Source organism: Phascolarctos cinereus, unplaced genomic scaffold, assembly GCF_003287225.1.
Source record: "Phascolarctos cinereus isolate Bilbo 61053 unplaced genomic scaffold, phaCin_HiC Scaffold_5;HRSCAF=322, whole genome shotgun sequence".
NCBI classification, from domain to species: domain Eukaryota; kingdom Metazoa; phylum Chordata; class Mammalia; order Diprotodontia; family Phascolarctidae; genus Phascolarctos; species Phascolarctos cinereus.
In genome coordinates this window covers 216,357,410-216,501,588 of record NW_027555958.1, presented here as the reverse complement: position 1 = coordinate 216,501,588, position 144,179 = coordinate 216,357,410, and the positions used below count along the sequence as shown (strand labels likewise).

General features: G+C 38.2%; 1 protein-coding gene across 3 annotated transcripts; it reads right to left on the bottom strand.

The window, feature by feature from the left end:
* Positions 1-43,884: 43,884 nt before the first annotated feature.
* Positions 43,885-124,313, bottom strand: GCLC (glutamate-cysteine ligase catalytic subunit). Of its 3 annotated transcripts, XM_020993856.1 has the most exons (16): positions 123,708-124,312; positions 82,547-82,659; positions 81,114-81,296; positions 75,071-75,184; positions 70,690-70,748; positions 70,366-70,499; positions 59,991-60,065; positions 59,297-59,413; positions 57,115-57,253; positions 54,041-54,153; positions 52,982-53,074; positions 52,170-52,274; positions 49,422-49,503; positions 49,220-49,323; positions 49,006-49,126; positions 43,885-45,707 (listed from the first exon to the last, which is right to left on the bottom strand). In XM_020993856.1, exons 1-16 carry the CDS (start codon positions 123,855-123,857, stop codon positions 45,496-45,498), a joined length of 1,914 nt encoding a protein of 637 aa, XP_020849515.1. In that variant the 5' UTR covers positions 123,858-124,312; the 3' UTR covers positions 43,885-45,495. The 3 variants fall into 3 exon arrangements, with proteins under 3 accessions (XP_020849515.1, XP_020849516.1, XP_020849517.1); XM_020993857.2 differs by lacking the exon at positions 75,071-75,184 and having other exon boundaries at positions 123,708-124,313; XM_020993858.2 differs by lacking the exon at positions 49,006-49,126 and having other exon boundaries at positions 45,557-45,707; positions 49,182-49,323; positions 123,708-124,313.
* Between the last annotated feature and the right edge of the window lie 19,866 nt (positions 124,314-144,179).

The following is a 144,179-nucleotide window of genomic DNA, read 5'->3' as shown; positions in this document are numbered from 1 at the left end:
GTTTGGAGCTAGAGGGGATCGTGGAGGCAATGGAGTCTCACTCCCTCATTTTTTTTTTCAGATGAGGAAGTCTCCCATCTCCTTTTCTGGATCCTTTCATTCTCCTGCCCCACCCTATCCCTTCAAAATGTGGGACTTCATTGAGATTCTTTCTCCTCATTTCTCCCATTCCTCAGCCACAGTCCAAGAGTTCTTGTGTTCAGGCTAAATCCCCATTCTCATGGATTCAACTTTTACCTTTTAGTGAGTCATTCCCCAGTCAGTATTATCAACTCTAATTCTCTCTGTCTCTTTTGCGTGATATTTCCAGCTAGACATTTCCACTTTGATATACTGCAAATCACCTCAAGCTCAACATTTCTAAAATGGAACTCATCATTCCCCACTCCCTTCATCTCCCCCTTCTCCTACAAAAGCCCCTTTTCCACTCTGACTTCTCTATTTCTATGAGGTACCACTATCCTAAGGGCAACTAGGTGATGCAGTGGATAAAGTGTCAGGACTGGGGTCAGGAAGACTCATCTGCTTGAGTTCAGATCTGGCCTCAGACACTTACCAGTTGTGTGACTCTGGGCAAGTCACTTAACCTCTGTTTGCCTCTGTTTCCTCATCTGTAAAATGAGCTGGAGAAGAAAATGGCAAACGCTCCAGTATCTTTGCTGAGAAGACCCCAAATGGGGTCATGAAGAGTTGGACATGACTGAAAATGACCGAACAACAACAAAATCACTATTCTCCTGGTCATCCAGGATCCAAACCCTGGAATCATGTTGAACTGCTTGCCTTTCACAGAAAATCACTCATCTAATTGTGATGATGATTCTAATTAATTCTAATCCTTTTAAAAAAAATTTCTTTCAGATTCACAACGTTGTTTATATACTCATTGTTGATACTTTAGGTCAGAAGCAGTGCCTGGTCAATATATGTAATCTGCATGTATTTCTATCTGTAGTGGGCAGTGATTCTAGAGACAGGGAAGGGATCTGATCAGGGGGCAGGCAGTTTACCTGAGTTTGTGCCTGACCTTGAACTGGAAGGGTCCTTCAGGAGTAGGAAAGCAATGAGCTGGGATCACATAAGCAACAAGATAGAGTTCTCTGATTCCCAAACCTCTCCAAAACAGAAATTATATGCCAAAGATAAAGCAACTTCAGCTGAGTTCATGGCTTAAAGGCATCCAGAATCCAAAAGGAGGTTAAACCCTCCCACCCCCCAAAAAAATCCTAAGAAGCTCCTTGGCTCTGAGCTCATTCAGCACCCCTCCCCCATCTCCACACTCCTGGCAGCTCCAGGCTGCCAGTTTGCCTGGACCATGGCAGCCACCCAGCAACGCTGCAGCCCTTTAAGAGCAAAAAGCCTACTGAAGGTCCCATCCCTATAGTACCAGCCTGCAGAGTTTTGAACTGCTGGTGCTGGGACAGAAACACCAATAGAGCTGGTTCGAGGGTGAACAACCCGTAGCACTAGTTCAGCAAAGTTCTGAACTACTGGTGCAGGGCCATGCTTCCCTACCCCTGAAGGACCCATTTGGTTCATGCCAAATATCCTAGGCTGGAGAAGACTCCTACATTTGACTTGGAAAAGCTAGTGGAGGTAGGCAGAGCTTCATCTTAGCTGATTCCTGGGGAATGAATAAAGAACAGAGGGATGGGGATAAGATACTGTATGTTGGGGTGGGAAAGAGAGGAGAGCCTATGCAGCACCCCATTAAGTCTGAGGGAAAGAGCACAGGCCAGTTCTGACCACACAAAATCACTTGGGGCAAAGACCCATTTGTCCAGTTTGTCTAGACTCAGAGACTTTGAGATCCAACCACCAACAGAAGAGATAAAGTCAGAAAGTGAATAAAGGAAAATCAGAAAAGAACACAAAAGAATGAAATCACCAAAGATCACAGGAAGAAGAAAACTCAAAGACCTTAAATATAAATAATAGATAAATCAACACAATAGAAGGAAATATAGTCTCTTGATCTAGTAAATTAGATCAGACATCTATGAATAAATACTACAAAACAAGGGGAAATGATTCAACACTTGCTGAGAGGACCCTGTGGAATGTAAGGAGAAAATGGAGCCACAATACTCTGTTCTTGAGTGACTCAAAAGAGAGAATAATGAGAGCAGAATTGATGGCCTGTACAGCAAAAATAATGGGCAGAATGGGAAAGCAATGAGCTACCAATTCTGAGATTCTGTTCATTAGAAACCATAGTAGCTTCTCTACTTGTGAGCTCCCTCTGAAGGAGATCTGTGGGTCCATGCTAGAGGCTTTGATTTGAGCCAAATCTTGACTAAAGGTACAGAATATGCGTTATTCTCTAGCACTTGTCCAAAAATCTTACTCCAATGCTTCCTTGTGATATGGCGGTGACCTTGGCAAATTCATGAAGGCTCCACCAGAAGTATGAAATGTTAAGTTTGGGCCCACAAATAAACTACTATATGAAAACCAGTCTGGCAAGAACCTCTCTTCCATATGGGTTGATTGTCACCAGGACTGGGCAGACTTCTGCAAGATTTAGGGAAGCAACAGGAAACTGTACTCACTTCAGCCCTCATCTTCTTATATTCTTGAATGACTCTGCACTTGTGTCCTGCTTATTGTTCATTCTTTGTTTTCAAACAGGATAAATGACATCATGATGGTTAACTTATGAGAGAGTACCCCATGTGTGCAGAGGAGGATTTTTTCTTGTTATTTTATTTGCTATGCTATGTAATTAAATATCTTTTGTTTTGAATGAAGGTACCCTTTGGATGGATGGCAAAAATGAATACATTAGTGGGTTCTCATGAACTATGATTTTGAACAGGTGTTGACTTACAAAATGCCTTGAATCTGGAGTAGCTTTCTGGGGGTCCATCTGTGAGGAATGCCATAGATGCTATATATGTATATGTATCTGTGTATATGTAAGTATATACTTTAGCCATATATGATCTCTGCTTTACGTAGCCAGATACATCTATTTATCTCTATCTCTATAGCTTTATAGATAAGATGTCTCTATAAAGCTATAGAAATAGGTAGGTAGATGGATAGATTAGACAGATAGATAGTGTGTATATTTGTATTTGTCCAGACCTATGTCCTTCGGTGTAAGAAATTGTTAGTGAGAAATTCCTTCTATCATTACAGATTGGCAAATGTTGTGCAATTTATGGTCTTAGAGAGTTGCCTGGGGCATTGAAAGATTAAATGACTTGTTCAGGGTCATGGAATCATAAAATCAGTTCTTTTGCTTCCTGTACCCCTGAGAAAGCACGATCTTAGTAAGGGAGCACCTTTTCATAAGGCCATCTTGGCATTTCCCATGATTCCATTTCAGCAACTGTGGTAGGCAGGGAAGTTGCTTTCTTGACCTTGTGACTCTAATATATCTTCAGGAGGTTTAGATGAAACTTTGACACCGAATAGCTCTGGGCAGACTTTTTTTAAATGGATCTCCTGTTTTGTAGAACCACCTTAGGAGAAAAATTCTGCAGTGAATCAACATCATGATGCTGTATTAGCCTGTGTATACTTTGGACCTCATATGAGACAACATCCTTTATATTGCCCAATTATGGTGGTAGGAACCCATTATGGCCTAGCTCAATCATTAATGTCGAAGTCCAATTCTTGTAATAAAAATTGTTATTGTTCAGTTATTTTTCAGTCATGTCCAATTCTTCATGATCCCGTTTGGAGTTTTCTTGGCAAAGATACTGGAGTGGTTTGCCATTTCCTTCTCTAGTTCATTTTACAAATGAGGAAACTGAAGTGGGTAGAGTTAAGAGACTTGCCAGGGGTCACACAGCTAGTGTATGTCTGAGGTCCGATTTAAACTCATGAAGACGAGTTTTTCTCACTCCAGACTTAGCTTTCTATCCACTGTGTCACCTAGCTGCCTGTCATAAAAATAAATAGTTAATAAAAACAGCCACATACAGAATATATCCCCCTTTTTCTGTCTTTTAAGTCCTGTAGTAAGTCCATATGGACATGCTTAATGCAAGATGTATACTTTGCAAAGAGATTTCATGCAATAAGAACAGAAAGGAGTTGATTAACCATGGTTACAATATACTATTTCAGTGCCTTTTTAAAAAAACATTGTATTTAGGGTAGTGAAAACTTGCTAGCCCCTGATCAGAGCCACTGCTAAGATCCTTGAAGAAGATAGTACTCAATACCCAGAGAAGGCAGAAACAGGACTCCAAAGAATACAAATCAGGACCACACAAGGTCCTGACATCCCCTCTTGAAGTGCACAGTATAAAGTCCTAATTAAGGAAGTCAAGCTGAAAGAATGAGTAAACAAAAAAGACTCCCACAATAGAGACTTACCCTGGGGCCAAGGATGCCCAAGACACAGGCCCAGGAGAAAAAAAAAATGACTCCAAAATATCTATAAGCAAAGCCTTGATGAAACACATGGCTTTGACACAAGATTAACTAGAATTCCTGGAAGAAATGAAGTGTGTGTGTGTGTGTGTGTGTGTGGTTTTAAGAGTTAAAAGAATGAATGAAACTAGACAAAAAAGCACTGGACAAAAGAATTAGAAAGGAAATGAGAGATTTAGCGAAACCTTTGGAAAGATATGTAATAATTTTGCATAAGAAGCACAAACCCTCGCCAAAATAATGGATTTTTTTTTTTAGGCAATTGGGGTTAAGTGACTTGCCTAGGGTCACACAGCTAGTTAAGTGTCAAGTGTTTGGTCTGAGGCTGGATTTGAACTCAGGTCCTCCTGACTTCAGGGCCGGTGCTCTATCCACTACGCCACCTAGCTGCCCCCAAATAATGGATTTTTTGAAGATTAAAATGGACCATACAAAGGCTGATTCCACGAAACAATAAGAAAAAATAAAACAGACAAAAGACTCATATTTAAAAAAAACGATCCAGGAAACAAATTATGAAGAAATAATTTAAGAATCATTAGAAAACCATGACCAAAATAAAAGAGCTGGATTTCATATTTCAAGAAATTGTGAAAGAAAACTTTTCAAATCTCTTAGAATTAAAGGGAAAGATGAAATTAAAAAGAATCCATCAGTTATCTCCTGAAAGAAACCCCCAGATGAAAGGTTCCCAAGAATGTCATGGCCAAAGAGCTTTCAGGTCAAAGAAAAAAAAAATGCTGCAAGCCACCAGGAAAAAAAAAAAGTTCAAGACTTAAAGAGTCACAGTCAGGATCACACAAGATTTAGAATCCACCACTATTAGCAGAAAACTTGGAGTGCAATATTCCAAAAAGCAAAAGATAAAGGCTTACAACCAAGAGTAACTTACCTAGCAAAACTGAGTATGATCCTACAGGGAGAAAAAAAAAGTATCTTTTATAAAATAAAGATCTTCCAAGCATTTCTGATGAAAAGAACAGAGATGAATAGAAACTTTGAAATACAAGCACAGATATCAAGAAAAACAGAAAGGACTATAAAAAGATGAAGTTTTTACATTCTAATAGGAGAGATGATTCCAAGTGTCCAAATCTAAAGAGGTACTAGAGGGGGCTAAATGAGACCAAGTCTGGGAGTGATTTTGTTACATTTTAATGATCTTAAAAGAAGAAAAGGAAAAAGAGGGGGAAAAGAATAAGCTGGAAAAGAAAAAGGAAGGAAAAACAGGGCAACATCTCACATAATCAGAGTACAGAAGTAGAATACTAAGCAAACCAGGAGAAATAGATGGGGAGCTAGCTGGAACCAACTGGAGAGTTTGGTGTAGAAATAAACTCAACAGGGAAGTAGGACAGAACAGGGAGAGGAGGAGACAAGAGAGAGGGTTGGTTTAAGGAGGAATTAGTCATAAACAAAGCAAGTTTTTGCCTCTGAGTAAAAAGGAGTTAAAAACCTGTGAAGGAAAGAGAAGAGAGTCAGGAGCAGAAGCATATTGCATTATCCCTAGAGCATTGATTCAAAGTACACTGCTTCTTTTTCATCACTTTCTTCTATTTTTGTAAAGAGGGGCAGGGATCAAAAAGAGGAAAAAGGATGAGAAAATAGGATAAAGGGGAATGCACATTTAATAATTATAACCATGAATGTGAAGAAATCCTATCAAAACAAGAAGCCATTCCTCGATGTTCATAGTTCCTGTGCTGAAAGCTTCACACTAGGATTACAGTGCCACAAATTTAGAGTTAAAAGGGACCTCTGAGGCCATTTAGGCTATAAAATAGAAGAAGAGAGCAGAATGCATTAGGAAGCAGAATCCAACAATATGCTGTTTACAAGAATTACATTTGAAACATAAAGACACAGAGTTAAAATAAAAGAATGGAGCAAAATCTATTATGGTTCAGTAAAAATGACAGAGATAGCAATCATGATTTCAGGTAAAACAACAGCAAAAATAGACAAGAATAAAAGGGGTTAAATATGCAAACTACAATGTTGAAAGGTATCAGAGATAAAGAATTAATATCAATACTTAACATATATGCATTAAATGCCATAGCATAGGAAAACTTAAAAGAAAATCTAAACAAATTGCAAAGAGAAAAAGACAGTAGGACTGTAACAGGGGACCTCAATGTACACACTTCAGAACTAGAAAAATATAATTTTAAAAATGAAAAAGAAGTTAAGACCCAGAATACAATTTAAGAAAAGGTAGATATGACATATGTCTGGTGAGAATTTCATGGTAATAGAAAGAAGCTTACAAGTGTCTCAGTTCTACACAGCTTCTTTACAAAAACTGACCATATATCAGGGCATAAAAACATCAGAAACAAATATGGAAAAGCAGAAATAATGAAAACAGTCATTATAGGTCCCAACACAATAACATTTATTCATACAGTCATTGAAGTTGACTAAACAACTTAAGCCTAAAGTATTGGAGTTAAAGAACAAATCACAGACACAATAGATAATTTCATTAAAGATAATGACAACAATGAGTCAACATACAAAATATTTGGAATATAGCCAAGGAAGTCCTTAACAGAAAATGTATATCTCTAAACACGTTTATCAAAAAAAAATGAAATGTGTATCAGTGAACTGAGCACGTAACTTAAAAAACTATAACCTAACAAATTTTTAAAAACCTAATTAAATAACAAAATAGAAATTCTGAAACCAAAAGAAGAGATTAATGAAATTCAAAGAAAAAAACAACATTGTATTAATAAATAAAGTAGGGGTTCATTTTTGAAGACAAAAATAGAATAAGCTATTAGTTAATTTGACTTATAAAAAGAAAGATGAAAACCAAATTAAGAGCATCAAAAATGAAACAGAATTCATGATAAATGAAGAAGTAAAGGAAGTCATTAAAAACTTTTTTGGAAACTATATGCCAGTAAAACCAACAATTTAAATAAAATAGATCAGTATAAATATAAGATGCCCAGATTAACTGAAGAAGAAATAGAAAATTTAAATAACTCAGTCTCAGAAAAAGAAATTGAATAAGTCACAAGTGAACTTCCAAAAAAAAATTCTCAGGACCAGATGGACTTAGACATTATTTTGATCAAATATTCAAAGAACAATTAATTCCAATGTTGCACAAACTATTTGCAAAAGTAGTGAAAGAAAGGATCCTACCAAGTTTCCTTTATGATGCAAATATGGTCTTAATACCAAAGCCAGAAAAAATTGAGACAGAGAAAAAAAAAAAGACCAGGGTGGGGAACCTGTGGCCTTGAGGCCACATATGGCCTTCTGGGCCTTTTGACTGAGTCCAAGTTTTATAGAACAAATCCTCTTATTAAGGGAATTTGTTCTGTGAAGTTTGGATTCAGTCAAAGGGCCACACTTGAGGACCCAGAGGGTCATGTGGCCTTAAGGCCACAGGTTCCACACCCCTGCAATAGAACAATATCCCTAATGAACATTGACACAAAAATTTCAAATAAAACATTATCAAAGAGGTTTCAGTGACATATTAAAAATGATTACGTACTATGACCAGGTTGGAATTATACCAGGAATTCAGGGTATAAGTTGCACGATTATATCAATAGACACTGAAAAGGCTTTTGACAAAATGTAGCACTCATTTCTATTAAAAACACAAGAAAACATAGGACTAATTGGACCTTTACTTAATTTAGTAAGTATATCTATCTAAAACCTAGGCCCAGTAAAATACACAATGTAGATAAATTAGAGACCTTTCCAGTAAGATTAGGGTTAAAACAAAAATATTCTGTGTCACCACTATTAGTTAAAATAGTGTTACAAATGTTAGCTATAGCAAAAAAAGACACGAAAGCACACTTCTAAGTTCAATTTTTATTATTAACATTTTATCCATCACTTTCTTAAATCTAGACAATCTACAAAACAGTAAATCAAGCCCTGATTTGTAACATTTGTCAGTTTCTGAGATGTAAATGGCCACACTAAAAATCTCTTGAGCTAGTTTGAATTCGTTCAGCAAAGGAAGGCAAAAGGAAGAGAGTATTTATATAGCACCTGTTATGTGCTAGGCACCACCACGCTCCCAGTTACCCAGTCTTATCAGTTCTACTCCCTGTTTCTCAAATCAGGTTTCCTTTTTTATTTCTATTGCCACCATTCTATTTTAGGTCTCCATCACCTCTTACCTCCTATCTGGTCTCCTTGCTCCTAACTTTTCCCTACTCCATCCCATTCTTTGTACCACTACCAAAGTCATCTTCCAATTGCACGATCTTGCCATGTTATTCCCCTGCTCAAAAATCTTCTGTGGCTCACAACTTCCTACCAAGTAAAATAAACATTCTTTATTCTTGTAATTAAAGCTCTCTATGGTCTGGTTCCAATCTATCTTTCCAGACATATTTCATGATCACCCATTGCATGTTCTGTATGCCAGCCAAACTATACTAATCATTTCCCCCTGATCTCATTCTGAAATCTCTTTCCTGTATGCATTTGCCCATCATACCACATGCCTGGATTAGACTCTCTGTTCCTCCATTTCTGTTTCTTAAAACCTTCTTTAAGGAGAAGATACCTCCTCCATAATAACTTCTCTCCTATTGTCAGCTAGAAGTTATCCTTTGCTTTCTGAATCTCTGAAACAACTCTGTTTGACCTTTCTTATAAATATTTCTGCATATTCTTTCTACTATTGTGTAAACTCATTTAGGATTTATATCTCTTTTATCTTTGTATTACTCATGGCTAACCAAGTGTCTTATACCTAGCACAGAGTTTAATAAGTGTCTGCCCAACTGAATTAAATTGATATAATAGGAAGAATTCCAAGGGGGCTTTTTCTTATAACTCAGGGTACTTCTGGACTACTTTCATTTGGAGTGTACTCAGGGAATGCAAACTAATTTTAAAATTAGCTGAAGCAAAAAGTAATTACAAAAGAAAATCTGTTGCAAATGAAATCATATAACATATTCTAGGAACAAGTTAAAATTTTTAAAAATTATATGTATCATTGAAAGATGCCACTGAATGCCAATCAATGATTTAATTAATGTTTAATACCTATTGTGTACCAGATATTGTTCTAGGCACTGTGGATAAAAAGGCAAAAATCAAAGTTCAAGACCTCAAGGAGCTTAAGTTATTGTTGTTGTTCAGTCATTTCAGTCATGTCTGACTCTTTGTGACCTCTTTTGGAGTTTTCTTGGCAAAGATACTGGAGTGGTTTGCCATTTCCTTCTCCAGCTCATTTTATAGATGAGGAAACCGAGGCAGAGTGGTGACTTACCCAGGGTCACACAGCTAGTTAAGTGTCTGAGGCTGTATTTGAACTTAGCTCTTCCTGACCCCAGGCCTGGAGCACTATTCACTGTGCCACCTAGGTGCCTTAAGGAGCTTATATACATGTAAGGCTCTGTGTTAGTGAGGGATCTTTCTATATAGGCTGCAGGGGCACCAGAGAGCTGTGTCAAAAAATAAACAATCAGCAAATAGGTTTTAAGCATATGAGAGTCATTGTACTAAGGCATTATGAGGGAATCAAGGGAGTATAAGACATGATTCCTAATTTCAAGGAACTTGTGGTCTAGTGTGTGTGTGTGTGTGTGTGTGTGTGTGTGAACAAGGTACAATTAGGATAGTTATAATAGACATAAGACTTTAAATAAAAGCAATAAAGAAAATTATACAAGAGATGCCGTGTAAGCTAGTCCATGATAATTGTTGGATGAGTGATGTCGCTAATGAATGGGTAGAGTTCAAGTGATAGAAAAGTCACAATGGACAGGAATAGGTCAGGAAGGGAGGGTTCCGTGGAGGAGAAAGTGAAAGTCAAGCTGAGCCTTGAAGAATGGGTAGGTTTTTGATAGACAAGAGAGGAAAAGGGTGGGCATTCTAATAGAAGAAGAAGACACAAGGCATGTTGAAATATGGCCAGAGGAACCTCTATAATCCACATTCTTTCATCTGACCATAGAAAGGGTCCCATGGAATAAGGCCTAATGGGCAAGTGCTCTTTTCTTTCTTCCTTCTTTTTTTTCTTCCTCCCTCCCTCCCTTCCTTCCTTCCTTCCTTCCTTCCTTCCTTCCTTCCTTCCTTTCTTTCTTTCTTTCTTTCTTTCTTTCTTTCTTTCTTTCTTTCTTTCTTTCTTTCTTTCTTTCTTTCTTTCTTTCTTATTTTTTTGCCTCCCACCCTTTTTCTGTAGTGGCAAAGAACTGGAAGCAAAAGGGGCGTCTATCAATTGGGGGAATAGCTGAACAAATTATGAAATAATTCCCTTGTTTCTATGGAAAAGACAGATCAAGTTAGCAGGCAGAGTTGGCAACAGCCACATGAATGGCCTTGTGCAGTTTTAGCTCGTGTGGAATAATACTAAGAGAAAGGCACGGTGAAAGCCATCTTTGATGCAGTCAGATTTCAGATGGGTGCAATCCACACAAGACAAAGGAGTCATTGTAGGGTAGGAACAAGATGATTTCTGATGTTGCCATGCTGTTCTATTAGTCCTGAATCTGGGAGGAGATGGCTCAGGAATAAACTGTTTCTCAGGATCAGAGGATGGAATGCTTTGGATTATGGATAAGGCTATAGAAAGGGGGTGGGAGAGAGAGAAAAGGGAAATGATGAAATTTGAGAATGAGAGGAAAAAGCACATCACATTTCTATGACACAAAGTTTTTTAAATCACTTTCTTACAGCAATTCCATGGTGTAGATAGTGCAAGTGCTTTTATTCCCATTTTACAGGCCAAGAAATTAAGTCCAGGGAAGTAAAGGGACTTGACCAGAATCACACCTGTTGTAAGTTTCAGACCCAAGAGTCAATCCCAGGTTTCCTGATGTCAAGTGTAAAGTCCTTTCTGTTATTCCACAATCTCTCTAGAATTCAAAAAAGTGCTAGACAGGCAGCAACAATGTCAGTAGGCTAAACATTTGGCAAAATGATGCTTTTCCCTTTTTGAGAAAGAACAGTCAGTTTTCCCAGGCCTCACAAGTCACTTATCTCTAATGATGGCTCTGCTGGCTCCTCTTCCATTAGAACTCTCTAATATATCAGAGTGTAGCATTTGCTTCAGAGCACTATAAATATTTGAGATGATAAACCAGATATATACGCTATGTATTCTAATCACAGTTGGTCCCTGGCATAGTTATGAAATGGAAGGTATTTGTCTTTGAGGTCTTTCCTTTCTTTTTTTTTTCCATTTTGTATTTTTTTATTCTAAATTTAACAAACACCAAAAGAGAGAACATTTTCATAGCTAAAGTAGAACAGAAAAATGTGAAAACGTGAATCTTTCTTGTATGATAAATGATAAATTCAACTTGTTACTTTCAAAGCTGTCCTGTTTGTCTGTGCTTCCTTCAATTATCTTCTGTGTATTTAAAACATACTTTGATGACTCTCTTTTCTTTCTTTTCTTTGGCAAGTCTATTGCTAGGTCCCCTCTCCCTGCCTCTGAAAAATTCCAACTCCTAAGTAAGAAAAAAATATATAATTTTTGTAATAAATAAATATAGTCAAGCAAAATAAATCCGTACATTTGCATGTCTAATTCTGCATCTTAAGCTCATCATCTATCTCTCTGTCAGGAAGTAGGTAGCATGCTTCCTCATCAGTCTGGTGTCGTGGTTAGTCATTTTGATGATCAATCAGAGTTTTTAAGTCTTTCACTTAACCTCTCTCAGCCTCAGTTTCCTCATCTGTTAAATGAAGTCTTTAGAGTTAACTTCTAGGGATCCTTTCAGTTCTAAATCTATGATACGGTGAATGTAAAGCAAATGTAAATGTGAATGTAAAACAAAACTGAATACTGTTTAATTATGATGAGCAAGCTTGGCCTGGGAGAAAACTTGAGAAATATTCTTTCCAAACAAATAATGAATTTAAAATAAAATACTAGCAAGGAGATTACAGCCATATATCACAAAAATCATACACTATGACCAAAAAGATAATGAAACTGTAATCAAACCCAGATAATGAAAACTATCCCTCTTGATGGCAGAGAGGTGGGGAATTTAGTACGTAATGTTGTATATGTGGACAATCAATCAATCAATGAATGCTGCTGTATGCCAGGCACTGTGCTAGGTGATGGAGATATAAATAGAAAGAATGAAATAATCTGTACTCTGAAGGAGTTTAGTATTTTGACTACTTTTTACTTAATTAATCATATTTTATTTAATTGCTTTTCTTCACCACAAGGGAAGACTCAGTTTGGAGTGGAGGGAGGAAAGCGCAATGAGTGCATGGGACCTGGAACTAGGCAGATGGGAACCCAGGATGGGTAGAGTTGGGACCCTTTTCTCTCTGAAGAACCCCATCAGAAAGGGAAAATGCATTACAGAAACAAAGAGGTTTTTAAAAAGCTTCATGTGCACTATCTCCATATCCATTATCCATCCTCTGTAACATTTCACGGGGCACAGTGTGGCCCAGAGGTGCCATAGAAATGCTGCACTTAATGTCAGTGGTAGAGAACCAATAACATGAATATTTAATAATAATACTAATTATCAGGAGCCTTTTTGAGCCAAAAAAGTGAAGAGGGGAAGTCTTGAAAAGCCTTTGTCTGGTAGGGCCCCCATCAGGCCTCTTGAGCCATTTTTTGTCCCCTTTCAACCTGGCCCAACTGTCGAGTAATATTTCTGGTGTACTAGAAAAAAATGAGGTGAATGATATATCCAGGTTGAAATAATGCCAATTCTGGTTACTCCATCAAAACAGAAACATCATACATCTTAATAATAGTACTAAAACAGGTCTGTTTCTGACCCCCAAAGCTTTCTGTTTTCAAAAATGGTCTGGTTTTAGTGTAACTTCTATTTTGAAAAAATAATATCTTCCCCTCAATTCAGTAATTTGGAACTAAAAATTCACAAGCTGAGCACTCTATTGATTTTATTCTGTATATAGCCTGTTTGTACGTAATTATTTGCATGTTATCTCCCCCATTCAACTGTGAGTTCCTTGAGAGCAGAAACTGTCCTTTGACTTTCTTTATATCCCCTATGCTGGCACATCGTAGATGCTTAATAAATGTTTATTGACTGACTCCAAAACATTAAGCACACATTATGAACAACAGACATTTACTGGGTCCTGAATGTGTAGGGAGGTGCTATCCCAAGCATAGGGTGTACAAAAATAGGTAATACAGTCTTTGCCCCAATGAACTTACAATCTAGTTGGGTGGATACTGTGTGGATGAAAGAACAATAATAATTCAAGATATGCTGAGGACCAAATAACTCATAAAAGAGAACTCAGTGCTGGGGACAATATACAGTTTAAATAAGACACAATCTCTTCTCTCATGGAGACTATAGCAAAGCAGATGTCTAACCCATAAAGACAGATAGCAGTTATACACAATATTAGCAAGTGCATTAGAAAGGTGCAGGACAAAGTATAACCTGAGAGATCTGAGATGAATAGGGATTTAACAAGTAGGGAAAGAGAGGGATTCTAGGCATAGAAATAAGCATAACTTCTAGGTCTGTATCCCAAAGAGATCATAAAAATGGGAAAAGGACCCACATGTACAGAAATATTTATAGCAGCTCTTTCTTTGGTGGCAAAAAATTGGAAATTGAGGGGATGCCCATCAACTGGGGAATGGCTGAACAAGTTGTGGTATATGAATGTAATGGAATACTATTGTGCTATAAGAAATGATGAACAGGCTGACTTCAGAAAAACCTGGAAAGACTTATATGTTCTGATGCTGAGTGAAGTGAGCAGAACAAAGAGGACTTTGTACATAATAACAGCCACGTTGTGTGATGACTAATATTGATAAATTTAACCCTTCTTAGCAATGCAAGGATCTAAGATATCTCCAAAAGTCTTATGATGGAAAATGCTATGCAGATCAAAGCATATTATTTGCTCTTTTTTCTTCTTCTGCTTTGTTTTGTTTCCTCTTTCTTACGGTTCCTTCTATTGGTTCTAATTCTTCCATACAACATGACTAATGTGAAAATATGTTTAATAGGAATGTATATGTATAGCCTATATCAGATTGTGCATCGTCTTGGGGAGGGAGGAGGGAGTGAAAAATTTTAAACTTAAAAGCGTATGGAAATGATTGTTGAAAATTTTTAAAAAATTAATAAGAAAGGAGATAAACATAGAAAGTAGATGGATGTCAACACATCAGTGGTATACCCAGCTTACACACTATGCATACTTAGAGATACAAGCAAAGGTCCAAATTCAAGAAGGAGGCAGAATGGTATACTGGATAGAGTGCTGGGCTTAGAGCTAGGAGGACATGGGTTCAAATCTTGCCTTTGATCTCCCACTAGATGTAACCTTGAACAAGTTATTTAATCTGTAGAAAACCAGAGGAATGAATTAGATAGCTTTTTAGGTCCCATCCAGTTCTAAATCTGTGATCCTATGAAAGCACAGGGTACCACCAGAGGACATAATGTAATTTAGTAGAACTGGATCAAAGAGTATGTGGAAAGGAAGAGCATGAGATAAAGTTGATAAATGTAAGCTACTTAATGACAGGGACTGCTTCATTTTTTTTTTAATCCTCACCATCCTCCACAGTGTCTGGCACAGGAGAAGTGCTAAGTAAAAGCTTATTGAGGGATGGATAAATTGATTGATTGATAAGGCTGGAATGGTATAGAGATTTGTCTTTTACTAGGTGGACCACTGAAACATAGAAGAATAACATGATTAGGTCTGTGCTTGAGGAAGATGAGGATGAATTGGAGAAGGGAGAGATCGAAGATGAGAAGACTTAGGCTACTGCAGCTGTTCAGGAGAGTGGTCATGAAGGTCTGCATGAGAATGGTGGCAGTGAGAATAAAGTGGGGTGGATTTGAGAGGCGTCAGAGGCAATAGAATTGACAGATACTAGTAATTGATTGTATATGAGAGGTAATAAAAAATGAAAAGTCTAAACCAAGGTTTTGAATATGAGATACTGGTTGGATGGTAGTCCCAGTGACAGAGAAGCACTTCGAGAGCAAACATATTGAGTTGGTCATACTGTGGTTTTGAAGTAGATAATAAATCATATCTATATAAAACTTTAAGTCTTACAAAGTGCTTTACATATACTATTCCATTTGAGCTTCATGGTATTCCTTTCAGGCAGGCGCCATTATTATTATTCTCGTTTTGTAGATGAGGAGACTGAGGCTGAGACAGATATCGAAAGCAGGTTGCTAAGACAGGTCTTCCTGACTTCAAGTCCAATGCTCTATCCACTACACCATGCTACATTGTCTCTGATAATCCACATAAAGTTATGCCAGAGATATACTTTACTATACTGTAGGCAGTTAGAGGTGAGATTCTAAAACTCAGAGGAGATCAGGGCTGGAAATACATACTTGGAAGCCATCAGTGTAGAAGCAGTAGTTGAAACCATGAGAAAAAATGAGGTTGCCAAGGGAGAGAATAAGGAGAGAGGAGAAGTTAGTATTGGGGAATACTTATTTTAAGGATTCCAGAAGAGAATGATGAACCAATGTAGGAAATGAGAAAAGGAGCAGTTAAAGAGGCAGCATGGACCTGGTTAGGAGGATCTGTGTTCAAATCCTTCCTTAGACATTAGCTGTGTGATGCTAGGCAAATCCCTTGACCTTTCTGTGCCTCAGTTTCCTCCTCTGTAAAAATGAGGGGAATTGGACTTGATGGACTCTTAAGTCCCATCCCCTGTCACGTTCCCCTCCAGCTCTTAATCTGTGATCCTATGAAGACAAGGGACAAGAGTATATTTATAGTTAGAAGGGAATGTTCATCAGTGCCAACTGCTGTGGAGAGATCAAGGAGAATAAGGACTGACAAAAAGACACTTGGATTTGGTGGTTCTGAGGTCACTGGTGACCTCTGAGACAGCAATGTCAGTAGAGTGCTTGGGACAGAAGCCAGATGGCAAGGCCCTGGGAAGAGAGTGGGTGGTGAGGAAGTAGAGGCCTCAGCTGGAGATAACTTTCTCTGGAATGTTAGCAGTGAAGGACAAGGGATGGGATGTTAGCCAAAGGGGGTTGAAAGGTTAAGGATTTTTGAGTATGTTTGCAAGCAGATGGGAAGGAGCCAGTAGAGATGTAGAGAGAGCAGATGCATGACACAGAGATCTGAACAATAGAACAAGAGCTGGGAGGATTTGAGAGAAGATTGGATAAAAGGGGCAGGGACACGCATTGGCCTTAGGAGAGGAAAGAGGAGAGACTGCAGAGGATCTCTGAAAAAATGGACCCTGGAGGATGAAATAAAGAGGGTCTAAGGACAGAATGTTGAATAGCCTCAACCTAGTGAAATCTGAATGTTGCAAGACTTCAAAGGAAGAGGCCGTTGGGCTTGGTGTGAATCAGAGAGGTTTCTCAGAGGAGGGTGTTTTTGAGCTGAATCTCGGAAAGATATATCAAGCAAGGGAGTAGGGACAGGGTTCGAATAGGGAATGAATGAGCTTGGCGTGTTTGGTAGACAATAAGTAGGCTGGTTTTTTGCTTGTGTGTTTGTTTTGGATTGGAGGTTTTATATACAGAAATAATAATAATTAAATCATTTGCATAGCACTTTAAGGTTTGCAAAGCATTTTACAAATATTATTTAATCTGGGAGGTAGGTTTATTATTATCCTCATTTTATAGGTAACGAAACTGAAGCAAACAGAGATTAAACGACTTGCCTAGTGTCATACAGCTAATAGGTGTTTAGAGCTGGATTTAAACTCAGGTCTTCTCCATTCCAGATTTAGTGCTCTATCTACTTTACCATCTGGCTGCCTCTAGGTAGAAATAGTTTAATGGAAGGCTGGAGAAGTAAGTGGGAGCCAAATGTTCTAGATGACAATGTAAGGAATTTGAACTTTGTTCTGTAGGTAACAGGCAGACACTGAAGGTTTTGAACAGGGGCTAATGTACCTAAAGAGATTTCTTAACTTCATGCACTCTGAGTTCTGATGTTATCATTCTACTGAAACTTCTCTCTCCAAAGTAATCAGTAATCTCTTTATTGCCAAATCTAATGGCCTTTTCTCATCCTTCTTGACCTATCTTCAGTCTTTGACAACATTCATCTTGATAACTCTCTTCTATTTTCTCTCCTCCTACCTGATCATCAGTTCCTAATCTCTTTTACTGGGTCTTTATCCAGGTCACACCTAACTAACCATGAGAGTCCCCAAAGGCTTTGTCCTGGGACTTCTTTTCTCCCATTGTACTATTTTGCTTGGTAATCTCACCAGCTACCATAATTTCAATTATATTTATGCAAATGCTTCTCTCCTGACCTCTATTCTCACATTTCCAGTCACTTAGTAGACGTCCCAAACTGAAATCCCATAAAAATCTTAAACTCAATGTTTCCAAAATGGAACTCCTTGTCTTCCCTTGAAACCTTCCCTTCTTCCTAATTTCCCTATTATTGTTGAGGGCATCACATCCTCCCAGTCACACAGGTTTCTTCCATCTTAAGTTTCATCCTTAACTCCTTACTTCTTTCAATTCCCAGCTAAAATCCCTCTTCTACACGAAGATTTTCCCATGACTCCTTAACCTTAGTACTTTCCTTCTAGGATTATCTCTGTATGTATCTTGTTTGTATATAGCTGTTTCTATGTTGAAGACAACATAATGAGAAAGACCTCATTAGACTGATCTCCTTTGGGGGAAGGGGGGACAAATGTTTTTTGCCTTTTTTTTTTTTTGTATTTCCAGTGCTTAGCACTTAATAAAATGCTTGTTGACTTGGTTTGATAGGAATACACTGGTAGCAGTGTGTAGGATAGACCAAAGCAGGGGGATAATGGAGGAGAACAAATATAGGTACCTTGTAAACTCTCTAGTCCAATTCTCTCATTTTACAGATAAGGAACTGAGTCTTGAGATGTTAAGTGACTTGCTCAAGGTCACACAGGCAATTGGTGATGGACATGGAAGGTCCTCTGTCTCCCATGTTAGCCTATTGTAATAACCCTATTAAAAGCAATCCATATTCAAGGGTATGCTGGTAAATGTTTAACAACCAACTCTCTGGAAAAAATTTAACCATGTCCTACTTTTAAGTTTAATCCGCATTGTTAACATTTTCTCCATCACTTTCTTAAGTCTAGACAACCAACAAAACAACAAACTAAGCCCTAATTTGTCACATTTGCTGATTTTTTGAGATGTAAATGCTCATACTGAAAAATTAACAGTCAGCTCCCCTGAGCCAGTAAGAGCTGTCTCCAACCTACCCCCAATATCATTGTTATCACAGTATTTTTACCATGAGCTCAAGAGGGAGTTTAAAGTGGATGATTTGTCCCTAGGATTTGTCTCCTTATATTCAGTAACAATGGACGACGGCCAGTTCAAGAGAACAGCTCTGACTAGACTGCAGGGGTGGGGGACCTGTGGCTTTGAGGCCACATGTGGTCTTCTAGGTCCTCAAGTGAATCAGTCAAAGGACCACACTTGAGGACCTAGAAGGCCGCGTGTGGCCTCGAGGCTTCAGGTCCCCCACTCCTGGGCTAGAGTATAGGCAATTAACTACATGGATTTGAGGTATACCCAGAGGCCTCTTACCCTTTGAAAATTATACCCCTCTACCCGCCCCCCCCCAAGAAATTCTGTCCCTTAAGGATTCAGCTTTTTAGTGTAGAGTTGCCCTCCTCTGGTCTCTATCTAGAGAGCTCAGGTTTTCATTTACCCCTCTCCAACTGTTGTGATCTTATGTTTCCTTTCTGTCAATTGTCCTCAGACTTTGGATTTCATATATTACTTTTCTGGGACAACTTCCACTCTAGTTAGCTTCAGCCTCCTAGAATCCTTCCCTTCACACCCCCACACCAGTGAATTATGGAATTTTTGCTGAGCAAACAGCTACTCTTCTGTCAAACTCTGAGTTCTTTAAAATTGATTTTAAAAAAAAGATAATATCTCCTTGTTCCTCTGCCTATCATAGTTTTTATGATGTTTTTAGATTATACTGGAAGGAGCTGTTTAGATTTAGTCTCTAGGGCTAATTTGGCATGTGCTGTCTGTGGTATAGTAGAAAGAACAATAGCTTTGGGGTTAGGGAACCAGCTACCATTGTATTCCTAACAAGCCTTTCTTAAATACCTACTGTGTGCTAGGCACTAAGCTAAATGTTGGGGATACAGAAATTGCAAAACCAAAATAAAACAAAATGAAACCTGTTTCTGTATCTCAATGAGCTCACAGTCTAATGGGGAAGATAACAGAGAAATGACCACAAAGATATATACAGAGATAATCCCAGAAAGAAGCCGCATTGACATTAACAAATTGGCTCAGTGACTAGAGGCAAATCATTGCATCCCTTTGGGCCTAGACTTCCTCATCAGTAATCAATTAACAAGCATGTATTAAGTGTCTACTATATGCCAGACACTATGCTATCTATGAAGGATAAAGATAAACAAATACGAAAACAGTCACTGCCTTCAACGAATTCATAAACTATGTACATAAATACATGCGAGACACATACCATGTAGAAGGAAGGTAATTATAGAGAAGATTCATGTGGCTGGGTAGGTGGACCAGAAAGGCCTCCTACCAAAGAGAGTGTTTGAGATGTCTTGAACTAAGACCAGTATTTCAGAAGGCAGAGAAGGCATTCCAGGTATGAGGGACAGGCGGTACAAAGGAACAGAGATGGGAGGTGGATCATAGTATGCAAGGAACAGAAAGTAGACTGGTATCCCTGTATTATAGATTGTAATTTGGAGAGAGGCAAAGTCTAAAGGTAGGAAGGGACCAGGTTAAAAGGCTTTAAAAGCTAAGCAGAAATTTACATATAATCCAAGAGGTAATAGAGAGTCCCTGACTATTATCGAGTAAATATACTACAAAGGGAAAATCATCAAAATAGTCTGGTAGTGAATAAGAAATGGGGTGGTTGTGCAATGGGATAAATAGGTATATAGTATGTAGAAGAAATGACTATAGTAATATAGTGTTTGATAAACTCAAAAATACCAGCAACTGGGGCAAAAACTCATTATTTGACAAAAATTGCTAGGAAAACTGGAAAGCAATCTGGCAGAAACTATGCATAGATCAATATCTTACACTATTTACCAAGATAAGCTTAAAATGGGTATATGATTTAGATATAAAGAGTGATATTGCAAGCAAATTGAGAGAACACAGAAAAAAATTGCCCATCAGATCTATGAATAAAGGAAGAGTTTATGACCAAACGAGATAGGAGGCTCTTGGGAAGTAAATGAATAATTTTGATTATATTAAATTTAAAAGGTTTTGTACAAATAAAACCAATACAGTCAAAGTTAAAAGGAGAGCAGGAAACTCAGTGGAAATTTTACAGCAAGTTTCTCTCATGAAGATCTAATTTCTCAAATATATATGGAACTGAGCCAAATCTATAAAAATAAGGGCAATTCTCCAATTGATAAATGGTAAAAGGATATGAATAGGAAGTTTTCAGAAGAAGAAATCAAAGCTACCCATAATCACATGAAAAAATTGTTTAACTCACTAAGTAATTGGAGAAATACCAATTAAAATAACTCAGAAGTACTATCTCACACCCATTCGATTGGCTAACATGACAGAAAAGGAAAATGACAAATGCTGACAGGGATGTGAAAATAGGTGCACTAATGCACTGTTGGTAGAGCTATGAATTGGTCCAGCCATTCTGGAGAACAATTTAGAACTATGCCCAAAGGGCTATAAAACTATGTGCACCCTTTGATCCAGAAATACCAGTCCAAGAGATCAAAGAAGAAAAGAAAAGAATCCATAGGTACAAAAATATTTATAGCATCTCCTTTTGTAGTGGCAAAGAATTGGGAACTGAGAGGATGCCCATCAATTGAGGAATGGCTGAACAAATTGTGGCATGTGTTTGTGATGGAATAGGTGGTGGAGTGGATAGAGCACCAGCCCTGGAGTCAGGAGGACCTGACTTCAAATCTGGCCTCAGACACTTAACACTTACTAGTTGTGTGACCTTGGGCAAGTCACTTAACCCCATTGCCTAGCCAAAAAAAAAAAAAAGAATAGAATAGAAATGATGAAGGGGATAGTTTCAGAAAAACCTGGGAAGACTTGAACTGATGCAAGGTGAAGTGAGTAAAAATGGGAGAACATTGTCCAAGTAATAGCAATATTGTAATAATGATCAACTGTGAAATACTTAGCTACTGTAATCAATACAATGATTGTACAATCAATAACCAGTACAATCAATACAACAATTCCAATGGATTCATGATGAAAAATGCTATCCACTTTCAGAGAGGGAGAGAAATAACTGATGTACACTGAGTGCAGATTGAAGGATATTTTTTCCTTACCTTTATATATTTATTTATTTTATTTAGCTCATTTATTTGTCTGTTCATTTTGCAACATGGCAGATGTGGAAATATGTTTTGCATGACTTCATTGTATAATGGGTATAATTTTTCTTGCCCTCTCAATGGGTAAGGGAAGGGTGAGAATTTGGAATTGGAAATAAACATTAAGAATTTTTAAAAACTAGATCTGAGAATCATCTGCATAGAGATGATCATTGACCCCATGGAAGCTGAAGAGATCATCAAATGAGATGGTATAGAGATAAAAGAGAAGAGGGCCAAAGACAACTACTTCGGGGATACCAACAATGAAAGGACATGACTGGAATAAAGAACCAGCAAAGGAGACTGAGAAGTGGTCAGATAATAGGAGGAGAACCAGGAGAACACAATGCCATGAAAACCTAGAAAGGAGAAAGTTTCCTAGAGAAGATGAAGAACAGCATCAAAGGCTGAATATTGATCAAGAAGGATGAGGATTGAGAAAAGGTCATTGGATTTGGCAATTAAGAGATCACTGGTAACTTTGGAGAGAGTAGTTTTAATTGAATGTTGAATTCAGATCAAAGAGAGTAGGGAGTAGGGGCATGTTTATGGGCAACAGGGAGGCAGCCATTCGATAGAGAGACATTTGACCCTCATGATAACCCTGGTAGACAGCTGTGGCTAATATTATCCTTATTTTATAAAGGAGGAATCTGTGGTTCAGAGAGATTAAGTGGTTTTCCCTGGGGTCACACAGGTCTGAGGTAGAATTTGAAATCAAGTCTTCCTGACTCCAAATCCATTGCTCTATTCACTACTCCAGCACGCCTTTTCTGAAATTATTAATGGTGATGATGATGATGATGATAGCTATCATTTATTATGTAAATTTTACCAACATCTCATTTTATCCTCACAACAACCCTGGGAGGTAAAAACTTTTATTATCTCCATTTTACAAATGAGGAAACTGAGGCAGGTGGGAGTTAATTGACTTGCCTGAGGTCACACAGTAGTGTCTAGGGAGAGATTTAAACTGAGGTCTTCCTGACTCCAAGTCTGGTGTTTTACCCACTGCACGCCTAGCTGTTGGATCTGAAATACTTGCTGGAGAAGGAGTTACAATTTCATATATTGCTTAGAAGGAAAAAAAAATAACCAGAACTTACAGCTGGAGGGCACTTCAGGATCATCAAATTCATCCTTCCATTTAACAGAAGAGGAAATTCAGCCTGAGTTTAAGTCGAGAGAGTTTTGATGACTTGCCCAAAGTCACCCAGATGGCAAAAACAGACTTCAAGCCCAAGTATTCTGGTTCAAAACTAGGACTAGGCTCTCTCTTCACTATCCCATGATGCCAACATACTTTATTTCCTGGTTAACCCTTGGGTTGTTTGTTGATCTCATTATTTATGTTCAATTTAGTCTCCTTGTACTTTTTTTTTTATTGAGGCAGTTAAGATGAAGTGACTTGCCTAGGGTCACACAGCTAGTTAGTGTCTGAGGTTGGATTTGAATTCAGGTCTACTTGACTCTAAGGCTGGTGCTCTATCCACTGCTCTACCCAGCTGCCCGTTTTCCTTGTGCTTTCTAAAAGGATGGGGTGGCATGATGCCCTTTGTTTCTAAGAAGCATGTATACAAGTGGGCTGCTAGGTGGCACAGTGGATAGAGTGCCCTGCATGGAGTCAGAACTTGTCTTACTGAGCTCAAATCCAGCCTCACATACTCACTAGCTGTGTGACCCTGGGCAAGTCACTTAACCCTGTTTACCTCATCTATATAATGAGCTGGAGAGGGCAATGGCAAACCACATGACTAAAACAACTGAACAAAATGTGCATATAGCTCTACTGAATAATAGAGGAAGAAAACGGGATAGATACTTTGCTTTCATATGAAACATGCTGATAGAAAAACATCTGTGCAGAGGGCTAGCATCTTTTTTGTGAATATATTCAGGTGCTAATGCTAACCAATGGAAAACAAGAAGGCAGTTCCATTATTTGTAAATGACTTGGTGATCCTTTCTCTCTGTAAGCTCTGATCAAGAAGCTATTCCCAAGATCTCTTACATCCAGAGAATTTTCCCCTTTTGTATTTTATCTAACTCTGAAACTGATGCAAAAGTCTTCCCTTGAGAAGTTGGGGCTCCCTCACCCCATGCCAGTGATCTTATACTGCCACCTTACGGAAGCTTTGGGAATTGTAAATAAAGTGTGGGGCTGTCGTTTCTTCAACTGGGAAGTGGAAAAGTTTCAAGATAAAAAAAAAGCTCTCTTTTAGAACAGCAATTATCAAGATCTCTTTTACACTCTTAAAAATTATTGAAGATCTCCACCAAGAGCTTTTGTTTATGTGGATTATAGCTATTGATATTTACTGTATTAGAAATTAAAACAGATTAAATTTTAAAATATTAATTCATTTATAATACTAATCATATATTAACATAAATAAAAAATTTTATGAAAAATGACTGTTTTCCAAAACAAAAAAAAATTAGTGAGAAGGGTGATAGTGGATTTCTTTTCTTTTAAAATTTTTCTTTTTGTTTTCCATTCCAAATTTTCTCCCTCCATTTGCCCATTGAGAAAACAAGAAGAAGGCATTAAAAAAATATTTTTATAAATCTTTTTAATGTCTGGCTTAATAAAATAATAATAATAGCTAACATTTAGATAGTAGATCAGGGTTTGCAAAGCACTGTACATATATTGTCTCATTTTATCCTAATAGAAGAGAGCTAGATTCTCATATTGGTTTCTGCATTCATTCTGTTGTGATAAGTTATTTTGGTTGGCATGTGTGAAGAAAATCTGTCCTCATATAGTTAGGTAGAGAATCCTGTGGATCCCCTGAAGTGGTTTTAATCCCTCAGGAGTCCTTGGACCACACTTTGAGAACAGCTGCTCCAGAGGGTCTTTCAAGACAATATCTCTTTATCAAACTGAAAAAAGTATAATAAATACAATTAATCTTCACTTTGGTAACAATTCTGTCCCAAAAGGTCAGTCAAGGCTTAGTTACTTGGAATTTTGAACATTTCCTTCCATAGAAACAATGTTATATAAATGCTGAATAATTTACAAGAATAGCTCACAGAAACTATGTAACACATGATGTATCTGAAATAGTACCCAAAGTAATCCTGAAACATGATACTCCTTAGAGTCCTTGATCTTTGAACCTCAGCCCCCTTTTTTCCCTCCGCCATCTTAATGCCTAAGCACCACCCTCCTTGTCCTGACACTAAGGGATGAGGTAAATGGGCACAGGTTGGGTAAAGCTTTCTGGGCCAGTTAGCTCACATGGAGAAGGTACCTTCAGAAGAAACAAGATATGGCTTTTGATGACTTAAGAAAGAAGAGAGGAGGCCCTGAGAAAAAGGTCTGTCACCAGGATTGACTGAATCTAATAATGGAAGAGATAATGGGTGGAGAAAAGAACCATGATTTCTTTGACAAGAGAGTTTGTGCAAAGGCTGGGAATTTCCCACTGTCAACCTAGACTATGAGAATTAGATTGTTTCTGCATAGATCTGGTCAGGTTGCTTTTCTACTCACAATCTTGTAATGGCTTTCTCTTACCTACCAAGCAAAGTTAAAATTCCTTAGTTTATCATGCAAGGCTCTCCTAAGTTTGGCATCGTTATATTTTTTCAGCTGCTGTTTTCCTCCTCAACTACTACTCTTCTCCTCCATAGATGCTATGGACTACTTGGAGAGCCCTATAAATGTTCCATATTTTTTTTTTTGCTTCTGCCATTGTTCATGCTGTTCCCCAAGCCTAGCTTCCCGTAGCTTTCTGTCACTGAATTCCTGAAATGCTTAAATTAATCTGAGATCCCATGAATGTGGGTATTCCCTTCTACAATGTAGAACTTAACTCTCCATGCTTCCCCATCTTGGGTGACTCTTGTCAAAGGTCTCCCCTAAGTTTGCAACAAGGTGTCCAGACAACATGTTGGAAACTTCCTCAAATTCTCTTCATATTCCAAGGATAGCAGTGGATTATACAGATTTTTTTCATTCATTGTCCTTCACTCCTAATACGTGGCCAGCCCTGTCTTTTTTTCAATCATATAGTTCTTTGAAAATATTTTTAAGCAGCTTTTTTTCTTAGATTAGTTCACTGTAAATTTCCATGTTTTGCTTTGTATTTAAAATTTTTGTAAATACTTATCTACTTTGTTACTTATTTTGTTGGCAAATAATTAGGCAAAATTATTTCTAATAACTTCTTTTATTTCCTCTTCAAATATTGTGAATTCTCCTTTTTTTTAATTTTTGAGCAATTTGGTTTTCCTCCTTTAAAAAGCCGAATTAGCTAATGGTTTATCTTTTTTATTAGTTTTAAAAAATCAATTCCTAGTTTCATTTATCAATTAAATGTGTTTCCAACATTATCTTTTTTAATTTACAAAATTTCTATTTTTGTCTTTAGTAGGAGGTTTTAAATTTTGTGGCTTTTCTAGTTTTTTTTAATTATTAGTTACATCTACCTATTCTTTCTCTGTTTTTGTGGATTAAAATGTTTAAAAGATATAAATTTCTCCCTAATAACTACTTTGACTGTATCCCAAAAGTTTTGGTATAGTGTCTCGCCGTTGTCATTTTCTTTGATAAAACTATTTGTAACCCGACTCTGAACTACTCTCCCAATTTGGCACTCACATTTGTGGCTTTGGGCCCCAGAGAGTAGATGCTACCCTCAGGTCCTAGGGATAATCTGATGGGACTTCTATTATTATAACTCATGAACCCCACATGTGTGCTTCCAATTTATAGTAATCAAGAAGACACAATTAGCTCTTAGCAAAAAGCATTTGCTAAGATAGCAGCTAGGTAGCATGGGCAGTGAGGTGGTACAGTGGATAGAGTACTGGGCCTAGAGTCAGGAAGACTTGAGTCCAAATATGACCTCAGACACTAATTGACTGTGTGAAAAGTGTGAGCCTGGGCAAGTCACTCAACTCTGTTTGCCTCAGTTTTCTTATCTGTAAAATGAGCTGGGAGAAGGGAGTGGCAAATCACTCCAATATCTTTGCCAAGAAAACCCCAAGTGAGGTCACATAAATCAGACATAACTGAAAATGACTGAACAATGAACAAAAACAATTACAAGTAAAGACGTGGAAAAAAAAAGTCTAAACTCATTGCTAGCAAAATAGTAGTAATAATAATGATAGTTAGAATTTATATAGTACCTTAAGGTTTACAAAACATTTTCCATATATTATTTTATTTCCTAAGGACTAAAAATCACAGATCTTACTACCCAAAAAAGAGATAACTTGTGAACATCAAATACTACTGAACCATATCTTTATTTTCTCATCTACATAAAGTCTATATGAGAATAATCTATATACACACAATGAAGACATCATTGATGAAGGATTAGAAAGTTAAACTTTCTTGAGTAATATTACACAGTTATTGAAACGTCTAAAAGAAGGGGGTTGGGACTTGATCTCTAAGGTCACTTCCAGCTCAATATGTATGAGCTATAACTACAGGAAAGGAATATTGATTGGGGGATGATGTCAGGGGTTTTTAGATGTAGAGAAAGAGAAGAGTGAGTTCATGGCAAATGGACTCTTTTTTTTTTTCCAGTAAAGCATAAGGTAACATCCTGAGCTGAGACAAAGGAGAGAGAGGGTGATGTGGGAGTCTTGAAAAGAGTGTGATGGAGGGGCAGCTATGTGGTACAGTGGATAGAGCTCTGGCTTCAGAGTCAGGAGGACCAGAGTTCAGATCCAGACACTTGACACTTACTAGCTGTGTGACCCTGGGTAAGTCACTTAACCCCAATTGCCTCAGGAAAAACAAAAGAAAGAAAAGAAAAGTGTGTAATGGATAAACAAATTGAATGGAGTAAAAAAGATTGCCTTGTTAGGGATAAGGACCCATTTTGAGATTAGATAACCTTAATTTGTAGTAGACCCATTCAACTTGTTTGTATTATTTCCTCCATTTCTGATTGGTGGTATGTAAGAGTGGAGACAGTTCAGGGTTGGATTTGGCAAGGCATGGGCAGGAGATTCAAGAATAGAAAGGAGTAGAGAGTTAAACTGGTTAACTAAAAAGTTGGAAAGAGAGGAGAGCAATGTTAGAGCAGGAATGAATGCTTGAGAGAGTACTTAGGGACAGAGGGAGGAAGAAGAATAGGCTTATGAGGAATAAGACATAGGGAAAGATGGAATACATGAATGATAGAAAGTCATGGTCCAATAAAGGAATTTTGGAGTTTTTAATCATCAAAGCAGAACACTTGTGGGTGGTTAATAGATCAAGAGTCTGACCATCCCTAGATGTAACTAAAGTGGAATGAAGGAGTAGCCCTTGGAAATTGAGAAGATTGAGGTATTTTGGAGGTTAGATGGGGAATTCCTCTTCTCTACTCAAAAATAACTTTTTAAAGCTCTTTCAATTAACCATCACCTTTAAAAGGGTGTCTTAAAAGTGTTAATACTTAATCTAAGAAACGGTTCTCTTCAAATTAGAGAACTGCAAAGCTTATCAAACTCTGGGGTCATTCAGACCAGCCAAGCCAGGTGCTGTCTAGCTGGAAATTACAGTGACACGACCCAGGTTCTCTCTTATTTAAAGCCAGACTCACAGGGATTCCCCAGCTGCAGAGCTCCTTCCGCTTTTCTTACTCAGGCCAGAGGTGGCAGCAGAGAGCAACAATCTTAGGAAAAAGCTTCACTTTTCTCAGTGGTACTGAATGTCAATAACCATCACTGAAAAACTCTTTGCCAATGAAATTCTCTCTCTCTCTCTCTCTCTCGCCCCCCCGGAATTATTAAATTCTAAACTTTCTTAGCTGATTGTTCTTAACTCTCACAGTACCAATGAATCAGCTTTCCACCCCTGACTCTGCCCCTTTCTGTGACTTCAACTCTTCCCAGGTTCCTCTTTATCTCTAGATGCTCTGTTCCACCATGGGAGCAGAGCTCAAATTTAAAAGGAAGGGAAAAGACCAAAAAAGATAAGGAAAAACAACAACAACAAAAAAGAATCTGACTACAGAAAGTTATTTGGTGACAGGCAAAAAATCAAGACACAAACTCAGAAGAGGAAAATAATATCAAAACACCTATGGGCAAAACCCCAAAGAAAAATGGGAAGTGGTCTCAAGCCCAGAAAGAACTCATGGAAGAGCTCAAAAAGGAACTTTAAAATTACATAAGAGAAATAGAAGAAAAATTGGGAAAAGAAATGGGAGTGATGCAAGAGAATTATGAAAAAAGTCAACAACTTGGACAAAGAAAACAACTGCTTAAAAAGTAGAACCGAACAAATGGAAAAGGAAGTACAAAAGGCAACTGAGGAAAATAACTCTTTAAAAGTTAGTATTGGGCAAGTGGAAGCTAATGATTCTGTAGGACATCAAGAATCAATCAAACAAATTCAAAAGAATGAAGAAAATAGAAGAAAATGTAAAATATCTCATAGGAAAAGCAACTGACCTGGAAAATAGATCCAGGAGAGACATCAGAATCATTGGACTACCTGAAAGCCATAATCAAAAGGAGGTCGTGGACACATCTTTCAAGAAATTATCAAGGAAAACTGTGCTGATGTCCTGGAACCAGAGGGCAAAAGAGACATTGAAAGAATCCACTGATCACTTCAGGAAAGAGATCCTAACATAAAAACTCCGAGTAACATTATAGCCAAATTTCAGAACTATCAGGTCAAGGAAAAATACTGCAAGTGGCCAGAAAGAAACAATTTAAATATTGGGGAGCCGCAATCAGAATTACACAGGACTTAGTAGCTGCAATATTAGAGGGTCAGAGGTCACTGATATTCCAGAAGGCAAAGGATCTAGGATTACACCTAAGAATCACCTAATCAGTGAAATTAAGCATAATACTTCAAGGGGAAAAATGGTCATTCAACGAAATAGAAGGATTTCAAGCTTTCATAAGTAGAAGACCAGAATTAAGCAAAAAATTTGATCTCCAATATCAAGACCCAAGAGAAGCATAAAAAGGTAATAAGGGAAAAGAAAGAATGAGAGATTCAATGGAAGTGAACTGTTTACATCCATACATGGGAAGATGATACTTGTAATTCTTAAAAATTATACCACCAATAGTAAAGCTAGAAAGAATACACATAGACAGCAGATACAAGTATAAGGTGAATTTGAGGGAATGACATAAAAAAATAACTAAGAGATGAGAAAGGGGAATACAATGAGTAAAGAAGGAAGAGAGAGGTAGAATGGGGTAAGTTATTTCACACAAAGAGGTGCAAAAAGCCTATTACAATGGAGGAAAAGATGGGAGGGGGGCAATGAGCATCGCTTGAACCTTACTCTCATCAGTATTGGCTCAAAGAGGGAATCATATACACAATCAGTGGAATATAGAAATCTCTCTTACCCAGCAGAAAAGTAGGAGAGGAGATTAAGTGAAAGGGGGAGGAGGGCAGCTAGGTGGCGCAGTGGATAGAGCACCAGCCCTGGATTCAGGAGGACCTGAGTTCAAATCCGGCCTCAGACACATAATAACACTTAATAGCTGTGTGACCCTGGGCAAGTCACTTAACCCTATTGCCTAGCCAAAAAAAAAAAAGTGAAAGGGGGAGGGACTGACAGAAGAGAGGGCAGATTGGGACTGGTAGTAGACAGAAGCAAAACACTGTTGAGGAGGGAGAGGGTAAAAAGGTTTGTCTTCTCTCTCAGAGGACAAACAGGAGGAAAAATAGGATGGAAGAAAATACACAGTTAGTAATCATAACTGTGAATGTGAGTGGGATGAACTCTCCTATAAAATGGAAGTGGATAGCAGAGTGGATCAAAAACCAGAATCCTACAATATGTTATTTGCAAGAAACACACTTGATACAGGGAGACACACACGGAGTAAAGGTAAGGAGCTGGAGCAGAATCTATTATGCTTCTGCTGAAGTTAAAAAAAAATAAAAAGCAGGGTTAACAATCCTGATCTCAGACAAAGCAAAAGCAAAAATAGACCTAATTAAAAGAGATAAGGAAGGAAACTATATCTTGCTAAAAGGTACCATAGACAGAAGTAATATCAATACTAAACATATATGCACCAAGTGACATAGCATCCAGATTCTTAAAGGAAAAGTTAAGTGAGTTATAGGAAAAAATAGATAGTAAAACTATACCAGTGGGGGAGCTCAACTGTCCCCTCTTAGAACTCAATAAATCCAACCAAAAAATATACAAGAAAGAAAATAAGGAGGTGAATAGAATATTAGAAGAGTTAGATATGACAGACCTTTGGAGAAAACTGAATGGGAACAGAAACGACTGTACCTTTTTTCTTGCAGCACATGGCACCTACACATGTATTAGAGCATAAAAACCTCAAAATCAAATGTAGAAAAGCAGAAGTATTAAATGTATTCTTTTTGGATCATAATGGAATAAAAATTACATTCAACAAAAGGCAGTAGAAATATAGATTAAAAATTAATTGGAAACTAAGTAACCTAATCCTAAAGAATAACTGGGTCAAAGAAAAAAATCACAGAAACAATTAATAATTTCATTAAAGAGAATGATAACAATAATACAACATCCCAAAATTTATGGGATGCAGTCAAAGCAATACCTAAGGAAAATTTTATTTCTCTAAATTCTTACATCAACAAAATAGACAAAGAGCAAATCAATGAATTGGGCATGCAGCTAAAAAAAAAACTAGAAAAAGAACAAATTAAAAATCCCAAATTGAGCACCAAATTGGAAATCCTGAAAATCAAAGATAAGATTAATAAAATTGACAGTAAAAAAATAAAAAAAACAACCACTGAGCTAATGAATAAAACTAGGAGCTGGTTTTATGGAAAAACAAATAAGACAGATAAGCCATTGGTTAATTTGATTTAAAAAAAAAAAAAGAAAGAAGGACACCAAATATCCAGTATCAAAAATGAAAAGGATGAAGGCACCACCAATGAAAAAAAATTAAAGTAATCATTAGGAAATATTTTACCCAATTATATGCCAATAAATCTGATGATCTGAGTGAAATTGATGAGTACTTACAAAAATACTAATTATGTCAATTAACAGATCAGGAAATAGAATGCCTAAATAACCCCATCTTAGAAAAAGAAATTGAACAAGTCATTAATGAACTCCCTAAGAAAAAACCCCAGGGCCAGATGGATTCACAAGTGAATTTTACCAAATGTAAAAAAAAAAAACAATTAATACCAATACTATATAAATTATTTGGAAAAATAGGCAAAGAAGGAGTCCTACCAAATCCTTTTAATGACACCAATATGGTGCTGATACCTAAATCGGGAAGGGCTAAAACAGAGAAAGAAAATTATAGACCAATTTCCCTAATGAGTGTCTATACAAAAATTTTTGAACAAAATACTAGCAAGGTGATTACAGCAATATATCACAAGGATTATCCACTAGGACCAGGTGGGATTTATACCAGGAATGCAGGGCTGGTTCAATACTAGGAAAACTATCAACATAATTGACCATATTAATAGCAATAACAACAGAAATCATATGATTATCTCAATAGATGCTGAAAAAGCTTTCGACAAAATACAACATACATTCCTATTAAGAACACTAGAGACCATAGGAATAAAGGGAGCGTTCTTTAAAATAAGCAGTATCTACCTAAAACCATTAGCAAGCATTATTTGTAATAAGATCAGGCATGAAGTAAAGATGCCCGTTATCACCGTTGTTATTCAGTGTAGTACTAGAAATGTTAGCTACAGCAATAAGAGAAGAAAAAGAAATTGAAAGAATTACAATAGGTAATGAGAAAACAAAATTATCAGTCTTTGCAGATGATGTGATGGTAGAGAATCCTAGAGAATCAACTAAAAACTACTGGAAATAATTAACAACTTTAGCAAAGTTGCAGAATAGAAGATAAATCCCCATAAATCATCAGCATTTCTTTATATGACCAACAAAGTCCAGCAGCAAGAGACAGAGAAATTCAATTTAAAATAACTGTGAACAATGTAAAATATTTGGGAGTCTACCTGCCAAGATAAACCCAGGAACCATGTGAACATAATTACAAAATACTTTTCACACAAATAAAGTCAGACCTAAACAATTGGAAAAATATCAATTATTCATGGGTAGGCCAAGCCAATATAATAAAAATGACAATTCTACCTAAGTTAATTTACTTATTCAGTGTAAAAAATTATATGATAGAGCTAGAAAAATAACAACAGACTTCATCTGGAAAAACAAAAAGTCAAGAATATAAAGGGAATTAATGAAAAAAAATACAAAGGAAGGTAGCCTAGCAATACCAGATCTCAAATTATATTATAAAAATCATCAAAACTATCTGATACTAGCTAAGAAATAGAGTGGTGGATCAGTGCAACAGATTAAGTATACGAGACACAGTAGTAAATGATGATTGTAACCTAGTGTTTGATAAATCCAAAGACCTCAGCCTTTCAGATAATAATTCACTGTTTGACAAAAACTGCTGGGAAAGCTGGAAAACAATAGGGCACAAATTGGGTACAGACCAACATCTCACACCATATACTAAGATAAGGTCAAATTTAGACATATGATTTAGACATAAAGGGTGACACCATAAACAAATTAGAAAAGCAAGGAATAGTCTACCTGTCAGATCTATGGAGAAGGGAAGAATTCAGGACCAAACAAGAGATAAGAGAGCATTACAAAGTGTAAAATAGATAATTTTGATTATATAAAATTAAAAAGCTCTTGCACGAAAAAAGCTCTTGCAACCAAGATTAGAAGGAAAGCAGAAAGCTGGGAAATAATTTTACAGTCAGGGTCTCTGGTAAAGGCCTCATTTCTCACATGAATAGAGAACTGAGTCAAATTTATAAGAATACAAGTCATTCCACAATTGGTAAATGGTCAAAGGATATGAAGAGGCAGTTTTCAGATGAAATCAAAGCTATCGATGGGCATATGAAGAAATGCTCTAAATCACTTTTGATTAGAGAAATGCAAATTTAAAACAACTCTGAGGTACCACCTCACACCTACCAGATTGGCTAATATGACAAAAAAATGAAAATGATAACTGTTGAAGAGCTTGTGGGAAAATTGGGACACTAATGCACTGTTGGTGGAGTTGTTAACTGATGCAACCATTCTGGAGAGCAATTTGGAACAATGCCCAAAGGGCAATCAAACTGATACCCTTTGATCCAGCAATACCACTCCTAGATTTGTATCCCAAAGGGATAATAAAAAAGTGAAAAGGACCTACATGTGCAAAAATATTTATAGTAGCCCTTTTGATGGTGGCAAATATTGGAAGTTGAAGGGATGCCCATTAGTTGGGGAATGGCTGAACAAGTTGTGGTATACGAATGTGATGGAATACTATTGTGCAATAAGAAATGATGAACAGGCAGATTTCAAAAAAGCCTGGAAAGACTTGCAAAGTGAAATGGGCAGAACGAGGAAAACATCACACACGGTATCAGCAATATTGTGTGGTGATCAGCTATGAATGACTCTGATCTTCTCAGCAATGAGTTATACAAGACTAGTCTAAAGGATTCATGAAAGAGAATGCCATCCACATCCAGATAAAGAACTGATGGATTCTGAATGTAGATTGAAGCAAATTTTTTTTTGCTTACTTTATTCTTTTTCATGGATTTTTTCCTTTTGATCCGTTTCTTCTTTCACAACTGTGACTAATATGGAAATATGTTTTATATGATAGCACATGTATAACTATAACAAACTGCCTACCATTTAGGAAGAAGGGAGGGGAATTTCCCCTCTCAAAATCTTGTAAATATAAATGTTAAAAATTGTCTTGACATGTAATTGGTGTAAAAAATAAAATAATATTAAAAAGAATTTAAAAAGGCAATGGGCCAGATTAGTTTCTAAAGGTTGGAAGAAAGTCAGCCAGTAGCCACAAGAGCCAAGTTGAGGAACGAACCATCTCTGAGTAGTGACATACTTTACTCAGAGCAGCAGTGAATCAACCTGGCCTCTGGGACAATGTGCCCTATGAGTGAGGAAGCTACTGATCTATTATGCCAAAATCGTAACTGGGCAGGAGATCGGGAAAGGGGAGAGGAAGGAAGGAAATACTTTATAGAAACCTCTTTCAGTTTTAGCCCACTCTCTTAGGGACTGAGCAGGTGTGCAGAGGAGAGAGTATACCCTGGTTTTGTTTTTTAGGGGAGAAAAGAGGAAGGATAGTTTTTGCAATTCTGTCCTTGCTATCATTCTCAGTAAATATTCCTTTGTTAAAACTAATTGATATTAATTGGTTAGACAATATTGTGGAAACGGTTACTGATTAATTGATATTTGGTCAATAATCAATGGTTAGATGAAGTTGGGGCAATATTAATCGTTGATAATATGGGGGGGGAAGAAAACACTAAATAGCATTTGTTAGCTATAGTGCTAGAAAAGACACCTCTAAACCTTTCACTGTTACTCTTAAAATTCTGAAGGATGCAATAGCTTTGATCTGGGGACCCAATTTGTTAGTCCAAGTATGGATTGAGGGAATGAATCCCTGAGTATATAAATTATGCATAGATTACTAAAGCTAGAAGGAACCTTAGCAATCCTAGGGATTTTCAACCTGGAGTCCATTCACTTGGATCTTTTAAAAAATTGATTAATTGCATTTCAATATAGTTTGTGCCCTCTGTTATATATTTTGTTTTATGCACTAAAAAGCATTTTTCTAAGGAGTCCATAGACTGCCAATGTGGTGCATGACAAAAAAAAAAAAGGTTAGGAACTCCTAATCTAGTCCAATGGACTCACTTTAGGTATATGACTACTCTTGGCTGGATTTCAATACATTTTATCTAAGACGTGGTAGTGGAAATCCTTTTGCATTGCCATTGTGGTAATTAGCAGGTGAAGCCAATCTTGCTGGTAATGAAAGTTTTTACTCTTTTGGCAAATTTCCTCCCACTGATCTGGACTTGTTTTGGGAACATAAACCATCAGCAAAACTCAAAATCTTTATTCATAGGGAGAAGTAAGAGGGAAGGAAGTTCCCTATGTTTTACCCAAAGGAAAGAAGGCCTATGGTCTCCATTTTCCCTATAGCTCTTTCCAGACAGTGTCTATCTTATACCACAGAATCACAGTTGTGCTACCACTTACTGAGGGTACTTCTGTGTCTGTGGTTGTGCCTTAAAGTTGACAGCACAGAAGACAATCACATTCTCTCATAGCTTTAGGCTTTGGCGGCAGCATAGGGACCACAGTTTTGACCCAGTGTGGCAGTCCCTCAGTTACATTTCTGCCGTATTTACAGAATACTTTCAAATGAAAGAAGTAGGGGTCATAGAGGATAGAATGCTGGGCCTGGAATCAAGAAAGACCTGAGTTCAAATCCTGTGTTCAAATCATACACTTACTGTGTCGCCTTGGACAAATTTAACTCCCCCTCAGCCTCAGTTTTCTCATCTATGAAATGAGAATAACAATAATACTAACTTGAAAGTTAGAAAGTCCCCAGAGAGCCTATTGTTAAACATTTACCAGCACACACCTGGACTGAGGTTTACACAGATATGAAACATACACTGGGTCAGATCTCTTGTTTTTATGATGCCACCAGAAGCCTGAAAGAATGAGATGTGAGAGGGCAAGGTTGCCTTCCATGGATCCAACTCTAAGGTACTACTATACACACAGAGATACACACAGCAACAATGATCACTTGGTGTGGGTTAAGCCAATCAATAAATAGCTTTGCTGACAAACAACTTTGAAAGACCTGAGAACTCTGATCAATATAATGACCAATCATTAATCCAGAATACCAGTGGGTGAAGCATGCTACCCACCACCTGACAGGTGGATGAAAGACATAGGGTACAGAATGAGATATAATTTTTGGACACAGCCAATGTGGGAATTTTTGCTTGAGTATGCCTTTTGGTTACAAGGATTCTGTTTTACTTTGAAGTACCACCTCATACCTATCAGATTAGCTAATATGACAGAAAAGAAAAACAACAAATGTTGGAGGGGATGTGGGAAAATTGGGATGCTAATTCACTATTGGGGAAGTTGTGAACTGATCCAACCATTCTGGGGAGCAATTTTAAACTATGCCCAAAGGACTATAAAACTGCATATCTTTTGGGGTATGTATCCCAAAGAGATTTTTTTTTAAAGAGGGAGGAAGGACCTTTTTATACAAAAATATTTATAACAGCTCTTTTTGTGGTGGCAAAGAATTGGAAACTGAGAGGATGCCCATCAACTGGGGAATGGCTGAACAAGTCCTGGTATATGATTGTAATGGAATATTACTGTGCTATAAGAAATGATGAGCAGGATGCTTTCAGAAAAACCTAAAAATGGAAACACTTACACAAACTGATGGAAAGTGAAGTGAACAGAACCAGGAGAACATTGTACACAGTAACAGCAGTATTGTACAATGATCAATTGTAAATGGCGTAGCTATTCTCAGCAACACGATGAGCCAAGACAATCTCAAAGGACTCATGGTGAAAAAATCTATCCACCTCCAGAAAAAGAACTGATGGAGTCTGAATGCAGATAAAAGCATACTATTTTTCACTTTTTTCTTCTTTTTTTGGTTTGTGTCTTCTTTCACAAAATCTAAGATAAATATGGAAATATTTTTTGTATGATTGCACATGTATAACCTATATCAGGGAGGGGAGAGGGGAACAAAGGAAAGAGAATTTGGAATTAAAAAAATTTTTAAATGAATGTTCAAAATTGTTTTTCTATGTATTTGGGAAGAGATAAAATATTATTTAAAAACCCAAGGATTTTGTGTTTCTTTTTTCAGTAAGGGAGGATGGGGAGGTGAAAGGAGTGAAAACTGGTTTTTGCTAATTGAAAAAATAATAAAAATTTAAAATACCTGTGCTATTATACTTCAATCCATCCTCCACACAGCCACCAAAGTAATCTTCCTAAAGTACAAGTCTGACCATATCATCCTTCTCAATCGACTCCTTTGGCTCCTTTGATATTTGATCCTTAAGATCAAATATAAATTCGTCTAGCATTTAAAGCTCTTCACAACCTGGTCCTTTCCCACTTTCCAGTTTTCTTATATGTTTATTCTTAGCCATATTGGCTCCTCAGTCCATCTTCTATCACCATATCCTTGCAAGGGTTGTCCCTCTGTCTGGAATTCTCTTTCTCATTACCTCAGCTTCTTAGAATTCCATGTTTCCTTCAAAACTAATCTCAGGCACCATCTTCTACATGCGGCCTTTCCTCATCTCCATAGCTGCTGGTGATACCCCCAAAACTACCTTGTATTCATGGACTATATATGTATTTTTCTATATAGGTACATGTTTTCTTCTCTATTAGAATGTAAAGTCAGTGCAGGCAAAAGTTATTTTTGTCTTTGTATTCCTGACACTACAGTGCCTGACACACAGTAGGTGCTTAATAAGCAATGGTTGATTAACTTACATTTTCCTTTCAGAACAGGAATACAAGGCAAGTGGGCTTCAAGATACAGCATTTCACTTTGCAGTTTGGCTAGATTGATTTTATATGAACATCACAGAATATTATGATTTTTAAGGCCCCTTTCCAGTTCTAGTCTATAAAAATAATACTATCAGAGCCATATGGGGAATATGTGCAACGGTTACAACACAGGCCACTAGGGGGAACTATTATCTAATACTCAAGACTGAGTATCTGAGAAAAAGTAATATTGGGCCATCATCCAGTCTTCTTGACTTTTTTGTCTTGCCTCTGGACTTCAAGAGTGAGGCTGACAACTTTGCTCAGCTCTGCCTCAGTTCAATTCAATTCAAGCACAAGTCAAGACACCACCTTTGCGATGTCATTGGTCCTCTCTGAGAACAAAGAAAGGACGAACAACAATATTGGGAAAACTCAGATTTTACTTTGAAAATTGTTAGGCTCTCCCTTTGGGCTTGAAATCAGGCAGCAAACTTCATAAGACAGTGTAGGTGTAGCTTTTTAAACTTTCATGTAACAAGGTTTAAAAAAAAATACAGCATTCTTAATACTATGATTTTTATTGCCTCACATTGCTTTCTGAACTAAGTAAAATGACTCTGCTTCCAGAAAGCAAATTAGGAAAAGATAAGTTCTAATAGTCACACTACAGAACACAGACTCAGGTTTACAACCCATAGGCTGGGCTTCAGATCATTTTTATAGCAGCATCTTCCTCTGAATCTCTACCGCAAAGGAACACTCATAGACATCTACTAGAAGCTTCCCTAGTCCTCATTTACTTTTCTTCTTCCTCTTTCCTTAAAAAACAAATAAGGAAACATTCATTGCACCAAAGAATGCTGGACAGTCCCTCTTCTCATATGTAAAACAATCTTCTAGGCCCTGAGGAATCTGGGAACATAATCCATCCTTTGGGGAATCTATGCCTCTTGTAAGAGGAAATGTAACAGAACATACCTGAAATGTGTTGTGAGTACACTTATCCATCAAATGAAAGGGAAGTCAAGGAGCCTCTGGAAAATTTTGCAGTTTGTTGTTGTTGGTTGTGTGTGTGTGTGTGTGTGTGTGTGTGTGTGTGTGTGTGTATTGGCCCATTTTTTGGCTTGTGCTTCATTTCCAATACTTAAGTTTCTCTAAGATTCACCTTTGCATCTTTCCAGAAGTATTTATAGCAAGTTTCAAATGTTTATCCAAATGAGTTACTTTTTCTGAGTCAATGAGGAAGTGAAAGCACCTATTTTGAATTCAATTATGTAGTGTTTTTCATAAGACACAAAATAATTTTGAATATTGGGTAAAGTTTTAGTTAATAAATAAAGGTATCAGAGGGAAAAGTGGCTGGTTGGCCTTTCTTAGCCTCTGAGACCCAGTTATCATCATCATCATCATCACTGACATTTTGATAGCATAAAAGGTTTTCCAAAGGCTTTGTATGCATTTCCTCATTTGATCCTCATAATGAAGTTTCATTTGTGTGGTTTTATCTTACATCCTGCTACTTTGCATTGGGTAGCTCCATGGTGCAGTTGATAGAATGCTGGTTTTTGAGTCAGGAAGACCTGAATTCAAATGGGGCCTCAGGTACTTTCCAGCTGTGTGACTCTGGGCAAGTCCCTTAACTTCTGTCTGCCTCAGTTTTCTTGACTGTAGGATGGGTATAATGAAGAATCTACTTTGTAAGGTTGTTGTGAGGATCAAATGAGATAATATTTATAAAGAGCTTTTTTTTTAAAGTGCTAAGCACTTAATAAATTGTTGTTTCCTTCCTTTCAATTAATTTTTAGTTAAATCTCTAGGGTTCCCTAAGTAGATCATCATAGCTGCAACAAAAGTAATAATTGTTTCCTTTTTTTGCCTATGCTTATTCCCTCAATTTCTTTTCCTTGTCTTATTGTATGGCAAGCATCTCTAGAATTATATCAAACAAACGGAGGTACCATGGTGTGGTCTACCGAGCCAGGAAGACTTAGGTTCAAGTCTTGCCTCTGACACATCCTGGCTGTGTGACCTTAGACAAGACACTTAATCTCGTAGTGCTCTAGCAACTCTCTACCATTATATAATGCAGAGAAGGTATTGACCTACATTGATAGAGGGAATTATCTTATGGGAGTTCTCTATAGCAACGAAATCATAGGTCTAGTCCCCATCAAATAGTAATGGTGATAGGCACCTAGGTGACCCAGTGGAAGACATGGATTAAAATCTGGCCTGAGCTCCTATCTGTGTGACCTTGGGCAAGTCACCCGAGCTCTGTATACTGCAGTTTCCTCAACTGTAAAAAGGGGATATTTAATAATAATACCTAACCTCCCAGGGTTGTTGTTGTGTGGAACAAAGGAGATACTATTTGTAACGCACTTTACACAGTGCCTGGAACACATTAGGTGTTGTTTAGAAATGGTTGTTGTTATAATAGACATTTTTACAACAAGGCTTTATTGGTTAATTCTGCTACCTGTTCACACAAAGAAACTAAGTCCTACCAGTGCTTCCTTCTCCTGCTGATTACTCTGATTCAATAAAATTTTGTCCCGTGAGTTCAACAGCCCAATACTATCCGAATAGCTGGTAGGTTCTTGTTTTTAGCCAATGAATGCATTTTTTTTGGTTTGTTTTTTGGCTAGGCAATGGTGTTAAGTGACTTGGCCAGGGTCACACAGTGTTATGTGTCTGAGGCCAGATTTGAACTCAGGTCCTCCTAAATCCAGGGCCGGTTTTGTATCCACTGCACCACCTAACTGCCCCAGAATGAATTCCATTTTGACGAAGCTGCAGGTGCCCAGGTTTCTCTAGAATTTACTTCCTTTATTTATTGGGGCCAGTTAAGTGGCACAGTGGATAGAGTGCTGCTCCAGGAATCAGGAAGACCCGAGTTCAAATCCGACCTCAGACATTTGCTAGCTGTGTGATCCTGGCCAAGTCACTTAACTCCTGCATGCCTCAGTTTCCCCATCTGTAAAATGGGGATAATAATGGTACCTACCTCCCAGGGTTCTTATATGGATAAAATGAGACAGTAATTGTAAGTGCTTAGCACAGGGCCTGGAACATAGTAAGTGCTATGTAAATGTTTATTATTATTATTAGTCCTCAACCCATATCTCTGGGATATTTTGCTCCACATATAAACAAATCATTATACAGGTTGTTGTGCACCTTCAGGCTATCTCTTAGAAGCAGCCTCTAGCCTTTCACCCCTTCTCTCTGTCTTTAGTCGTTTTTCAGTCTGTCTGACTCTGTGTGACCCCATTTGGGAATTTCTTGGCAAAGATACTAGAATGGTTTGCCATTTCCTTCTACAATTCACTCTGCAGATGAGGAAACTGAGGCAATCAGGGTTAAGAGACTTGCCCAGGGTCACACACCTATGAAGTGTCTGAGGTCAGATTTGAACTCAGGAAGATGAGTCTTCCTGACTCTAGGTCCAGCACTCTATTCGCTTCAGCACCAGATTCATAGAAGACTGAGAATTTTAGAGCTAGAAGGGTCATTATAAATCATCTAGTCCACCTTTGCACCCAAACCCATTTTACAGATGAGAAATATGAAGGCCAGAGGGGATGAAGTGACTTGCTCTAGGTCACACAGAGAGTTAGCAACAGAATTACAAATGAAACCCAGGGTCTAGGCCAGGTAGAATGGTTAGTACTAACTAACCTTTTAACCTAGACCTATTCTCTGTCCTATTGCCCTATACTGGCCTTTGGAGTACCTCCTCTCTGGAGGCCAACTAGCCCCAAATCCAGAGGTCTGAGCTGCAATAATACCCTCCTCATTGCAATGTTCTCCCTTCCAGACTCATTTTTCTCTCATAGTTCGATCCCATACTCCCTGGTGATCCTCCTATCAGATTTGTTTCTGTGCATCCTCATTCCCACATCACTGGTAGTGCAATGCCAGTGTAAACCTTTCCTCAGCCCTTCCCCCACTCCACTCATAACAATAAATCCTTAGCCCTTTTAGGTTTGCAAAGTTACAGATATCTCATTTGACTTTCACAACAACCCTGGGAGGTGCTATTGTTATCTCTATTTTGCAGATGAGGAAACTGAGGCAGACAGAGGTTAAGTGACTTGCCCAGGACCACACAGTAAATGTCTAAATCAATTTGAACTTGTCTTCCTGACTTCCTGGTCCAATGCTCTATCCAGTGCCCCACCTAGCTCCACTCCATCTCCTCCCCTCACTCTTGGATGGCTGAAGTATCTTGCATCTTTTGTTTTCTAGACCCTAGGTTTCACAACCATAGAACATTAATAATTCTTGGCACACAGTATGTAGTAACTGTCCACTCCTACTCCCCCTCCCCACGCAACAAAGGCAGGATCTGTCAGTTACCATAGTAGTATGTGGTGGAGAGGATGTAGGATGTGGTTAGCAACCATTCTAAAGTGACATGTTAAATAGTCCTTTATTCCCCTCTCTCCCAAATGGAAGAGACAGCCACATGCCCATCTGGCCAGAGGCACCAGCCATGCCAAAAAGGATGCACTAGAAATATATCTAACCTCTTTTGGGCCCTCACAGCTGCATGGTCATTTTAAAAATCATCCCTGGTTGACCTGGTTGACCATTACTCCCCTCATCTGCTGTGTGCCAAGCCTGTCCTCCCCCATCTCCCACACCACTTCCTCCCCTCTTGCGAAGAATAGACACCTTTGTCTTCTACTCAACTGAGAAAAACGGGTGAACCACTGTGGATTCCCTTTTCTGGTCGACACCACTCTTCCAAACCCCTTAGCATCATTGCTTAATATCCTTTGCTACAGTGGGTGTGTGTATGTGGGGGGAGAGGGGGAGAAGGGAGAGAATGAGGGTGATAATTGTCTGCAAACAGATTCTTTTGCAATGGAGATCACCAAGAAATAGGGCACTTAGCACAGTGCCTGGCACATAGTAATAATGATAGTTAGCATTTACATAGGGGAGGTAGGTGGAACAGTGGATAGAATACTGGCCTTGGAATCAGGAGACTCATCTTCCTGAGCTCAAATCTGGCCTCAGACACTTAATAGCTGTGTGATCCTGGGCAAGTCACTTAACCCTGTTTGCCCGAGTTCCCTCCTCTGTAAAATGAACAGAAGGATATGGCCAACTACTCCAGTATCTTTGCCAAGAAAACCTCAAATGGGGTCATGAAGAGTCAGACAGGAGTGAAACAAATGAATAATAAAACATTTACACAGCACTAAGTAACAAGCACTATGCTATGTGCTTAACAATATCTCATTTGATCCTCACAACTCAGGGAGGTAGGTGCTATTAATTACCCCATTTTACAGTTGAGGAAACTAAAGCAGATGGAGGATAAAGCGACTAGTAAGTGTCTGAGGCTGGATTTGAATTCAAGTCTTCCTGACTCCTAGCCCAGCACTCTACCTACTGTACCCCCTCCCCCCAGCTGCCCCTAGTAAGTACATAATAAATACTTGTTGACTGCCCATATATATGTTGTGAAAACCTACAGGCCTAGAATAACTTTCCGGTTCCATTTTTGTACATTTCACAGATTTCCATGTGAAACTTTATGCAACACTAAGTTTCCCAAATAATTCCCATTTTTGTAAAACATTTCATCTAAATTTTACTTTAACAAGTAGGTAAAATGGGAGTCCTTTTCTTACTGGTTTGGAAATAGCTTTTAAAGAGTTAGTGATTTCCTTTTTAAGCCCATGATCCACGAAATGTCCTAGAAGCCATTCAGAGTCTTACTTAAAGAGTCACACGACATTATGCAAATTCCATTTTTTATTTATTTTCTTGTACCACAAACTTATCTGTCATTTACAACCTGATTAGCACAAGCCAGTTGCAAAAGAAAATGAGAACTGTTAATTCTCTACATTACAAGCTATGGATAGAGCACAGATTCAAATATTTATATATAAACAGCTTTTACCAGGAGCAGCGTCACTATAATTCCTTTTAAAATTAGCTTTATGACTTAAATAGTTACGCTTGTATTAAGATTTGCATCATCTACAATACATTGTCATTTTTAGAAGCAATTATGAATTTTAACTATGTCTTTTTTTTAAATCCCCACAAACTAGTGACAACTAGCAATTATCTTAAATTTTCATTATTTACAATTGAACATGTAGGGTCCTGATTCACAAACTTAGTGCATTCCATGATTTCCTTTGAAGTTTCCTCTAGAAAGTAAGCAGTGCATAGTTATGTGTTTCCCCAGCTAAAATGTGGGGCAAATGGCTTTTAGAAGGCAAAGCTTTGTTTACATGCTTACTGGAAAATGGGGCTATTCAGAATTGGGGGAGGGAGGAAGAGACAAGAGTTCAAGGACTACAGTGACAAATGATGAATTCTGGGCCTTCAGTTGGACTGTATGCTTTATTTGATTGGCAAATCTATAGAAAGAAATAAGTGAAGGTGGGCACCCAGAGCAAAAAATCCAAGCCTTTTCAGGTGCAGAATTATTTGGCAGCCCCAACTTTAAATTCCAGTCCTTTTAATATTTGTTTATAGAAAACAGAAAAAGAAAAAAAAAGCTTGAGGATAATTTTTAAAGGAAGTTTTATTACCCAGAAAAAACTAAGTTGATACCCTTTTGTCTATGTAATTCCAATCTGTGAAGTCTTTAATGATTGGCTTTACGAATACCATTAGACCACAGCAGGATTTTATTTAGTCTCAAAACTCTGGGTCAAAGGTGACCACCTGCCTTCACTGTTTCCCTTTAAAAAGAAGCACAGTACATAAGGTGCTAGAAAGCAAAGATTACAAAGTAAAAACCTTTTGGAGTTATAAAAATGATTCAATGAGCTGATTCAAAATCAATCAAGAAGGGGAAGTCTGGACTTCGTTAAAGTGACATAAGGGAAATTTTAGTGAATCAGGGCCTAAGGATGAAATTTGTTTGCTTCTCTCTCTTTTTTTTTTTAGAACAAGGTAGATCCTTTAGAGCAACAATAAAATGTACAGTAAACATCTCAACCTCTGGAATGCACGTATAATGTATGGATACCAGTACATTACATTTACAAAACTGGTTTGGACAGCAGCTCCTCCCAGAGTAAGGATTTTTAAAAAAATGTACAAGCCAGTTCACAAAGACTTTAGATATAATGTTATTAAAATACACTGTTGATCATAAAAATATTTCACTATGTACACGTGTACTATATAAACTCTATATCCACCTGGGAAGTCTTTAAGTGAATTTCAGGCTCACTGGCCCATCTGAGGGCACAGTACCATTATTTTGGTCTTCACACCATGCCAATGGTCATGGTCCTGCAGCTAATTCTCAAATAACGTAACTCAGATGTTCTACTCTTTTTAGCTGGGGGTGGGGTGGGGTGGGGACAGGCAACAAAATACCTAACTAGAAGAGCCAGTTTTATTTCCACTGTATTTTGCTTTCTTATATCCTGAGCCAAGCAACTCGGGGCATTCACTTAATTCATTTGCAATCTTGTTACATTCCAAAAGAAGGCTGTAATTGATTTCATCAGTGATGACACTGTCTTGCTTGTAGTCAGGATGCTTTGCAACAAACTCCCTCATCCATCGAGCAGCTGTCATCAGTTCTCCTGGAAAAAAGATTAAAAATGAAGAACTACACAAAAAGGGGTCATTTAGATACAACTAGATCTAAGTGTCAACAGTTAACTTTAAAATAATGGGAGACACATATGAATTTGATGAAGACAAGCAGAGCCTGGAAGAAAAAATAACATATACAACAACTATAATAAGGCAAAGGAAAAGATTAAAAAGCAGCTAAATTTAAAATTAATCCTGGTCTAGAACACACATGGTGAAACACACATTTCAAGACTTCGGTTGTGGAATGTGATATATGCTGTCACACTTACTCTCCATGTAGATTGGCTTTGGTTAAATCTTTTCCTTTAAAATAAGGGAGAGGGACAGCTAGGTGATGCAGTGGACAGAGCTCTGGCCTTGGAATCAGGAGGACCCAAGTTCAAATGTGGCCTCACACACTTGACACTTACTAGCTGTGTGACCCTGGGCAAGTCACTTAACCCTAACTGCCTCACCAAAACAAAACAAATAAACAAGGGAGGAACAGGAAAAGTACCAGGATGTGTCGGATGATCTGGGTTCAAATCCTGCCTTTGCCATTTTACAACTTGTGGGATCTTGGGTAAATTCTTACTTAAACCTCCCCGGGCCTTAGTCTCCTCATATGTAAAATAAGCTAGATGGACTCCAAGGGCCCTTCTGGCTCTAAATGTATGACTCTGTTAAGTGGGAAAAAGGGACTTAGAGGATAAAATGTGTCACAAAAACAAAAAGTGTCAATAATGCCCCCCCCTTCTTTAATGGGAGTACTAAGGTTGGATGCCAACACCCACCCATCCATCCCTTTCTTTGCCGGAGGTGTCTCAGCCACCCACTCCACTCTAACCCTTGAACCCTTTATCCTCTTGGGAGACAAGCATCTTGGTAGGGGAGCCCTTGCTCCCCGAGATTCCTGAGGCCTTGCCGTCTCTCCTGCTATTTTCCCTGCAGAACTAATGCAAACTGGTATTTCCATCTGCCATGAACTAAACATGAACATAAAACTCCCGGTTAGAATGGGAGCTCCTTGAGGTGAAGGGCTATCTCAACCTCTAGCGCTCAGCATATAGTAAGGGCTCTAAAAACTTCTTTTCCTTTATGGTTGTCATGGGAAAAGCAGATCTCTGGGGAAATGAGAAAAGTTTCCTTCAAAAGAAAAATGGAAGGTATGCTTCTATGTGTGCTAGGATATTTCTCTTGAAGACACCCTTTGGTGTATACAGCTGTAAGGAAACGTCTTGGGTTTTTTCAAACGACTGATTTTTGACCTAGGGAAGTGGAGAACAAAAAGCATTGTAACCATGATGAAGCTAAGAGAAAGAGGACAGTTGGGGTAAGGATAGTTACACCTATTAATATTTACACTTTCCAGAGAGTTAGACCAAGTGGGTTGTTATAAGGATGGGGGGAGGGCTTGGGAAGTAGAAGGGACATTTGGCCCTAAAAGAGCATCTGAAACACAAGCAAATGTGCCAACAGTGATCAAGCTTCATGTACAATTTTAGTAATTACAGATAAGAGGAGCAGGCTGCTGTGCTCAGCCAGGATTTTTCCAGGTGAGGCTGAAAACTCAGCACAGTGGCATACTTTCACCTGGCTCTCATCATCATCCCTGCATGATGCTCCCTCATTATCAGGATAGTAGTAACAGAGTTCAAATCTAAGGGCCAAGGTGACAAAGGTGTAAGCTTAGATGAAGAATGCAGAATGAACTAAGCATCAGATGCACATTTAATAAGAGAATTTGGAGGCTAGGGGCTTGGGCTCATTCAGTGGGCAATCCAACTTGCCCATTTCAAAAAATTAGCTGTTTCAAAGGCTAATTCAGTGTAAAACACAACATCTTTTCCCTTTGGAAAAATCTATCAACAAGAATATAAGTGACAGTAACCTGAAAATTCAGATCACCTGGAATTCACACTTTTTAAAAAGTCCATTGGGGTTAAGTGACTTGCCCAGGGTCACACAGCTAGTAAATAAGTGCCAAGTGTTCGGTCTGAGGCCAAATTTGAACTCAGGTCCTCCTGACTTCAGGGCTGGTGCTCTATCTACTGCACCACCTAGCTGTCCCAAATTCACACTCATCTGACCCCATACCATATAATGTATCTAGTTCTTAATTCCTTGCTGGGGCGGGGGGGGGGCGCCAAAAGAAAACTGCCTGGAGCTGGGTCCTAGCATAGTCTGAAGCATCACTGGAATGCTAAGCCAGTTCTGGTGATGAGGGAGAATGCCTCAGGAAGAGAATTTCCCCCAAGTTCTGCCTAACAGAATATGACCCTAGCAGGATCAATCATGTCAGCACCCTCTACTCAATAAATTCCAATGGCTCCCCAATGTTTCTAGGAGAAAACAGAAAACCCTCTGTTTGGCATTCAAAGTCCTTCCTAACCTAGCCCCCTCTCCCACCTCGCCACTCCTCTCACACCTCACTCCCCAATATTTACTCTTTGATCTGGTGACACTGGCTTCCTGGGCCGACGGACAATCTCTTGACTCCAGGCATTCTCTCTGGCTGTCCCCATGCCTGGAATGCTCTCCCTCCTCTGCTCTCACTACTGACCTCCCTGGCTTCCTTTAAGTCCCAACTAAAATCCTACCTTCTCTGCAGGAAGCTTTCCCCAACCCCTCTTAATGTCAGTGCTTTTCCTCTATTAATTTTTCCTATTTATCCTGTATGTGGCTCACTTTCTATACATGTGTTTGTGCATGTTGTCTCCCCCATTAGACTGTAAGCTCCTTGAGGACAAGGGACTGTCTTTTGCCTTTTTTTTTTATTCCCAGTACTTAGCACAGTGCTAGGCACAAAGTAAGTGCTTAATAAACGTTCATTGATTGATGTAATCAGAAGGCAGGTCTGTAGCCAATTATTTTTAAACTTTGAGACCAAAGGAGAAGAGAAAAAACCCAAACTTTCTCCCCAAATAGAACCCAAATGTTTATTACATGACTTTCTATGACTTACCACATAACAATATGAAAAAATGTGTGGGAAAATTTGTAATTATATGTTCTAAAAGAGGAACATTTCTTATTTGGCTTGTTAATCAAAACCATATTTTTATTTACATGTTCACTGAACATTCACAGGGAAAAAAAATCAACTAAATTCACACAGTATATGTTGGGACTGGTACTGGTTATTTAATACTACATATTAATAATCTATTTAAAGATAAGAATGGGTCTGAGATTTCTAGGCAAGACTAATTTCATAAGATGAATAGTAGAAAAAAAACCCTGAACATTATTATCAAGTTTTTCTGCTGTATGACAGCTGAAAAAAAAAAACACCGTACATACCTGATGCTCTCTTCTTAATTAGCTTCAAGTAATTAAGTATGCTGCATCTTGTGTCTACATCTACTTCCATATTTTCCAGGTAAGAGTTTAGGATTGGTATCAATCCAGGAAAAACACCTTCCTATTAAAAAAAAAAAGTTCTCACGTGGTTTTTATTTTTCTTCTTGATAACTTACATCAACACAGAATTTGTGACCAGGTCAACCAACTCTACCTTCCCATTGATGATTGTATCTATGCTCATCAATGTGAATTCTTCAGTGTCTGTCTCAGTACCATTCTGGGCTGTACTACAACCATCTACCACAGCAGTGCCACCTAGGGAAAGGGATGGGGAGAGGAGAAAATTAAGTAACTCATCCTTAGTGTAAACTGGATATGAAAAAGTCTAAACTTACTGAAAAGAGGTTTTGAACCTTTGCAAATATCTTTCCTGAAATAAAACAGCCCATGTAAGACAGCATCTCGTTTCTGAGCCACTTTCATGTTTTCATCAACCTATAAGAAAAGGAAGAGTTTTTAAAATATCATCAAATTAGGCAAAGTCATTACTTCTTTGGTGCTGAGAGTTAAAGACTTCCTTAAGAAACATGTATTTGTACTGGAGGGGATGTGGAAAAGTACAGACACTAATGCACTACTGGTGGAGCTGTGAACTGGTCCAGCCATTCTGGAGAATAATTTGGAACTATACCCAAAGGGTTATAGAACTGTGCATACCCTTTGATCTAGCAATACCACTACTAGGTCTGTATCTAAAAGAGATTTAAAAAAAAAGGAAAAGGAAAAAGACCTATATGTACAAAGATATTTATAGCAGCTCTCTTTGTGGTGGCAAAGAACTGGAAATTGAGAGGATACCTACAAACTGGGGAATGACTGAACAAGTTGTGGTATATGACTGTGATGGAATACTATTGTGGTATAATAAATGACAAGCAGAATAATTTCAGAAAAAAACCTGACAAGACTTACATGAACTGATGCAAAGTAAAGTGGGCAGAACCAGGAGATCATTGTACCCGGTAAGAATAATACTTTTACAATGACTTAACTGTGAAAGGCTTAGATATTCTCACCAACATCAGGAGCTAAGATAATTCCAAGATACTCATGATGAAAAATGCTAGCCTCCAGAGAGGGAACTGAGTGCAAACTGAAATGTAAATTTTTTCACTTTATTTTCTTGCCTTTTTTTGGCAACGTGGTTAATATAGCAATGTTATGCATGATTTTACATGTATAATTGATATATCACTTGCCTTCTAAATGGGTTGGGGAAGGGCTGGAGGGAGGGAGAGAATTTGGAACTCAAAAAAATTTTTTAAAAGAATATTAAAAAATATATTAAAAAATGCTAAAAGTATGCAAAAAAAATTTTGCATTTACTATTGCTTTCTGGCTAATTCAACAGATGACACATATAGTTTTAGTGTCCAATATTCATTAGGTGATTTGCACACGCCTCTGTTACCACAGGTTCTTCTGAAAATAGGGTCAACACACCATAGCCCTCTGGAGATCCATGCTACAAAAACATATATTGTTAGGGTCCTTCAGTTATGGAAGCAATAATAAATCTTCTCAGACGAAGTTCAATACAAGGCTACCACCAGTTCACTGCCTCACGAGGTTGAGACAGAGCTGATAAATTATTTGTTCATCTGAGAAGGATGATGAATAAAGCTGGGAAAACATCAGACCTGCTGATTTCAAATGAAGGAAATTTTAACCTCAAAGTACTGAATGGGGGTGGGCCCAAGATATCAGGTGTAAAAGGAGACTCTGTCTCTGAAACCTAAAATCTTTTGAGTTTCCTAGAAGGGATTTGTCCAGAATCACACAGCCAGAATATGTCAGAGGAGGGATGTGAACCTAGGTTTTCCTGGATCACTCCCACCTCAATTATGCCTTGCCTCTGAATGGACAGATTCACAAAACATTAGGGCTGGTAGGTACTTTGGGATTATCTAGTTCAACCTTCTTATTTTTATAGGAAACTGAGGTATACAGAGATGAAGTGACCTGCCTGAGGTCACACAGTGAATCACAGAGGCAGAAAGGAAAAGCAGTTATTAAATGCCTACTACATGCTAAGTACTTTTACAATACTTTCTCATTTGAGGCTCACAACAACCTAGGTGCTAGAATTATTTTTAATTTTTCTCTTACAGTTGAGCAAACTGAGGCAAAGAGGGTTGAAGTGACTTGCCCAGGGTCACAGGGCCAATAAGTGTCTGAGTCTGGATTTGAACTCAGGTCTTCTTGACTCCAGACTCAGTACTCTATCTACCGAGCTACCAGCTGTCTCTAGGAATCATGCCTCCCACCCCTCACTGTTCTTTCTATTCACCACATGTGAATGCCTTCCACTTTTAAAGTTTTCTTCAAATTTGCCATCAGAGAAATTTTTAACTGTATCTAGTCCTCAATAAAGGGGTTCTGACCCTGAAAATGAGGTGTTATCTCTATAAAATGTTAATTTCCTTCAAGGGTCATTGTAGATACCAGAATTCAATTGAATATTTTGTGAAAATTGTCACATTTCCTATAGGTAAACACCTACTTCAGGGTTCCATCTACCTAGAGTTGGAGCAACATTAACTTGTGTTTATTCATGTGGTCTTATGTTTCTAAATATTTTTCATGTTTATTAAATATAAAATACTGAAAAATAAACTAACTCCCTAAATAAAATTCCTCTTAAAGAAAAATTCACAGGGTTAATACCCTTCTCTATATCCCTCATCTTCCCAACTAGGCTTTGAGGCCTAGTTAATATGAACAATCAGGTTTCCTAAATTTCAATGTTTTTATATTTTGTTAAAGAAATAGGAATAAAAGATGCTGCATAATAAAAAATATTTTTAAAAAGCAAATTGGACTTGTCTCATGTGACTCCATGACTTTCCAAAAAGTTAATGCAAAAAACCTACCAAAAACTTCTAGCTCAAAGCTCTTTCAATAATGAAGTGTCAGACCAGAAAATGCTGATGAGAAGGCTCTATTCAGGACAACGATGTATTTAGGAAGGGCTAACGCTTTCTTCCTAAGGAATTCTAACAAGGTCGCATACTCTATTTTGCAAACTGCTGAGTGCTGAAGAAGCCTCAGACTTGGGGGATGTAGGTTTATGATCAGCATATCAAGAAATTCACTCTTACCTTTGACAGAGGAATGAGAAAATCCAATGTGTATGAAAGGATTACTCTGGTTAGCAGGACTACAAACACCACATAGGCAGAGTTCTCAAAGTCTGTTAATTGAACCTAGACAACAAAATGTTCATAAGTTTTAAAGTCTTGACATAACTCCAAACACAAACATGTCCCCCCCTGCAAAAAAGCATACAGACAATAACCACTCTAAAATAATCATAACTCACACAATTCCACCTCATATTTGCATGGTGCTTTTAACTTTTTTGAAAGCACTTGAAGACATGTCATTTTATACTAAGATTAAGTAGGGTAGATTGTATTTTCCTCATATAAGAAACAAACAAAACAAAACAAAAACAACCTAACAACTGAGGCATTAAGAATAGCTGGCTAACCTACAGTCACACAGAGATAGTAGCAAGGTCAGGATGAATACTCAGGTCTGACCCCTAATTCGGTGTTCTAGCAAACCACTGTACTTTTGTGGCTGTGAGGCCTAGTTAATATTTACAATCCTGTTTCCTTGAAAAACCCCATATGGTTTGAAGACCGTCTAAAACAGTGTCTTGGAGCCCTTCTTAGAATAATGCCTTAAATGCAAATACAAAAACCACAGGATTACAAAGGAAATCAATTATACTGAAATACAGTTATAAACATTATTTTTTTAAAAAATCTTGGGTTAAGAACCCCTGATCTTTTAGATTCCAAAAATTATTTTGATCTTGCACTGAATTATTTAAGTCTTCAAAATTAACTACTGGACATTATTCAAGTGTTGAACTCCCACTGATATAACCTGGTAGCATTCTTACCTCCATGGGCCTGAATTCTACTCTCCATCCAATATCTGAATTTGGAGGAGGAGGCTTAAATCTCATGGTCTGCCAATTTGTAGACTGAATATTCTGTAAGAATCAACACATGACAAACAGAATATGCAACCAACAATTTATGAAGGAAACACAATTATTCATTTTGCTTGACAAGTACACTGAAATGACCTTTTAACCAGCTCTACTTTATCCAAACAGATCACTGACCAATTTTCTGCCTTGTCAGGCCAATGTGAAGGCAGCTAAACACTGAAAACAAGCAGATTTATAGATATATATAAGTATCTACACCTAGAAATATAAGAACTGGAAGGAACCATGTTACAAGTATCTCGTGTCAGGAATGTATCCTTGTCTTTTTTTCAAGGGTCACCTCACACAAAGTCTTTCCTGATGCTGTGAGTTATTACCGTCCTCATTTTCCTCAAATGATCATGTCTATGGCTACCTGTTGACACGCTGTACCCCCCCCCCCCCAGTAGAACATAAATTCCTTGAGGACAGAGACCGCTTTTCATTTTTGACTTTGTGTCTGTAGTGCCTGGCATACTTAGCAAGTGGCTAATATTTGTTGGATTAAGATGCACGGTGAAAACAGCTTAATACACAATATATCATATATATGTACATTTTTGTATACATACATCCACACACGTATATGTACGTTAATCAATCAGTACAGATTACAAAATCTGTACTGTTAGGCTATATTATATCCCTGAAATTATTGCCCTGTGGAATATCCGTTTGGATTAGTAAGGGTAAATCTGAATGACCTGGTTACTGGCTGAAGAACTGTGAGGACGATGGAAAATACCAGACCAGTGGTCATATGACCAATTCAGTAAATGTGGTGAGGTGTACCATAATCCCTTTATCAGAGTATTTCGGACTTTACATTCCTTAGTCTCTTACTATGCTGGTTAATGAATGACAAATACCTGTCCTCATTGCGGTGTAGATTGCTGTTCACAGCAAATCCATATAGAGAACATAAACCTGCACTAAGTAAACGTATTCAGAATGAAAAGGGGATACCTCAAAATGGTCAGATTCATTAGCATCATCTAGGTGTATCTTCTCTTCAAACAGAGTCAGCGGGTCTCGAATAAAGAGGTGGGCAATGTGCTGGGCCAGGAGATGGTCAATACCTACAGAAGAAGGACACAGGAAGCTCACTCCAAAGGTTGTTAAGACTTTGCTTGTTTCACTAGCCTAGGCAGAGAATGAGGAAACTCTACAAGTGTAGAGGAGAGTTCCTCTGATAGACAAAGTACACTAAAAGGACATCATCTTCTTTCTGGAAAGAGCTACTTTGTTCCATGTTTCTACTTTGTACTGGTTTTCCTTCTGATATCAGGGTTTGTTTTTTTTTTTCACTTCCCCTTTTCTTCTGAACTTAAACAAATGAAATGAACATTTCCACATACACTGCAGAAATGGAGATTACACACAAAACTGAATTTCTATAATGTACACAGCTTGCTTGTCTTTTTAGGTATACAGGACAAATTCAACATGTAATTTTCAAAGCTGTCCTGTACGTCTGTGAGTCCTTCTCTTCTTCCTCTCTTAAATGGGAGCCCTCTCCTTATTTTATCCCACAGCGTAGGGCTATGGGGAGAGAAACTTTACCTACCTTGTAACCAACATACATAAGCAAGCAGCAAGCAAAAGTATTTCCCACACAGACCATGGCCAAAAATACACGTCTGATTCTGCGTCTCTAAGTCCTGTATCTGTTTGAAGCTCGTGGTGTATAGTGTGAGATTTTCATCTGCATCTACTTTCTTCCGAAGTGCTTTCTAGTTTTCCGCAGTTTTAGTCAAAGAGCGAGTTCTTACCTCAGAAAAGCTGGGGTTCTTTGGGCTTATTAAACACAAGGCTAACTAGGTTTGTTTGCTTCTGTAATTCACCTAATCTGTTCTGCTGATAAACCTCTATTTTTTAACTACTACTTAATTATTATGTTGATGCTTACTGCTTTGTAACATAGTTTTGAGAACTAGTACTGCTAGCCCCTGCCTTCCCACTTTATTTCCCCTTTATTTTACTTGAGTTTCTTGAGCTTTTATTCCTCCAGATGAATTCTATTTTTTTCTTCTGGCTCTATAAAGTAATTCTTTGGTAATTTGATTTGTATGACCCTGAAAAAGTAAATTAATTTAGGTAGTGCTATCATTTTTATTTTATTGGTTCATCTTACCCAGGGGCAATTAACGTTTTTCCAATCATTTAGGTCTACTTCTGTCAGGAGTATTTTGTACTCTCATATTTGTATTCTTTGTACCCTTTTGTACAGTTAACATTCATATAATTTCCATGGATATCCTGGTAGGTTGACTCAAATATTTTATGCATTGTGTAGTTATTTTGAATAGACTTTTTCCCTCTTCCTGCTGAATTCTATAGGTAATATACAGAAATACTAACGGTTTATTTTATATCCTGCAACTCTGCTCATTATTGTTTCCAAATAATTTTTAATTGTTTCTCTAAGTAAACCATTATATTATCTGCAATAAATAATTTTATTTCTTCTCTACTTATGCTTATTTCCTCAATTTCTTTATCTTGTTTTATTGCCACAGCGAACATTTATAGCATTATATTGAATAATAATGATGATAATGGACATCTTTGATTTTGCCCTGATCCTACTGGAAAGGTCTCTAGTTTATCCTCATGACATACAATGCCAGCTCTTATTTTTAGAGAGATACTATTTACCATATTAAGGAAATGTATATTTACTTCTTTTTTTTAAGCTTCCATTTTTGGTTTGAAAAAGAAAATACGAGCTAGTATTTTTCTGCATGTATTGAAATAATCACGTGGGTTTTTTTCAATTCTTTTTATTAATATGGTCTATTATGTTTATACTTTTCTTATTCTAGACTAACCCTGAATTCCTGGTATAAATCTAACCGATTATTACGTGTGTAATCTTTTTGATATAATGCTACTCTTAATGTTACTTTATTTGAAGGTTGTGTTGATATTTGTAAGGGCTATTAGCTCACAGTTTTCTTTCTCTGTTTCAATTCTCCTTGGTTTAGGTATCAAGACCATATTTGTATTATAGAAGGAATTTTCTAAGTTCCTTTCTGTTCCTATTTTCGAAAAGTTTATGTAATATTGTAATTAATTGTTCTCTGAATGTCTGATAGAATTCACTTGGAAATTCACCTGTTCTGGTATTTTTTTCTTTGGAAGTTTATTTATAGCTTGTTCAGTTTTGTTTTCTGAGATTGGTTAAGTTTTCCATTTCCTGTTCTGTAAATCTGGGTATTTCTGACATGATGGCATACTTTTATCCACTCAGTCTGTGAGTACATCTGCCCTAGACCTGTATTCATACCTCTAAAGAATATAGGTTTTTAGGGAAATACAAGACAAGCACAGCTTTGAGAGTTACACGCTGAATTTATTATATGTGGGTTGTTTTTTTTAAAGCAAGCTGTACATGACAGAGTTTCATATGTGAACTTTTTTTTGCTCTAATTTCTATACGAAAACATTCTGTCTCTTGGGGGAATAAAAAGATTTTCAGAATATTCTTACTAAAAAAAATGAAAGGATTTCACAGATGCCCAGGATCTGAGACATATAGTCAAGTAACCTTTTAAGAGTTACCATATTCCCTGCAGTACGTGGATTTAAGACATCTCCAAAGGCCCCGTGATGGAAAATGCTGTCCACATACAAAGAAAGAACTATGGAGTTTGAATGCAGATCAAAGCATACGATTCACTATTCTTTTTCTTCTGTTGAGTTTTGTTTCCTCTTTCTGGTGGTTCCTCCTATTGGTTCTAATTCTTACGTACAATATCACTAATGTGAAAATGTTCGATAGGAATATATATGTATAGCCTTTATCAGATTGTGCGCCGTTTTGGGGAGGGTGGTGGGGAGGAAGGGGGAGAAAAATTTTAAACTCAAAAGCTTGTGGAAGTGATTGTTGATAAATCAAAATAAGTTAATTAATTTTAAAAAAAAGTTACCATAGACTTCGTACTTATAACAAAAAACAGTCAGCAAATACGGCAAAAATGAGTTTTGAAGAGCTAAAAATGGAGCATTAAATCTGAATACCAGGATCAGGTACTCACCTTCCTTTAATAGACGTTCATAGATTTCTTTATCTTTTGTCAAATCAATGTCATTGTATTTTTCACCACACTTAGAGAGATAACTGTCTATAGAATCATATCGAGATTTGCTAATCCTATAGCTGTTGTTCTTCAGAGGCTAAAACAGAATAGATTTTTTTTTAATAAATAATGCCATATAAATAAAATACTGTAACTGAAAAGGTAACACTAAAACTTAAGGGATAATAACAACATTGTTCAAAGAACAACTGTCAACAACCAAATTATTCTTTTTATTATATTCAAATCAGTGACAAAGGGCTTATGAAGGAAGATGCTATCTACTTCTCGAGAAAGAACTGATAAACAGAAGTTAGTATGACTTTACATTATATATCTATTTCTCTAATCTATTTCTCTAGTGTGAGGTGGGGAGGGAGGGAGGGAAGGAGAGTTTAGAGCTCAAAATATAACAAAAAAATTAAATTAAATTTTGAAAAAACTTAAGGGAAATGAAAAACTTATTGATGCTGAAAAACATTTGTGAGGGAAGTGATGAAATCTTCTAGAAATTTTAAAGAAAAAAATAATGGCACATAATTGCTTTATGGGATGTTCTGAGTACAGTTATTACAATAAGGTAACTTCCAAAGCCCCTTTTGTTTTTATGAAACAACAGGAAGGGAAAAAAATCTACTTTGGAGGCAAGGACAAACTTTGTTGGAAATCATAATTCAAAACAAAACAAGCCCACAAACACACATTTTGAACTTAGTTCCACTGGCACAAAGAATAACTCACTACTTGGTTTCATGGGTATTTAAACATATGATTTCACAGCTAATAAACATGCCATAAAGCTCACAATCTTATATATGTTAGTACTCAATAATAATAATGGTGAAGACATGTATAATCAATGTAATATTGCATGCCTTCTCAAGGGGTGGAGGAGGCACGGGAGGGTAGAAAAGAATTTAGAACTCAAAATTGAAAAAAAATTAATATTAAAAGTTTCTTTTTGTGGTGGCCAAGAATTGGAAATTGAGGGGATGCCTATCAGTTGGCGAACGGCTGAACAATTTGTGGTATGTAATGGAATACTACTGTGCTGTAAGAAATGATGAGCAGGCAGACTTCAGAAAAATGGAAAGACTTATATGAACTGATGCTGAGTGAAATGAGCAGAACCAGGAGAATGTTGTACACAATAACAGCCACTTTGTGCGATGACTAACACTGACAGACTTAGCCCTTCTCAGCAATGCAAGGATCTAAGACACCTCCAAAAATCTCAAGATGGAAATGCTGTCCACATCCAGAAAAAGAACTATGGAGTTTGAATGCAGATCAAAGCACAATTATTTGCCCTTTTTTTTTTCTTCTTTCTCGTGGTTTCTCCAATTGGTTCTAATTATTCTTTACAACATGACTAACGTGAAAATAGGTTTAATACGAATGTATTATGTAGAGCCTATATCAAATTGCATGCCATCTTGAGGTGGGGGAGGGGATGAATGGGGAGAAAATTTGGAACTTAAAATCATATGGAAGTGAATGCTGAAAACTAAAAATAAATAAAGTTTTGAAAAAAGAAACCAAAAAAAGTTTCTTTTAATGTAATTGTCTATATTTAACAAAATAAAAATGTATTTAAAAAATAATAATGGTGAAGACTTGGGAAGAAATTACATTTCTTTTAAAGCAAATAGCATCACACAAGAGCACTGATTGTGTATCATCATAAAACTATTTGGTTAAAAAAATGCCATAACCATTGACTTGTGGAATACAGAACATAAATACGTGTTAAAAATTTCTAAGCATCTTAAGTAGGTAGCTAAGACAAGTACAGGTTTTAGAAAGTCATCAAGATTAGAAAACCACCCCCCTCCCTTCTTTCCACCAGAACTTAATCAATTTGGGGTGACTTCTGGCTGTTGTCACTAAGGAAGGAAGCAAGCTCCAACTTTGGATGGTAGTGACAGTCCTGTATTCCCTTCCCATTAGGGCCAAATGCCAACCTTGAAATCAGAGAGCCCAAAGATGCACAGAAGGTTCTAACCCATAAAAAGACATGAAACTTGTCATTGGCTGCCCCAAGACAGAAAAAATTCAAACAAGTTTTGAATACTGTTTGAAACAACATCCCCATTTTACCTGCTTAATTTAAATAGGCTATTTAAAAAAGCATTCACACCTCCAATCCTCTCTCCTCCCGAGTTCTATCATCTACAGATGCAGATATCACTCCCCAGCGACAATCAATATCTGAAACATAGCCTCGGTAGAAAGGAGATGAAGCACTCAAAGCCATCTAAAAACAAACAAAAATTAGCTTTGGCAGATAATGTTTCAGAGCTTTTTCTTATGTACTAAAAAGCCTCATGCAATCTGCTTTTGTTGTCACAAGAATAAAAGCCAGGATTAGTGCTTATCAAATTTGAAACTGACTGACTTCTCAACTCCTCCTTTGTACCTCGCCCCTCTCCCCCCAAAATGTCCTGAAGTCCTTCAAATTGGTAAATTGGCATAGCTTATCATTTTGTTTTCATTCAAATGAACTCACTTTTCAGTAAAGGAAATATTTCTTATAATTGATGGAATGAAGTAAGCAAGATAACATCAGAATGGGATAAGTCAAAACTCAAAAACCAGGTGGTGGCATCACCAACAAAATGCTGTCTTGGTGTCACCAATCTATTTTAATTTCTCTTATCTATATAGCCCACTAACTCTAAACATAGATCTAATAGCAGCGCATAATTTATGCAAGTCCAGTTTTGACTGAGACCATAAGAGGAGAAAGAACACAGTGACAGTAGTTCTGTCCATGAAAAATCTATTCAGTACACTCAAAGAAATGCATTTCAGGAGAATCGTTTTCTACTTACTACAATTGGACAAATAGTAGCCAGCTGATCGTAGAGGTATCTGGCTTCAGATATACTACAAGCCTGGAATGTCACCTGTTAGAAAAGCAGAAAATTACTAACATCTTCAAACCCAAAATATCATAATGAAGAGGAGGGCCAAGATTGGTGTCATGTCATAGGGTACTAAGCAAAAATCATACAGACCAATTTGTATTTTAAAAGCTGACTCAGAAGACTGGACAGAAAACCAGATATGCCCATGTCCTAATCAACAACCTGGCATTTCACTTAAGCTGAACCAAGAGTCTGGAAAGTTTTCAGAAATACAATTAGATTGGGTTGCACAGGAAAATTCTTGTTTGCCAACATATTTACTCCAACCCCCTTTCCAGTTATTTGCAATGAAAAATTCTATTTGGCAAGGTGTTTGGTGATATTTAGAAGGCATAGGTTCTGTGAAATAAAAGGCAGTTAAATTTCATTTTTAAACACAACACACACACACACACACCCCTCTCTTGTTCTTCCCCCACCTCGGGCTCCCCCCACCCCCTAACTTAATGGAAATCATTGGCTGTTTGGCAGTAGACAATGCCAGATTAGTTCACTCAGTCAGAGTCAAACTGGTTATTTTGATTCATGTAGAGGGAATAGTTGATTCATTGAACTTGTTTTGTATCCTACTGGGATAGGCTAAAATCTATTCCATGACTACAAGGTCATAGCTTCAAGATTTGGAGGGTTGCATCCCCTTAATGAAAGGATTGAGGATGTAAGGATTTATTCTCCGTATCATTTAACACATGCCACAATCCACAAGGATTTCCCCCTATCACAAGGAGGAAAATTTGATCTCAATGCTATCACTGAGACTTGGTGGGATGAGACCTATCATTGGAATATGGCACTAAAAGAATGTACCCTATTTAAAAGGAACCAGATAAATCAAAGGTGGGGGAAGGCAGCACAAATTAGCATTGCATATTAAGTAGATAGAATCATGCAGAAACCAGAGGGAAAGCATGGTCTAAAAGACCAGGATGAAGATATGAGGCAGAAATCAAAGAGGAACTGTCATCAGAATATTTTGGTTCACCTGGACAAAAAAGAGAGAGAAAGATCTAGGAGAAGCTTGGGCTACAGATGGCAAGTGTGACACAGAATCATGGCATAGTAGTCACGGTGGACTTTAATAAGGCAGACATTTGCAGGTACACTTACTTCCAAATCAAAACAGCAAGTAACTTCTTCATTTACCTTAAGGAGAATACCATCCTTAAATAGGTAGGCAAACTAGAAAGGAACATTCTTTTCTAGATAAGATTCTTCTCAAAAGGGAGATTCTGTTAGTATGAAGGAAATAAAAGGAATCTTTGGAGGGAAATGACTATCTCAGAATTTGGCACCGAGATGGAAAAAAGAGCTGGGCATAGTCTGGCTCACACCCTAGATGGAAGAGGTGTGTGGGAGGAAGAAATTTTTATGAAGGGTTGCTATGAGGACTATATAAGCTCTGGACCAAGATTTTAGAGAAAAAGTCAGCCCATGAGAAATGGGAAAGTCAAGGATAAAATTCTGAGGACACAATGAAAAACAATTTTCATTAAGAGGAAAAGGAAGTGTTGTCTAAGGAGTCTGAGGCAGATGCACAGAATACTGCCCCACTTAGATTTTAAAAAGCCAAAAGAAGGAAGCAAAGCCCTTTAGTAAAAGAGAATGTGGTGAGGATAGCTTTATAAGAATGTCAAGAGTGTTAAAGTTCAGGACAGCCTGAAGCTGATTTAAGAAAAGCCAAGAACAACAAAAAGGACTGGTTTTCTTTTAAGGAAGAAAGTGATAGTGGGGAAAAGGAGAGAATCAAAGAAGAGACAGGACTGTTGTTTGAGGCAGATAACCAACTACAGAGAAGGCTGAGCTACCTCACCCTTATTTTGCTTGTTTTCTCTGTCAAGGAAAATGACCTTTGAATAGCAAGAAACAGAACAATAAAAGTTAATGAAGAGTTGACCCCCAAAAGGATGAGTTCAAGTCACCAGGTCCAGAAGAATTAAATTCCAGTGCACTAAAAGAACTGGCAGATTTTTATGCTGAGCCAACATTTGTTGTTTTTGAGAATGGAAGAGGTACATGACGTGAAGAATGGTGAAGGTCCTAATTGTTATTTTTTTTTAAAAGGGAAGAGAATGGAATGGTCTACAGCCAGGAAGCTTAACTGATTCCCAAGAAAATTCCAGAACTTACTAGTAAAGAAAGTGAGTATCTAGAAAAGAACATGGGGGACACAAAGGGTGCAGATCATGACCAAGAGCAAGTCAATGCCAATCTACCTTACTTCCTTTTTCTTTTTTTGGACAAGGTCACTACATAGGTAGATCTGGGAAAATACTGTAGATAGTTTCCTCAGATTATAGAAAAAGCTTCTGATAAAACCTCTACTCTTGTGAAAAAGATGGAGAGATGTAAATTAGATGACAGCGTAACTGGAGACAGGAGGGCTGGGGTGGGGGGTGTCTACTGGTTGAGTGGCTAGATTCCAAAGAGAAGTCATCAATGGTACAATGAGGTGTATCAGGGATCTGTTCTTGGTTCTGTGTGGCTTAACTTTTTATTGATAACTTTGATAGAGGCATAGATGACATGCTCATCAAATATGCATTTGACACAAAGCGAGGAGGGATCATTAACACAATGGAGAAGATGGGGTGCCAAAATTCAAAGATGATTGAAACACCAGATTCAAAAAGATCCTGGTAGGCTAGATTTATAGGCTAAATTAAGAGAAATATCAATAAGGATAAATAAAAGTTTTAAACTTGGGCTCTCAAAAAGTGAACGTCACAAGTACAAGAGGGAAGATAGCGCTTGTTGGGGTGGAGGATTGGGGGGAAAGGGGTGGTGTCTGAGGACCACAAACTCAATAGGAGTCAATAATGCAAAATGGCAGCCAAGAAAGGTAATGTAATCTTAGGCTCCATTGTGAGGCACAGGGTCCAAGGACAAAGACATTGCTGGTCTTGCTGTCCTCCATCTAAATCTGATGACATCAGCAATGTTGGAGACAACGTGGGACCACATTTTTAAAAAAGACAATAGTAAGTTAAAAGGCAACTGGCTAAAGGATTTAGGGACATTTACCCTGTATAAAAGAAGACTTAAGGTGGATGTGATGATTGTTATCTTCGAGAATTTAAAGTGCTATTACTCAGAAGAGGGAACATATTTGTTCCGATTGGCTCAGAGGGAAGAACTACGAACAATAGGATGAAGCTTCAAAGAAGTAAATTTGGGCTTCCCTGTTTGGGGGAAAAAACTTCCTAACACTGAGAGCTATCCAATAGTGGGATGGGGCTGTACCCAAGAGGTAGTGGGCTCCCCTTTACTAAAAGTCTTTAAGCAAAGGCTACACTCATCAGGTATCAGTCTTTGAGGTATGCGCTGAATGCCTCTGAGATTCCTTCCAACTTGATTCTCTGATTTTATTTCATTTGAGAACCATAATTATTCTTAGTTGGGAAAAAAAAGGGGGCATATACATGGACATAAATTTTAAGAAGATTTATGCATATACATATGTATGTATACATACACATGAAGGGAGAGAAGGAAAAGGGAAGTTAGGAACACAATTCCAAAGGTATACATGGGGGAAAAACCCTATTTTGTTGCTACAAACAACATCTCATCTACTACCATATCTCTTTATACCTGCTTTTTATATTTAAAATCAGAATTTAATCTTAACCCTCATGGCCATACTGATATGGGAAGGGGATTCAAAATATGATCTGATTTCTTTCTACTGCTTATAATTTGAAGTAGATTTTTAATATTTTAAAGATAGCTTCTTTTCAATACTAAGATTACTACAAGTTATACTTTAAAAGTATGATAACAAGTTGGTTGGTTTATTTGTAATGCCTAAGAGTAAACAAGCATAACTGATGATAAGAATCAAAGTGAATGGTTCACTCAAGTTTACTATTTTTAGTGGCAGCTGGGGTTGGCTTAGTTCAATTTAAAATTTTTTTTTAAAAAACTGCCCACACCAAGGTTGATGATGCTTGAAATTCTTTAATTTCTGTCTCAGACTTTAGGCTCTATCAGAAGATTAAAATGTAAATCCCCCTGGAATAGACTTCATACCAGGCTTTCCAAGCCATGTGCACCATAATTAAAATGGAATTTATTGGATCTATTTGTGAGAGTAGGTTTTAGGGACAAAATACAAGGTTACTGAATACTTGGGGGATAAGAACAAGGACAAATGAACGGTGGGAAAAGGGTATAAAAAAAGGAAGCCTGGGTACCAAATAGATATTTTCCTTAGTATACAATTATACCAAAGTCCAATCACAATGGCAGTCAGGATTCGGCATGAATTTCTGAATTCAGTGCAAAGGCCACACAATGTTCCACTTGGGTTAGTATGTCCTGATGTCTAATAGGGAAATAAAGATCTATTTTTGGGGGAGACTGAGATCACTGCCTCAGGGCAAAGAGAAGCTACAAGAAGAGGACAAGATTAAATATAAGATGTCATCAAGCTGGCCTCCCTAAGGTGCAGAAAAAGACCACTGACTATAAAATTTATGCTCCCGGTCCACTGTCTATAGGAAATCTGGATAACTGATTTTTCTTTCCTCTAAATGTGGTAAGTTTGTCTTGAGCCATCCATATCCAATATACCTTTTTTTTTTCTAAAAGAACTTATTTGCCGGAAATGTTAACTGAAGTGATAATGAATGTGTATTGTGTGACTTGTTCCAGAGTACTTTTCTGTGTTAACCAGCCTGAGCCTTAACTTGAACTAAATAAGCATCTCTATTCAAGAAACACAGCTAATAGAACCATGTGGGGGAGTGGATGTGGTGGAACAAGGAACAAGGGCTAGCAAGTCATCTTGCTCCCTGCATTCTTTTCTAACAGGAATGGTGACTGTTAATTTAAAATAATCAAAGAAAAAACAAGTCTTACTAATCTAATGACATCCTTCTTAAACTTTAAATATCAAGAATTATTTGGATTGTATTTTAATTAGATTGGATTGCTTAAAAACTTTGATTTATGAACTAAACTACTGCTCCTGAACTGGCTTTTACAGTGTTAAAATTTAGTCTATTCACCATTTACTTTACCTAAACAGTGATACACTCAATCCAGGCTTTAAATCTCTGCCCCCTAAGTATGTTTTATTCTTCAGCACCATCTAAATTTTATTGCTACTCTAGCTGTCCTTCTCATCACCCCAACACTGCCACCTCATCCCAGCACAAAATCATGCCAACAGTTGGTGTTAATTTTTTTAATGAGAGTAGTGACAGGAGAGGGAAAGAGAACACAGGTTCTTAGATAACAAGGTAGAACTCCTGACAATTTACCAAGGAATTTGGGCTGCAAGGAGGCTTAGATAATTATGATCTAACACCCTCCTCCCCCATCATTCCCCCCAGTTACATATACTGTCCCAAATTTCCCAAACCTTTATCTACTATCAGGATTGCACTAGACCTGGCAACTGTTGAGCCCTAACAGCGAATATGATGATGAGGGTGAAAATTACATGGTTACGCTTCTTTCCTAGTGATTAGCAAATATTAAGTCACTAATTCTCCTATTCCTGGTTACCAATACTATTTGTTGGCTTTTTTCATAAGATTTCACAAAGTACTACCTACTTTGCTCTTCTACCCATTTGTATACTTCTCTCATTTTCAGCATGACACCCAGTTAAACTAGTTACATTTAACTCTTTACTTAGAATAATAAAGATTTTCCTGCCTCCTCCCTTCTAAGATTTGCTTTTATAAGGGATCTACAGAGCATGCTAGTGAATCTTTTCCTCTCTTACTACATTTCCATCTCCAGAGGTTAAATGACAATTTAAAGAAATTGTCTGGATGGTTATAATAATAATCTCAAGAGAAAACAAAATGAAAAAGACACTAGGTCTCGCACACTTACAAATCTTCTACTTACCCTCAGCCCTACTACTTCCAGTTTCTATAATAAAAGTTAAATGATGACAAAATGAACACAAATGAAATTTACACATACACACACAGGAGGCATCCATATCCGGAGAAGTAAACAAGTCCTAAAAAGCAAAACTCTAGCTCTTAATTATTGACCCCAAAGACTTGCTGACAATTACTAACAGTTATTATTATTATTATTATTTTTTAAATATGATATAAAATATTTTTAAGGCTGAATAAAAAAGGTAACAATGTGAAAGGGGAAAAATAAACCACATAGCTATATCCCCCAAAAAGTAAGGAATAAAAATAAAGCATGGGTGTCTAAGAGGGCTATAAAAAGGAAACTAGATATTAACTGACAAGTAACTCTTTAGAAATAACACAAAATTCTACAAAAAGGTAAGAGCAAAAGACGATCTCTGGTATAATAAAGTAGTTTGTACAGTCAGTATTTCCCTACATGAATTTTATTAACCAAATCATTTTATGGCTTAAAAAAATTGTTTCCTTCAATAAGCCTGCACATGCTAGACAGATGTTACAGGTCAATACTCATGTACATGTCATCTACAACACTGGAGGAGAAGGCTTATGAATATAAGCAGCTCAGTTTTATTTGGCATTTTGAATTCTTAAGAGTGTTCACTGTGTAAGATAAGTTTAGGGTGAGTCAACACTGAAAAGCGGCATATTTACCTTTCCTCTACCCAATAATAAGTGGACTCCTTACTCCAGTGCTGGTGCAGAGATCACCAATCCAGGGCCTGCGGAAGCAGCACTGGCCAACCGTCATTGGTGGGGGAAGAAAAAAAGTTTCTGCACCTTAAAAAGGTCAGAACAGCTCTGGACATTGTTGAGGCTTTTAAAAGGACAGCAATAGGCAAGGAGACAAACATGGTCACCAAGAAAGAGAGATGTGGGAAAGATGGAGGGCAAGAGGAAATAAAAGTCAAGAGCTTTGTGTTTTTGCTTCAAAATTTAATTTTTTTGAAAACCTGAAAACTTACATAACATTTTAGGAACATGGCTGTTCTCTTAGAAAGAAAATCTATTGTTAAAAAGCCTTTCCATAACTTGGCAATGCACTGCTCATTAACATATATGTGGCAAATGACTTTTTTTGAAAAAGAATTTCAAGTGGTCAAGATATCTTTTGTGTAATTCAATTCAAGAAGCATTAAGTGCCCACCATTATGTGCCAGGTTCCAGGGATACATTAAATGGGGGGGAGGGGCTCTTAACATGGGGGTGTGTTTGTGAACTTACTCTTTTTAAAATATTTTTGATAACTATTTCAATATACAAGATAATTAAAAAAAAACCAACCTCAGCTCTGTTTTTAGCTACTAACGCTTGACTTCTATGACATTCTGTAATTGGTTCCCTTTGTAATCCTCCCTATTTTATGATTTAAAAACATGATTCTGAGAAAGGGTCTGTAGGCTTCACTAGTAACTGTCAGAGAGGTCTACAACACAAAAAAAGTTATGAATCCCTGCACTAAAACATCAATCTAAGTGAGGAGAGTGATTTAGCTCCTCCTCAAGCCTTCCTAAGAAATGGCAATTATTTCTTTCACTTCTTGAGATGTGACTACAGGTTTCTGCTTTTATTTTCTTCTTTCATACAGTCTACACATTAACTATGCTTAACAAATATTTTTTCATGGCAATATTTGCAGAAGGCAAGAAGGATGGGAGAAACAATTAGTTGTAAGTCCATGTTAAAGTTTAAGCTGAATGGGAAAATTGTCCCTCTGTAAGTAACAAAATGTTTCCCCATTATAATTAGACCAAGCTTATTGACATTTTCTTTGGACTTCTATTCTTCCCGTTAGAGGGCCAAACTCTGTCGCCACTGGCCAAAGGCCTTGGAATAGTTAATGGTAAACAGAGAAACAGCAACGAGATCTTTGTCAATATCATGGAATTAATTTTAAAACCAATAAGCTCAAGGGCTTAACTGTTCTCTAAGTCTTTGGAACCAAGACACAAAAATTTAGATACACAATTGAAATTCTAATTCTCTTGTCCTAAAAAGGTCTTATTTTCTGAAGTGAGTATTTACTTATAAGGCAATTTACTCACCACTGTTTTGTGTTCGGGAAGCCTCACAAATAATTTGCCTAGATCAATCATTTAGTACAGTATGATTCTCAAACTATCTCCCTATGCCCAACCAATCTCTTCAAAGAGAAAAATCCTGGGCAGAGGGAAAAGTCCTGATAGTGAAGACATTTCTTAAACATTTAGTAGATTAGAACTATTTTAAAATAGAAAACCAAGTGACATATTCAAGGGCATAAGTATAAGCTTATGTGTTGTCAGTGGGCTATCTGGCAGCTCTAGGTAGGGCAGAGACAGGTAGTCTGGGATTTGAGGGACTGTAACAGTCTTTTTTTTTGGGGGGGAAAGTGGGAAGGGGTTAGGGATGATGAAGAGGCAGCATCACCATGTTTCCAGACATACATTTCTACCCAGCAAAAATGACTAGGACTGGACAAAAACAGCCTGAGGGATGATTCCTTAATCACCTGACCAATTTCATTCAACCTCTAATACCTGACCAAAAGAAAAAAAAATATAATCTGGGCAATATTTACTCTCACTTTAATCTTTTGGATAAGGGGTTGAACAAGTATTCCTGGTAATACAAAATGAATATCACTTACACTCATAAAACATAAGAGCTGGAAGACACTTTAGAGATTTAGTTCACAGATGAGCAAACTGAAGCCCAGAGTTGTTAAAGTGACTTTCCCAAAGTCACACAAACGATCAATGGCAAATCCAGGTCAAGAACTCAGGTCTTCAATGTTCTTTGAACTAAATATTATGATACTTCTTAAGTGCTAAGATAGCATCACAGATTCAGATCTGGAAAGGACCTCAGAGGTCAAGTCTATAAGCATCATTTAACAGCTGGGGAAACTGAGTCCTTCTTGGGGTGACTTGTCTGGGGTCACACAACTAGTGTGCCTGAGGCAGGATTTGAACCCATACCTTCCTGACCTAAGTAGAACCACTCTATCTACTATAATCAAGTTTATGGGTATGATCATTAATAGTCAGATACCTGGGTCCCTTCAGGTCCAATAATAATTCATATTTTGGCTCGGAGTATAATGAGGGGCAGGGGGTGGGTGGAGTGCTACTAAGGTTTTAGTACATGTTTATAACCCTGACTAAAAGTATACGTCTATAAAATTGTGAGGTTTAAAACAACATTTCTATGGGTCCCATTCTCTAGGCACAAATCATACAGAATCCTTTCCTCCTTGTCTCAGAAAGCCCTGCTAGTCTTGAAACCATTGCTGGGGTTTTTGGTAAGAATTCATTTTCAAGTTGGGGGCGGTGACTCAATGCCTGTAGCTCCTGCTGCCAGGGACCCTGAGGCAGCTGAATCGCTTGAGCTCAAGAGTTCTAAGCGGCAGTCGGGCCAACGTTAATTAGTTGGTACTAATTCCAGCTTCAACATGGTTGAGTCTCTAGGAGTAGTGGGGCCACTGGGCTGCCTAAGGGGAGGGTGAACTGATTTGGGTCAGAAACAGAGCAGGTCAAAGTTTCTGGGCCAATAGTGGGAATTGGGCCTGTGAGTGACTGCCGCACTTATAGCCTAGGCTGATATGGGGATCCTGTCCAAAGAGGGAAAATCATTTTCAAAATAAGTTTTTCGGGATATTTCTTTTTTCACTAGAAAAAAATTACACATCAGACAGTAGTACTCAGCTGAGCAAGGCAGCTTCATGGTTTTAAAGAATGCATAGACAAAGAAGGGACTTTGATATATTTGCAACTATATCCAAGAAAGGCTACTGCTGGTTCAGGCTGACTCCAGGTTCATAAATTTAAGACCAGAAAGGAGTTTAGAGCTCTTTTAGTTCAATTCCCCCTTTTCACAAATGAAGAAACTGAGGCCCTGAGAGGTTAAGAGACTTGACCAAGGTCACATAGGTAATAAATGGCAGAACCAGAATTTGAACTCAGGATCCCAAATTCTAAATCCAAAGTCCTTTTCAATATATGAAACTAATTTCAAACTCTATAGCCATGAAAGACAAAGTTTAGGAGTCCAGGAAAAGGGAAAAAAAAGACATTTTTATAGCAAAAGAAGAGAAAGTTGTAGATTATTTGTCATTTTGGTTCAGAATTCACTAGCTAAGTCTATGACTGGCTTCAGTTTCTATACAAATTTCAGGCAATAAAAAATGACTTTTAATGGCAAAAATACATTTTGAAATTTCTTGATGGAAAGGCGCACTAGTTTTTCAGATTCATGCACAGACAAAAATTTAGACTTTCAGAAGGAAACAAGATTAAAAGCATTTGGTAAGAAAACAGCAGGTCAGTAAATGTGCACAGTTCAAGATGGGCGTGTGCAGGGCAATTATACTTCAGATACTTTTGAAATGATACCTGGAGGCAGCAGTTGCCCATCCCAAATCCCATCGCATCCATGTAAATATGATTTGGCTGAGCGGCTTGGGCAGCTTCATCGTCCTGGGGAAACGTTTCTATGAATGGAAACGGCGTATTCTTGTCCTTAAAGACTGCATTTAAAAAGGAAGACAATTGAGGATCAAGAGTTAGGAAAAATAAGTGAACCTATTAAAAAAACTCTTCCCTTAATTCATTCCCATCTCTCCCTGGCCCTCCTCAACAAAGACACAGACACAGACACACACACACACACACACACACACACACACACACACACACACACACACTCTTATCACTTACTTGGTACATTGATAACAACTTTTTCTCCTCTCCTGTGTCGGATATTCCTTGTTAAGGTACTAAAATGGAAAGAAAAACACTGAATTGGGCAAATTCGCCATGAAGGTAAAACATCAGGACAAATTTAAAACCACCAGTCCTTACACTGTGCCAGAAGAAGAGAAAAGCACATCTCTTCCCATCACCAGCACGTGAACCGAACAGTGAACGTACTGCCAGATTAAGTTAAGAAGTTGGGTTAGGTTTGCTTAACTCCTAAAATTCCACACAGCGGCATTAATATCCTGCTAGAATTCTTCCGCTAGACTAGCCTTTAGTCATGAAGCACTGTAGGTACATTTTTGCAGGAAGCAATATGTATCCATAACCCCTGTCCCCTTACACTAATAAATCTAGAATATGACCCATGGAACACAGTGCAAGTTCGTTTGCTTCCCCCTGACTCATTTCTGCTTTGGGCTAAGTCAGGGGTAAGGAACCTGGCCTTCTAGGTCCTTGGGTGTGGCCTTTCAAATGAGTCCAAATTTTACAGAACAAATCCTTTTATTAAGGGGATTTGTTCTATGAAGTTTGGATGTAGTCAAAGGGCAGCCCTTGAGGACCTAGAGGGCCACACGTGGCCTTGAAACCACAGGTCCCCTACCCCTGGGCTAAGTTAACAGCAGGATAGAAATCGATTTTCAACTTTCTACAAGAAAATAAAAAACAAACAAACAAACATTAGATAAACAGAGAGAAAGAAGTATATGCTTCATAGGTGGTCATGATGGGGTTTTAAAAAGGGGTAAATGCAGCTTATTCCAACACAGCTGAACAGTACTGAACTGTTGCCATGTTTTAGGAAACAAAAAGATAAGCTGGGGAATGTCCAGAGGACAAGAATCAGGGATGCTTAGACTGAAGAGAGGACTCAGGATAGGATAGCTGTTTTCAAGTATTTAAAGGGCTATCTTGTTCTGTTCGGCACAACCAGGAGCAACAGAAAGAAGTCGTGAAGAGACAAACTTGGGCTTCCTGTCAGAAAAAACATTAATAACAACCAGAGAGGTTCCAAAGTGGGCTAGACGGGGCAGCTAAGTGGTGCAGTGGATAGAGCACTGGCCCTGGAGTCAGGAGGACCTGAGTTCAAATCCAGCCTCAGACACTTAACAGATAATAGCTGTGTGACCCTGGGCAAGTCACTTAACCCCCATTGCCTCTTCAAAAAAAAAAAATTCCAAAGTGGGCTAGAGCTGCCTCAGGAGGCGGTTCCTCTACCGGACTTTTTAAAGCAAAGGACAGATGTCCACTTGCCAGGGTTACTAACTGGGTCTGAGTTTAGACTAGATAAGATTTGAGATCCTTTCCAACACAGGTTCTGTTTGCTACAGAAAAGAACATGGATGGGAGCAAATGGTATCAGAAATACTTAAATGAGAGAGTTGTCCTCTCGTGAAGAAGACCAGGGTTCAAAGCATCTCAGTCAATATGGGCTCCTTTATCCTAACAAGATATTGTCGACTGGCTCAGGTGTCCTCTCAGCTCTCATTTTAGTCAATAATACTTCTTGGAGCACAGGAATTCCTGAGATGATGAGTAAGGTGTTAGGAATCCTAAGCACAGGCCTGACACCGTTAGCTTGTTCCTATTGTTTTCGATGGCAATATTGAAATTCTGTGGTTCTGTTTCTTTCTCTCAGAAAGAGTTCTCTAACCAAAGGGTTATAGACTTAGTCACAGAATCAACAAACAAAAAGAAATTGCTGATGGAAAAGTTCAGGTTCCTGGAGAGGAAATAACCTTTCTCCTCCCACAAAGTTTTTGACACTGATGACTCCAATTTACTCTGCCCTGGATCTGGAATTTAGTTACACAGTAAGGAAACAAATCAGAGACACGTTCCTTTCATTGAGGCTTAACATCATGGCTTGGAAATATTAAAGGACACGATAAAATCCAACCAACCAGAAAGCCTTTAAAGAGCATCTGAGTACTTTTGCCTGCTGGGACAATGGGAATGACTCCAGGGTTACCAGGCCACTCTCAGATTCAAAGGTATCCCTATGTAGATGGGTTTATATGGAAGATATTTTCTCCAGTCTGGTGCTATTTACTGGGCACTATCGCAGAAAGTTAGGAAATCATGCTTTCAGACTGGAGAAGCAAATCAATGAGTGCTATCAAACTTCACCTAGGCCAATGATAATTGTTTAGGAGGCAGCGCTGCCCAGTGAATGGAGCTCTGGAGTCTGGAAGACCTGGGTTCAAATCCTGGCTCTTGTCCTCAATTTCCTCATCTGTAAAATGAGCACCTACTTCACAGGATCAAATATGAGACATTCTACATAAAATACTTTGCAAATCTTAAATCTCCATATAAGTTTGAGCTATTATTATTAGTCTCATACTTTTCTTAATATCCTCAAGCTCCCAACCCCTCCTCTACCCTCCTCATTTCTCAGAAGAGGATCCTCAGTTATCATTCAGTCAGCTCTCATGTCTACTTCTCTACTGTAACATAGCCCTGTACCTTCCCTCATTTATTCTTCTCTCCTGTCTGAGTTGTGCAGAGGAGAAGCTTTTTCAGGGTAGCAGTCTTAACAAGATCTCCTGTTTTATCCTGGTTTTCTCTTATCTAAGGCCTTACTCCAGCAATCATTCTGCCCACACTGCCCTTTGGTTACTTCCCTATCCCTTTCCACTGACTTTGCACCTTTCATCCTTTCCTAGAAGCACAACACCCCACAAATTGCCACCAAAGCCACTTTTCTCCAACTCTGCTACATTCTCAAGCTACCATGCTCACAGCACTATCCTCTTCCCCTTCCTTGCCAGTTCTTTTACACCTTCTTCTTTTTTTCCTCATCCACTCCTGCTTTTTCAAAAGGGGAGTCACCACCTAAATCCCCTGATCCAATAGCCTTTTTGAGCCTCATGCTCCTTTACCTCTTTATAACACTCAAACTGTTGACCACTCCTCCATCCTGTAAGTTTCTCCCCCTTCACTTCCAAGACTGTACCCATCTTAGATATTACTGTATGTATTTAGCATGCTTCAAATAAAAGGTAGAAGGGGGGAAAAAAAACAAGGAATGAGTATCTGAGGCAAGAGCTAAGTAAGTTTAGCAATACAAAAGATGCCTACGGATGCTAAGAGTTAGAAGCATCTACCTCGCAGCGTTGTTGGGAAGATCAAATGAGATAATCATTGTACGGTGCTCAACACAGTACCTGGCACACAGTAAGCGCTTATTTAGCCCACCTCCCCCACCCCCACTTCTCACAGATGAGAAACCTAAAGCATGGAGAGGGGAAGTCATGTCCTAACTCCTACTGTAGTAAGTAACAGGGCTGGGATCAAAACCCAGGTCTTCTGATTTTATATCCAATGTTCTTTCACTATTCTACATACAGCTCAACAAGAAACTAGAGAGTTCGAGAGGGGTCATAATTCAATAAATGATTTCAAATTTTGAGTGTTGATTGACATCTTAGAAGAAGCAAGGCAGCTAGATGGCACACTGACTAGAGAGCCCTGGCCTTGGGGGTCAGAAGACTTGAATTGCTACATTCTGGGCAAACAGATTCACTTCTCTTGAGCCTCAGTTTCCTCCTCTGTGAAATGAGGTGGATGGATCTGACAGTCCTTTACAGCTCTAAATCTACGATCATATGAAGTAGTGTACCACTACCCCCTTCCCTGGGAGAAATAAAATATTTAAAGCTCACACAAGGCAGTCAGGTGGTACACAGAGCTTTGGGGCTTGGAGTCAGGAAGACTTGAGTTCAAATCCTGCCTCAGATATTTACTAGTTATGTGACCTTGGTAAAAGGTCAGATGTGACTCAGCCTCAGTTTCCTCAACTTCAAAATGGGGATGACAACAGTACCTGCCTCGCACAGCTGTTTTGAGGACCAAATGAAATAATCTCTGTAAAGCAATTTGCAAACCTTAAAGCACTATACAAATGTAAGCTATTATTATTATTATGACCATGTGAGAAAATTACCCCAGAAACACATAGAAATTTTAAAGACTATGTAAGAATTCCAATCATCATAGAATCAAGATTACAGGTCACCTAGAGGCAATGGAAAGATGGATGGTGAACATTAAATAGGCTATATTATCAATAATGAGTTTTACAAAAGGAGTGATGCAAAAGATGTTCTCACAGGAGGCAGACTGGTGACATGGCAAGAACGAGTGAGGGGACAGGTTGGCAGTGTGTATGCCACCCTGGTTCTACCAAAATGTCATCTGGAAGACACCTGCAAGGCCAGCCCAAAGAGGGGGATTTATGGGAGAACGTGGACACACACGAGATAAGGTGTGAATGCGTAAGAGGAATCACAGACGCACTGGAATGTCAAACTGTATGTAAACACTAAGATACACAGACCTGAATCTGGGATGTTTGTTGATTGCCTCATCTGGAAAGAACAGGGACTTTGAAGCACCTCCTTCAACGGGGGTAGGTTTGCAGTCAGGTAGCGTAAACCCAGGACAGCCTAATCTACAAAAGATGGGAGAGTTGAACACATGCAGCATCTGAATTCCAGGCTAAACTCTGAAAAGAAAAAAATAATTCGATCAAAAAGTGGGCTAACCTACAGATGAAGCTTCAGTGGCTCTCTCATTGTCTTTAGACAAATTAAAATACAAATTTCTGTCTGGCATTTAAAACTTCTGTCTATCCTTCTAAGCTCATTATAGATGCTTCTATTTACACAGGCTGCCAAACAGACCTGCTCCTTAATCACTGGATGACATTCGCCCCCGCTTCCTCTATGCTTCAGCACAGGTTGTGACCCTCATACCTGGAAGTACTGTCACTTGCACGTGTCCCACTATTTTAATGCCCTCCCAATCACTGTGTATTCTGGAGGGGCACATATTCTATATTTGTGAATGTGTGCCCTAAGTAGAAGTGGACGGCTCGCACTATTCACTCTTGCACACCACCCCCACACACATCCCACAGAACGAGTGGCACATTCTTGAAGTAGGTGCTTAATGAATGCTTATTGACTATTACTACACCACAACCACAACAGAAAGTAAGAAAAGGTATCATTCAGAACTGGGGATGGAGGAAAAAGCTAAAAGATATCCCTCATTTAAGATCCTCTTCTAAAATTAAATAATTCCAAGGTTACACCTTCCTGGCTTTCTTTAAGGAACAAGGAATGAGTATCTGAGGCAAGAAGTAAGTTTAGCAGTACAAAAGACACCTGCAGATCCTAGATTTTAGAATCACCTACCTTGGAGGGTTATTGGGGCAAACGAGATCACAATTAAGTGCTTGGCACTTATTTAGTCCAACCACTCTCCTCTTATAGGTGAGGAAACGGAAGCTCAGAGAGTGGGACTAAATCCCACTTTTTACAGGAAGCCTTCAAGAATCCTTCTCAATTCCAGTGCCTTTCCTCTTTATTTCCTACTCATCCAAGTTCTATATAGCTTGCTTTGTATGCATTAATTTACATGTTATCTCCCCAATTATTTTGCAAACTCCTTGAGGGCAGGGGCTGTCTTTTGCTCCTTTTTGCTCCTTGGCACTTAGCATAGTGTCTAGCACATAACAGATGCTTAATAAATGCTTATTGATCGAGCATTTACATCTTAGTATGAACAAACTAAAGCAAATGCCTTTCTTCTTAGCTGGACTAAACTTGTAAAGAATGAAGAGTTTTGATTATATGGGAGGGCAGCAGCCATGAGAGAATTCTGAAACACCCGCAATTCCAGAGTGGGCACAGCCTCAGGTGGTATATATGGGCTTCTGCACAGATAGAGGGCAATATAATTATAATGATGAATAAGGGGAAATGGTTAAAAAGGAGGGACTTAGAAAGGATGGGAAGATAACAGAGAAATTTAACCTTTACCCCAACTTTCTCCATTGCCCTGGTGGTACCAACTCTTCCCGTGTGCCACTTTTGCTGTCTATTTAACACTACGCTTGGGGCCCACTCCCGATTGGAGCATTAATTACATTGAGAGTTTAATTAGGTCATCCATTTCAAAATGGTGACTTTCTGATAACATTTAGGGAAAACAAGTACCTTAATCCTATTAGTGAAATGTCCCCAAATCAAGAAATCAAAGAGACCCTACTCTAAACTTACAGTGCCACATTTCCCATTACTCAGCAGCATAAGAAAGAAATCCCCTTGAAAGCAGGAATTCTTCCATTCTTTCTCCTTTTATCCCCATGGCCTAGTACAGAGTTTGGAACATATCAAATGCTTAGTAAATACTTGCTGACTGTCTTTCCCATCTCATTTTACCCACTTGAAGTGTCTTTGTATAACCACCAAAAATGATAAAATGTTGAAATGGTCACTACTGATAATGTAAATTTCATGGAGTTCAACCTTTCAGAGATTAGAATTTACTTCTTGGTTAACAATCAAACTCCATTCTCACTTTACTATTCTGTAAGAGCTGCTTCCAAGTTCCTTTGGAAAAAAAAAAGTCCATACCAATTCCAACTGTTTCATGGCTTCCCAATTAAGTGTGAAAACAATATCAGAAAATTTCTTTATTGTTTGTTAACAGCCCAATGGATAAAGGGAAAGTACAAGAATAGGCTAAAGAGAAGAAATGTTGGGTGGGCCTTGACTTTCTTTCTTTCTTTTTTTTTTTAAGCAATTGGGGTTAAGTGACTTGCCCAGGGTCACATAGCTAGTAATGGCCTTGACTTTCAAAAATGTCTTTTTAGGGGTGAATCCCCATTGTTATGCAGGAAGGACCTACAATCCTCAACGACTCAAGGCAAAGGGGTAACTCTGAAAGTCTGCTTGCTCCAGGGAAGTTAGACAGGGAAAAAGAAATATTTGCTGAAACTTCCTTAAATAGTTTCATTTTGGTGAACAAAGGCAGAACAAATAATGAGATGAGGGGGATGAAAAGAAATTAACAGAGAAAGAAACTGACAGACAAACCGACAGACACATGTGGACCATTTATCAAACCATCAGCAAAATATTCTAAATTTTAAGGTGGGAAACAACTATTAAATGTTCAATTAATATTTGCTATAATTAATATACTAATATCTTGGGTCCAACTGCACAGCATTATAGACCCTGAGAATTCAAAGAGACTATATTTCAATCTCTTAATCTAACTCCTTTCCCAATAATATTGCTTGACATATGGTCAACAAGACTGGTTGAATACTTACTACGCTTAAGCCCTAGTCACTACTGAACAAAGCAGCCTGTTCCACTGATGAATAGGTCTATTACAAAACCTTTCCTTACATGGAACAAAAACCTTCTTTCTTCATTTGTACTCTTTGGGCTGAATTCTGCACAAAAGAAAACTCTTCAGATACCTGAAGAAGTTATCAGGTGTATACTAATAAGCCTTCTGTTTTACAGGATAAACATCTTCATTTTCTCCAACTATTTTTCATGTTTCACATCTTTCACCAATCAATCACTAGGCATTTATTAAGCACTTGTTCTGTCAAGGGACTGGAAATGCAAAGAAAGAGTTCCTACTCACAAAGAACTAAAACATTCTTTAATCATAGTCCAGTCTGTAGAAAGCCTCCCTAAAATGTCACCCCAAAGTTGAATATAATATTCCAAATGCAATATGCTGTCTGCTTACTTCACTGTTTTGGACATTCTGTCTCTTAAACCAAAGACTAAATTAACTCTTTGGGTAGCATACAACATAGCTGTACTTGTGCTCAATTAAAAAAACCCAGACTTTTTCTATAAAACCAAGTCTGTTCAATCCTGTACCTATAAAGTTTATTTCTTTTTTAAAATTCAATACAGGCCTTGGAAATTATCTTTATTAAATTCAGACCACAATTGCTGCCCAACATTTGGAGATCCTGATTCTGTCATCCAACCTATTATCTATCCCTTCAAATTTGTGTCATCTGCAAATCTGGAGGGAAAAAATACTTTCAATGTCTTCATCCAAATCACTGATCAAAATCTTTAACTGGATAGTCAAGACTGACTATCAAAGTAGCCAGAGTCTTACTTGTTTCATTCATGCCAAGAACTGGGAGAAGGCCATTGCAAAAGTATGGAGATCGTAGAGTGAATGAAGAGGAATGGAGTTAGTTAACTCTGGAAAGTTAAGTTGGGAGGGCCAGGTTGTGAAGGGACACTTTGTTTTAATTACCCATACCCCTAGATGCCTTCTCCCCCAAAACTACCTTGTGTTTACATATTTTGTACATACTTTTATATGTACCTATTGTGTTCTCTAATAGAACGTAAACTCCTTGAGGGCAGCAGGTATTTTGATTTTGTCTTTTTATCTTCAATGTCTAGCTCTAAAGAGGCATTTAATTAATGTCTGTTGATTAATCACAAGAGGTCTTCCTCAAGGATTCATTTATTCATCTGATATTTAGAATGTCATCAATCCCTTTATTCACACTATGTGGGGATTTTGTTATTCAATCAGCTACGAATTTACCTGTATTTCTCTTATCCACAAGAATAGTGATACTGTTAAATACCTTTCTGAAATACCACCTGGTATTTAATCTAGTGCCTTAAAGATCTATGCTTTCATGGTATGCTATTTATCAGTGCAGATTGCAAACCTTCCTAAATCCTCTGAAGATGGAATTCATGGGTGCCACAGCTAAATCTTCACTAATGACTTTCTCCTAATGTAGTTAGGCTGGTCCTTGGCCAATAGGATTAATATATTTGAATACTTTCCACCTTGGCAAGACCCACCAGGAATTGTGTTCTACCAGCACAGCCTTCAAGAACTTAGGGTGACTCTGATACCACAAGGCACAGAAGGAAGATCTTAGTGGAGGACCAAGATATTAATCCTAACAAAAAAAGAAATGAGATCTGGCTTGTGAACTTGTGAACTCATGCAGTCTTCTAATGATCACTGTCTTCATTTCTTAGAGTTCACTAACTGATGAATAAGTTATTCTTGTATTATCTGGGTTTGAAAGTAAGGTGAGGCTACAGGGGTTTTTTTGTTTGTTTTCAGGCAATTGGGGTTAAGTGACTTGCCCAGGATCACACAGCTAGTGTCAAGTGTTTGGTCTAAGGTCACATTTGAACTCAGGTCCTCCTGACTTTAGGGCCGGTTCTCTATCTACTGCACCACCTAGTTACACGCCCCCCTCCCCCATAGTTTTTAGAATCCACCCCTTTTCCTTACCTGTCTTCCATCTTCTGATCCCTCCATCATTCTACACTATTCTTCAAAGATTACTAGTGACAGTTTAGCAATCACACTCATTAATTTCTTCAGTAGCCCAGGATGAAATTAGCCTGGGCCGGGAAACAACTTCATTTGGAAAAAATAAATCTCTTAAACTTTCTTATCACTTGCCTTAGACTTCATTCAGTTTTTTAAAATCATATTTGTTCTATAATTTTCAGTCTACAGGCTATTCTCCTGGATAAAAGAAATGACAGCAGGATAGGAATTAAGTAGCTATGCTTTTCTCTACTAACATTCTGTCATCTTCTCCAAGTAACAACTTATTCTTTGTGTCAGGCTAAAAGCTCCCTTAAGGCAAGAACTATGTAAAAATTTTCATTTTTGCATCTCTAGCCTTCAGTGTAGTGCACTGCACACAAAAAGCACTTAATAAAATCTTGCTTAATTATTCTTTTACATCTATGAATATCTGGAAAAATCCCAGGTTGTTGTCCTTAGCAGAGTTCAAAAAACTCAATTCAATTGAGTACAATTGTATTTTTTGTGTATTATATTGATACTTTACACCTAAGCCCATTATATGTTCAAAATGTATATTACATGTACAGCTATGTTATGGAATGTTATGTAATAGAATATGTTAGAGTTTGGTTTTATCATTCAAGCCCCACCTGACATCTTGGTTATGTGATCCTGGGCAAGAAGTCACTTAAATTCTCAGTTCCCTGGGCAACTCGCTAAGACAGTAAGTACCAGGGCAGATGCCTACCTGTAAGAGGGAATTTCTTCACTGAGAGTTCCCTACACCCATGATATCATAAGTCTGATTCAAAAAATTATTTCAAATTATTATTCACTTCAAAAAGCATTTATTAAGTGACTACTGTGTGCCAGGTACAATACATAAAAAGTAAAAAATCAAAGTCTTGATCTCAAGAAGCTTACATTCTATGGGATATTATAGAGGTATTATAGTATTGTATCTTTGCTTTAATGGCATGTTATGAATATCATCTATAATTTATTTGATGTAGATTTCTCAGCCAAGAACAAAAGCCCCAATTATTATGTTATTCCTATGGGAAAATACAACCCACTTTACAGCAGTATGCTTTATGAGTTTATAGAAATGTACTACAGCTGAAAGTGTGGAGTGACTACAATGTATTATGATCCACAATGAAAAAAGCAACCACTTTCTAATGATTCTACTGCTTTATTTTTAACTTATGGCCATTTAGGATCTCTTAAGCCATAAATTAACTTACCTGGGAAATGACGTTATAGTGCATAAAGCCTCATTTTCTTTTAAAAGAGATGAAGCCTCCTGCCTACGTTTTCTCATGTTGTCTTCGACTGTGTTAAATTCTGACATTGTTCCTCCATATGGCTGTCCTGGTGTCCCTTCAATCATATAGCTTCCATATTCTGGTCTCCAAAGTGTTGGATGGCTAATTGATGGAGAAAAATTGTTTAGTTTTCATTCTTGTGGTACAATTTACTCGATTATTATAAGAAATATGTTTAGTGAATGATTAGATACCACAAGAGGAAAAGAGCATAAAGAACTTTGTAGAGTTTATTATTTTCCACAAATCTTTAGTTATGAAAAGGTCTCATACTATTAATTCAGAAATATTAAAACTCTAAAAATGTTCAACACTAGAACAGCAATTACACTAAGTGACCTTCAACACTAAATATGATTAACATTACTGTGATGATAATTTTTTATTTACCTTTTATTAATTTTTATTATGTCATTCTTCCTGCAACATTCGTAAGCTGAAGCCTGTCTTTTGTTAATATTCACCTCACCTGGCTAAAATGTGACTCATGGAATAAAGTACTGAGGGGAAGACTTTGGGAGTTGGAGCTTCCCAAAGTTGTCTGTGACAACATTTCCCTGACTCTAAGCTTTTTAGTTATCTTTGTGACACTAAATTCTTTCCCCTCCAATTAGCCCAATTGTGACTTCTTTAAAATGTAGCCCTATAGTTCTGTAAATGCAGTTCTGTTTGTTTGTTTTGGCAAATTCAGTGTGTTTAAATCTGTAACTGTTTACTAGTTTGTTCTAACTTAGTTTATTCAACCTCAATGACACTGAAGGAAGCATGGGATTATGAATTTGTTTTTAACTTGTATAGCCAAAAGAATGATGAAACTACAACATGCAAAAGAATTATTTCTCTCTCTGGTGTTATTTTCTCTACAAAGGCTTGTTAGAAACTCCAATCTAGGCTCAGAGTTTGTTTTTTTCTACCTCCTGAACCTGTGTTCATGCATAATTAAACCCTAAGTTTTTACCTTTATAATTTCTGTTTTGTAGTAGCCTACCACATGAAGTCAAAAAGGAGGTACTTCTCCCATAACAACTGTTGCTCCTCAGTGACTATTTCTCTCTGCAAAGTTACCCTTCCTTTTAACAAACTAAACAAAATAAACCAACACATTTTTAACAAGTATGACAATATATGCCTCATTTTGCACCTGTATACCACTGCCTGATCGCATCAGAAAGAAGTATGTTTTATCAGCAGTCCTCAGAAATTAAGCTCTGTGCCATACAATGGTATCCTTTAAAAAAAGAAAAGGAAAAGAATATGGCCTAAAGTAAATTATTAGTCAAATGGGTTGAGCTCAATGCAATGCAGGACTATAACAGTCAGGACTAAGCAAGTCGGCTATATATACTGCTTACTTTGGGTTTTTTCTTTCCCCTTTTTCTTGTAACGCTTCAAGGACTTCCTCTCCTTTCAGGACCACACGTACTTTTTTATTTTGGTGATCAAAAGCTACCAACATGTATTCCACCTATTTGAAATAAAGGAGATAAGAAAAGAAAGATGTTAACATTCCTTCAAACTGGTCTCTGTGCATTTTTTTTAAGGCAAGTTGGGGTTAAGTGACTTGCCCAGGGTCACACAGCTAGTAACTGTCAAGCGTGTGCACTCTTACTTTTTCAACAAATTGGTTAAAGAAAATGGCAGCGGAATATGGTGGTCTGAGAAGCAGAGACCACTTTGCTCAAAGTCAGGAGTCTCCATTTATTTATACTGTGACAGAATGCCTATCAGTTTTCATATTATGAAAATGCATAAAAACTAGGTAAAATTTTATGACTAAAATATCACCCTTTCTAAAACCCTGAATAATACTCTAAGTCTTGCTCTCTAATAGACATTTTTTCTTGTTCCACTCAATACTATCACATAGTGAAAACAGTGACTGTTAAGAATCATACCTTCTAGTTGAATACCAGTTTTGGCGGATATGCTCCAAACTAGCCTGCTTCAGGAATTGGTCATGCAAAGAATAATAATCTCTTATCTTATAACATGTTCTGGAATTGCTTTAAATATGCTAGGAAATTGACTGTCAAGGCAAACTTGATAATCCTTATCAGAATTACCTTTTAGGAGCCTACAGAAAAAAATGCTAACATCAGAGTAGTGAGGTAAGGACCTCAAAGTCCGCTAACCTACAGCTAATCTTCTGGCTATGCAGTTATTTTCTTAACAGTAATATTGAAAGTTTTCACACACTCAAACCAAATTCTCCTTGTGCTTCTAACTATACCATATTTTCAAGGTTGGGGACCCTAGTAACTTTAGAATAATGAATTAACAGCTGCTATGATTCTGTAAATTTACAGAACCATGAAAGTTTCCACATAACTAAGAGACTGACTCTGGTGAACTGAGAAAACAAAATGCTGTTGGTTTCCCTGAAACACATGGCTGATAATGAAGACAATGATAAAAATATTTTATGCAGGAAAATCCGAGATAAATCAGATAAACCTATAAACTTTTGGGGATGTTTTCATTTCTTTTTTTTAAATCTTAAATTGTATTTAGTAACATACTTTTTTTTTTTTACTGTCCTCGTCTCCTGTGTCTATTTTCACATTAAAGTCACCTACTATCAAGGCAGATGTTGCCTTAATTTGGAGAATTTTGTCAAGTTCTTTCTGGAAGTTTGCCACTTCATGTTTTGCAAAAGATTTTTAGCACATAAGTTGTACAAGTCTTTAAGGCAATCTTTCTACTTATGTAAATCATGAGATTTCCAAGGTCAGATAACCAAAGTATGCCATGAAATTTTTTTTTAATATAATCTTTGGGTGCATGATGGAACCTACTCTACTATCTACTTTATTTGCCTCTCCATGATATACCTCCCATTTGCCTAAAGTTTCTTTGTCTTACAGCTTCATTTGTAGCATGAATGTCTGATACAGTCATCGCTGTGGTTCATTTCCTCCAATAGTCTATCTTCATGTAACAGGTCTCTAGACAAAGGGTTCACATTTAAAGGATCAGTAGTTAATTAGACAGTCTGTTAGCTTCGTAACATCCTCAAACCCAATTTCTGTCATTCAGGCAACATCATGATGGAAGCAGAAAAGGGATATGCAAAGCTGAGGACTATTTTGTATTTTTCCCGTTACTGGGTTGTCATGGTCAAAGAATCCATAACCTACCTAGTAGCCAATCTGCTGGTAATGATCTCTGTATTTACTTAAGTTGGTTCTCAGACAGGCAGACGCTGTCAGTGAAATACTGACCAAATATATTTTCCTAAATGACTAATGACATAATAGTTAAAAAGGAGGCCTTAAGTCACAGCCAATTGAATTCAAGCTGTCCTCTGGGGCCAGTTAGGTAGAGTACAGGGGATAGAACACTGGCCCTGGAGTCAGGAGGACCTGAGTTCAAGTCTAGCCTCAGAAACATGACACAAACTACCTGGACAAGTCACCTAACCCTGACTGCCTTGAAGCAAAAAAAAAAAAAAGGGGGGGAGGGAAAGTTCTACCTCTGACAAATATACTGGCTGTAGCTGAGTTGTTTCAGTTGTGTGCTACTCTCCATGATCCCATTGGGTTTTCTTGGCAAAGATATTGGAGTAGTTTGCCATTTCCATCTCCAACTCATTTTACATATGAAAAAACTAGGGCAAACAGGGTTAAGTGACTTGCCTAGAGTTACACAACTGTTAAATGTCTGGGGCCACATTTGAAGTCAGAAGATGAGTCTTCCTGATGCCCAGGCTGAGCAGTCTATCTACTTCACCACTTGGCTACCCCTACAGGTTTGAAAGTTTGGTCTAATTTAATAAAGTTGTAACACTGTGTGTGGGGGCAGCTAGGTGAGACAGCCCTGGAGTCAGGAGGACCCAAGTTCAAATCCAGCCTTGGACACATAACACTCACTAGCTGTGTGACTCTGGGCAAGTCACTTAACCCCAATTGCCCCCCCCAAAAAAAGACTCTGTGTGTATGTAATCTGTAAATGCATTTTCCATATGAAAAATTATCAAATGTACTCAAAACAATAGCTGAACTTCACATAAGTTTCAAAATAGTAATCCAATAAAATAGGTACATTATTTAGTTCTCTATTTTAAGTGCCTGCTGAGCCCAGGTGGTTTGTCATCTTTATAAGATGACTTTCTAAGAATGGGTGGAATCCAATTAAGGGTGAGGTATAGGTAAGAGTGAATATAGCTATGCAAATAGAAACAAAAAACCCAAAGAAATTGTTTATTTGTCTAACTAGGAAACATACCACACAGAGAATAGGGTAGGAGTCCTATACAGGAGATATAGAAGATATTCTTGAAAAGTGTTGCATTTGGCTAACCATCTTAGTGTTGGCTGAAAGGGCTTTCAAAATTAGGATATAAATCTCAATTTTGTCAAGTCAGTTTGTGTAACAGAAGATGATGTAGCTTGGGAGTTAGAAGGGACTTCAGAGATCACCTAGTCCAGTCCCCCACCCCCTTTTTTTTTTTACAGAGGAGGAAAACTGAGGCATAGAGTAGGTACCCTGGGGCAAAGATGAGTTGACTGGAGATTTGAACCCCTGTCAGTAGACTCCAATCTAGTACTTTTCCTACTATACCATACTGCTTTTTATTTAAACTTGGAAGTGAAATAACTTAAGGCCAATTTAGTTCCAAACCCAGCTTTCATGTTAATTCCCCTATTGTGGAACAATTCACTTACAAGGAAACACCACTCCTAAGAAAGGCATGTAACCACAGCCCTGGCAGGTAAATGACTTTGTAGGGGGGGAAAAAAAAGACTTTTACCTGTGCCCTTCATCTTCTTTTCTGCCCTATCCCACCCATCCCCCCATCCAAATAAAATATAAAATAAAATAAATCCATGTACATATTACCAGCAGTAAATGAGCAAGTGAGTAAGGTGGATTTCAGCAGTCGGTAACCCAGCCAAAATTACTCTGAATGGTAGGTCACAAGGCTTTCATTTATCATGCAAATTATTTTATGTAGCTTCATTGTGATCCCTAGGAAAAACTCCTCTTAATTCTGATGTTAGTTTCCTATTTTGTCAGCATTCTGAAATATTTTTCATTTTCCTAACACATTCTGACCCAAAGCTCAAAGTCGGATGGGCTAGGTGGGGATGGGAACTTACCTGTTTTTAAACCCTTCTCAAACTTGGCCCATTAGTCAAACCAAACAGAAACCAAGAAGAACCAAACCAAACAGAAAAACATCAAGTCTGACTATGGCCTCTTGGCAGTGTTGCATGATGTAGAGAGTTCTGGCCTTGAAGTCAGGAAAAATTTGGGTTTAAATCCTACCATTTACTAATTGTGTGACTCTTGGTAAATTACTTACCTTTTATGAGCCTCAGTTTCCTCATCTGCAAAAGGGGGAATGAATTATACCTCCATTACATACTTATTATACCTCCATTACATACTTCACAGGGTTGTTATAAAGCTCAAACAAGATAATGTATGAGAGGCGCTTACAAGCTTTAAAAGCACTTGATAAACATCAGTTATAACTATGACACAAACTAGAATCAGTTTTAATTTCAGAAGAGTTAATATGAAACTCAGTATTTCAGAACAGAAATAAAATAGAAAAAAAATACTTTCAGATAAACAGGCATGAATCTAGCTTAGTAGTTTTTGAAAATCTACTTGATATCGTAAAATATTTCGCATACAAGAAAGCATAAAATTCTTTAAGAATTATTTACATTCTATAATATTTACCTAAAAGGCTCTTTTCTTAGTATCCATCTGTAATTGTAATCTAAATGCTTAGGTATTTGTGCTTTGTATGTCTCTGTATACAATAGGCACTCAAACACTACTATAGATGTCTTGCTAAGAGACACAGGTATGTGAAAAAAGTACTGACTCTCAAAGCAAAGGGCCCAAACTCAAATCCCACCTCTGGTACTTCCTACCTATGGGACATTGAGCAAGTCCATCTTGGGTCTGTGTTTCCATACCTATAAAACAAAAGAAGCGGTCTAGATGGCATGGAAGTCCCTCCCAATTTTAGAGCTAAGATTCCCAGCCAAGGTAAAAAGGGCTTGACTGCTCAGTTTCAGTGATGAAACTTAAGGAGTATGGGCCCAAGCTGAGACTTTTGCCCCTCACCCCAAAACGAATTTGGGTCCCATTTGCCTATGGGACTCTCCTTCAACTCTCCTACTGGGTCAAGGAAGTCTCTAGAGGTCGCCTGAGATTATAATCCTATCAACTGGCCTTTCAATATAGCCTACACCCAATCTACCAGTTCTGTTTCCCTTAACCTAGTCCAGCCCTCCCTTCCAATAGCCCCTAGCCACTTCCCATCCCAGATCCTATCTAGATTCCATTCAACCTCCTAGTCACTCCCATCCACATCCTCCCTAGCCTGTCCTCTCCAGTCACCCCAGCCCATCAAGATACCCCTTCTCCCAGCCCCTCCTCCAGTTACCCCAAACTACTTGGCCATTCCTAGATCCCTCCCATATTATTTCTGTATATAAAATCCATCCTGACTACTATTTAGGGGCTGAGACTTCCTCATGCCCCCTTGTCTTTACAATGTTACAATGTTTAGATTCCTTAAGAGTCTGGCCAATATGGTAGATCTTTAATAAACCTTGTCTTTGGCTGAAAGAAGGCTTGGGTCGAATTCAATCAGGCAGGACTCAAGTGTCATGATTTTGGGGTCCCAGCACCCCTAAACCTCAACAAAACCATAACTACCTCCTGCTATCACTTCCCATGGCCCTTCCTTCCTTACCTCACCAATTAAAAAAAAATCCCCACAAAAAATAACAGTATTAACAGTAAAGGGCAGACCTAAAACAATTCTTCCTCAAAATATCCTCCAGAACAAGGTCCTTTGTAACTAAGAGTCTTCCCCTAAGGCATTAGATTTCTAAATTTAATTTACCTTGGCATCTAGCTAGACTGAGTACACAAAGAGAAACTCAAGTGCAGAACTAACAACCAAAAAAAGGAAATACTCGCCAGAAGACCTTTAGAAAGACGGCTTCCTGGTTAATTCAATAAAACCAAGTCACTCCCCTCACCAATCAAATGACCTCATTGAGGAGATGTTCTCTCCAGCCCACCCATGCCAGCCGATCCTGTGTGATTCTTAAGTCCAGCCAGAAGAGGGAGGGAGGGTCTACTTCATGTGCTGTGGGTCTTTTCTGATTTCTCTTGACACTGTAAGGATATCAGTGGAGCCTTACACAGGTTTGCCAAGATTTATTCCTCACTCTTGCCATGTGACTAGTCCACCTTCTTTATTCATATGAATCTTTGATGTCACCTTTATTCTACTACTCCTCTGTAACCTTATCTTCACCCAATTTCCTTCTCTCTATGCCCACCAAAGATTTCTCCAATGCCTTTGGCATGATTTTTAATTTTAATTATTTGGAGACTGCAGTGTTCTTTTGTGACTTAAGGCCATATTGTAACAGCAGAGTATTAGTATTTCCTAATACAACGGGAGCAAAGAAGGAAAAGACATGTGTACAAATACTTATGGCAGTTATTTTTATAGTGACAAAGAACTGGAAAAGATGGGTGTGTCTATAAACTGGGTAATGGCTGAACAAATAATGTTCTATGAACGTAATGGAATACTATTGAAACGATGAAGGGGAAGGTTTCAAAGAAAGCCTGGTATGAACTGATACAGAGTAAAGTGAGCAGAACCAGGAGAACAATTTATACAATGACAATAAACATTGTAAAAGCAAACAAATCTGAAAGACTTCAATGGCCCATCACGATCCCAGGGAACTAGTGATACGTGCTATTATACATCACTTCTCTGCGAACAGATCAACTTAAGGTACAGCATTTGAGACAAGTATTTTTGGTCAAATGTGAGAATTTGTTTTGCTTGACTGCATATTTGTTACAAAGGTCTTGTTTTGAAGGGAGAGAAAATAATTGGGGGTAGGGGTTGGAGGAAGAAAAAGATATTGGTATTCTCCTGCACAACTAAATCTAATAAGGTCTAGTAACTCCAAAAGGTAGACATTAAGCTTGTCTCTAAACATCAACATTATAAAGGTGTTCTACAGTCAGAAACGCAATCAAATGACAGAAGAATCTGTGTATATCTATTACAACTAAAGTCAGCCATCCCAGTCATCCTAATGGAAGCACACTTCCCTATCCCATTACTTCCCAGTAGGGAATTAAGTGCATTAATTTAAAGGAAACTATCTTGTCACTGCATGGTCTCTTACTGTCCTCCTTCCCTCTCCTCACATTCCTCAAAGCTATTCCAAAGCTTCTCTTCAGAGGCTCATCTCAGCATACAGAGGACCTCACCTATGTCTTTATTGTGAAGACCGTGGGGTTTGTGGATTTAGAGTTGAATCCAAATCTTCAGGTTACTCACATCCACACCACATCATTGCAGAATTTCAGAGTTGGAAAGGATCTGAGTATCCATCTTGTCCATCTCATACACAAAAGGAATCCTCACAACACTGTGGCATGTGGCCATCTAGCCCCAACCTGAAGAACTCTAACAAAGAGCCAGTCCATTCCACTTCTGGACAACTCTAATTGTTAAGAAGAGTTTACCACCATCTAAGTCTGCTTCTTAGCAATTTTTACCCACTGCTCCTGGTTCTGACCTCTGGCACCAAAAAAGAAGTCTAATCCTAATCTCTTTTCCCCATGACAGCTTTTTAGAGACTTTGAGATAGTTATCACCTTCTGTCCTTTCCCTAGTCAATAGTTTGGGCTCCTGTTTCTGTCTATTGGATAGCTCCACCTGCAGCTCCCACTGACACCTTAAATTCGACATGTTCAGAACAGAACTTGGGTGCCTTTCAAAATTTGCTCCTCATCCTAACTTCCTCATTTCTATCACCACGGCACTAATCACTTTTTTAATAAACCAGGTTGAAAACTAAGGCACCCTTGATTCTTCCTACAGATCCCCATTTCACCTACCACATTCAACCAATGGCAAATCCTGCCTTTTTACATCTTACATCTCTCACTCTTTCCTTTTCATTACCTTTAGGATCAGATATAAACTCCCCTGCTAGGCATTTAAAACTTTTTATAACCTCTCTAGCTTCCTACACAATGCTCCTCCCTAGTGCTGTGATTTTGCTGTACTGATTTACTTTCAGCTCCTCCCACATGACACCTTCCCATCCACTTTGGTGCCTTTGCACTGGCTATCCCCTATGCCTGTCCCCTCTCCCTTCCCCACTCCCCACCTCCTTCTTGGAAACCTTGGCTTCCTTCAAGACACACCTCAAGCACTACCTTTCTTCAGCATGAGACTTTTTCCTGGTACCCCCAGAACTTGGACAATGCCCTCCAAGGTGACCTTGTATAAATCTATATAGGTACGTTATCTCTTGAATTAATTCCTTGAGGGGAGTAAAAATGTTTTTATATGTCATATGTGTTTTTATATTCTTAGCACCTAGCAAGTCCTTAATAAATAAATGCTAAAATGATTCTCTCTCACTGTTACTATCCTTGTTCGGCATCCCTTACCTCCACGTTGGTCATTTAGAATCCAGTCTCTCTCTCTCTCTCTCTCTCTCTCTCTCTCTCTCAATCTATCATTCACACTGCTGTTAAAGGTCATTTTCCTAATGCGCAAGTCTGATCACTCCTCCCCTACCAACTAAAAAAATTCAGTCTGTCGCTCCAAATCCTCCACAGCCTGGCTCTAACCAAACATTCCAACATTATTTTATTATACTCTTCTACCTTCCTGCCAAACTGGACCATTCTCCTGGTTCCCTGATCTCATTCTGCCCTTTCTTGTTTATGTGTATCTCCATAACAGACAAGACTATCTCCATACCTCCTATTTTTTTTGGCTGTTGAAATCTTTAATAACCAAGCTGGGGGTGTCACCTCCTTTCAGTTCTTCAGTCTGACAGGCATCTCTTCCTCTACTTTCTCAGATCATCAGAACACTGGTCTTAAGAGTCTAAACAGGGGCAGCTAGGTGGTACAGTGGATAGAGCACCAGCCCTGAAGTCAGGAGGACCTGAGTTCAAATCCTGCCTCAGATACATAACAATCACTAGCTGTGTGACTCTGGGCAAGTCACTTAGCCCCAACTGCCCTCACACACACACACACACACACACACACACACACACACACACACACACACACACAAAGAGTCTGAAGAGCTGGGCTGGAGGCTCAGCTATGTGATTTTAGACAAGTCACTCCACTATTCTGAGCCTCAGTTTCTTCCTCTACAAAATGAGATTAGATCAGAGAGTACCTATTATTCTTGACAGCAACTCTTATCATACAATATTCCTTGTACCAATATCAATATTAAATCCTTCAGAACTCCAGGGCTGAGAGGGTTATGTCTTTTTTTCACTTCTACTCCTTTATGATGTAAATTGTTGGAGGCATAAGGTTATTTTGGGTCCAGCCCACTTCACATACAAAAAAGTCATTAGTTTGCTGCAAATATTTAATCTTCCCCATTCCCTTTTCCCAAGGGAAAAAAAAGTTCTTCCTTTAATGCTTCAATTTAACTAAATGCTTTATATTTTTAATCTCATTTTTCATTTCCTAATATCCCTCCCTGGAACACCCAGAACCCTGCTTTATAACAAATCAAAAAAGTTAAACAAACATTACAATTCCTGAAACATACAGCTCACCTGTAAAGGGGAGGGGCAGAAATTAACTTAATCCCTCATCCCTCCCCAAAAGAGTACTCCTAATAGGTTTCAGTAAAGAATATGTCAGCCATCCTGAGACATTTTAAGAGCTCAGTCTCAATTTCACTTATTTTCAAGTGAAACCATCATATTTGATACAATATCTATGTCATACCATATGCAACCTGAAGTAAGTTTTTGTTTTAATGAGGGTGGGGCTTAAATAAGCCTCAGAGATATGATGGCAGGATTAAAAGACACTAAGCAAATATAAAATCATTTCATATCCCGTTTTGCTTCTCTGTATACTGTTGCTGGGAGCAGCAACCTGGACATACAGTACAGCTAAAGTAATTAAATGCATGCTTGGACAAGCATGAAGAACTTCATCCTTGCTATAAAACTAGCCAATATGATTAAATTTAAACTATGCTTTTAAATTAAGAATCATAGTGCCTAGAAGGGTGTTGGGGACTCAGCAGATGCTAAAAATACACTTGCTGAATTCAGGATGAAGTTCAAGACAGCTCATCATTCAAGTATTCAAGATTGAAATTTCACCCTTATACATTTAAAGCTGAAAGGGACCTCAGAGGGGTCAGTTAGCCCAACTTCCTCATTCTGCAGATCGGAAAACTGAGGCCCAGAAAAGCAAAGTGAGGCATGCCAGGAAGAACCAGGATTCTAATCCAGGTTCTAGGAACCCAAATCTTTTCTGCTGCACCATCCGATTTTATTGACTCATTATGGAGGGGGACGTGAAAAAAGGAGAGATGTGCCAGTAATGCCCTGGCATGTTCTACCAAAGTAGAATGCCCTAAGCATGCACCCAAGGGAAAACTCTCTGTGTCTGTCTTCCAAGGATAAGGCCTAGCTAAGGCTAAATTCCAAGAGGCCAGTTGGCTACTGAGTGATGAAGGTCTGTTTCTTTTTTTAAAGCTACAGCAAGGCCCAAATACCATTTACTAACCGACGAGCTGTAATTTGCACGTTGACAGGGAACACCTACACCAAAGGAATCAAGGATGCCTGGAATATTGCATACTATAAATTAGTTTAATATCCACTGTTTTCCATTAACAGGCCAAGACAGGAGAAACTGAATACTGATTTCCCTTTCAGAGGGTTTAGAGCTTTGGGAGAGTGCAGTCATGGTATAGCATACAATGCAGAATTTCCTCATCCCTGTTCATTTTCACTAGGGTGAAAACATACCTTTGGAAGTTCTCTATATGGCTAAAAAGCAATTAGAAGTATAAGCTTTGTCTTCTTTTTTATTCCAATTATCCTCAGGACAGACTCTTAACACCTTAAAATCCAGATGATTCCCAAACATTATTTTCCTACTCACAGACTCTTTATCCTTATTCATCTGTCAGGGCACTAGATTAATTTTTAGTAATTTTCCCAAACTTCTCTCATTATTCTCTTATATTTTAGCCAATGGTATACTTCCTGTTCCCTGAGTGGCATCTTGATTCCCTACCTCTGCACCCTTGTCCACACCCTTTCCTCTCCCCATCATAGAACACTGTATGTGCACAGATTTGCATATGTATGCTATATACACACATACACATATATATGGCACTGACACTAAAAAGATGAAAAGCAAGCTAATTCTTGCCTTCAAGGAATTATAAGAAGTTACTAGAATAAGTCTCTTCCCTTACCAATTCCTTTGCTTACTGCAATTCTACCAGTTTTTAAAGGACCAGATCCAAGAACAGCCACCCACCACCACCTCCCCCAAGCATCTTGGGACAGAATTCACAGCAAAGGTCTCCTTTTGGAATACTGGCATTCAGATGAACTTAAAATACATGCTATGTCCTTGATTTAATAAACTGGTGAATTAAAGTAAGCCAGATTCCCAAGCTGTTTTTTGTCCTCAAAGGGGGAAAAACATTTTTTTTGGGGGGGGGCGGGAGCGGCAGTGAGGCAGTTGGAGTTAAGTGACTTGCCCAGAGTAACACAGATAGTGAGTGTTATGTGTCTGAGGCCAGATTTGAACTCTGGTACTCCTGACTACAGGGCCCATGCTCTATCCACTGCACCACCTAGCTGCCCCCTGGGAAAAAAATTTCAATCTCAATATTTAATCCATCAACAAGCATTTAAAAAAAAATAAACAACCTCTATGTGCCAGGTTGGAGGCAGCTATGTGATTTAGTGGATAGAGAGCATGGGGGCTGGTGTCAAAAAGACCCGTGTTTAAATCTGGCCTCAGACACTCACTAGTGTGACCCTGGGTAAGTCACTTAAACCTCTATTGCTAATCCACCAGAAAAGGACGTGACAAACCACTCCATTATCTTTGCCAAGAAAACTCCATTGCGGGAATATGAAGAGTTAGCCATGACTGAACTGAACAAAATAAGCCAGGTATTATACGTATGCAAGACAATGAGGATATACAAAGTGACATAGATGGAATGGTTCAGTCCTAGAACTTTGCCTCAAATTATTTCCCCCCACCATGATTACTTAACAGAAGATTGAAAAAACCCATCCCAGATGTTGACTCCAAAATACACACTCATTTTTCGATAGCCTTTCAAAGGAACCTCAAAGAAAATCCCCTCTTCAACAATCAGCTCACATGTAGTTCTTTGGATCATAGAATTTGAACTAGTCATCTAGTCCAATCCCTTCTTTGTGAAGATCAGAAACGTAAAGCCACCTGACCAAAGTCTCACATGATAAGTAGCGGGTTGTTCAGTTGTTTTTCAGTAATAAGTAACACAGCAGAACTTAAACCCTAATTCCAAATTTAGGGCTCTTACCAAGTTTGGAGATGTGATGTGAACATTTACTTTTTTTTTTTTTTAACATTTTTAAAAAACAAACCAATATATCAATGGGTTTGCCCTAGAACTGTTTTGCCTGGTAATCATATTTATATGTAAGATTTTATATATAAAGTTGTAAAGGAGCCTTGGAGATCACAGAATCCAAATCTTTCATTTTAAGGGTGAGGGAATGGAAGACCAGAAGTGAAAGGTCTTGATTTAAAGTACCCAGGTAGTAAGTGGCTGCACTGGGTTTTAAACTGTAATATTTCTTCCATAGTGTTTCAGGTTACAATCATGTTTTGCCAGATAAGTTCTGAATGTACATATCAAAACTACTTAGTAATTTTCAACACCATATCAAGTCTGCTTCCTAGTACTTTGCTCCCAAGTCTTCTGCAACCCCTCTTTTATCACAAGGGTGTATGTCACCCCATCATGCTCCAAATTAGCTGATGCCTTTTGGAAGCCGCTAGGTGGTATGGTGGACACAGGGCTCATTGCCAGAATCAAGAAGACCTGAGTAAATCTAGCACTAGTCTAGCTGCATGACCCTGGAAAAGTCACTTAACCTTCATCTGCCTCAGTTCCAGCACCGGTTGTTGTAAGGATCAACTGATATATTTTTGCAAAGTGCTTTGCAAACCGTAAAGCATATATATATATATATATAAATGTGAGGTTATATTATTATTATTAATAATAATAATGTTTCAGAATTGAATATGTGCCACAGCCTAATTAGTCTGAGAAATTTAGGTGACAGAATAAACTGGTCTGTGATATTTTACTTCTTAACAATGTATAACTACAGTGATCCATCTTGGCCCCAAATAGGAAATGAGAAAAAGTACTTCTCTCTCTTCATAGCAGAGGTAGGGGAATTAGGTGTGGAACACTGCACATGTAGTCAGCCTGGATTGATATGTGTGTTTGCTTTGATGAATTATATTTCTCCCCGTCAGATGATCCTATGATATCAGAGGAATGCTGATAAACATGCCTCCCACCTCCTGGGAGAGATGAGATAGGCTTGAGGTACAGAAGGAAACATACATTTTCAGGTCATAGCCAATAATTTGATTGGTTTTTCTTGATTTGAAGGGGAAGGCTTCTATTTTGGGAGTGTGTTAGTGGTATGTGATAAAAGTGTAAAAAAGGAAGATCAACAAAGCATGAAAGACACAAGGTAATTTTGGGACAGCTTTGTTAAATTTAACATACACTTTAAAATAATAAGTTGCACATTACAGAAATTCTCAGTTTCATATAAATTCCTCTTTTGTTCTTCGCACACTGAAATGTATGTTGATTATTAATTCCATAACAAAAAAGAAAAAAATTGTTAAGATTTTTCAGCAGTTTATTTAGTGAAAGAACACTGTGAGGACAGGGTTCTAAGTCTCAGCTCTGCCACTAAGTAACCAGATAACTTTGGGTGAGTCATCTCATCTTCCAAAGCCTCAGTTTCCTAATCCTGAGATCCCTTCCAGTTCTAAAAAAATTCTGTGAAACTCAGATTAACAAATTTTAAGATTTGAACCCTCCACATACAATTTAACATATGAGCTCGAATATTATTGAGGGGAAAAAGTTAAAATTTTTTTAAATGTCTAGATTATTGAAAAATAAAGGTCTAACTGAAAATGCTAAAGGGAAAAACTGATTAAAGGAAAAAAATAGGGCAGCCACAACTTGCATCAAAGGTGCTTCAAGAACATAAGGAGTCCTGAACCGAGAAATGAAATTAAATATTCATTACGAGCACAATCTCTATGGTCAATGATGTTATATTTTACATAAACAATTTAAATTTATCAGAAAGTAACTCACTTTCATTGATGCACCCAAGTCCAGGGTACACTAAGATCATCAAGACAGTACTGCCCTGTGAGAGGAGAAACTAGCTACAAATGTTCTTTGAAAGTAAGGGCTCTAATTCCAAATGATACCAAAAAAAAAAGTGATTTTTTTTCTAGGCAGATTGATGGAATTAATTTTCTTTGAACTATTTTTTTTTTTTAGAAAACTAGATGCAAGCATTCTGTCCTGTTGAAACAAGTTCTGAGCCTGAAGTCAGGATAACTCGATTTAAAATCCTGGCTCTAAAACATAGCAGTTAACTGACCATCAAGGCAGGTCAATTAATCTCTCGGCCTACACTGGAATTACTTCATGGCTGTTTTAGCCATGGAAAGCATCTTTTAAGCCTTAAAATCCTACATAAATACAAATTCTTATTATCAGGCAATTATACTCCTGGGGTCTGTATTTTTTTTCCTAAAATTTCTGCCACATCCCAGGGACACGATATTAAGGTGCTGTGATGAGTCTCGTAATTGTGCTAACCTGGACTCATAAATCTTTATGTGTCTTAAATGCACTTAGTTTAAGAATACTCTGATCAGCTAAAACTGTCAATAGCAGCCAAATATCAAGGGAGGTGATGAGCTAATGGTGCATTTCCTACCACAGATATGAAGGGACCTAAGGTGATTTAATTCAATGCTCTCTTTTTAAGAGATAAGGAACAGAATGCACAAGGAAGTAAAGTGGGTGGGATGGGAACTCAGATCCTCTAGACAATGCAAAATGTGGACGGCAGGTAAGCTTTCTGCTCCCCTGAACATATCTTTCCAAAGAAAGGACGTTACTAATAGTAACTTAGTTACTAATAATGCTCAGGCTCCCCTCTGGCCCACAGGAGTCTAATACATAGCGTATCTTGAATACATGGTGACTCACTGTTTCTACAGAAAAATGAGCCTTGCTGGAAGTCAAGATGGTAGAAATATAGGGTCATAGGGTTTTAGAGGGGAGAGGAAGTCATCTGACCCAATTCACTCATTTTTATGAAAAAAGAAGCTGGGGCCGAGCTAAAAGCTACTTGCCCAACGTCACATTGCCCAAAGTCAGAATTCAAACCCAGGTTTTTTACTCAAAATCCAGAGCCCTTTCTCCTTTACTGCAATGCTTCAATGAGCACCATCATGTGGCCTAACATATACTTACTAAATAACTGTAAGGTTTATCAGAAACAGTGGAGAGTAGCTACAAAGTGGTCCCCCCTACCCACCCAATGAATATACTGGAAAAAAATTTTAAAACCCAATAACTTTCATATATCATTTTAAAGTTTACAAACATCATCTTATTTTAACTTCATAGTAAAGCTTGTATAACGGAAGTAAGACAAAGCTTAGACAAAAATACAGTACTTAAGGTTAGTCAGTACTCGAGTTATGCATCTTTCCATATCTTTAAGATGTGGCCACCTACGACAAACATTCAAGGGGAAAGGCTGTTTTACTGAAGTACTCCATTTCCAAAAAGGGACAAAGAAGGGGTACAAAACCTCCCTTACATGTCAGTGGGTACAAGGGGCTCTTAAAGAGGCAGATTAGGGGCTGTGGAACTGGGGCTCTCTTCCAAGGTAAGTAGGTGGAGGAATCCTTATTCAGAGAGTAGGTGATTGAGACAGTAGAAATGATAGCTTTGGTATCAGGTGGCAGGAGTGGAGGAGGGGTGGTGGTAGAAAGGGGGAGTGAATCAGGATATGGCTAATCAGGGGGGTGAAGGAGGAGTGTAAAGAAATCCCCACTGACACACCTATTTCTAGCGAGAAGAGGAAGTGGGAAAGGTGACATGTGGAGGGGGGATTAGACTGAGTCTTCTTGGTTGCTGAGAGCAAAACATCCTCATTTGTAGAAAATAAAGACAGGTGATGAGAGTTTTTGCAGCCATATCATCCAGAAATGAGTTTAAGTTCCCAATAGAATATGAATTCGCCTTACATATAGGAAAGGCCCTAGGGGCTTTCCACTGTAGGAAAACAAACTAGATCTTTTAATGGGGAAAGAAAATTGAAATTCAAAGAAACCAGTGACTTTTTAGAGAAGACAGGTCATAGGTAATACTGAAATCAATTCTCTGTTTTAGGTGGCTGAAAAAACACTGTATTTGGAGTCAAGAGCCCTGGAGTTTGAATCCAGGCTGTCTCTTGTGTTAAAAGTCATGTTAGCGTGACTCTCCTGGGCCTCTGTTTCTTCATCTTTAGCTTAAAAGGACTCAGTAGTCTTGGAAACAATGAAAGGAATTTGCAGAGAAAAAGATTCTGATTGATAATAAGCTGGTGTGGCTACTATTCATTCAGTGCCTGAAAGAATGGGGCCACAGAGGGTCAACTTTGAAGTGGACACTACACAAAGCCTTCATACACTTCAGTTTGTAAGTGATTTTTACTTTACTACTAAAACAAATTTATTGATTTCTTGTCATCAAATACCACAAATTAGCATTACTTCTATTCATGAGCCATCAAAAACAAATGAGATGATTTCTTGAATATTCGTAAAACTACATACACTGCAAAGTATGGCATATGTAGTGCGTCTAGGAGAAAAACTGCATCACAAAATGTATGCATTGGATGATACAAGGCTGACCTTGAGATCCTGGATTAATTGGATTTTGCATTATCTTTTATATCATTATAGATTATTACAAATAGCACCCTCAAGTTACAACTTGAGGGCTATGTTAATTGTAAGGAACTGTTTGCCTGAAAAAAGGTTATACCAGATTTGAATCAGGTTTTCAAAATAGAACCTCCAAGAATTTAGCATTTGCCAAGTACAGCATCCTTAAGCCCTAGTTATGCTAATTGTTCTTGTTCTTGTTTAGTCATTCCAGTCCCATCCAACTCTTCATAACACCATTTGGGGGTTTTTGGGGCAAAGATACTGGATCAATTTGCCATGTCCTTCTACAGCTCATTTTTCAGAAGTGAAACTGAGGCAAACAGGGTTAAATGACTCATCCAGGGTCACAAAACCAGCAACTGTCTGAGGTCACCTTTGAACTCAGAAAGAGAAGCCTTCCTGATTCCAAGCCCAGTGCTCTATTCACTTCATCCCCTAGCTCAGTTTCATTTAAAATACATAGAAGACAGAATCAATGTTAAACATCCAACTAAAATGAATGCACTAGCACAGAATCCACTTTGGAGCAACTCAATTTTGTCCAAAGTAAGAGTTTTGATTTGAAGCTCCCTTCCTACACCATCTAAAGTAAATGCTATCCTGGATCCCAGGATGAATGAAAACCACAGGCTTAAAGCTGTAATCCCAACCAGAGAAAGTTTTTACAAAGACTGCATAACCATCAAAGGATATCAACTAGATTTTTATTTAAAAGCCTCATCCACATTTGCAAAAAATGCAAGGCTCTTTCCCCAGGGCTTGCTTGCCAACATCAGATTAATAATGTCAAGGCGGTTCAGTCAGATTTTTCAAGTGGGTCTGCTGACCAAGAAAAATTTACAGAGCATGCTCAGTGTTGGGATTAGCATCCCCCAGTATTTTGCCAGAAAAGGATAGTTAAGAAGGGGCATCAATGAGGTAGTGAAACATCAAATTCCATGTTTTATTCTTTAAGAGCCACAAACTGCATTTCCTGATTTAAAAAAGCCGGATATCTGGAATCATACTCATTTTCCTTTTTGACTGGGAACTTTAAACGCTCTCTACTATCCTCATTCTCCTGGCACCTGCTTTCTAGCACTATAACGGGTACCTAGGAAAATAGGGAATAGGAGATAGGAATGCAAATGTAAAGGGGGAAGGGACCTTAGATCATTCTAGTCTAACCCAACCCTTCCTCCTCCCCATTTTACAGTGGTAGAAACCGAGACCCAGAGAGGCTGAGGTTATGTAAATCTCTCTTAGTCACCCAGCTAATAAGAAGCAGACACCAGGATCTGAAACCAGGTCCTCTGACTCAAAATCCAGCATCTCCCCCTTCTAGCTCCTAACTTTCCAGAGTTCAAAACTATACCTTAGCTGCTACTTAATCCTAAAACTTACTTCAGGACCTAGGGTTTCCTTGCCCTGATACATCTAACTACCCTCTGAGGTCTTCTCATTCTGAAATATTCCTCTGCCATATCCATTCTCTCTACCCACTGGCAAGTTCTTACTGGGACTTCCATTCTGTGGAGGTTCAGGCTGGTCACTCTTCATTTCTCTCCTGGATATGCTCCAGAATTTGTGGACTTCAAACACCCCCCTGCCCCCAGCACCACCACTTTCATCTTTCCCCCATTTACCTTTTCAGTTCCCTTTCATGTGCAGCCTTCCCCACTAGAATGTAAGCTTCTTGAGAGCAGGGGTTATCTTTTTGCTCTCATCTGAGTAAAATCTTGCACATAGTAAGTGCTTAACAAACGCTTGATTCCTTCTTTCTTTCTCTTTCAAGGTCCAGACCACATTTCAATTATAATGACACTTTCTCCTCCCTCACTATCTCAATTAGTATTTCTTTCAATACTTTAAAAAAGCTATTATTTCAATATGAGTACTCTCCATCTACCAAGACAGATCAAAAGCCTTCCATGTTTTAGTGAAGAGTCTTCATAGTTATCTTTGGCAAAAACAGTCACCTGATGGCTAATCTGATGCTGTCTGCCTCCTTTCACTTAGCTAGAGTAGCCTTGTGTCCAAAGGAGGTGTACTACTAGAAGGCTTTCCACTGTCACTGTAGAAATGGGAGCTGAGTAAGACTTATGTGCTCCTTTATCATTCTTCTTTCTCTGTAACTATATTATCCTGATCAAGTCAATCACTTCTTTTGGCCTCAATTTCCCTCCTATGTGAGGTGGGGAGTCTGAGACTAGATGGTCTCCAAGACGTTCCATGGTTCTAACATTACATGACTGCAGAATTGAACTATCTTAGAAACATGAATACTTGACTTGTCTTCCTTTTTCTCACTCCCCTGACACAGTAGACTCAGAATTTACTAATGCAGCATCTTCAGAGAATTAGGTAATGGAATGGGATGACCCAGTGAAGACTTCTCAGTGTAATGAAGGTAATGAGTTCAGAAGGTAGTGGGAGAAATGAACTCTCAGAAGTGAAGGCTCCTCAAAGGGTCAAATAATTCTTGATTATTACTTTCAAAATCCTCCCCCACTCAGACCCTGTTTTTAAGCACTTAACAGAAAGAATAAGCCCTGCCCCACCCCCAACCTGAGCCATTTGTCCTTGGCTTTGAATTTCGTGCCTGGAATGTAAGCCCCACCTCCCCGGTAAGGGGATAGGAAGAACCTTTCAAGCTTAGAATGTAAGCCCACCCCCAGTTAAGGGGGTAAGGGATAGTGGTGGGTGGAGACTTGTTTTCATGGTGGGCAGAGATTTGCTTTTAATAATAGTCTCTCTCTCTCTCCACGTGTATCGGAGGAGCAGACAGCCATCTCACGAGACTGTAATAAAGGCTTTCCACTTTGAGAAGTCTCTGAGTTTAGTCTGGGTTGGGGTCGCTGTCCCACACAACTTTGGAGATCCCACCGAGATTTTTTGCCCATCTGTAAGACAGACTACCGCCTGGATCCTGGGGGTTAGGGCGCCCTTGGAGATTTCTCTGTAGCCCTCAGACCAGATTTAGGGAGCCTGTTTCCATTTGGGTAAGGTCTCGAAGAGAGACGCTCAAGGGGGAAAGCAAACGCAGGGCAGCTATAAGGGGGAAAGCAAACACAGGGCAGCTATAAGATTGTGTGAAGCTGGCTGGCCTCGGTGAATAGAGTGAATTAGAGTGAAGAATCGGATCACTCACATGAGTTGTATGCATACAGCCCGACAAAAGCAGCTCTCAAATGTCCCCTTTATTTAGTAGGTCCCTGACCTGGAGGGAAGGCGACAACCCTCAGCTAAATTAACTAATTGCTAAGTCTCTGACTTGGGGCTGGGGGCGACCCCGCCCAACTAAATTCCGGGGACACTGAGAGAGCATTCGGGTGACTGTAAGGGGGCAGGATGACCTCTTCTGTTAGTTAATCTATTGAGTCACTGACTCGGAGAGAAGAAGAGCAATCTCTCTCAGCCAAATTCATTTGTGTAATTGCATATAGGTAAGAAAATTATGGGCAAACCGCAGTCTGAAGTAGTAAACCAGAAACTGCCATTTGATATTAAAGAAGGTAGTCTTTTAGGGAGTAGACTCCAAGATTGGAACGAACTACCAAAATAAAAAGGGAAAGGTAAAAAAAATTTTTTTTGGATTAAATATGATGTGAGGACTCTGCAGCAATCTGTTGTACGTTTTGTGTTTCTGTTTGTGTCCGTGGTGTGAATGAGAGTGAATGGAGGGTTTGAGAGTAAAAGGTTTGGAAACTTTTGGAATAAAAAAACAAATAAATAAATAAAATTTGGGGACTTTTTTCTTAGTTCCCTTTAGGAAGTAGGAGAGAAAAGGAGGATTTAGAGCAGGGATTGTTACCACGTGTCTTTTCAAGGGAATATATAAATTTGTGGAGGATATTTCCTTTTAAAGGGCCAAAAGTATTGGATTTAAAACAAAAATGTTTTTAATTGTTTATTATTAATGATTATAAATTCGGATCTGATTGGATTTAAGTTTACTGTTATGAGATGTGGTATTATTAGTTAATGTAATTGTTTAAAGTACTAAGAATAATAAGATCAATAATTTTCTACTTGTGATAATCTGGAAATGCAACTGATGTTATCTGAACTTTATTGTTTAAGTTATTACTATGTTTCTAAATTGTACTGTATTTCTAAAACTCTTAGATTGTAAAATTTGAGGAACCACTGTGAGGTAGAAATGGTGTTTAGGTAACTCTTGAATGGGTCTTTTAGTGATAAAGATGAGATAATTTAAAACTGTTAAATACCAAGTAAGGTATATTTGATTATAAGACTGATAGGAGATTTTCATTTAAAATCTTGACCATTATAAAAAATATATATGTGGAGGTTTAAAGTTATAGTTTCAACATATTAATGATGAGATGAATTATTCTCTCTTCAAAGTGATTGAGAGTGCATACATCCATATTGATAATGGGTTATTTCAAAGTTTATTACAATTTTGGGAATAATTTTATAATTATGTGATACAAACATATTTTATTGTAAAAAAAAACCTTATTGATATGTATTTGGAATTAATGAGGTATTCTCTCATATTAGGACCTCAATTAGAAATTGGAAAAATAAAAAAAATATGTGTGTGTGTGTGTGTATGTATACATATTTGTTTTTCGACCCAGGCCTTCTTTAGGCCAACTACTGGGTTTGTTGAGGGATGGGCCACGTGGGCCAGACTCAAGGCAGGGACTAGTAGGCCTGGGGGAAATCCAGGCTACCAGCCACCAAATTCCTGATTGGGAGTGTCATTGTGGTTGAATCAGGATGTGGCCCGAGGATATTGGACCAGTAAAAAGACAATGATGGGCTAGCGCGCAGATAATAGAGAAAAGCCAGTCCAGTGGGGTGGGAGTGGCCCCAGGAGACTAGACCTGGTGAAAGAATTCAGAAAGAAAGAAAGATCTTTATTGGGTCTCTTCTAAGTTTTTAACATACTGCTTACATATTTCTGAACGTGATGTAATCTAGTAAGTAATTGTATTAGTTACATTGTTGGAAGGGCAATCTATTTTATAACCCAGCATGTTAAATTAAGAATTGTGCCTTCAGGGGGGCAGCTAGGTGGCGCAGTGGATAGAGCACTGGCCCTGGATTCAGGAGGACCTGAGTTCAAATCCGGCCTCAGACACATAACACTTATTAGCTGTGTGACTCTGGGAAAGTCACTTAACCCCATTGCCTAGCCAAAAAAAAACAAAAACAAAAACGAATGAATCGGGGCTGTTGGGACATTCTACATGGTCCTGTTTTGTAACATTTCCTTTTAAGTATTGTAATTTAAGAAATGAGAACCTCCAAGTTTTGTCTCTGTTTAAAGGGAAGTTTTAGCTGGAATTATCTGGCTTTCACTTATGAAGCTTAAAATTGTTAACTAAGCTATTTGGAGTTATTGTTTAAGCCAAGCACTGGTAAAAGTATTTTGTGTGTGTGAAAAGAAACTTGATAATTATGCAAAACAAAAACAAAAACAAAACTATTTTGTCAAATATCATAATTCTCATACCGACACCTTTTGACTAGAGAATTTAGGTAAAGAAGAATTTTATGGTAATTAGAAAATTGTAAGCTGTTTTTGAGAAAGGGAGATACTATTACAAAAAAATATTTTGAAATCTTTGATACTCTTTTTAGAGAGCCTACTAAATTTCTATTTGCAAGAAAATTATGTCCAAACCTACTATGAACTTAGAGTTTCGTTCCTGGGTTTGTTGTATTCTTGGACTGGACTTAACTGGGTGCTTCTAGAGAAACAGTCTCAATGGGAGCAGTGTCAGAGATCTAAAGCTAGCGATTAATACTAAAGCGTCTAAATTTCTGTAATCCATTGTTTAAAGGAATTATGAGAGCAGTAGTATTTGGTCCATGATCAGTCTCTTACTGTTAACAATGTGAGATTAAATTCTTATTATCTAGGATATGTGATTTTGTGGGACAGAAATTTACTATTGTTGTGAGCTTTGATTACCAGGATAATTGTCTGAGTTGTCATGAAGCCAATAGTAGAATGGCATGTGCTGCAGGCTGAGAACTGATAAAAGTGGATTCTGTGCCTGGGAAGAGTTTTGAGGATGACCTTGGACACAGCCTAGGTAGGATCTTCCTGACTCTATTTCCCAATTGTGCTATTTCCTTTCTGAAAAGGAAAAAAATTCCCACCTGATTAATCCTAAGCCCTGCTTTTAACATCCAGTGACTGCAAGATTGGCTATCAGATATGACTCATGCCTGGAATCAAATAGAGCTATGGAAGTTCTTTCCTTCTGATATGATATATGACCTTGTCCCTCTGGAACATCTCTGAGTTATCATAATACGATGCAAGTATGAATAGCTTACAATTTTAATTTACATTCATGAACAAATAATAATATAGGGATAACATCCTCCTAGAGAGGAAATATTTAGACAAAATAATAAGACAAAGGTGTAATGTGATAGATGTCTAATTAAATAGGATAGCAAATTTTGAGAAAAGCAAAAGGATTAGACTGATTCCTCTAAGAATTATATACAGATGTATACGATTGGCTTCCAAAATGTATCTGTCATGGAAATCCAAGCTTTAAGCATGTTTAGGTAAGAAGATCACAGATTTGGATTTTTACACTAAGCCAGAGAAGTAGAGCTCCCATTTTGAACTGCCTATAAATTAAACCTATTGTACATGAGCAAGGAACTTAATGTTAGTTAACATTGGTAATACTGATTGTATTGATTTGTATGGTTCATGTCTAAGGTTTTCTTTGTTATCTTGATTACATGTAAATCTCTCTTCTCAAAACTAGTCTATTGTGGGCTCTCTGATTAGTTTAATCTGTACCTGACTTAATGTAATTACGCGATTTTGCGAATTATGAGAAAACTTTGTTGTATTGTTTGGACCTAGTCCTGTGTGACTGGGAAAAGTGAACCATCTCTGCGCCTTTAACTAAAGACTTATGAGGGATTCTGTGATAACTAGGAATTCAGTTTCCTTAATAATACTCTGGAATTTGTGTTATTTAAGAACTTTTACACCAATTTAGTAAGGTTTTATGAACAAGAGTGGAAAGGCATGCAAGCTATTTAGGGCTCATTTTAGAGATGTTCCTTAGGCCATGTGAGATTATGGAACATCTTAGGTTACTATAGAACTGGAACTAGTGCTCCTGTGTGTGTTCCCATGAGTTAGGGTTCTTTACAATTAGGTCAGGGGTTTGTGAGAATGTTATTTTGTTATTTGGATAATATCATACTTGTTTAAAGTTTTGTTACAATTAGCAATGTTAAAAGGAGAATGGCTTGTGGTTTATTTTGTAAATGTCATCAGTGAAACACGGCATGACTGAAAAATTTAAGATCCTACTTAATATATTTATGTATGTACTGGAGCCTGTGGACACTGGGTTCTGATGTGAATTTCTTGAAGATCACTTTTGCAGGAGAATGGACAGAAAGCTGGTTCCTACAAGAAGATAAGAAGATGCTGAGATGCTGTGCTGGAGATGGCTGGAGCAAATACCAAGGACCAGAGGACTTCACTGATGATGTTCTTCTGCCAGACAGCTGTATAAGAAGAAAAGGCTTTTTGAATCTTAAAGGGACAATTGCATTATTATTGTTTTCTTTTGGGTCTCTGTCTCTGTATTATGAAGGGGCTACCCCCTTGATTTGTCAATGCCTGTATTTACTTAAAGGGGTGATAGTTGGAGAGAGAGCTGAGTAGAATTTGAATTCAGATTTAATGTGAAAGGCGCTATCATAGGAATGATAATTTCGGTATGTGATTATATGGAAATGTAAATGATGTTATCTTAAGTTAATTGTTTCTAAATTGTATTGTATTTCTAAAAACACTTAGATTGCAACATTTGAAGGGAATTATCCTACTCCCGCTGTGTCTCCCCTTTATGCAGGACTCCTTGTCCCATTTTGGTCAAGATAGAAGGGAAAGAAATCAGGCTCATGGTTCTGAAGAGTCAGGGTTGAGTGCCAGTTTGAGACCACCCTGATGGTTACTAAGATTTAGTGGGATGTGAGAAGTCTTCAGATAGTATAGAAGAAGAGGAGGGACTGAATGGGATGTCCCAGTGAAGACTTCTCAGTGTAATGAAGGTAATGAGTTCAGAAGGTAGTGGGAGAAATGAACTCTCAGAAGTGAAGGCTCCTCAAAGGGTCAAATAATTCTTGATTATTACTTTCAAAATCCTCCCCCACTCAGACCCTGTTTTTAAGCACTTAACAAAAAGAATAAGCCCTGCCCCACCCCCAACCTGAGCCATTTGTCCTTGGCTTTGAATTTCGTGCCTGGAATGTAAGCCCCACCTCCCCCGGTAAGGGGATAGGAAGAACCTTTCAAGCTTAGAATGTAAGCCCACCCCCAGTTAAGGGGGCAAGGGATAGTGGTGGGTGGAGACTTGTTTTCATGGTGGGCGGAGATTTGCTTTTATAAGGCAGCCCCTGTTAGGCGGTCTCTCTCTCCCTCTCCACGTGTATTGGAGGAGCAGACAAGGTAACCTTTGCTTTCCACTTCGAGAAGTCTCTGAGTTTAATTTAGGTTGGGGTCGCTATCCCACACAGTAGTTAAGTAAATTTTCTAAGTAACTAAAATGTATCTCCTCCTGAAGCCTCAACACAAAAAAAACAAAACAAAAAAAAACCTACTTCAGAGGAAGCCTTTCAAAAATGAGTTAAATCGCTTCCCCATCTTAAGCAATATTTTCAGAATACAACTTAATTTCTTTTTAATGACGTATTCATTACAAACTTCAAATATGAATATGCAATACAGAAATATCCTCAGGACTTACTGAGTTGTTTATGGTTGACTACCCTTCCATTAAATGAGTGAGGCAGCTAGGTGGCACGGTGGGTAGCATACCAGGCCTGAAGTCAGGAAGATTGAAGACACTTACTCTATGACCCTGGGCAAACCACTCTAGTATCTTTGCCAAAAACACCACCACCACCACCAAAAAACCCAAATGGGGACAGGAAAAGTCGTACACAACCAAAAGAATGGAACAACAACATTAAACGACCCCAATTTTTTAGATGCGTGCAAGCTTTATGCCTGCTTCTTATAACCTTGATGAGTTTCTTTTGACTGATCCCTAATTGTTCCTTCTAATTTGTCATGGATTCAGAAATCAGAGATAACCCCTCAGGCCCTCAATCTGAGACTATACCACTATTACTATGGGCAAGTCTAATGAGTGCTTCTCTTATGAATAAGACCATGAACTTTGAAACATCTGGTTTGTCTGCTAAGACCTTTTATGAATTCTTGCTGGCTCGCAGCTATGTTCAAATGGGGTGAAGTTGCTAGAGGTCAAAAGGATAAGGGAGGCTAATCATAGTGTTAATGGGAAGAGAGATGAGTTAAGATTGACTAAAGCTGTCTGAAAAGTTTGCTATCTAATACATATACATATGATTCCATTGGGAAGCAGATTAGATTTTAAAGGACCTTCCCTCCTTCCTACCTCCTTTCACAAATCCAGTGTTTGGAATCCAAAGAACGGGACCAAAGGCCCTCAGATGACTCCTTTAGACCCCTTTGAATCTTATGGTTTACTCTTATAAAGAACGATAGAAATGACTAAGAACATGATGGTCAAGGTTTACAAAGAGTTTGTTTTTGTTTTTTAAGATAAATAAGGAGGGGGAAAAATTCAAGCTCTTTATTAACATCACAGCTATTAATCAATAAGCTTTCTTATGTGCAAAGTCCAGCTGTCCTAAAACTTCAGTTCCTGTATTAAAATGTTACAATATAATAAACTCAATACAACATACAGAATATGCATGGTTCTCTTGGTCCTCTGGGACTGCAAATATGGTGATCATGTTCATATAACAGATTACCACCAACCTCATCCATCTTTTTCTCCGCCGACAACGCCAGGAAAGGAGGTTCCAGGGCAACCCTTATTAAGTTTCACTTTGTATTCTGCCAAATAAATTTGGCAAAGATAGAAAGCCTGTAAACCAAAGGTGAGGTTTATGTTGTAGTAAACACTCTTAGCTAGCATGAGCCCTCAGCATGGGACATTCTGGTTAACTGAATTTTTTAGGGAGGTGTTTTGTTTTGTTTTTTAAAATTCTAACTGGTACATTTGGAAATCTTTCTAAAAAATATTCCACTTTCCCAACTACAAAAAAACCAAACAAAAAAAAAACCCAGGTCACGATTATGCCATCAGTCATTATACTGTGATAAAGCCTTTTGCAGCTTTGCTTTGGATATGTGTAGGGTGGTTTATCCTCTATGATATAAGACTACACTACTATCATCTTCTAATTATATCTGTTTTGGTGAGGAAACTGGGAAAAAGACAATGCAAGGATGGTCTGAAGGAAGTAAGGATATGCTTAGAGAAGGCAGGGAGTCCAATGTCTTGGGACTCCTGGCTGTTCCATGAACAAGACAGTCATCTCTTGGCATTTTCTCTGGCTGTCCCTCACGCACAGAAAGCTTTCCCTCCCTCAGCTTCTCCTACCGACTTTCCTGGCTTCCTTTAAGGCCAAACTCCCAACTTCTATAGGAAGTCTTCTCCAATCCATCTAATTCTAGTGCCTTCCCTCTGTTAATTATTTCCTACTTATCCTGTATACAGCTTGCTCTGTATATATTTATTTGCATGTTAGATGGTAAAATCATTGATGGCAGAGGCTGTCTTTGCCTGCTTTTGTATCCCTAGAGGTTAGCATAGTGCCTGGTACATAAGAGATGTTTATTAAAGGTTTACTGACTGATAAGACAAAGGTTATAGTCTTCTACTATTTGGAAGACTGACAGGTACAAAACAGAGATTAATTAGCTTTGTTCTGTTTTGTTCCTGAAGGGCAGAGCTAGCAACAATAAGTGGATGTAGATTTTCAACCACAGCAGTTAGAATTTTTTTAAAGGGGGGGGAGAGCGGTTCATGCAATTCTCTCTAAAAACTTTAGCTATTTAAACGTCTGGTGCAGAGGGCTCAGAAGAACCAAGGTATTTACTACAACAAAACCTCTTTTCCTTTTTCAATTACAGGGTATTTATTTGGCTTTTGTAAATAAACTGATTTGAAAGTGAAATATATCCATAAGTGTCCTGGAATCTCCTTTCCTAAGATAAAGGCCAAAAATAAGGTAGGTTGGGGCTGAAGTCTAAGAGAAAACCTATGGATTACAGTTTTCCTCTAAAAGTGGAATGAACTGCCTCAGAAAGTAGTGAGGTCCTTTCACCCCTAGGTCTTCCAGTGACATCTGGATGGCCATTTGGGGGGAAAGAGATATAGATGAAATTGGATGGACTCTGAGGTTCTTTCCAAGACTCCTCAGAGTTCTGTTTCTTCCTTTGCTGGTGAAAACTGAGATGCCTCTTCTTAGGGCTGCAAGATCTGCCTCTTGCAGAGCCCAGCTCCTTTTCCTGTTCTGCCACACCCCAGTACCAGCCCTATGGGGTTGTGCTGTACTCTCTCCCTTAATTTGCTGAGGTTTTAATGAACCCACTAATAAAGCTGGTTAGAACTGTGGGAAAGAAGAATAAACAGGTTTGATAAGAACCTAAAAGAATTCTCCCCTATGACTCAAGTAAATGAGTTTCCAGGGCATGGACTTTGTGACATCTTCCTTTGCTCATGACATTTTGTTTCCTTTGTTATGTTTCCCAATTGTGTGGCCAGATAAATGGCACCCAGAGTAATGGAGGTATTGCTAGATTAAGTGCTTCTTAGAAAAAGAATTTCACAATCAGGTAATTTTTAGGCCTATTCTCTTCCTTGCTCAGAAGGTGCACACCAGGTCTCCTCTTTCTTTGGGTGGCACTCCGGAAGGCTACATAATCTCTGTGATCACAGCATGTTTGTGTTAAACAGTTTGGAAAGTTCCACATGTAGCATTTGGTCAATCTGATAGAAACCCCTTCCTTAAACCAAGGGATACACTATATAAAAGCTGGGGCTGTCATGACAATTTTGTTCAAATGAATACTATTTTATCCAATGACTTCCACCTTTAAAAAAAGGTGGGGATGGCAACTTAAAAACATTTGAGGGGCAGCTAGATGGTGCAGTAGATAGAGCACCAGGAGGACCTGAGTTCAAATCTGACCTTAGGCACATAACAGTAGCTGTGTGACCCTGGGCAAGTCACTCAACCCCACTGCCTAAACAAAAAACCAAAACAAAACAAAACAAGATATTAATAAAAACATTTGAGAGGAGATGTACCTCGTGACAGCAGGAACTAGGGTCTCCCCTCCCACCTTTCTGTGTCCCCAACAGTCAGCACAAAGTAAGTGATTAATAAATACTTGTCAACTTGATCTGATTGTCCACTGGGTGTTCTAATATATCAGCAGAGGGATTCATTTGCCAAAAAATTAAATTCCTCTAACAGAGGTGGTAAGAACATGTGAAAATCCAGGTTTAAATCCTGGCACTCCTGGCTACTTATTATCAAGGTAAACTTTAGCAAGTGACTTAATCTCTCTGATTATTATCCTCAGTTGCAAAATGGGGATAATATTTCATCCATGTCAAAAGGCTGTTCTGAGAAAAGTTCCTTTGTAAACCACAAAGTGTTACAAAAATGTAAGCTGGCGTTTTGTCTTCACTTTTCTTTGTCAGAACTTTCACAACTTCTGAACAACTATTTATTAATAAACAGTGAGCCCTCTGCCATTAGGCTAGACTATGATATTCTGTAACTTTTCATAGTCCCAAGTCTTTCTGCTCATGAATTCCATTAATCCTGAGCTAGGTACACAGAATTATACAGGGTATTTACGATGTCTAACATAACACTTAGGACTGCTACCAACCTCAACTTCCTACATCAAGGTTTTATATGTTAGAGAAGTCAAATCCTCAGGAACAATGCCAATAAGGGCATTTACGAACAACTTGCATAATCAAACCTGCACGGAGTAAACAGAAATGCCTTTGACACCTTGCTAATAATTCTGTCAATTTCAACGAAATCAGATGAGTCTTTTAGTGCTTTCATTAATGTCTAACGGTCACCAATGATATGTCTGAATTTCTAAAGATACATTTTAATTTCACTTTTATGAAATAAGATTATTCCGTGCAGTCCTAAGCCACAGGCTTGACCACATGTGTAATTCTTCGCTCAAGAAGCTTCTATATATTTCCCTTTATTGCCACTAAAATATAAAATCCTCTGTTTAGCACTTAAAGCCCCTCATAATCTGGTCCTTCATAATAGAGGCATAGTCAATATTTTCACATATTGAAATTATATTTCAAGGAATAAGATATCACAAGCTAAAAAAGGCTTATTTCTTAGAGCATTTAGGCGGAATCCTCATTTGTGTTCTGTACCCTGTGCCAGAGTGGTTTCCTTGCTCTCCCATTACCTGTAATAATACCTCATCACTTGTATAACCACATAATCAAGATGCTATGAACCTTTGTATTCTAGCAACACAAATGTCAGGCAATTTGAGGAATGCACATTAAAAGCCATCCTAATACCATCACAAACATTCTGGAGAAACAAACGTTATATTGCTTCTCATTGCAGTATTAAATCTGTTTTCTGATTTAAACTTAACCCTCTGCTTATGTTATTATTCTTCTACCTGGCAGATTTTCAAGTGAACTGGTTGGCAACACCAGTCATTCATTCAGCAGTTTCTATAAGAGTATAGCTGATATGCTAGCTGACAAAGAGAAGAACATTACATCTTAAGAAATTCTTTCACATCTCAGGAAGAGAACCTGTAAAACTCTCCTACCACTTTACAAAACATATTTGCGTGGGCGAGCATTTTCACTTTATTCTTGCTTTAAATCAAGATACAGAGATAAACTCAATGCAGAACCAGATTTAAGACTGTGTTTGGTGTTAAGCCAAATATTGTAAAACTTCATTCAAAAAAAATGTCCAACAGTGAAATTAAGTTTATATACAACCACTGTATTTGTTAAGCATCTTCCCAGCAATAACTTATTTCAGTAAAATATTATTTATATTCAACAAAGAAATTTAATATGCAATCTTGCAGATAATATAAGCATATGGAGGTCTTGCTGGAATTACTACTTTTAATTCTTATAGAATGTCCCACATAAAATACTTAGGATTATCTTATAATTTTATATTTGGAGTTTTAATAATTATGGGTAGAATATAATTTTGTATTTTATAATTACATAAATTTTAATTTGGAGCTTTTCTAGGAAAAGTTATTACTATACTTACTGTAAGCATTTAATCAATAAATCTAAAATAATATTATGAGTAGTGTCTTTTAAGATAGATATTAGAGATCGGGGATATTGTAGACTTGTGATTCAAGGGTTAATGGACAGGTGGGGGAGAGTCTTGAACCTGGAATGGAAAAAAAAAACAATCTTTATTTCAAAATAAATGGTTTCCTTTGAAAGCTGGCTTATATTTATCATTTTAAAACATGTTCAGCATGATCAATCCACAGGCTTCCCTCCTCAGATTGCCACAGGGGTCTGTGACACACAAAAAATGGTTAAGAACTCTTGCTATTGACAGTAGCTGTGAATAAAGGAGAGTAGTAACAGACACCCAGAAGTTCATAGTAAACAAGTCTTAAGAAAGGAGAGTGGACAAAAACCACTACCTTCCAATATTAAATAACTAGGTGGGTCAGCGCTTAGAGCACTGGCCCTGGATTCAAGAGGACCTGAGTTCAAATGTGACCTCAGACACATAACACTTACTATGTGACCCTGGGCAAGTCACTTAACCCCATTGCCCAACCAAAAAAACAAAACAAAACAAAACAGAAAAACAAAAATAAATAACTAAACTATACACAAATACTCAAAGTTGTTAAACAAGCAAAATAGTGTGATGGTCTAACACAAAGGGGAGAAATTTGACCTCCTTATAGGTTTTGTTGACATGCAAAACTGAAATGTAGCTTTGGATGAATCTATCTTATTCATAAGGAACAGGTTAGGTAAAAAGGGGGAAGATGGGTAGCAATATATATGAAGTTATCTTCATGTGAGGAAATAGAGCCAGAGAGGAAAAGCATGACAGGACAGCTTTTAGATGGGGGGAAAAAAATCAAAGGCAGGAGGAATAGAAGGAATTTTATCACTGTAATCTCCTATAGGCATCTAGGTGGCATAGTGAGTAGAGGACTAGGCCTAGAGTCAGGAACACCTCTATTTTAAAGGAGGTGCTCAGGCCAGCCATATTTTATACCCACATTCCTCTGTGGGCATCACTCCCACCCTTCTGGATTCTTTCTTTACCATGGTCCTATATGGGTACCTCTCTCCCTTCCCCTCATGTTCTTTAATGTACTGACTTCCACCATTAGAATGCAAGGACCTTGAGGGACTGTCTTTCTTCTTCCTTGTTTTTTATATTCCCAGTATTTAGCACAGTCCCAGGTGTTGTTGTTTTTTGGTCATTTCAGTCCCACCAAACACACACAGCAAGTGTTTAACAGATGTTGATGACAAAGAAACCCTATGCTGGATCTGATTTTCACTTACAGTTAAGAAGCATACTGGTAAAGTAAAAGTGACTACCTCACTTAAGACTCTGTAATAGAGAGGGAAGGAAACCTAAGCAGAATCTCACATGTACTTTTTATTTGGGAAGAGCAGCTGTCAAAAGAGTTTAGAAGAAAAGATAGGGTTAAAATCCAAAAAAAATCAGCCCAGGAAGAATAGAAAATGCAAGAAAGCAATGCTGGAGACAGAAAAGAACACAATTCTGATGAATATAAACTGGAGCTGTCTGAAGATATGGAGGAGCTAAAGACTGTCCAACCAACTTAAGATTAAAAAAAAAAAAGCATGTTAGCAAAGGCTTCCAAACAGAGGGTGAATACATAGTCCTTTTTAAGAATACTATCAGAAGTGCTAAAGTGTGGAATCAGCTGAGGCTGGTGAGAAAAGCTAAGTATAACAAAAAAAGATTAAAAAAAAGAGATAGATTAGGGGAAGGAGGAGGATCAAAAAGGATACCAAAGAGAAGGCAGAGCTGCTCTATTTTTATATTGCAGGTTCTCTGCCAAAAAAAAGAATGACCATGGATGGAAAAAGCAAAAAAAATTTTTCAAATGATTAATAAATTATAGCCAGTATTATATGTTTTAAGCTTTGCAAAGCACTTTACAAAGGGGTTATCTCATTTGATCCTTTCAACAATCCTGGAAAAAGGTACTATCATTATCCTGGTTTTATATATGAAACCAAGTCAGACAAAGGTTAAGTGATTAGCCTTGGGTGGTTACACAGCTAGCTTTAAGTATCTGAGTTCAAATTCAAATTCAGGTCTCACTGATGCTTAAGTCCATTGCTACATACATCATGCCACTAAGCCTCTGTAAGGCACAGATTTACCCAAATTTTGGCAAAAAAATTTGGCAAAGTAACTCATTCTGTTTTTATGGAAAAAAAAAAGTATAGAGATGCAGTCTAAATCAGAGGTGTCAAACTCCCAAGCCAGATTAAAATATAACTGGGAAATATAACAAATTAAATAATAATATAATAGAACATTGACAATGTTAATATGTGGATTTCTAAGTCAATATTACCGTCCACAGGGATCCTTATGGAAGGTTTCTATTTGAGTTTGATACCACTGGTCTAAATAATAGTCCCTATTAGATGGATGTGGTATTTGTTGGTTAAACACTAGAGTTATTAATAGTTCTATGTCAACTTGGAAGGAGGTCTATAGTGGAATGCCCCAGGGAAATCTGTGCTTAGCCCAACGTTTGACACTTTTGTTAGTGATTTGGATAAAGGGGTAGGGCAGTATTCTGATAAAAGTAGAAAAGAAACAAGGCTGGAAGATCAAGCCAGGATCTAAAACATTACTGACACTGGGCTGAATCTAATAAAATGAAATAATAATAACAACAATTAGGTCTTAAGTTCAAAAAAGTCATCTTCCTAAGTACCAAGAGTAGAAACACAGCTAGGAAAGCAATTTGCCTGAAGATCTAGAGATTTTAGTAAACTTTAAGCTATGATACAGCAGCCAATGTGATGATATTCAATTATATTGTGAGAATAGCTCTGGAGTATTTTGCCCAGGGCTGAGGGCCACAGTTTAGGAAGGACATGGAGAATATCTGGATGAGAGCGATCAGAATGGTAAAGGGCCTTAAACCTGTAAATGAGGAAGTAGGGGAATTAAGCCTGGATTAGAGAAGGTCCAGAAGAGGGAAGAGGAGGAAATAGTATGATAACTGCATCAATAAATTAAGCAACATTTACTGAGCTCCTGCCATATGCCAAGTACTGTCCTAAGCACTGCGGATACAAAAAGAGGCAAAAGACAGTCCCTGCCCTCAAGGAGATTATAATCTAATGGGGAAGCCAACATGCAAATAAATATATGCAAAGTAAGCTATATATAGGGCAAATAGAATTCCAGTATTTGAAGGGTTTTCATGTAAAAGGAATCAGGAGGTTCTGTTTGGCCCTACTGGGCAAAACCAGGAACAATTACTGAAGGTTGTAAAGGTGCATGTAGGCTTGATGTCACCAAAGTCTTCCTAATAATTAAGAGCTGTCCAAAAGTGGAGACAGTGGCTCCCTTTCACTGGATGTCTTCAAGCACAGGCCAGAACACTTGCTAGGCATGTCGTAATACGGAATACTTTTTGCCTCTCTGGTCCCTTCCAATTCAAGTGTGTCATTCTGTGATTTCAGAACTGGACTTTTAAAGAGGGGAGAAGTACGGGGACATTAACTGTTAGAAATCAGTATAATGACAACAGTGAGAACAGCAGCTTGTCATCTTGACAGCAATGAAGACAGAAAAACTCAAAAGCAAAAATGCAGAATTATGCTACATATATATATACACATATATATTATGTAGACACATACACATATATATGTACAGTAAAAGTGCAATAGAGTCATCTTTATGAACACCAATGAAAGACAATGGACAACGAATTTTAGAAAGGTTTCCATTAAAATAGTACCTCAGTTAGCCAGAAAAGAAGTCACATCCTTCTCAAGTGACATGGAGGAAAATGGATGTTTTCACATCCTGATTTCAAAAATAAACATATTCCCTCCTCCCCCCGAAACTTATGTGTCATAATAATAAGCATTTATATCTCATTTTAAGGTTTAACAAAGCACTTTTGTGTTCATTAGGAGTCATACCACAACCGCCTGAGGTATTATTTTCTCCATTTCACAAATAAGAAAACTGAGGCAGAGGAAAGTTAAGTGACCTGCCCAGATTAACATAGCTTTTTAAGTATCTGAGACAGAATTCAAACCCAAATCTTCCCAAATATAAGCCCAATGCACCACCCATAGAGGGTTAATAACAGTTAAATTATCAATATCATAATTGTTAACAAACCATAATACCTTAGATTTGGATATTATTTTCAGAGTTTTCTTTACATCATTTCTTCTTATCCTCAAAAAACATCAGCAAGCAGATACTGGACAGAGTAACAGGCCTGGAGTCAGAAGACCTGAGTTCAAATCTAGCCTCAGATACTTACTAGATGTGTGACCCTGGGCAAGTCACTTAACCTTTGTTTGCCTCAGTTTCCCCATCTGTAAAATGCGGATAACAATAGCACCTACCTTACAAGGTTGTTGTGAGGCTCAAATGAAACAATATTTGTAAAGCACTTAGCACAGTGCACTGGCACACAGTAAGTGCTATCATCTTCATTATTATTATCACTACCACTACTACCACCACCACCACCACTTCAGAAAAAGATCAAAAGTTAACTTGTACAAGGTCACTTGGCTAGCAAACGAAAGGGCCAAGAGGCCATATGAACAAACTTTTTTTTAAAGCAACTACCATGTGCAAGGTGGCAGGCATACAAAAAAAAAATATAGACTGTGCTCCACAAGAAGCTTACATTCTTTTAGTGAAATATATCCAGGTTTGCCAACTTTTAGGGGAGTATGCTGGGTTAATAAGGCTTTTATATGTTGCTCTGGGAACCTGACCATTATTTATAATATGGTTACTATGGGAAAATAAGTCCCCAGTTCCAAAAGAAAAAAAAAAGGCAAAAACCCTAACATATAACCTGTTTATAAGTTGAAAGCTGTCTGAATATCATCTTTTAAAATTAGCAGTTGCTAATAACCAATTGTCACTGAGTTTAGATTTTAATAACAATTTATCCTGGTTACATCAGACATTAATTAAGCATCACCTATAACATGTGCAAAAGACTAAAATTCTCTGCTTTGTCTTGATACTAAGGGTGAAGCTATAGGAGGTTTCCCTTCTACCTCAGTGGTTGATCATATTAATGTTCATTTTTACTTATGACTTTATGGCCTTATAGACACAATTTTTAAAAAATCCAGTGGAAATTGTCTTCTCATGGAGAGTCAGCTGAACATATCAATACTGAACACCTCCTGCCTGCCCTTCAAAGATTCCCTCTATCTCCCCAACACTCCACCAGCCTTCTTTCTATTTATCTCACCAACCTCATTTCTCCTTCCTTCTCAACAGCGGCTCCTCCTAATCAAGCACATGACTAAACTCCAAATTTTTAAAACTGAATTACTGCCCATATCGTCAATTTCTATGCTACCTTTGAAATATTTCTCTTCTCCATAAAAATCACCTATCTAGGAAGCCTTCCTTGTTTAACTTGGCAATACAAATGCAGTTTGGACAAAGCACATAATCACAAAATCTAGACCTTTGTGTCATGGACCCCCTCCTTAAAATAATGCTTTAAGATGCATAAAATTAAATACATAGGATTACAAAGGAAGCCAATTATATTGAAACAGTTACCAAAACGTTCAGTTGTTTCCGATTCTTCATGACCCCATTTGGGGTTTTCTTGGCAAAGATACTGGAGTGGTTTGCCATTTCCTTCTCCAGCTCATTTTATGGATGAGGAAACTGAGGCAAAGTTAAGGGACTAGCCTAGATCACATACCTAGTAAGTATTTGAGGTTGGATTTGATCTCATGAAGATGAGCCTTCCTGATTCCACGCCCAGAGCTCTATCTTGTGCCACAAGTTTGTGGGCTCCAGGACAAAAAAATCCAGGCTGATAACATAATTCTTTCATTTTACAGAGGAGGACACCTAGGGTCATGGAAGTAAGCAGCTGAGGATGGGCTCGAGTTCTGATTTCTTGACTCCAAATTCAGTGCTCTTTCCAATTGTAGGATGCTTCCTGATACTTTAAGAATGTTTACCTCCATCAGAAATCGTCTAAGTGATGCCTTCTTGCTTGCTACAGCCAGAGAGAATTACGTTCACCTTATGACACATTCCCTACAATTTATAATCAAGGAGATAAATGTACAAGATACATAGAATGGAAACAAATTACTACATGCATAGACACTGAAGTATTTCCATTATATAGATCAAGGGCCATATGTAATACAGTTGAAAGGAAGAGTAATAATTAGGTACCGTGGAAATGGGAGATTTCCAGTCTAGATTTACCAGGAAAAAAAATGTCTTCCTGGCATGCTTATCAAAATAGCAAATGGCACGGTTTGAGTGGGATCACTCATACACAGAATGACAGACTCAGAATCTAAGAAGGTCTTGACAGTGTTGAACACTGGACATAATTTCATTCTAACATAATAAAATTTAATAAGGATAATAATATATATATATATATGCATAAACACTAAGGTTTGAAAAGTTCTTAACAATCATTATCTCATTTGATCCTCAAAACAAGCATGGAGATAGATGCTATTATTATGAGGAAACCAAGGCAGACAGAGGTAAGTGACTTGCCTAGGGTCAAATAGCTAAGTGTCTGAGGTGGGATTTGAACCCAGGTCCTCCTAACTCCAGGTCCAGCTTTCTCTCTATTCACTGCAGAACCCTCAATGCCTCAATCAATGCAAAGCCTTCCACTGAGCTTCAAAAATTCAACTGTACAAACAGGACAATGGGTAGGAAAGGGAAGGAATATGTCTTAATTGGGATGTAGCAGAGAAGGACTTAGAAATTGTAGTTGACTGTAAGAGCAAAGTGAATTAACAGATGCATTATGAGGTTGTCTAAATTCCATGTTCCGGTTGAAAATATTAAATTATATTAAACATATTCTGAAGTCATCCTCTGTTTTGGCACTGATCACACCAGAAATTCTTGCACAAAGTTCATTCAAAGAGCAAGGTTTTGATAAGTATATTTTAGTTTTTAACAGGCTGTTAAACAGTTGTTAACACTGTTATCGACTAACTTAGTTAACTGGCATACAACCCACTTTTTCTTCTATCATTAAAGCTATTTAGCTTCATATAGTAATATTCTCAGGAAAATTTATTTTAAAGAACAAATCCACTTATTTATTCATTTTAAAAAACCCACATCAATTACCATAACTGCAGTTGATAGATTTTTTAAAATCTATAGAATATTTTTAACTTTATGTGGACTTTGGGTATACCCTATAACAAAATGCCCAGAAGGGAAGTTGAAAGTCCCACGGGCAGAACAGCATTGACGAAAACATCTGAAATACAACACAATTCCAGTCGCTGCACTCTATAAATATTGACAAACTGGAAGAAGGATGGCCAGAAGGGGGCAACCAAGAAGATAAGAGGGTCTGAAGACCAGATCATATGAAAAAGGCTGAAGGAAGGGCAGCTAGGTGGTACAATGGATAGAGCACAGGCCCTGCAGTCAGGAGGAACCAAGTTCAAATGTGGCCTCAGAAACATAACACTCACTAGCTGTGTGACTCTGGGAAAGTCACTTAACTCCAATTGCCTCACTTAAAAAAAAAAAAGAATGGCTGAAGGAACTGAGACATGTTTAACTAGGAGAAGGGAAGGAAAAAGATGCAAAGGAGTACAGGATCAATGCCTGAAGGGTTGTCTAAGGGGAAAAAAAAAAGGAAACTGGACTAATTCTGTTCAACTCCAAGAAGAAGTAGGACTAATGGGTAGAGAAATGATTGAAGGCATATTCCATCTCAACTAAGTTTACTAACTTGGAGATGTCAAAAAAAAATGGAATAGGCAATGTGCTCCTTGTAAATGCAGGTCTTCAGAGAATACCCCTTGTTTGAGTGAAGACTTATATAAGATATATAGGGTGGGAGTTGGTCTAGATTCCAGTTCTGAAGGTCCACCATCAAATGACACCATTTTGAAAGAGACTGAAACAATGCTACAGTTTTGGCAATGAGTAAAGAAGCCCATTAAATTAAAACAAAGACTTTCCCCCCCCCCAAGTTATTTATGTTCATTTCTAAGCTTACCACTCTAAGGAAATTGGTTTGTTAATGGAAAAAGTACTGGGGGGAGGGGAGACCCTGGGGAGATAAGGGAAGGAAGGGGAATGATAATGTCAACAGAGGCCAGACTAGCTATTTCTTGTAAAAGATCATAAATCTAATAGGTTTTTTTTCCATTTGATGACTACAATACTAAACAGACTATCTGAAATCAACAATTTGCTAGTACATCTGCAGTACCCTGTTATTTTTTTTTCCAAAATTGGCATCACTGGGGAAAAGGAGTGGAGTATTTTTGAGAAAGCTTAGAAATTTATAATTTAGTGCAGGTTTGGCTTGCATGTATTGTCTATACTCCAACATTCATCAATAGCTGACATTCCTCATTTTCAAGACTCTTAGAAGTATTTCAAATTACACCAACATTGACTCCCCTCCACTTGCAATGGAAAAAAACAAAACAAAACAAACAAGATTAGTGTTTCCACAATAATCACTCACAAGTTCAGAAGGAACATAAATAAGAGCAAATAACTTTAGTATAATACTTTTTCTTCTCCTTCAGAGTAAAATAAATAGATAAAAACACGAAATTTCTTAAGAATAAAACTGCTATAGATTCATAGCAAATTGACCAAAAATAGCCAGTTTCACATAGCCAGCTGGGGTAGGTAGGGGCATCAAATGGTTACTAGTGGCTATCTTTTAGTTCAGTCAAGAACAGTAGTTATAGGAGATTATTGATGCAGCAGGAGTTCCCAACCACCCTTTTCAATATAAGCTAGGCAACATTAGCATTAAAAAAAAATCCCCAAAGGGTAAGCCAAAAGAGAGATTTGTTGGCTGTTTTTTTGTTTGTTTGTTTTTTGTAGACTCTAGGCTTCATTTCAAACAGACTATAAAATCAGTTTTCATCATTTGATTGTTAAAAAGCAAGTAACTAAAGGGTTTACTTCAAGTGGTGCAGCTCCAAGACATAGCTTGGATATTTTACAATTCCATGAGGAGGGCAAACCAGTTCTATTTTGTTAGGAAAGTGATTCACTTCTTGTGGTTATGTGACTGATGAACTCAAACAAGTTTCTGAGAATGGCAAAATCAGTTCCCAAATGTACCATTAAGTGAAATTACAGTATGAAATGGTACAACATTTGATATTAACAGATACATATGAGTAAGTCTGCTCAGAAAAGTTCATTCAACTTGATATTTCCAAGCATTATACATGAGCCTTAAAAATTAAAGGTAGGAAATATCCCACCTTTCCAGAAAACCAAGTCATATAGTCTTAAAATTACTTTGAAAGCTGAAGTCAGTTTTACTTCGGTTTTTATCAGTACACAAATATGGTAAACTAACAAAAAGGAAGAAAGGAAGGAGCGTCTGGGATGGAGAGTTGAATTCATTCTGTTCCAAAATCGAATTGAAGATAGCAGATGAGTCAGAAATAAACGAATTGGTTCAAGGCACTGAATAACCTTTAGTGTCCTTTCCTGGCCTCTTAGCAGCACCCATGGCATCAATATGATATTGTCCAGTCAGGCTCCATTTTATTGTACTTACTTAGAGGTGACTCTTGAGACAACCTAATGGCAAAGTTGTCTCTTGGGGTTAGCTGGTCCCCCGAGTTCTGCTGGGGCTGTAGGACAGCCAAGCTAAGTGTCTGTCTCTATTTTTATTTTGAATGCAGTGGGTGAAAAATGAGGGGCAGCCCCTAAGAAAGTACATATCCCCATGACATGGTTTTTACTACGGACACAGAGGTTCACATTCAGAAAAAGTTAACCACCTTATGCAACCTAACTCTATGCGGGATGACTTAACCCTTTCAAGACTTCCCCTAGAGAAGTGGTTTGGGAGGGCAGCCAGAATAAGCGGTAAGGGAAGATATACAAGACCTACCTCTCTCCAGGCGGGAGAACTGTACATGTACACACACACACATACACACATACATTACACACGCGATTGCACCTAGGCACACAGCTCAACATTCATGAAGGCTGAAATGCTACAGGCCAGACGAGGGGCTGGGCTCACCTAAGACATCCTGCTAAGGATGCCCAGCCCCAAGGTGACACCCTCGGAGATGTCCTGGAAGAGTTGAGCCAACAGATGCCACCTTCACAGAACAAAGGAGATAAGGACAAGGGTAGACGGGGTGGCAGTGGCCAGAGGACTAGAGCTCCCGGAGCCACAGACCACTTCTGTCCACCCTCCCCGAGTGCCCTTCAGGACAGGGTTTGGGTTTTGTTGTCTTTGTGTCCCCCCCCCACCTCCCATCCCCAACCACGCGTCTAGCACAGTGCCAAGCATGTAGTAGGCGCTTAATAAATGCTTGCTGCATTGAACTGGACTAGGCAGAGATTTTAAGACGGCAGGAGGCTGGCTCCGGAGGGGGGGGGCGGGAGCAAGACAGAGGGGTGGTCAATGCCCCCAAAGAAGGACCCCACGCGAGGTTTCCCGGCCGCTCTCACCTCATCGCCCCACTTGAGCACGTCTTTGTGCCGCTCCTTGACGGCGTGGTAAATATGCAGAAACTGGAGGATCCCGTGCCTCCGCACATGGTCCGCGTGGCGCTTGGTCTCTTCCCAGCTAAGCGGCGAGCCCTGGGACAGAAGTCCCATGGCTGCCCCCGGTGCTGCCGCCGCCTCCTCCTCCTCCTCCCGGGCTGCGGCTGCCGATCAGGGCAGGGACGCAGAGCGGACGCCTCGCCGGGCGGCTCCTGGACGCTGGGGCTGCCGCTCCGCTCTCCGGGCCCGGGCTCCCCTCCCGGCCAGGTGATGGGACCCCGGCGTCCGGCCACCCACGGGAAGGAGGGAGAAGGGCAGGCTCAGGGGCAGGATGCCTCTCTTCTTCCTTAGCTTTCCTCGGTGGCTTCCTTACGCCTTGCCCACCTCCTCCTCCAGCCGCGGCAGCCGCTCCAAGCAGTCCCGTGTCCAGACGTCGGGGGCTGCAACAGCAACCTCTCCCCTTTGCCGGTTGTCGTGCACAAGCCGCTTCCTACTTGTGACCAAAACCTGCGGCGCCGCAGAGCATGCCCAGTGCCCGACCCTGGCAGGAACGAAAGCCCCGTGCAGAATCCGCGGCTCCGGGTTTTAAAGGCGACGGGAGGGCGGGGTCGGGGAAAGGGAGGAGGTGAAGGGGAGGAGCCCGTGGGGGAGGGGCCTGTGGAGGACGAGGGGAGGGGGCGGAGTCTGAAACTGACTTCAAAAAGAGGAAGGGAGCGGAGGTTAGGGAATGGATTGGGGTGGGAGGGGTTCTCACAGGAAAGAAGTGTAGGTCTCCCTCTACAAACCCGATTTATGAAAATCCATATTTACTGGGAGTAAAACTAAAAACAATCCCAGAATGTTTAGAGGGCAAATGAAGTATAGTGAGAATTGCGCTTCACCATGGAGTCGGGAGACCTGAGTTCGGATCTCAGTTTTGTGATATAATAATCCTAGCTAACATTTATACAGCACCTACTATGTGTCAGGCCCTTTCGAAATATCTAATTTTATCCTTTGAACAATCCTGGGGAGCAAGTGCATTATTACCCTCACTTTAGAGAAAAGGAAACTGGGGCAAACATCGGTTAAGTGGCTTGTGCAGGGTTACCCAGCTAATAAATGTCTGAGGCTGATTTGAACTCAGGCCTTTGGGGAGCTCCAATCACTGGGCCTTCTAGCTGCCCCAAATTATTTCTCAGTTCCACCATTTAATGCATCTTATCCCCTCGTTTTTTACAGAGGAGGGAACATAGATAGCCAAGGTTGCATAGGTAGTGGTAAAACCAGGATATGACACCACCCAACTTGGAGTTCAGGAGTCTTTCTACCACACTACACATGATTGTGAACATATATACTACAATAATAATAATAATAATTGGTAGACATTTACTTTAAGGTTTGAAAAACTGTTTACAAACATTAACTCATTTTGTCTTCATAACAACCCTGAGAGATGGATGCTACGGGAGTCAATATTATCTGTTTCAAAATGGGGGGGGGGCAGGAGGCACTCCCCCAAGAGTATTTAAATGACTTGCCCAAGGTCAGAGAGACTTTGACTAGAGATACTGAGACCTGAGACTAGAGACCAGAAGCCATGCTCCTTTTTGTGACCACAAAAGTTATTTTTCCATCAGACGATGGGAAAATCATTTCCCTCTAGAGGGAAACGTTAGTTAAGTTGCTAAAGAATTTGCCAGGAGATTATTTTATACAAGAAGTTTGTAGAATCATAGATTTGGGTGTGGAAGAGACCTCAGAAGCTCTCTAGTCCAATGCTTTAATTTTACAAATGAGGACACATGTACAGAGAGGTTGAAACTTGCTCTGAAATACAAAGAAAGTGAAAAACAAAGCTTGGATTTGAGCTCAGCTCCTTTAACTTCAGAGTGTTCTTTGTAAAGCTTATAGTGTGATAAAAATATATGTACTGTCTATGGAAGATTTCTGGGAGGACACGGACAAAAACTGCACAAGATGAGAAAGTAAGGCTGAGTTGCCATCTTCACTTTGGGGGAATATCTACAATTAAAATCATAGAGCCATTGTAGTAAAAAGTATTACTATGTCTCATATGTATTTTAATATTATCTTTTTATATTTTTCTTTATTTTCTAATATGTTCTCCTCTCCTCTCCCCAGAGACTTGTAACAAAGAAAAAAGAAAGAAAAAAAGCACTTTGGCAAAACTAACGAACACAGCAACCAAGTCTGACTATAATATGCAACGTTCCAGACCTACAGTCCCCCACCTCTGTAAAGAAGGGAAGGAGCTACCGTATCTCCTCTCTTCTTCAGAGCCAAGGGTAATAATTAAAATTACCCACAGCTTAGTTTCTTTTTGTTGGTGTTCTTTTCATTTACATTTGTAGTTGTTGTGTATATTGTTTTCTTGCTTCACTATGCATCAGTTCAAATAAGCCTTCCCATGTTTCTCTGAACTTTCCATCTTTATCATTTCTTGTGGCTCAGTAATATTCACCTGTGCCCCTTCCTTTAAAATATTCTTTGTATTACCACCTTGTGGTGATGTGGAGTAAATTTCATATGCCCTTCTTTGTATCACATCAGTGCCATCTCCACTACAGAGAGATTCCACTGCTACCATAACTAGTGGAGATACTCAGAAAGGGCAAACGCTCTGCTCTCAGTGATACTGGCCAATATTTATATAAACTGATGGAAATAAAATTATTTGCCCAAGGTTGCCTAGCTAGTAAATATTTGAAGCAGGATTTGAACCCCATTCTTTTTCACTCCATGACCAGTACTCTACACTCATGATTAGTTTCCTTGAAAGGTAATCATTCATCCAAAGATGAGAGATGTTTAGAGTTACTCATGGTAAGAACTTAAAATTGTTCCCTAATTGATGAGTGCTGTGGTTACTATAGATAGAGCCAGTCTGCTTAGATCAACCCCTTCACCAAGAAGGGGGATTGGGAGGGTAATTCTGATAGAGATAGTTAGAGTGACTGCTGATTATACGTGCAGCCCTTTGCTCCAAAGGAATGCTGCCGGTCTCTGTTTACATTATCTGCTCACTCTAGTTTGGTGCGTTTATAAAGAGGGTCAGCTCTCTCTGTCTGGTTCAATATCAAATCATGTAGCCCCTAGATGCTGTAGAACCTCTGGAATTTAAACTTATTATTAACTGGATAAACCTTACTTTGTAGTAGCATTAAAGTGTACAGGCTTATTTCCCAGGGCTAGACAAAGACAGGAGCTCAGTAGGTGATAGTGAGGCCAACCTAAGATGTGTAAAAGTTTTTTGGTATACATCTTGCAGGAGTAAATATATTGATATTATTTGTATGTTATTCAATAAACCCCAAAGATGACTAAGGTGAACATCTTAATTTCTAGCTTTTGCTATGTTCCTTGAAATCCTGAACCTGATTAGCACATGGGTTTGGGTGGTCTCTCTGGGACAATTATCCCGGCTTGCCTTCTCTCTGCTTAGGGTCAGGGAGAATAGAGGGTGAATATTGAATGCTATAATTTTTTGTATCCCCCAGAACACCTTGTACAGTCCTAGCCACATATTGGGCAATCCATAAATATATGTTCAATGAATTAATGACAGAAATTTTCTTTTTAAAAAAATTAAATTTGATTTTTTCAAACAATGAAAATCTGCCTTCTCTCTTCCCCATTGAGAAAGGAATAAAAACAAAATCTCTATTGCAAATATGTATAGAAAAGCAAAACAAATTCCTGCATTGACTGTATCTCTCCCAAAATATGTCTCAATCTACATTTTGAATCCATCACCTCTCTATCTAGAGGTAGGCAGCATGGTTCCTTGTGCTCTATCTAGAATCATGATTGGTCCCTGTGTTGATCACAGTTCTTAAGTCTTTCAAAGTTATTTGTCTTTATAGTATTGTTGTTATTACATTAATTGTTCTCCTGGTTTTGCTCACTTCACTCTACTTCAGTTTATACAAATCATCCATTTTTCTGAAACTATCCCCTTTATTTTTTATAGCACAATAGTATTATATCAGATTCATATATCATAACTTGTTTAGCTATTCCCAAACTGATAACCACTCCCTTAATTTCCTATTCTTTGCTAATACAAAGAGAGCTATTTTTATACATATGGGTCCCTTTCCTCTTTCTTTTATCTCTTTGAGGTATAGACCTCCAAGTGTTAAGCACTGGGTCAAAGGGTATGTACAGTTTACTAATTTGAGGAGCATAATTCCAAATTGCTTTCTTCTTCCTCTAATTTATGTCATCCTTTATGTCTAAGTCATATACCCATTTGGAACTTCTCTGGGTATCAAGTCTGAGATGCAGAAGTTTTCCTTATATTACACTAACCAATAGGGTTCCATGTTCTAAAGTCCGAATTTTGCTTTATGTTTCACTCATGCATGCCTGGAGTCTGCATAATATATTACTCCCTTAGAAAGTACTTGAGTGGATAGAGCATTGGCCCTGAATTCAGGAGAACCTGAGTTCAAATCCAGCCTCAGACACATGATACTTACTAGCTGTGTGACCCTGGCCAAGTCACTTAACCCCATTGCCTAGCCAAAAAAAAAAAAAGTACTTGGTGACAAAAGAAAAGGAGTGAGGCAACTATGATGGTGATGATTTTAATTTTTGTTCTTTGCTACTGGAGAGGTGGTGTGATACAGAGGTTGGCAAATTTCACTTAACCTAAGAAAGAACTGGGTCCAAATTCTACCTCTGACACTGAATTTCAACACTGGGAAAAATCCTTTAATCTCTTTATATCTTAGGACGCTTCTAAGTATATTGGATTGGTGGAAAAAGTTCCCCACATATCCCTATATTTTTACATATTATATTTGTATTATTACTTATTTTTATATTACACATTACATTAATATAGCACTTTATGCTTTTCAAAATGCTCTCAAATACATAAGCTGCATTTTCTCCTCAGGGTAATCTTATGAAGTATATAAATTGTCGGGGCTTTTTTTAAATATATTTTTACTGATGAGGAAAATGGGGCTCAAGAGGTTAATTATAAGCTTTTATAGGATGCAGAATTCAAAGTAAACAAGATGTAGTGGAGAGATGACAAATTCCTGCTTGTTACTTATTTTGCAATTTTCTCATGAATCATAACTGGAATGTTGTATATTGTAGTTATCTATAGACTCTGTGATTGAAGGGACTGAACTGTACCTTATCTAAACTTTTTATTTCTCCCTGAGCCAACCAATTAATTAGTGCTCTGGATAAAGGAGGAGTTTACTAAGTATTTATTGAGTGAAGGAATGAATGATAAGGCCTCAATCTAAACCCAAAGAATAGCTCCTGCCTCTGTCAGCCTCCTTTCCCCACCCTGTCCTTCTGTAAGAAAAGTTAAGTCCCAGTATTCTCTATTCATCCAAGGAACTTTGGAAGAATCTGAAAAAGCAGCCAGCTGGCAGTTAGAAAGCTTATTATATGCTTTGTCTTTTAGACAATTATTTTTATTTTATGATCCAGCAATACCATTACTAGGTCTGCTCCCCAAAGAGATTAAAAAAAAAAAAGGAAAAGGACCCATGTGTACAAAATACTTAGAGCAGTTCTTTTTGTCACAGCAAAGAAACTGAAACTTATGAGATGCCCATCAACTGGGGAATGGCTGAACAAATCGTGGCGTATGATTGTAATAGAATTCTGTTGTGCTATAAGAAATGGTGAGGGGGATAGCCTCAGAAAAACCTGGGAAGACATACACAAGCTGATATAAAGTAAAGTGTGCAGAACCAGTCAGACACTGCAAAACAATATTGTAATGATCAACTGGAAAAGACTTAGCTGAGCTACTCTAATCTGGTCCATGACAATTCCAAAGAACTCATGATGAAACATATTATCTACCTTCAGAAAGAAAACTGATAAATTCTGAGTGCAGATTGAAGCATATTTTCTTTCACTTTATTTTTCTTGCTTTTTCCCTCCCCACTCCCCCAGCAACCTGGCTAATGTGGAAATGTGTTTTGGTGGCTTCATATGTATAACCGTATTTTTTGCCTTCTCATCCAGTGGGGGAGAGATGAAGGAAGAAAATTTGAAAATAAAAATTTTTTAAAAGAAAATTATTTTTATTTAAAAATACCTTATTGATGTCTTTTGTTTGTATATCAGTTATTTCTGGATACACTTCCCTATGCCAAGGCCTGAGTCCTCTCTTGTAACAGAGAAAAACAAACAAAAAATAATTGATTCTGTGACCTAACAGCTTAAGACACTATGTTCCTTAGTTCTCAACTTCTCTGTGGAAAGAAAGCAGGTATGTTCCATTATTTGTTCTCTGGGACCAAGACTGGTCATTAAAATGACTTTTCATTGGCATTCTCATAGGCATTATGTACATTAGTCATTATGTACATTTCCTTTGCACCTTTATCTTCTAATGTCTCATTTGGCTGTCCAGGTTTAAGCATGCTTGGCTAGTCAATAGGGAGAAAAAAAAGGCAGCCCTGAAACACTATCATTATAAATTTTTCATTGATTAGTTTTGCAATTGATTCTCTGCCTCTTCTTGATTTTCTCTTTTGGGCTAAAACACCTACCATTATTTTTCTAGTCAAGTCTATTCAATGGGCATTTATTAAGAGCCTACTATGTGCCTGCCACTGTGTGATAAATGAAAATTTATGCCTGTTCTGAAAGAACTCACAAATATGAAAACTGTACAAACAAGATAGATACCTATACATACACATACACACATATGTGTGTATTTAAATCACACATATTTACATCCCATATACTTAGGTCACATTATATATATATATGTATATATATATATGTATATATATACATATATATATGTATATATATACGTATATATATACATATATACGTATATATATGTATATATATACATATATATATATATACATACACACACACACACACACATATATATGATAAATTGGAGATATTCAACAGACGGAAGGTGCTAGCATTAAGAAAAGGCTTCCTGTAGAAGGTGGATTTTAGCTGGAATTTGAAAGAAGGCCTGGAAGGCATGAGACAGAGGTGAAGAGAATCGAATTACAGGTGCTGGGGACCAGTTAGCGAAAATTCATGCTGTTAGGAGATGGAGTGTCCTGTGTGAGGAACAGCAAGGAGGCCAGTGTCACTGGATTGCAGACTATCTATAGGGAAGTAAGGTGTAAGAAGACTGGAAAGGTAGGAAAGGCTATGTAATGAAAGGCTTTAAAACTGAACAAAAAAAGGATTTTACATTTGATCCTAAAGGTAATGGGAAGCCACTGGAGTTTTTGACTAGGGGGGAAGAGGGTGTGACATGGCCAGACCTGTACTTAAGGAAAATCAATTTGATGGCTGGGTGGAAGATGGATGACCAACTAGCAGGCCACTGCAATAGTTCAAGCATGAGGTGATGAGGGCCTGCACCAGGATGGTGGCACTGTAAGAGGAAAGGAGGAGGCTGCGTATATGAGAGATGTCAGGAAGGCAGAAGCGATAGGACTCGGTAGCAGATTAGATATGAGGACAAGGGAATGAAGAGTTAAGGGTGACACCAAGGTTTCTTGCCTGGGTGACCAGGAGGATGGTGGTACCTTCTACTTCTCTTACTAGACTTTTAAAGGGTGCTGCTCTTCAGCACTTTGGCCTCACTTTATGAACCTCCTAGGAAGCGCAAATTCCCCAAATTCCGTAGGATTTACCACCAGTGTTACCTTTGGCCTGCCTCCTCAGTTGTAAAAGAAGCCCTTGAGCTAGATGAATTCCAGAGTTCATTCCAGTTTAAATCCAAATCTTACCCATGTGCCTCGAGGTGTCTCTCAGGGGCACCAGCCAGTTTGCAAAGGCAGATGGAGAAAATAGTTGAAGTACTTGCTAATCCAACCTAGCACATTGTTTTTGGAAAGGCAGAACATAGATTGATGAAAAGTACTGGATCTGATTCAACCCTTTCATTTTACAGATGAGGAGCCTCAGATCCAGAGAATTCTATACACTGCAGCAGGTTTTTAATAATTTCCAATAAGATACAATAATAATAACCCTACCTTCCTACGGGGTGCTCCAAAATTCCTGGTGCAGTTATAAACTATAGAAGCTTAATGTCATTTAAGCTCAAAACTTTCTTCAAATCCCAGCTAAAATTTCACCTTCCACAGGAAGCCTTTCCTCATCTCCCTTAATGCTAGTGCCTTCCCTCTGGCAAATCTTAATATTTAGATCTTCCAAAAGTCTCTGTGCAGTTTTACTGCACAAAGCTGCTTCAGCAGCTTCAAATGCTTAAGGTTTGGGTGTTCCAAAACTCACTTAGACTCACTTATGAAGTAGGTGCTATTATTCTCAGTGCCTAGCACGGCTCCTAACACAGACTACGAGCTTGATAAATGCTTATTGATTGATTGTTCCCATTTTACAGATGAGGAAAACGAGGCAGACTTGCTCAGAAGTCACATGGAAAGTTTTTTAAAAATTAAAAATCATTACAGTATGTGCTCCTTTATTCCCCTACCAATGGTTCTCCAAATTTCCTATTCCTCTCTTCACCTAAATATCTTCTGGGTCCAAGCACTGTTATTTCTTTGAACCCAATGAACCTTGGCTACACACTCCAAACCCCGGCCACCACCGCAGAACCTGGGACAAGATTGTAAATGAACCTAGATGCGAGCCCCTCTAGTCCTTCCTCCCCCTCTGGCCACCGCTAAAACCCGGCTCACTGGAATGCCGCGCGGAGCTCGGCCTGGAGCCTTGGGCAGCCGAGCTGAGCATGCTCAGGGAACAGGTTTTGGTCGCAAGTCGGAAGCCAGCGCTCCATGCCCAGCCGGTTGTTGTTATCCAGAGAGTAGCATGTGACTGCTCCGAAGCTCCGCCTCCTTCCCAGACCGCCCTCCCCTCTCTCCCTCTTCTCCCCTCCTCCCGGTGACTCAGCACTTTCTCCTGGCAGCTGGGGCGCGAGTGCAGCAGTGGAGGTTACCGCCCGGGGAGCAAAGTCCGCTGCAGCCGCCTCCTCCCCATCTCCTAACCGCGCGGTGGCACCAGCCTCCCAGGGCTGTCTGTCATCTCCTTCTCCTCCCCAAGCCTTCCCCCGAAGCTGGGTTGGGCATCAATCTGGAAGGCGGGACTTAAATAAATACACAAGCACGCACCCCCTTTTAAAATGTGTATTTGGAGAATGTGGGGTAGTTAGTACATTTTAAGGAAGTTTTGGGGCTCTTAGTGCCCCCAGCTAAGTGGATGTAGTGGAGAGGTGAGCTGAAAGGGGTCTCATTGAATTCTCTCTTGCCAGAAGTTGTATTCCTTCCCCAAATTAAAAAGTCCCAGTCCCTTTGCAGAGAGTGATGAATTCATTGATGCATCCCAGACATATGCAAGTGATGTATATGTATATGCGTACATGCATGTGCATATCAATCGATTCATTCCATCGATATTTAAGTGCCTACTATGTGTCAGCACTACGCTAAGCCCAGCAGTTACAAAAAAATGAAAAGACAGTCCCTGCCCTCAAAGAGCTCACCATCATGGAAGCCAATATACAGTGTACAAAGTAAGCTATATATGAGATAAATAGGGAATAATTAACAGAGAGAAGGCATGGGAATTAAGAGGGATTGGGGAAGTCTTCAGTTAATCAATGAACATTTAATAAGCCTACCATGTTAATAGCCTACAGTGTGCTAGGCCCCGGACTAAGTACTTTACAGTTATCTCATCTAGTCCTCACAATAATCCTGGGAGGTTTTTTGGGGTTGTTGTTGAGTCGTTTTTCTCAGTCCTGTACGACTCTCTGTGACTCCATTTGAAGTTTTCTTGGCAAAGATACTGGAGCTGTTTGCCATTTCCTTCTCCAGCCCATTTGACAGATGAGGAAACTGAAGTAAACAGAGCTGAGTGACTTGGCCAGGGCCACACAGCCAGTAAGTGTCTGAGGCTAGATTGGAACTCAAGAAGATGAGTCTTCCCGACTCTAGGCCTGGCACTTTCTCTACTGGGCCACCTAGCCGCCTCTATCCTGGGAGAGAGGCGCTATATTATCACTTCCTACCTCATTTGTTCTGAATCTTCCCTTAGAAGGGAAGATTCCCCTGGGTCCTGAGGAAGGTGAAATGCTTCAGATCTTCCTCGGGGCTGTGACTTGAGATATCTGTAAAGTAGGAAATAGTCCCTTAGAAGGGAAGATTTAGAACAACTGGTATAGGAAGTTGAGATTATCTCAGTATCCAATAGTTTGAAACCTGGAGAAGATAAACGTTAATCAGTTATTTTTATTTTTCAAAAATGCCATGCATATCATGTGTAACAACAACAGCAATGACAGTAATAATAATAATAATAATAATAATAATAACCAGCATTTATAAAATGCTTTAAAGTTTGCAAAGCACTTTACATACTCTCTCATTTGAGTCTCACAACAAAATTGGGAATTAGGTCCTAATGATGTGAAATGCAAGCGCTGATCTGAAAGTTTATCATTCATGTAAACTGTGATCATAGGGACCTAGTTCTTTTGGAAAGTATTTACCTATTTCTCTATCCTTTCCTCCAATGCACTTCCTCTCCTTCCTCCACAACTCGGTTAGGCTTCTTTGATATGTTAATAGCATTCTAGATAAGATAGTACCCCACACTTTGGCTATTGACTCATAGCCTCAAATCATTCTTAGATGCTGAAATGTTCGAAAGTGCTAATCACAATTACCTCTAAATGTTAAAGGTGTTTGTATTGTGTTGGGGAGTATTGCTTGGGGTAGAAAAAATTCTAAAAATGTGAAAAGCAAAGTCAGTATCTTGGTTTCCAGTTTTTTTTAAGTGCATAGTTATCATCACCTTAATCCCTCTATTTAACCACTTAGGTTTTTAAATGTGTTGTAAATTTTAAATAGTTAAAAATCTCACTGAAGTTAAACCACAGCGGATACAATTATTCTCTTTTGGTCCTCACAATCCTGAGAGGTAGGTGCTGTTATTTATCCCTACTTTACAATTCAGGAAACTGAGGCAAACAGATTAAAGTGACTTGCTCAGAGTTGAACAGCTAGTAAATGTCTGAGATAGGATTTGAACTCAGATCTTCCTGATTACAGGACCAGCACTCTATCCACTGTGCCACCTAGAAGAGAAAAGTATGTTTGGTCATATTTTCTGAGAAAAAGATATCAGTTCATCTGAGTTCAGCAGCATGTTGGTTATTTTTATTTAAGGGATGGTAGTCAAACAATTTGCAACTAGCTATCAAAGTGGATACAGAGCCAGGCTTGAAGTCAAGAAGATTTGAGTTCAAATGTGGCCTCAGGCACTTACTAGCTGTGTGACCCTGGGCAAGTCAGTCAACCCTGTTTGCCTCAGTTCCTCATCTGTAAAATGAGCTGGAGAAGGAAATGGCAAACAACTCCAGTATCTTTGCCAAGAAAACCCCAAAATGGGGTTTCAAAGAGTTGGATGTGATTAAAATGACTTAACAGCAAAAAAACCAAACAAATCACATTTACATCATACAGCAAAGGTTACAAAGCTCTTTTTTCACAATGTGGTAGATAGTGAAGGAATTATTACTTTCATTTGACAGATGAGGAAACTGAAGTTAAGAGAAATGAGTTGATTTGCCTAAGGTTCAAAAGTAAATGTCAGAGCTGAGATTTGAACCTAGATCTGCCAAAAGGGAAGCCAAAGTCAGTTTTTTCCCAATTATACCACAGTGCCTCTCCTTAATAAAGTTTTGATAAGGGTGCATTAGTAGTCTGTCCTCATGTAAGATGAAGTGAAAAAAACACGCTAGACTGTAGTTAGAGGACTTAAGTTCCAGTTCTGGCTGTGCCACTGAATACCTGTGTGACCTCTGGAAAAGTTATTTAACTTCACTCCAAATGAGAAAGTTGGATCAGATGGCCTCTAGCATCGCCTCCAACTCTTAATCTATGATCTTAAAATGTGTAGTTTCCACTCACCATTGCTACTTTGCTGGTAGCTCAATCCTGGACAAAATCCAGCCCATTACTCCTTCAGGGGTTTTAAGGCTCAAACTACTGGCACCAGCACTAGCTAAACCGTATTCTCTGGGTCTGAAGACAACATTTTTTTTTTTGTCTTATGCATATGCCTTCAGGGGAATAGTTTTGGTGTCTCCTAGTAAATATTTGATAACTTCAGTCAACTTTTTTCCCCTTCCTTTTCTTCAACATCTGCCATGGCCCTAAAGGTGAGAATTATATTCAATTAAATAAAATTGTACTCAATTAAATTGTACTCAAATAAATTAAATTGTACTCTACAGGATTGGAGATTTAGAGTTGCAAGGTATCTAAAGGCCATGAATCCACCCAGTTCATCTATATATGAGAGAACTGAGACAGAGAATATAAGGTTAAGTGGCTTGTCCCAAGGTCCAAAGTAAGTGTCTCAGGTAGGATTTGAATTTAGCTCTTCTTTACTCCAAGTCCAGTGCTCTATCCAAAACATTATAATGCCCCCTAAGTGATAGTGAAGCATAGCTGTGCTTAATTATTTCATCACAGGCCCAGTTTAAAAAAAAATAATAATTTCAGAGGCAGCTAAGTGGTGCAGTGGATAGAATTCCAGCCCTGGAGTCAGGAGGACCTTAGTTCAAAGCCAGCCGCAGACATATAACACTCATTAGCTGTATGACTTTGGGCAAGTCACCTAACCTCAATTTCCTTACCAATGAAAAATTAAAAAAAAATTTCAACTTAAATAATTTCTTCTAAAAATGTCCAGATATTTTGGAATAATTTTTATTAATTTTACATTTTTTAAAATATCATCTTCATTTCCAAATATATCCCTTTCCCATTCCGTACCCAGAGAGTCATTCTTAGTAACAAAAAAAAAAAGAAAAGAAAAAGAGAGCCAAAAAAAAAAGAGAAACAGCAGAAACAGTTCAGTAAAATTAACTAGCACATCAACTACATCTGATAGTTATCTTCAATGCTCCACACCCAATGTTCCCCTCCACCCTTCCCAACCTGCAACTCTGCAAAGAAATAAAGGATGATGTGTTTACTTCTCTTTTCTTCAGGGTCAAGCTTGATCATGACAATTAGAGCACACAGGGTTTGTTTTTTATGGTTGTTTGCTTTGGTTTAGTCTTCACAGTTACTTTCTTATAGTCATTGTGCTCAGTGTTTTCCTGAGTTTGCTTACTCCACTCTGCATCAGTTCACATAGGTCTTCCCATGCTTCTCTGAATTCTTCATATTCATCGTTTCCTACGGAATAAAAATATTCCATTACATTCATATATCAACATTTATTTAGCTATTTCCTGATTTGGTGTTTGTTGTTGTTGTTGTTGTTGTTTGTTTGTTTCTAATTGTTTGCCACACAAAAAGTATTGCAATGGTAAGCTGTCAGAACCCTACAACCTCCAACTGCCAACCAGGAGGAGATCCTGAAGCCCAGGTAGCAGAGCAGGCAAACATCAACACCTGGACCTCCAAGTGCCTCAGTGAGGGTGGAAGAACCGGTGGAAACCAGCTCAGAAAACCACCAGGTGCCTCAGCACTCTACCACAAAGGAGTCTCCCAGTGCCTTAGCAGAAAAAGGGAGCACACTGCAAGGGCCCCAGGCAGATAAACATCCTGCAGCACCCATCTAAAAGGAGCTGAAGAAAGCTAAAGGAAAGGAAAAGCAGGCAACCTAGAATTGCCTGAAAGTTCCAGCCTTGCTGATTCCAGCCCAACACGAGGTAAGCTGCCAAACCTACAGCCTCCAATTGCCAACATAAGAGGCCCCAGCACAAAGCCAGTGACCAAGACCTAGGCTCCCAACACAAGAAGCTTGGCTCAGTGCCCTCTGATCCCCAGCAGGAGAGCTCAATATCTTTAAAGGCCAGGGAATAAAGAAACACCATGAGTAAAAAGAAATACCATAGATTCATATTATGAGAAGAGTGAAGATCAAGACAGAAATTCTGAAGAGGACAACATTGTCAACAAACCCACATCTGCAACACAAAAGGGAATATGAACTGGTCTGAAGCCCAAAAAGCCTTCTTAGAAGAGCTCAAGAAGGATTTTAAAGTCAAATGAGAGAGGTAGAAGAGTCCTTAAAAATACAATTGGCCAATTGGAAAAAAAATACACTGAAGAAACAAGTCCCTAAAAAACACAATTGGCCAATTGAAGAAGGAAGTACAAAAACTAACAGAAGAAAACAATCTGTTAAAAACTAGAATTGGACAAATGGAAACTAATGTCTCTATGAGAGAGCAAGAATCAGTCAAACAGAAAAAAAAAATGAAAAAATAGATGAAAAAAAATACCTCATGTAAAACAACGACCTGGAAAATCGATCAGGAGAGACAATTTAAAAATTATTGGACTACCTGAAAATCATGGAAAAAAAGAGCCTGGACAGTATCTTTCAGGAAATCATAAAGGAAAACTGCCCTGAAGTCCTAGAACCAGAAGGAAAATAACCATAGAAAGAATCCACCCTCACCACCTGAAAGAGATCCCAAATTGAAACGCCAAGGAATATAATAGCAAAATTCCAAAATTACCAGATGAAAAGAAGGTGCTGCAAGCAGCCAGAAAGAAACAATTTAAATATCATGGAACCACAGTCAGGATTACACAGGACCTTGCAGCTTCTACATTAAAAGACCGCAGGGCATGGAACATGATATTCCTAAGGCAAAGGAGCTTGGAATGCAGCCAAGGATCAATTACCCAGCAAAAATGAGCATTTTTCAAGGGAGGAGATGGATATTCAAAAATAGGGACTTCCAAACTTTCCTGATAAAAAGACCAGAGCTCAACAAAAAATTTGATCTTCAAGTACAGACTCAAGAAGACATAAAAAGGTAAATGGGACAGAAAGATACAATATGTTGTTAATAAGGGGGACTGTTTAAACCCTACAAGGGAATATGACACTTGCAACCTTGAGAACTGTATTGTTATTACAATGTTAAAGGAGTATACATAAAGGGTGGATATTAGTTGACTTTGATGTAATGATAAAAAAAAATCTAATCAAGTGGGTTAAATGGATCCAAATAAGTGGATATCTGATCTTAGAAAATGTACTGAGAAAGGAGGAGGCAGACAAGGGTAAATTACATTACAGGAAAAGACACAAAATCCTATTACAGCAGAGGAAAGAAGGGAGGGGGATGAGCATTGTTTGAACCTTACTCTCATCAGATTTGGCTCAAGAAGGGCAATAACATAATCAGTTAGGTATAGAAATCTAACTTGCCCTATAGGCAGTAGGAGGGAAAAGGGGAAAGAAAAGGGAGGGGGGAAGAAGGGAGGGAAGAAGCAGTAAGGTAAAGGGGAAGAAAAGGGAAAGGGATAATAAAGGGAGAGGGACTGAAGGAGGCAGTGGTCAAAAGCAAAACACTAGTGAGGGGGGAAAAGGAGAAAGGAGAAAGAAAAGCATAAATGGGGAAAAAAAGGATGGAGAAAAAGACACAGATAGTAATCATAACTGTGAATGTGAATGGGATGAACTCTCCCATAAAACGGAAAGGATAGCAGAATGGATTAAAAAACACAATCCTACAATATGTTGTTTACAGGAAACACATTTGAAAAAGAGTGACACATACAGGGTAAAGGTAAAAGGCTGGAGCAGAATATATTATGCTTCAGCTGAAGTAAAAAAAGCAGGGGTAGCAATCCTGATCTCAGACAAAGCAAAAGCAAAAATAGATCTAATCAAAAGAGATAAGGAAGGAAACTACATCCTGCTAAAAGGCACCATAGACAATGAAGTAATATCATTACTAAACATATATGCACCAAATGGTATAGCATCCAAATTCTTAGAGAAGTTCAGGGAGTTAAAGGAAGAAATAGACAACAAAATTATACTAGTGGGGGACCTGAACCTCCCCTCTCTGCACTAGATAAATCTAACCACAAAAAAAAGAAAGAAGTTAAGGAGGTGAATAGAACATTAGAAAAGTTAGGTATGAGAGACCTCTGGAGAAAACTGAATGGGGATAGAAAGGAATATACTTTCTCTCAGGGTACATGGCACATACACAAAAACTGACCATGTACTAGGGCGTAAAAACCTCACAATCCAATGCAGAAAGGCAGAAATATTAAATGCATCCTTTTCAGATCATGGTGCAATGAAAATTATATGTAATAAAGGGCCATGGAAAGATAGACTAAAAAATAATTGGAAACTAAATAATCTAATCCTAAAAAATGATTGGGTCAAACAACAAATCATAGAAACAATCAATAATTTCATTCAAGAGAATGACAATAATGAGACAACATACCAAAACTATGGGATGCAGCAAAGCAGTTCTTAGGGGAAGTTTTATATCTCTAAATGCTTACATAAATAAAATAGAAAAAGAGGAGATTAATGAATTGGGCATACAACTAAAAAAACTAGAAAAAGAACAAATTAAAAATCCTCAACTAAACACCAAATTAGAAATATTGAAAACCAAAGGAAAAATTAATAAAATTGAAATTAAGAAAACTATTGAACTAATAAATAAAACTAAGAGCTGGTTTTATGAAAAAACAATAAAATAGATAAACCTTTGGTTAATTTAATTAAAAAAAGAAAGAAGAAAACCAAATTACTAGTATCAAGAATGAAAAGGGAAGCTACCACCAAGGAAGAGGAAATTAAAACAATAATTAGGAATTATTTTGCCCAACTATATGCCAACAAATTTGACAATCTTAGTGAAATGGATACATATTTACAAAAATATAAATTGCCCAGATTAACCAGAGAGGAAGTAAAATACTTAAATAACCCCATCTCAGAAAAAGAAATTGAACAAGCCATTGATGAACTCCCTAGGAAAAAATCTCCAGGGCCAGATGGATTTACATGCGAATTCTATCAAACATTTAAAGAACAATTAATTCCAATACTATATAGACTATTTGGGAAAATAGGTGAAGAAGGAGTCTTACCAAATTCTTTTTATGATACAAATATGGTGTGATACCTAAACCAGGAAGAGTCAAAATAGAGAAAGAAAATTATAGACCAATTTCTCTAATGAATATAGATGCAAAAATTTTAAACAAAATACTAGCAAATAGATTAGCAACTTATCACAAGAATAATACACTATGACCAGGTAGGATTTATACCAGGAATGCAGGGTTGGTTCAATATTAGGAAAACTATCAGCATCATTGAGCATATCAACACAAAACCAACAGAAACCACATGATCATCTCAATAGATGCAGAAAAAGCTTTTGATAAAATACAACACCATTCCTATTAAAAACACTAGAAAGCATAGGTAAATGGAGTCTTCCTTAAAATAATAAATAGCATCTATCTAAAACCTTCAGCAAGCATTATATGTAATGGGGACAGGCTAGAAGCATTTCCAATAAGATCGGGGTGAAACAAGGATGTCCATTATCACCACTGTTATTCAATATTGTACTGGAAACTTAGCTTTAGCAATAAGAGAAGAAAAAGAAATTGAAGGCATTAGAATAGGCAAAGAAGAAACAAAGCTATCACTCTTTGCAGATGACATGATGATATACTTAGAGAATCCTAGAGAATCAAAAAACTACTTGAAATAATAAACAACTTTAGCAAAGTTGCAGGCTATAAAATAAACCCACATAAATCATCAGCATTTCTATATATTACCAACAAAGCCCAACAGCAAGAGATAGAAAGAGAAATCCATTTAAACTTACTGTAGACATTATAAAATATTTAGGAGTCTACCTCGAAAAAAAGGAACTCTATGAACACAATTACAAAACACTTTTCACACAAATAAAATCAGATCTAAATAATTGGAAAAACATCAGTTGCTCATGGGTAGGCAGCTAATATAATAAAAATGACAATCCTACCTAAGCTAATTTACTTATTCAGTGCCATACCAATCAAACTACCAAAAATTATTTTATAGAGTTAGAAAAAATAATAACAAGATTCATTTGGAAAAACAAAAGGTCCAGAATATCAAAGGAACTAATGAAAAGAAATGCAGGGGAAGGTGGCCTAGCAATTCCAGATCTTAAATTGTATTATAAAGCAGCAATCATCAAAACTGCTTGGTACTGGCTAAGAAATAGGGAGGTGGATCAGTGGAATAGGTTAAATATGCAAGACACAGTAGTCAATGACTATAGTAATCTATTATTTGATAAACCCAAAGACCCAGCTTCTGGGATAAGAACCCACTCTTTGAAAAAACTGCTGGGAAAACTGGAAAAGAGTATGGCAGAAACTAGGCATAGACCAAATCTCACACCATATACCAAAATAAAGTCAAAATGGGTTCATGATTAGATATAAAGGCTGATACCATAAGTAAACTGGGAGAACAAGGAATAGTTTACCTATCAGATCTATGGAGAACAGAAGAATTCATGACCAAACAGGAGATAGAGAACATTATGAAAAGCAAAATGGATAATTTTGATTACATTAAATTGAAAAGTTTTTGCACAAACAAAGCCAACGCAACTAAGATTAGAAGGAAGGTAGAAAATTGGGAAAGAATTTTTACAACCAGTCTCTCTGAAGAGGGCCTCATTTCTAAAATATATAGAGAATTAAGAATTTATAAGAACACAAGCCATTCCCCAATTGATAAATGGTCAAAGGATATGAACAGACAGTTCTCAGATGAAGAAATTAAAGCCATCTATAGTCATATGAAAAAATGCTCTAAATCATTATTGATTAGAGAAATGCAAATCAAAACAACTCTGAGGTACCACATCACACCTATCAGATTGGCCAACATGACAAAACAGGAAAATGATAAATGTTGGAGAGATGTGGGAAAATTGGAACACTAATACATTGTTGGTGGAGTTGTGAAATGATGTATCCATTTTGGAGAACAATTTGGAACTATGCCCAAAGGGCTACAAAAATGTGCATACCCTTTGATCCAGCAATAGCACTTCTAGGGCTATATCCCAAAGAGATCAAACAAATGGGAAAAGTGTACAAAAATGTTCATAGCAGCTCTTTTTGTGGTGGCAAAGAATTGGAAATTGAGAGGATGCCCATCAATTGGGGAATGGCTGAGCAAGTTGTGGTATATGAATGTAATGGAATACTATTGTGCTATAAGAAATGATGAACAGGCTGACTTCAGAAAAACCTGGAAAGACTTGTATGGTCTGACGCTGAGTGAAGTGAGCAGAGCCAAGAGAACGTTGTACATGATGACAGCCATGTTGTGCAATGACTAATATTGATAACCTTAACCCTTCTCAGCAATACAAGGATCTAAGATATCTCCAGAGGCCTCGTGATGGAAAATGCTATCCACATCCAAAGAAAGAACTATGGAATTGAATTGCTATCTTTTTTTTCTCTTCTGTTGAGTTTCTTTTCCTCTTTCTGATCTTCCTCCTATTGTTCTTAATTTTTACTTAAAACATCACTAATATGAAAATATGTTTAATAGGAATGTAAATGTAAAGCCTATATCAGATTGTGCACCGTCTTGGGGAGGGTGGTGGGGGAGGAAGGGGGAGCAAAATTTTAAACTCAAAAGCATATGGAAGTGATTGTTGATAAATCAAAATAATTAATAAATAAATTTTAAAAAAGAAAAGAAAACAAAAACAAACAAACAAGCAAACAAAATAGTATTGCTACAAAATATTTTGAGGTAATGGGGCCTCTCTTTCTACATTTTACCTCCTGAGGATGTTTCCCTAACCCCAGGATCTGAGTCAAAGGGTACAGACATTTTAGTAACTTTTGTAGCATTGATTACAAATGAGCTACTTAGTTTTAAAAGACTAGTAAGGGAGGAAAATTGACTTGATTTAAGGGCAGCAAAACAAAGCTTCACTTCATCAGGGTGATGGTGTTGACTGACCCAGGTCCAGCACAAATCTTTCTTTTGTATGGAGAAAATGAATACCTGTCCTATGCTTGATTTATATTGTACATTGAGTACCTTTTTTTCCCCCGCCCCCTGCTTTTGGGAAAACCTTAGAGTATTGGGGGGGGGGGAATAATGTTACTTCTCCCTTTAGAGGTCAGGCTCCACCCTGAGCTTAACTTAGTCTGAATGCCTGGACCCAGAACAGGTTGTACTGTCTATATTTTTTACCCAAGGACAACTCAAAACTGCATTTGTGAAATCTAGAGAAAAGAGTGAAGGCATGGGACCTAGGTTCATATTTCTAGCACTGTACAAACTACCTATTTGACCTTGACCAAGTCATCAAACTTTTCTGGGTTTCAGTTTTCTCGCCTGTAAAATGAGTGATTTTGATCAGATACTGCTTAAAATCCGTTCCAACTCTGGATTTTCATCAGTGTTGAGAGGATGGTTACTAAATTCAATAACATACATAAAATGCTTTGTAAGCTTTAAAGTACTATATAAGTATTAGTGATGATTATTATTACTATTATTTAAGTGAGAATTATGATTAGCCTATGGTAAAGGAACCACTGTTCTAGGTGACAGCAGACTAGAATTCTAGTACTTCATCTGTCATTAAGTAGT

Excerpts from the sequence above, each read along its gene's own strand:
- GCLC (XM_020993856.1), bottom strand. The coding sequence starts at position 123,857 with ATGGGACTTCTGTCCCAGGGCTCGCCGCTTAGCTGGGAAGAGACCAAG. Across the intron at positions 60,066-70,365 it reads TGGGCAACTGCTGCCTCCAG|GTGACATTCCAGGCTTGTAG; the intron begins GTATCATTTCAA and ends CTTTTCTAACAG. Across the intron at positions 59,414-59,990 it reads CTACTATTTGTCCAATTGTA|ATGGCTTTGAGTGCTTCATC; the intron begins GTAAGTAGAAAA and ends GTTTGTTTTTAG.